Raw genomic sequence first — 144,179 nt, 5'->3', positions numbered from 1 at the left:
TTGTGATTATAAAATTAAAATTATATTTTGTTACTTAATTATTTCGTAATATTGTCTGATTAAGTTTGTTTTATGTTTACTGCAGAAACAATATGTTTACAACGTAATTTAATGTAGTATCTTTTATAAGTTTCCAATTTCAATTGTCGAATTACGGCTTGATTTACTGGAATTTCATTATTGTACACTTTGAATGCCCACGTATTACGCATTACTGTAATCGCTATTATGAAGGATCGTTCAATAACGCATCTAATGTAATCTCACGGCACCCCTTGTTATCGCCGGGCCTTCGATACATCCTCATCCTTTGACATCCTAGTCATGTATGCCTCTCTCGCTCCTGTCATTCACGTTGATTATCTCGGACACACGAGTGTCATCAAGTACGGTTCAACACCGATTCAGTTCTAATCGAAACTACACAATCTATTCCCTTTGATTGTTAGTTCTTTCTCAATGATTTCTACACACTTTAAATTACAAATGAAATGTTACAAATCGGTGGTATATAATCACACTGAATAAATATCCACTGTAGTGTAACAAAGCAGTAAACACACATGTACAAAATGATATAAGTTTAAACTACATTTCTTATTGCTTTAGCAGAAATGGATATTAAAGCAATTTATTTTTTAATAAAAGTATTTTTTGTGACTGTTTATTTTAATTTTAATCAACATTTTTATAAGTTTTTAAGTTTGCGTTTTTATTGTAACAAAATTTATTAGATATATACTTCAATTGTTATTTTAATAATTTCCACTAGCACTTGACGTTTATGGCATTTTTCGTGGAGATTTTTAGCAATATATTTATTTTATTAAGTAATTGCATGGGTGAAAATTCGAATATCAACATTTACCGAATTATACAATACTAAAACAGATAATTTTAATATGCTTTTATTTCGCGTTTCTTGTGCGTTCGTCATATACCTAATCGGCCTAATCGGCTTAGCATTATAATTACAGATCTAGCATTTGATAGTAGTCAGCGATACTGCAGAATATTTGACATGAATGACGAGAGCGATTGGAACGTCAAAGAGCGAGGAAATTGAAAGAGGGGATACGTGAAAAGAACTTGTCAGATTATGGACAGAGGTGAAGGCAGTTCCAAACTATAATAAAAACAAGCATCTAGAAATGTAGCGTAGAAAGTTTCAGTACTATCAAGTTTTATGTTATTATTAATAAATAGCTTTATGTAACGTACTATACTAAATATAAGTTATTAAAAATTATTCAAAGACTATTTTGTAAATTTTATAATTTTTAGACGCTCTTAAGGAATTAATAAACTTATAAGCAATTTATAAAGAAACATTTTTTAAATTTAAATACTAAAATATAAAAAATAGCACATAAAACTAATAAAGATTTATGAGTATACATATTTCTATTGCGAAAGTTATAGTTAGTTAGAAACAGCGTTTTTTTCCTTTTCTATAATATATATAAAGCATTATTTGTCTTAAATTATTATTATCTTATTAATAATAAAGTATAAGAAATAATACAGTACGTGAATCGAATTACGAATAAGTTCGAGATGTATCAGTCAATAGTTACAAAGTTAGGGATTTGATCATACTTATTTTTACAATAAAAAAAGTAGCAGAACCGATTCCTGTTTTCAATTTTTAATTCTTTCGTAATTGAATGACTGCGCTCACAGCACCGTCTTTTCATTAAAAAAGTTTTTTATCTACCATCTGTGCTGCTCTCTCTTTCTTTCTCTTTCTCTTTCTCTCTCTCTCTCTCTCTCTCTCACTCTATCTTCACATTTTATTCTTTGAAAGGTATATATAAGCACAACTTGGAAAAAAACTAATTTATATTCATCTACGTTGGTTGTTCGTCGTACTTTGTATTTATTTATTTTGTGTAACATCTTGTCATTAAATAAACGCCTGAACCTTATGTGACAATATAAATTTTCGATTGTGCGTATTTAAAGATTTTTATATTACGAGTATGTACTCAGAAATGAAATATTTTTGAGCGCGGTATCATTTCACACAGAGCGTTCTCGCAACTGCGTTATTAAAAGTTTTATTTTACGAAACGTTTTATTTTACGCGCAGTACCTAATTTAAAGTGCGCACAATACACGTATTTACAATATAATGCATTAAATTATAATAATGGACCATTTTACTAAAGGTGCACTAGACAAGACCGTATTTTCAATTTTAAATATTATTACTTTATGGATATTTACATAAATAATGGCATCGATATATGGAAATAATGTACGAAAAATAACGCGGCGAGTACAAAGCGAGATACAGTCTGATGAAAAATAGAATAAAAATGGAATAGCAAGATGGGGAAAGAAATTTCGATTGAATTTTACGAAGGGCATTACGTGATTAATCCCTCTCTCGTAACTAAGATTAGCGTTGCAGCGACGAAAGATCGAGCAGACGGCAACAGTCAGGTGTGCATGCTTGTGATCAAAACACGATTATGATCGTACCACCAATATCGGTATTTACGGCCGATGAGAGCAACCAAATATATGCATCGTCTTTTCGGTCAGAGATGTATAATAGCGCCGATCACCCGCTGGCTTTCTCCTCGATCCTGACCAGTCACCGCTCAACAATAAGCGCCTTCAAAGCAAGAACTTAACCACGACAGGCGGCCAAGTTAACTGACCAAAAAAGACTCTCATTAGCTCTCCTTTATTAACGCAACCTAGTTATTATCTCCGCGTTCGGACTTGCCATGTCAATAAAACTTCAAACAATTTGTTGTCATTCAAAAGCGAGCTAGAGACGTTGTCTGTTCGTGGATAAAAACGGACTTGATAGAATTTATTTAAAAAAAGAAGAATTATTTATTTAGGTAAGAAAAAAGATTTGAGACTTATTAATTATTACTTTTATGTCACTACTTAAAAAATACTTAGGAGCTTCTTTGAACCTTAAGAATCGTATTATGACACGAATGATTAAAGTTGATTTTCACGGTTATTTGCTCTTTTGTGCGATCAAGTGATTTTTGTGTAACAAAATAAAAGCAGAAAACAAGTAGTTGACAGGCGATATATAATATATCTGTACATCATGTTTGACAAAGCCTTTCCTATCACGTATCGCGCACTTTAGGTGCAATTTTCATCCAATAGGCAATATTCCGTGTTATATCTCGATCGCGAGTAAAACGCGCTAAAATCACACAGCGACCAAATGAAATAAAATCAACACGTCGGCCTGTAATTTGCGAAAATGTCCGACCGGGCGTCGCCGCCGCGTTACGGCCTGGTGTTTGTTTGAGCACTTTCAATATTTATGCCGCTTCTGAACGCGTAAAAGCTCCAATAAGCTGGGCTTAATCGTGCAACAGCATTCACGGTGAGCTGCTAATCCGTTGGTGAACGAATAATTGAACGAACATCGAGTTTCGCTACCTTTTGGCAGGTAAAAGAGAAGGGAAGGGGGAGGATGAACTGCAGCATTATCGAACTGTTCCTATATTATATTATGGTCCCTCGGTAGCTGCATCTGATGGCGATTAGGCCAGTATCAATTAACGCGCGCCCGCCTGCAATTGCTCGCATTAATCTCCCTCCCTTAACGGGTGTCCCTAACAAACGGCAGTAAATCCGCCAGCTCTATCTCGCGCTGTATACACGCGCACGATCAAATATTCTATTAATCGCGCACGCTCGTCAAATCGTTATCACCCCGTGTCACTCATACGCTGCGAGTTACTGCTAATGAGGAACGACGAGCGTAGAATATTAATCTGCCGCGAGCGCGGGCTAACCGCGTGAATTTTTAAACGCATCTGCTCTGCACTTAGGTCTCCCTTGTACAAAATATTTGAAATACGTAATACGCGGAAAATGCGCGGTTTTTTTATTATACGATAACTCTTAAAATATTACTCGACGATATATTGCTGTAATTTCCAAAATTTTCATTTAATAATCTTATTATATTTACTTGACTTTTTTTTCATAAAAATAAATTTTTATGAAAATATGACTATGTTAATTTTAATTCTAGAAAAAGAAGAAACGAGAATCTTTGCAGCGTAAGCGATAGAATATTACCGATAGAATAAAGCAAGTATACATTTATATATTGATATAAAATTTGGATTATTACAATATTCAATTTTTTATTTGAATTTTTCTGTACGATATTAATAAAAAAATTGATTTTTTTTTATAAAAATATTTTATTGTAAAGGAACACTTATTCTTTGATACACGTAAAAACAACAAGCTTATTGTTAAGAATTAATATTCTTTTACACATTTTTTTTACGCAATTTAATGTTAAACTCTGACTTTTGATTAAAAGTTCTTTCATCCTGTATATCACCCTCGTGACCATCACAAATTTTTACTGCAAAGTGAAAAGCCTTCGAGTAATCGCCACTCAGCTTTAAGTAGAATCGTTCGAGGTCAGTTGTTGCTTCGGTTAAACTAACTCTGATCAGCAATTCTCTCTTCCTTTCCGGATCGTAGTTCTCGTATAGACAGGCAAGGAAAATGGAATTAACTGTGGTCAGCATTAACCGAAATTGGCTCTGGCGAAAAGGTAATGTGAAAACATCCTTAGCCTTTCCTTAAAAGCATCACTCTTCCACAGCTATCGTTCCAAAAATATTTACGAGTACACTCGGCATATTCGATAATCTCGACAAGAGTGATGTAGTTGCGCTTCATAATCTCTTTGAGAGCACGATTGTTGTATTTTGTTGCAGCCCATTTAATCGTTTCATATTCTACAATAAACATGTGCTATTTTGTGCATCTTCGCTAAACGTAAAATCATGATCGATATTATTTGCTGATAATGAACCGCGAGCGGAAAATATATTAATAATTACAGAGGAGGGGGGAGAAAAGATATTTTAAAATTATTTGGATTTTCAGAAATACGCTGCAGTGTTATTATTACAAGCCACGCTACATCTAATTTTCATCATTTATATAAATCATATGATTGCACACCGTATTAAAATACATTTATTATTTAAAACTCGTTAACTGCCAGATTAATTGGAGACGATACGAGATATATAAAGGATTTAGATTACGGGGCCGTTAAAAATAAAATGTTGTGGAAGTGCTGTTGTGCACCCATTCAAATAATGGGGGTCATTAAAGTCGCGACTAATTCGCGGTATTTGTAGGAAGGACCATCCTTACTCCTGTATCTTATCACGGCATCTTTAACTCGCGTAACTGCTCCATCCGGCAATAAGTAACAATTAGTGCGGCTACTGTTTATTCTTCTCTACAGCGTATCGCGCGCTATCGTGTTACTCGTAAAGGCGTACTTCTGCAAGAAGCCAATAACCTTCAACTGTACGTTTCACTCACGCCCTTTATGTCGCGTCATATTGCATGGAGCAAATCGTTACGTAGGATTTACCGGAAAACGTATTTACAAAAAATTGATAAAAATATGTTTCTCTAACGAGTTTGCGATTGATCTTTTCTTAGCGGTAATCCGAGTGCAGACTACGCTAGCACTGTAATATATTATTTCTTTACCGATATCTCTATCTATTTGAAACAATGTAATATCTCTTATTGGAGATTAAGCTTTGAGCAAAAATTTTATTAAAATGAAATCTACGTCTCTAGATCTAGAAATGAGATTTAATCATCTATTTGGACCCTCGACCGTAAATTCAATAAATTTCTACTCTACACTGAAAAAGAAATCTGATTGCATAATCTAGTAGATTCAGCCATATCTGAAAAATAGATGGCTGAAAACTCTTCTAGAAATTACCACAGTATGATTAATACTTGTTTGTTGAATATTCCAGAATTCCGATACTGTATAAATGTATATTTAGGTCAAAATAACCTTTTAGTGAAAGAACCGTCTAATATAATAAAAAGTTTTATAAATCCAACCGCAAAATGCTAACCACATTCTTACAATTAAATCTGTTAACCGTTCTAGCTATAAAATATCAAGTCCACTTAATCCAATCATGACAATCAAAAATTTAGTCTCAAATTAAATTACATCATGTATATCTTATTGGTATAATCAAAATATTCTTTTTTTTAGCGTACGATTGTATAATTTCGGATCTTTTTTTTTTATTTTCTGTATTATTGATTTCAAACTTTCTTAGTCTTATTGGTATAATCAAAACATTTTTTTCGGCGTACTCTTCCCGCGTAGATAACGCAAGTTTAACGCGCGACTCATAGAGTGGAGAAGATTGATCGATTCTTTAATATCGCAGATTACCCGCGGAGGCGCAAAAACGAAGACACGTTGTAATAACTCCATTGATCTATTTTTTATACGGAGCCACGCAACCGTTAACATTAGTAGGAAACCGCGCAAGGTTACAGAGCGGGCGCCGCGACGCTGTTGCACGTCGAAATCGATAAGTGCATGTTTGCGCAAGAGATATAAAAACATTAACGGTTGGCTATACCTAGCTACCGATCATTATCGCGTTCGTACCGAGAGCAATAACCGTGGTGAATATGATCTCTCGATTTGCGGCACGCAACAGACGATAAAGTATTTTCTGGTAGTGTAGAATGACGTAAGTTTACAGAGCTACGTTTTTCCATGGATATTTTCCACACGCGACACAAAAATTCACTCGTTACAAGAGTGATTAATAATACGACGTTTGTTAAACGCGCGTTTCCAAAGAAGCAGTAATTCCCGTATAATTTACGTATTCCTGAATTTATGGCGAGAGTTGTCGGTTGATAAAAGCGCGGACGTACGTACGTACGTACGTCCATTTACCTCTCGATTTTTCTGCGGTGAAAAACACACCTGGCTACCTGCACATCGATATCAATGAAAATACACCTGCGACCGGGGACAGAATTATACTCCCTTATAGTTTTTAATGTCTCTCGAGACGCGTATCGGCGCCGAATCGTATTACGCGACTACGTTATCCGAGATATACACACATGTACAGCGCCCGCGAACTATAGATCCACCTACACTATCCGCCGCATTCGCACGTGTATCTGTATGTATCCCATAAAATTCCATCTCCGTTACGAGCGACGTGTGTACCACGAGAAGCCTCGAAAGCCATTGGAATAATTGAACGAAATGGGGGGGCACGGGTGTTCCGCAACATACACACGTATATATACACCTATGCGCGTGCACGTGCGACGATGTAACACACGTGCATTGGTCGAAAGCCCCGTCGATAGAAAAGCGGCGGAGCGTTTTAAGCTCGGGGTAATCGTTAATTTCGCCACAGCGCCCTGTATCGCCCCTTGCTTGAGTTCCGGGTGAATTCTTGCAATATGGCGCCGACATTTCAAGCGACTCTAAAGCCAGGAGTGTGTAACCGTAGTGCAACCGGATAAATTGGGAAGAGAGAGAGAAAGAGAGAGAGAGAACCCGACCAATCGCTGTAATTAATTAATCCTTCGACCTGCTGCGGTAATTTTACGCGACCACTTCATAGGACTTTGAAAATTGTTGAGCAATATATCGACATAGAATCTCGTAATTCCTTGGCCGCACATGCATACGTTCATTCTGTAAAACGATTGTTAATCATAAAGTTCCATAAGAGGATTCGGACCCCAGTCAAATTTAACCACTCGTATATATTTGCGTCGTTCGAACAAAGCAAATATTCTAAATATCGGCAAATGGAAGTTAAGCTAGCCCGAAATACGAGCCCGTTGATACAAATAGCAAGGGCAACTCTCTCTCGCTTTTTCGAAAGAAATAGGAACATTAAAGGTACAAACATACTAAACGGCTTGAATAAAAGTGCTAGTATTATAAGAAGAAAATCGACTAACGCTGGAGGAGTAACGTAAACTGACAGTATCTATTCATGCCGCACTCCATTCTCGGCTCGCTCCTTCTCGCTTCGTCTCACGGTGGTAATGGAAATCTCTCTTAGTACGCGAAGGAAGGAGCACAATTAGAAGCTTTTTGTAGGTCGCGATCTCTTAATTACGGGATCGATCGATCGGTCGAGTCGCCCTGGAGGCGGCGCGACCCTTCGACGGCCGGCCGAAGGACGAGCTGAGGAGCGAACCTTGATGAGGTCGGAGTACATATATATATATATGTATATATACGTACACACATATATATATTTCTATCCGCAACAAAGAAAGGAAGAGAGAGATAGAGATTGTGGGCTCCGGGCGGTCGAGATGCCTCCCGTCGAGCGGCGTTCTACCACCCGCGGCTCTTTGTCCTTGTTTAGATCCCGCGCATCTCGACGAACGGGCGGGCTTACCGAAAGAGACCATTATATCGGCCCGCAAAGGCCCGCTCATTAATTCCCGTAAAACGACCGTGGAGACCGCTCCGTTCCGTTCCGTTCCGCAGCCGGTCCGCGATCCGCCCGGAGGCGGACTCGCGTGTATACCCCGTGACGTAGACCGCGCTAAGGCGGCTTCAGATATAAAGTCAATCGTGGTAATCGCGATAATGACGTGAATGGGATACAACGATTCGTTCCTCCTGCGCTTATCTATCTAATCGAGATTGCGTCCTTCGGAATTCTAATGCGAATAAGGCCTTTATCCTGCGTGCATTGCTCTAGGACTCTAGGAGATAAGAACCACAATTACTAAGAAATTCAAAATTGTCGCTCTTTTCCAGTAAATTAAATTAATTAAATTAAAAGTTTTTCTTTGATACAGTAGAAAACATTATTTTATAATTCTTCTGGATTTTTTTTAATTATTAGAAATAAAAATTACTGTTATTTTTCTTCTCTTACTATAAAATATTACTAGCAAATAATATAACAAAGATATATATTCAAATTTATCGGACGTATTAGCACAATAAAATGCAAAACGCACATATACATTTTTTATTCCAAAAAAATTAATTGCTAATCAAATCCAGATACGCGCGATTAACTGAATCGGCATAATGCGCACAATTTCGCGATTTCAATCACAGTAGCCGTTAAAAAATTGACAGCTGCATCGATCGCCGTAGCCTATGTATCACGACGTAGAGCACGTACGTACGCATTTACTTCACAAATCTATATACGTACGCGTGTACGTGTGTCGATTCTCGGCATACCTAGGACGCATACATAGCTCAGACGTTGAAAGGGTGCAAGGGTGTAGATGAAGGCCCTCGTGGACGTTTGAATTACGTCTCTTGAATACAGGCGAATTCAAGTTTGACCTCTATCCGGAGCTCCAAATGGAGATATATCCCGAGCAGTTCCTGCGATTTGGCTTTTCACGTAATTCGCAAATGTTAGACCGAGATCGAATGAACACGATCTTCAGCACATTTCCACCATTTGCCCCGACATTTTATCGATTTTACCTTTTCACGAGCGTACACGCATACACAGACATAGACTTGATACTGAGATATTGTTACTCTTTACGTGAGTTCTCTTGAATTTAATAATCCTAAAGTAATACTTTTACTTTTTCTTATCAAATAAATGTCAGTTAGATTTTTTTGTAAAAAATTTGTTTCCTCTTTTCATAGGTACATGTAATCAACAAATTTACTTTCGTCTATCAAAGAATTAGATTTTAATCTGTGATCATAAATAGAAAGTCAAATTAATTTTCAATCGACAGTCTTTAAATACATATGTTCGAAAAACAGTAAAAAAAATTGCAAACACGTATGAATATGATTAAAATTAAATAAAGCCGTTTGTGACATTTTTAATTTGAAATTCTAGATCAATGCTTGTTTAATAAATCAGTTAAGTCTAAAATCAAAAATAATGTTCAGTTTAATTAGAAACTATAAAACAGAGCACAGTGTTTTAATAAATATAAATTTTAACAGTGAATTTAGTAAATATTTTTATACGTATTTTAAATATTGGAAAATTACCGGATTATTAATAAAAAAGTGCAAAGACAATTATCTTCTCGCAGAGATTGACCTTGCAATATCTAGTGAATAGAGCATATTTTGCCGCTAAAAATTTTTTGCGATTGAGCATATACAGTATAAGATAATAACGATTGGAGGCTTAAGAAGATAATTAAGGACGAGCCAGCGTGTAATTTTGCGCAATTAGAGAGAAACCACAGGTAAAGCCGCCGTAATATCTCAACCTTCAGCGGCTCAGCGAAACTCGCAAGATTTATGAGTCGAAAATAATCCACCAAAATTTATTTCGCTGAATTAGTAAATCTGAGAATTTAGGTTTATAGATGCGATATAAACACAAGCTGTTGAGAGAATATTCGATATATTAGATATTTTATTACAGTTCGTAATTCACGATATTACTTAAGATTATTTATTACAATGTCACATTTTTCTTTAATTTCTCGCAGTAAACTTATTTGTATTTGAGAAAACCTAAAAAACAGATAATTTTATATTTTGTAAAATATTGCTGAGTTTTATTTTTTAAATTATAAATACTATGAGAAACATAGCTTGTATTTACAGTAATGTCTATGTAATCTTTTTTTATTCTAAACAGACATTTGAGCTTTTAACCAATCGAGTATAATCAAAACGTTATTTTCATTTACTGCTTTATATATTTTAGAGTTTCTCTACAAGCACAAGACTAAGATATTCTTAACAAAGTCGTAACCCAACTGTGCTTAGAACTTCTTAATCCTTGGCATACTACTTGCCTGATACTTTGCGAAGTGCGGTTTACTTATTTACCCGCATTATCCAAATGCAAATCTATCCAGCTACATTAATCGTTACTGTATTTAGAAATTGGTACGAGGAAAGAAGAACATTATCATATATTAAGAACTATCGTATATTAAATCGGCTGAACCGTTATAACTTTGATTTCGATTTCGTCTCTATAAATATACAAAAGTGATAAAAGATGGATGAATAAAAAGATATCCCGTGTCATTATTCATTTTCTTCGTACATCTGGCAGCAAAGATCGAATTCAGTGAAGTTATATTGGTTTCATACCAGGATTAGAATCAAACGGGATAGCAGCTGCGAACCGATGGAATCTTCATCGATCAAAAATCCGGGACTCGCGAGTTAGGTTGAATCATGCGAGACAGCGGAAACGTCAACATCTTAAAGAAGCGGTGGATCGGGGCCAAAGTGGCGTGTAATTTTTAAGCAATTAGAGAAGAGGAACTTCTCGTCGATCGAGGGTGACGAGCCACGATCCGAGTTTGATCATCGGCTCTCTCTCTCTCTCTCCCTCTCCCTCCCTCTCTCGTTCTCGATCTCTCATCATCTTACTCTTCGATATCTCTGTTTCTCCTTCTCTTGAGTATAATGGCCCCAAGCTCGATAATACACGTCGTGCCTTTTGACAGATGGTGCGAGGACCGGCAAATTGCCGCTTTAAGCTCGTCCGCTGCGTTTATCCCTTCTCACGCTAATGCGAGAACGCGGGCCGAGACGTTGTTTTGATAATTTATTGAAATCGTCGAGGGTCTAAGTGCCGCACCGCGCTCCACGTAAGAGCGGACCCACCGTCCGTGAAATATATGGCCTTGCGAATTACACGAGACGTCGGACCCGCGTCAGTGGGCAACCCGACGATACGAAATTTCCCGACGGAGATACGAGAGCGCGTCGCCGCACTAATATTCTCAAGGTACTAAACACTGAACACGTATCTCGACATGGAGTATCTCGTCAGTGTATCCGATAGAGTTTTACCCTTTCACCACACGGCCTTTCTAATCACGGACATACTATTTCTTCATTTGCAACACTGCAACGTATAGTACCTTGGAATAGTAACAAATATTTAACGTCAATTCATATATAAGTTTACATACTTTAGAAGTAGTTTACATACCACTTAGTACTTCTGAACATAATAAATAAAATACAGCTTATTTTTTTTCTCAATCGACAATATACATTTTTCAATATTAATGCAATAACTTTACTATTTTATTAACGATTTTGTTACTTTATTTGTATCAAAAGATTGCCGGTTATGTAATCTTATGAGTAGATTTGATACAATGGTAAATTTCTGTTACATTATACGCTTTAAACTTTTCTATTTCGCGTTTGAAGCTTTGTGGAAATAGGTTGATGTATGCTTATTAAAGTAATTTAATTTTAAAGACCGCAGAATTATGTCAAGCAAGCATTTCACTTATATAAATGTAAGATGGTACAGCGTGGAATTTGTATTCAATCCGAGTTCCCAATTCGGGTATCCGGCGGGATTAAAAGGGCCTTGATTTAAGCGGGACCAAGGGGATTATCGGGTCTCCGCTATCTCGCACGTAAACTGCATAAAACACAATCGTATCTTTAGGCGTTCCCTGCCACTGTTCAAGTCTACCGCGCACACATTATGATTCCGTTAAAACGACAAAATTAATATCGCTCTTATCCATATTATCGGCGACGGGAACTAACGAAGCTTTTATCACTACCGAGTGTGTGAGACAATTCTACACACGTAATGAATAAGAAACGAAAGCGATTCGTATTGCGTTGATCCGACATTTTTTATAATACATTTGCACATGAAAATAAATATTAATCTGATTAGCCAGGTGTTTACGAGGCGCTATTATATCTTCTCGTTGCTCCCCCATCTCTCGAACGTCGAGCTTATTGAAAGTGACATACAATTATCGACGAGGTCTTTGCGTCAAAAGGTCTAACGTAAAAAGGTATATAAAAAGTTGAAGCATTTTCATTGAGGGCCAACGTTCGATCCGTTTTCTAGTAACTTCTCGCAGACGAACCGAATTTAATAGCTAATCTATTGCGTTGAGGGACGCGGAAATATGTCCGTCAATCATGCCGCGATTTCACGCGACATCACGATGACGGAATTACTCCGCAAATTAATTCACTACTCCGCGCGCGTCGCATTTTCCTACACGTCGATCAGCAGTGTTATATTCACGGATTTTTATAGCGACGATGAGAACGAGAGGTTCAAACATTATTGATCGTGAAGGGCCGATATAATAGCATAGATTTATTGCATCACGTATTCTAGAATGACAGGTCTTGTCAGAATACTACGCAAATTTAAGGAACGTACATTATAGAGTATAATAGTGATAACGGTAATAACAGTATTCGTAACAATAATAATAGTATAATCTTTTCATTCCAATCTTACTTGAAAACCTCATATCCGTCTCTAATATCGTACAGCAATAACCATCGCAAAGTAATTATCCGGAATTACGCTTTAATAATGATAAAAAATGTTGATAGTGATAAAAAAAAGCGTGTAAAAATAACATTTTATATCGCGGCAAAAATTTTTCCGATGATTACGTCGCTTTTATCAGCGCTGCAATTTAGTCTAATTTATGTTAAACGGCTCGAAATCGGGGGATCGTAAAAGATCGATCTTCCGCTTTATTCGTGCAACTCGCCCGTTTCTCTCTCCGGGAGGGAATCTCTATCAAAACGGAACGTGCATCGACCCCGGTACTATGGAAATGAATAAATAATGTCTAAACTGGTTAAACGATATTGCCGCTCCTGGAGGCCGCCGTGCGGCGCCAGATCTCGCATCTATTTGCTTTTGAGAGGCGATCTTTCCGTGCCTTCGTCTATTACTTGGCCCTGGAATGATTAAAAGCGCTGGATGAAAGATTAAAAAAATGCTGTACTGAGAACGCGCACTAAACGTAATCGCGCGGACGGCTAAGGAGCGACGGCTCGCTGGATCGGATTTAATGTGTCGTGTTAAAGAACATATTACTTGCCATTTGAATGAACCCTCATGCTAATAGTTATATTTCCAAAATAATGATATCTTTTATATCATCGTTATTATTTATATTTTATTACATATGTAATAAAATGTATAGTTGAATCGTTTATTTTATCTCTTCAAAATTTATAAAAGATTTATAAATGATAAAAAAGTTATAAAAGATTTTTATGAGAGAAACTCTCAATATAAAATTCCTTTTTATATAACATTTTTATTCCGAGACGATTTTTGAAATTGTGATATTTGAGGTAATCATAGCATCAGGTGGAAACATGGAGATTACTCTGACGTACAATCTCATTAAAACGTTAAATACATATATATATTTTTTAAGTAAGCTACAGTTCACGTAATGATATCGTTAAACAAAAAGCATATTCATTTGAATATTTTTCTTAACACAAATCTCATTAAAGGGGTCATGGTTCTCTCGTAAAGCGAACAATAATTTTTTGTATTTTTGTGCGCGCGCACAAAAGTGATTCGTTTCGCGGCTATTTTCTCGGTAACGGCAATTACCAAAACGGTAACGAACGCGAGGAGGCGGAGTGCCTCCTCTGTAATTGTGAATAATTGAATGAAAAGCGCCGACTTCGTGCAACAGGCGAAACGTCAGTGGCGGCCTTTGACGTACCGACACGCCGTTTCGTTAAATCCCTACACCAAACCATAGTGATGGCGTCGATATTCTCGCGCGCGGCACATACAATGATTTTTTAAAATATAAATAATAATAATAATACACAAAAAACACTGTTGATGAATTTCGTATCGAGCAGAGTCCAAACTATTGGAGTTTCGACTGTTTCAAAATTATCAATATTGAAGCCACGCTTTTGATTTTGTTCGAGAATAGCGACACGCAGTCGTCACTACGGACATATCTATACATCTTCTCGTCACGTTCGCGATGCGCACTGCTCGGCAGAAACAAAAACTCGCACGCGGTCGTGAAAAGCGTTGCATCCGCATCCCGACGTGCAGCGACGCGCGACGAGGCGAAAACGCACCGTGTACATCGGTGCGGTCCTTTATTTTGCGTAACTGGCTGCAAAACGACGAATAACACAAAGACACAAAAGAGAATAACAATTTCACAATAGTTTTAATTATCAAAATTTGCCTGTTTAAGTTGAATTAACCTTGCACCTTGGAACTCACAACTGCAAGAACAATTTAATCATCGTTACAGTGAATAGATTAATATGAGTTTAATAATTGTTATTTTTTTTATAATAATATATATAGTTGGTTTTCTGAACAATTATATAACTTTTCTCAAGAAATCTTTATCTGTAAATGCCATTACGACTGTCACGCTTCGCTTAGATTTGGCGCTGCGTGCCGGCAAACGAATCGCCACGTCGAATTTAATAGCGGAAGATGAAAGAGCGAGCACGACGCATGTCGAACGTCGTAAAGAGCATCGTATATATCGCGCGAATGCGCGAAACGTCGAAATTAATTGGCACGTAGACAGCTGCTAACGATAGGTAACAAAATTCCACAGCTCGCGCGACTAAGCGAACGAGTTTCCGGAAAAATGGCTCACCACTTAACCCAATTCGTTCAATGCATTTTAGCGATTATTGACATTTCGAGTGCAGGAAGACGTTCCTCGGATGCAACGATATTCTTTAAGTAACGTTCATTTCATCTTATCCTGATTTAACAGCGAACTGCATTACTCGTGTCTATATCATTAGGTCGAATGAACCGACGTTATCCGTTTTTCCAATATCGAAATTTCGTAATAAAGTGAATTTAAAAAAATCCATACACTACCTTTGGATCATATGACGCGTTCATTAAATTGCGAGCGGAAAATTTGTCACTGGCAGGGAAAGCGAGACGTTTTTATTTCTATTGGTTTTCGTTGGGAATGCGCGTTCGTCACACCGCTCATCATTCAGGTATCATCGGCGCTAAATAAACCTGACGTGAGCGAATAGATCTCGCGAATGTCGGTAACGGGTTAGCAATTTGTACGTCTCTCGTCGGTACTCTAATCGCCAGACTGACCGAACCATTGCTTCTCACCTTGCTCGGACCGGCGCGCAAAAAGAGAAACAGACATCGAACGGCGAGAGAAGAGCGGTTGTTTCTTTAAGTGTGGACGCCAGCAGGCAAGTGGAATCGCTTTAATTTCCGCAGCGGACGCTGTAATTAAGGACCCTAGAGCGAGACGCAACGCTCTCTCGCAACAATTAAAATAATGACTAGAGTGCCGGCGCGACTGCGAAACATTTAACCCGCGACGCACGAACCGCCGCGCCGGTGATCTAAATCGATAGTTTTTGGGGCGTAATCGACCCGCTTTCTCTCTCGTGGTCTTAATCGTTATTGATTGCCCCGTCGCAACGGGGCACGCGGAATAACGATAAATTAGAGCCGCGTGTGAGTCACTTTTCTGTAAGTCCGAGGTATTCGTAATAACACGCTAAATCGTGCTTCGTGGTGGCGGCGGCGGTGGGCTTGATTGCGGCCGCGGGCGCAACCTTCCGAGTAACAAACGTTAGCGTTGCACGACAGGGATATGCGCCCTCGGGACAGTGGCCTTGTAAAAATAGCACAGGAACGCGTTAAAGAACCAAGTGACGATGAAGGGAAGAGCGAGTCAATGTTAAGACGGCTCGACTCGGGAATAAGAGCAAAGATAATATTAGGAATGTTTTACTCAGCATATCATGAATTTAAATCGGTGTGTCTTGTTGAAAGTTGGAAATGAGCAAGATACATGAAAGATATATAAAAAAAGCGCAGGAATATCACGAGGAGGATAATGAAAGCAATATCTACGGTGATGCGCGCGACGTTCTATTATACAGCGACGATTACGGAATTTAAATTGTTAGACTTCTCTCACACCACGAGAATTATTTTCTCGGAGCGTTCGAAAAATATTCTCATATTAAAAAAAATGTATACGTCTATATTCGAAGGATAGTCGATCGGCCGGCTTCTCGTTCGCGATAATAATTATACTGGATGAGTGGAGAAAACGCGCGCGGAGTCGAACGACTGACAGGAAATTGCTAGGCTGAGAATTTCGGGAACGAGCCAAATTAGGTTTAGCCTCTTCTCTAAGGTTGCGAGGAGCAACAGTTGTCTTCCACCTATTTCAATTCCCCGATACTTCCGAACCGTGGAGAACGTGCTACTTCGCAGCGGCTGCGGCGGCGGCGGCGGCGGCGGCACAATTCTCCATTGTGCCGTCGACAGTGCAGCGTAATGTCAGCAAACGCCTTGAAAGGTCCTCGAGGGAAGTGTGTTCAAAAGGCCATTGTTCCACCCGTGAAACAAGTGTACGAGTCATTCTTTTAAATTTGATTTGGCCGCACAACGGCATCGCAATCACGCATCTCTCTTTTTCACTCTTTCTTTTTCTCTCTCTTTTTCCTCCTCTTTTTCTCTCTTCTTTTTAAATTGTCTCTTTTTCTCAACGATTTGCAAATCTCGGCAAGAGTTGCTTAACTAGATATTCACTTTCATATTAGCAATAGCGATTCATGATACAATATATAATATTTAGAATGAAAAAAGAAAAATTTGCAGAGAAAATTATGAATGGGAAGAGCAATGAATAAAAAAAAAGAATTTTATTATATTTTATTAGTTTTTCATTTTTTTTTTAATAATTGTTAAATCTCTAACTTTATCAATCTCTTATCTTTCTGATATTCTATGAATATCAGATTATATATATTTTAGAGATATTACACACACACACACACACACACACACACACACACACACACACACACACATACACACGACTTCAACAAATAATTAAATAAAACTAACGTATTTTCTATTTTCTTTTTTCAGAGGACCGTATAGAGATTCAAGATCGAACTTCCTCTTCGTCCTTCTAGGTAAGTTCACGGTCGTAACCCTGAGTTATCTGCTTGCAAATTAGCGTCGTCGATTCTTTGAGGGATGTAGATACGCCGCGGATACGGTGTAATAAAAATGGAAATCGGTAGAGGTATCCTGAGAGATTTCCAAGAGCTTCGGGATTTTCGCGCGTAGCTTTTGTCGATAAATCAGGGGTTTAACCTGGATGATCCTAACAAGGACTCCACGAGCTCTTATCTGGACCATATTGATTTGCTCCGTTGCGAAAAGTAGTTAAAAACTATTGCAGTTCTATGATGCAACCCACGAAGGCGATAAATTCTCCTTTAGAGATCCTTCGAGAAGCATCGTTCTGACCTCATTCCAACCTAAGACGATCAGCTTTATCTGACAAATTCGCGTTCAATATACCATGATATTTTTTAATGCGCGTATATATAGACCCACACGTAATTTGACACTGATCTAAAGTTTGTAAATTTTAGATTTTAAATCTTCTAAATTAAAAGAGATATTAAAAATGAGCAAAAATAACTTCAAGACTGAATAACATTCTATCAAAATGAAAGCTTAAATAAAATAATGAACGTGAAATAATAAAATAGTGAAATATGTGCTTTCATGATCGTAGAGTAATAATGAATAACTTTTTTTCCTAATAAATTAATTTCCTCTTTATTACATTTATTCTACAATGCACTCTTTTTTGGAAAGAAGAATTTCACATTTCTAGCGTACAATTTTTTAATGTCTCTTGAAATAAATAATGTGCCGTAAAAGACATCGGCAAAATAATGCGGAGTCACGCACGATTCGAAACAATCAAACTCTTTCTAGGCCAGAGCAAAGCGTATATAACTTGGCGGGTACAACTTTGCTTCGAATTAAAATGGTCCATATTCACGACCTATGACACGGAGCTCGTTGCGGCACAAAAGGGATGAACTACGTCGTATTTAACAGACACTTGGCAAAGATATACGATTCGGCGAAGTTCACCCGCGGGCAAATAAAAGTTTATTCACATCCAAAACTTTTCCCGCGGTATTCGCGATGACTGGAGCGGGATGGGGGTGGGATGATGGCGGTTGAGGAGAAATGGAGAGTGCACGCTTCGTTTCGCCACCGCTTCCATAAGTTCCGAGAGCAGAATTTCTGTTACAGGGCAGACGTACTTGTCATGTAGATACTTGGCCAAGTACTTCGTTTCGTTCTCAGTCAAAGTACCTACGACGACGACGAGATGATTCAAAGGCAGTAGCCAACCGCGGCTCTATTTCTCTCTTTTCTCTCTCTTTCTCTCTCTCTCTCTCCCTCTCTCTCTCTCTCTTTCTGCTTTCTCTCTTTTTCTCCAATGAGCATGTGCGCGTCGGAAAAATACCGGTACACTATGTACTTTATTTGGAATCTTGTAGACTTTTACAGTATCTTGAAGTATTCTAAAAATGTCGCTGCTGACCCTGTATACTGTGAGAAAAACATTACATCGCGAGACAGAAATCAACGTTCTCGTAAAGATTATAGTAATTATTATTATTTTATAATTTCTTTAATTATCACGGTTAATTATAATATATTTACGGTACACTGTTACCATTTTTTAAGTCCTGTTTGATAAGGAACTTTTATATAATTTCTTAAAGATGATTTATAAGTATTTAATTTTAATAGATTAATAATAAGAATTTCTCCATCATTTGAAAAACAAAATCGTATCGCTAAATCGTATCACGAAGTAATTAAATGCCTTTCGCTCGGAATTCGGTGAAATATTCCCTCGCTTTCGAAATTACGCTTCCGTGCGCACAGAATCCATCCGCTCGATCTCCTACATTTCCACACATCTCGACGACCAGATTTTCCACGTCGGGAAATTACCAATAAATACACCGTCGTGGTAACGAGCCACAGCGCGAGGCGGAGGGAGAGCGGAGGAAAAAAGGGGTCGCTGATCAAGCGGGGGTCAACTCGACGGTTATAGTGCGTGGCCGCGGACGTCTGTTCCCCATCGGCGTGACAGAAAGAGGACAGGAAATTGTATCAAATTGGAGAGCGGTTCGCGGATTAAAGATCCCTCGAAGCTCTCATGGTCTTTTTTCTTTCTCCCTCTCTCTTTCTTTCTCCTTCTTTCTCTAGTATCGGGCGGTAAGTTCTCGCACATGCTGCGCTGATCCGGGCATTGTTGTGCAAATCCAACAAAAACCGAAGCCCCCCTCCCCCTCCCCCCTCGCTTACTGCCTGTCCCTTCTGCCTAATCTCGCGAACCCACTTGAGATCGCAACATGCGGTCGCGAGGCCGCACAATTAATTTATGTAGCATGTGAAGTACTCACGAGAAAGAGAGAGCTCGCCGATCGCTCATCCCCCGTTGCATCTCCCGCTCTCCGAATTCGCGCGCGGGTTTGTCACTGCCATAATCTCGAGTAATCTCTCGTCGCCTCTTACCGAATGTTTTTTTTTTTTCTTTCTCGATCTCTCTCGTATTTGCATTCGAAATCACTGCGGATTTTTTCATGGCAGGGCATTGCAGTCTGAGATTAGTGAACCGTACATCTAATTCTATATATTGTTTGCTAAGGGATGAATGGAAAAGTATTTGATTTTTATTCGGCTTACATGAGACTGTAGCCATATAAAGATTAATATGCGATATTCGCACTCAACACTGAATAAATAAAACTTCGCATACTTGATGTTCACTTATTATCATAATAGTATTTAATGTACTTAACAGTAAAAAGATAGTAAAAGAGAACAATTAGATCGCGTTTTCCAATTTAATGGACAATTGACAGGATTTTTATATGTCATTTTAACATGACATGTTAAAATATTGTAAATATTATATCAATTATATTGTGAATGTAACAATATATTTGTCCAATTTTTTGAATACATTTGTATGATCTCAATTTATCTTAGATCTTATTACTACCAAAGTGTTTTTATATATTTTATTTTAATTTAGTTTATTTAACTTATATCTTATTTCGTGTCTTTTAATTGTAATATGATAAGTAACTGATAACAGAGCACATTAACACGGACATATTATTCTTGCCATATGCATTTTCTACGCGTTATTATTCAACGTAATTTTCCACGACGATGCCGATACATGAATGCATACGCCATTTAATTACAAATAGCATCGATTTAATTCGGTGACTCGTCTCATTATCGCATCTCATATATTTAATTATAAATGATTTAATTAAATCATCACATATTCGTTAACGTCGCGTTAATTTGATAACACGTTTAATTAATACGAAACGACTTGGTAACATGAATCGTTACTAACGAATATGCGTGAACTGGGCAAAAATAATGGTTAAAATCACGAAAACATTCAACGAAAATTAGAATCCCCCGTAATGAATTATATTATATTCATTATTAGTTAATTACGCAATTGCCGTAAGGTACAATCAATGTTTCCTACGCACATAGTACAACTTTAAATTATACTCTGCATAGTATTAATTACATTAATAAAAATTTTTTAATCCACATTTTTATATTGTATAAATTCTCTTTAATTATAAAAGAGAAGATATTCGTATGTTTTGAATTTGTGCGATTTAAAAGACTAAACGATAATTAATATCTTAATTAAATTATTAAATATTTATTTGCTGTCTGTTAAAACTAGTAATAGACATTACATAAAGAAACAACAGTTTCTTTATTTGCGGCAAAACCAGATGCTGTCTCGAAATTATTTAAATTACATTTGAAGTGCTAAACTGTAAACAATTTTCGGATGAGTTAAAATGTAAAGTTATCATATTACATCATTTAACTTTTCAAAATATATGCTACGCGAAATATAAAAACAATTCCAATAACAAGTCGATAAAAAGTATACAAAAGTTGAGCGCGCGTGAGAAAATTGTTTAACTTTTATTTTCTAAATTAAAACTCGATATATTTTTCAACGGTATAAACGTTTTCATCTTATTATACCTGCAAATTTATTCTCTATTGTAACAATCGCAATGTTGTAATCGTGACTAAGGTTAATATATATATATATTTTTTTTTTGTTATGCGTAACAATTACGTGACGCATTGACATTATTTTTACCTCGCGCTGTGTAATACTTTGCGACTTTCCATTTTCAGGGAATGCATTTCTGCTTGGTTGGACTGCATTCTCGCGCATTTGCATATTGAAAAATCCGCGAGCGCGCCGTTTTACCAGAAATTACGATAAAATGTGTATGTAACTCATTTGACGCGGGACAACGCCGAATTGGATTTCACGTGGCATTGCGTAACGTCATCCAATCACAATAGTGATGCTCGCTGATTACTATCTGAAATGTCACTTGACATTTATGAATCTACAAGCAGCGTACGTTATTGTATATACACTTTATACAAATATACTGCAAACGGTACGTTCACAAATTTATTACTCGTTTTATTTTAAAAATATCATTGGATTGGAAATTTAATGGCTACAGTTTTCATATATAATATTGCTCGAATAAAAATATTCCGGCTCTGGTGATATGATACTTGAAAATAAATGAAGAGAAACATTTCCAGGCTAAATTGATTTTCAGAAAATTATACTTGCAGAGAATTAACACGATTAATATCGTAACATGTGCGTGTGTATGTGTACTTCAGAATAATGATCGAAGCAAACGCATTAATATACTTTTTTCATATAGCGTGAACGATTCAAGAATATTTAGGGATATTTATTTCGAAGATGATTACATAATTCGAGAATCTATTTTTAATTTAAGGGCTGTTTATTTTATATAAAGAAAACAAATCGATCTATAATTAGAAGATTTAGATATACAAGCTTGTTGCAAATTTTATCTGGAAGAGAGAGGAAGAGATTTTAGCATGAATTGAGATTCACAGAATTACCTACCCTCGTAAAATCCTGAGTCTGAGCCGTCGACCCTCCGAAACCTGCTCGTTTTTGCCGGACACTCGCAAACGGCACGATCACACCCCTGTGCTCGTGGGCGCAGAAGTGCATTGTGCCATTGTAAATATAAACTGCGTCTATCGCGCGAGCCGTTTTCCCGACTATTCGTCGCGTTTCTCGGCATATTGCGCACCGTAACCATTTAACCGCGCCCGCGCGCGCTTATTGTACACGGACAGCATATGGCACGGAAGGTAACGTCTCTATTATGCATCTCTTCCCCCTTTTTGTTATTTGATAAATGGCCGCTCGTATTTAACGCGGTTAATCGAGCTGCATGCATCAATGAAAGAAAGTATCGCAAGCAAAAATAGACGATGGAACCTCAACGAAATGAAGCACATTTTTTTTTTCAAGCGCATCTATTAATCGTCCATTTTACCACTTTAGCCGGAATTACATTTTATGGGTTAGATTGAATGATCAGTGAGTAAGATCGAAATAATTTATACTTTTAAGCTATTAACAGCTAGTTGCATTGAGCTTCCTCTAATTCTGCTTAACGGATGTTAAATTAAAGATCAGATTGGCTGATCAGCGGATGGCTTAAAATGGATATGAGCTAATACCAATGGAACATCGTATAGGATGTTTGCTGTAATTCAATTATTTAGAGATCTCTGTTGTTTTTAATGATATGAAAAAAATATTAAAACAAAAAGTTATTAATATTTTTTAAAATAAAATGACATTTTTATTAACGTAGAAATATAGTTGATAAAAAGAATAAATTTAATCATATAGAATATGTTAACCTTGAAATAATCTTAAACGTAAAAAAAGTCACTTAAATGTAATTTTTTTTATTTTTATTTTATAGTCCGCAAATATCTGTGCTTATTTTATTAAATAGGGTCGTAGCTATAAATTTTTTTTAATATAATGTGTCATTATTTTTGCAAGATAATTTTTCGAGCCTTCGATAGTCACGCAGCGTGATTCGTGATCTTCCCTGTCTTTTATTTCCAATGATTATAAAAAATGGCCTTGTAGAAAATACCGGGCAATTTAGTCGTAAATCAACCTTGGCTATCGGTGACAACGATTATTTATAGAACGGCGGAAACAAACGCATGTTTGGAGAGTTATAGTATAGGAAGTACGCTATAAATACAGTGCACTCGATCATAAAATAACCAGACGACGATCGTTTTTTTTTTACGTATAAATATAGTCGTTATTTATAATGTTTTTGAAGTCAAAATTGATAGCTTGATTTATTTGATCAATAAACGGAATTATGATGCATTTTAACGTGATTTCTTGAGTATAATGCAAAATCTTGATCGAGATTTATTATAAAAATTTTCTTGGAGCCGAACCCAGAAGCGTATTCTTAAAACATGTCGACATATCTGATTATATCGTTTAGGAATTCTGCATATCAGAACAATCACAGCATCACGTTGACGGGCCTGCATTTCCAACTCGAGTAATCGATAAAACTCGCTTCGCCGAAGGCCGAGAGCAATTTCGTTTGAACGCGCGGATCGCTTCATTCGCCGATCGTTGCGGCTGTGCTGGAGCATTTCTTCAGCCGTGCTACGGAAAATCCACTAGGCGTGATGAGGCTGTTCGCTTTGCAAGTGACTGTGCCGGCTGTGTGGCACGCAATCACCAAGCAAGATTAACGCCGCGAGTACCTGGCGGCTAATTGAAAGAGAAACGCGGCGCAGGCGGGATATGCCACATGCGAGATACACTGTCAGCGGAATCTAATAAGCGCTGGGACCAGAGTATACACGAGGCGCGGGGATTCTTCTTTCGTTTCGAGCAAAATCGAATTGCCGTCATCCCCAGTGTATACAATCGCGATGCACACGGAATCGGCACGGTCGCACCATAACAGCCCCTTCACCTCTCCTTTTCTGATTCTCCCCTCCCCCCCCTCTCCCTCCCGTCTCTCTTTTGCTCTCTCTATCTCTCACCGTCTTGTATTCACTCCCTGCTTCTACCGTTCGCTCTCACTCCCCGCAACGAGATTATGGTAATTGACTATCCGACTTGGAAACCCCCATCAGGCATATCAATTACGTACGTATGCATCCCAACCGGGAATTTGCCTTTGATCCGCTCAAACTCCGCGGTAACACAATTCACGCCTGCATCTAATCTCAAATGGGATTGCCTGATGGCACAAGGGACCATCGAAATGGGCTTTTCCGACTTCGCGGGGCCGCGAAGTCCTTTCGGGACCATCGCGCGTCGCGAAGGACCGATACCCAACTCCCACTTGTAAACGTAATCCGGTCGTTCTCGTTCCTTTGCACGGGCCAAGAAGGCGAGTCTGGGAATCTGGATAGTTGCGGTATTGTACGATCAATGATGTTGATATGATTTTGATAGCTTGCTGCAATGAAATTTCACATTTAGAGATCCTTTTTTCATTTTTACTCTCGTATGCAACATCTGGCGATTAAACTATTTGCAAAAACCAATGAGTCAACTTTAGTATAGAAATGACATAAAATAATGTAAAGAAAGGTTTACGAAATGTTACGAAAGCAGAGAAGTGTTACAAAAAGGCTTGTTTATGCTGTGCTCGAGAAAAATAAAACAGACATTATTTTTCAAGTTTTATGCGATTGGACAAACATGTTCGAATCGGTTTTCCCCGTACAATGATTCACGCACGAAAACTTTTTATTGCATTTGATGTTTTCGCTATTAAATACAGCAATTTTATAAGATATTTATATTTTTTATACGTCAAGACATGATGCATCACATTGTGTATCATAAATACATATAGCTATATAGTTATCTGTTTCGCGAATGACTGTGACGTCATGTGTTTTTCCGATTTATACTCAATTTTTTATGTGATGTTATTTTAAGTAGCTGCATCGGATTTCTCGTCTCAAATGCTATTAAAAAACTGATATCTGTTTCACTTTTCTCGAATACTGCAAAACAAGTTTTTTTCGTTAATATCCTTTATATTTATTAAAAAGTTTTCACATAGACGGTACTTATTTGTACATGTTTGACGTAAAAATAAAAAATTGATTGACTTTATAGAGCAATATTAATTAGGAATTCATTTTTTATTGTGTGATTTTGGATGTGTGTATTCACGAATACTCAATCAACTTAAAAAATATATATAAAAATCAAACAATCACTTGTACTTATATTTGTTACCGTTCATTTAATTTAGGGATTCGCACAAGAATAGCGACTCTTCATCTCTTACCAAAATTTACTGGTACGCCTTTAGTTACGCCAAATCCAGCGGATGTCGCTATAAACTACTGTAATACCGTTGTAACCTAAGTGGATCATTTCTTTGATAAATCGTAGAGACGTTGAAATTTAAAGTGGCGTTTATGTGAACAGGCGTCCTCTTCTTAAATTACTTCTTACTCTACATTAAACTCCACGAAAGCATCCGATAATACGTAAAATAAAAAAAAGTACATGTTTTGAAACTTATCTAAAATTTATGACAACCAGTTATAACAGATTTTAGTTATCAAAATTAATTTATGTTCAAAGTGTATGTTCGTGCAAGAGACACGAGAATAACTTTGATATAATAATTTATTTATTTTTTAATTAATTATACAATTTTGTATGACAATTTTCGTAAAATTTCAAATTACAAATTAGTATTATCACTGTAAAGTTGTAAAGTGAACGACGTTAGCGCTATGGAAGAAAATGTTTAAACAATACTTTTCGTATGTAAAATCTTATATAAACTTATAAAATGGTTGCAAATATTAAACTGACAGTTTAATGTCATTGCAATGATAATTTGCATAATATGAAACCCGATTTCCACCTGTTAGCAAGCTGGTATAACGTACGCGATAAGAATATGAGACTCGAGAACCGTGACGATAAATCGATGTTCGTATCTTGTCGGACGTGACTTAGGGAATTCACAACGAAATATTTTTTCCGCAACTTTGAACATCAATACATCTCGAGATAACGTTTGGCACAAAAATTTATTAGCACGGAAGATGGCAGATAATTTAGTAACCAGCTCGCATCAAATGCTTGTCCCTTCGTTTCGCGATACGTGCAATAATAATCCATGTATCACGGAATTTCCGATTAAATGTCTCATTTTTATAACTTTTATTTGCTAAATGACGCCGCACATTTTTGTAATGGAGTATGAATACGCGCGATAAAAGCTATAGACTAAAATAGCTCTGACATTAATTCCTATTTTTTCTTTTGTACAGCAAAGTCTTATTGTTCCGAAAATTGATAAAAAAACCTTAGCTATGACTTAAACGGGATAAAATAAAGGAAAAACAACAGAAATAATATAATAAAAATGATAGAAAAGATAGAATAATTATAAAATAGTTTAATAAAGTTGAGATTACTTGCACTTGAAATCAAAGTTGTATTATACAATTATAAAATTGTCATTTTGTTATTATATGTATAAACCTGCGTTGTGAAATATAAATTAAATTCGTTTTCACTTCTAAAGAGCAATATTTTTCGCAATTTCAAAGCTAGTGCAAATTATATTATTTGTAAAGGCTGTATTTTCATTTTCAGCATCAAATAGGTCAATTAAACTTGAAATTAGATTTGAATCAGCATTAAAGTCCATTAATTCAAAATTAATGAAACTTTATTATCTATTTATTAATTATTTATCAATTTTACAATGATTAATCTCATAGTTCGGAAATTATTAATGCCTCATCAAAGCAGTAATTTAATATTTCAGCGATGCAATAATTACATTATAATTGTTTAGGGACATTTATTTTATTATTATACTATAAATGTTTAAGTAAACGAATGTAATCTCAAAACTCGAAGGTTTTATGCAAAGACGGGCATAAAAATTCTTGTCGACCGCACTTGATCGCCGGTAGATTATCGTTGTAAAAAGAAATCATTTTGTCGATCGACCACTCAAAGTTGTACTTATTCAAACAGCATGATACGCTTCATCGTTTTCGTGCTTCTTCTTCTGATCAGGCGCCACGTCCGCGGCGTAACGGGTAAATCGGTAGATTTATGGTTCTTCCGCGGTTCCACCCTTTCCCTGTAGGGCCGCGGCCATCCTCGGCAATCCCGTTTTCCCTTCTTGCTCTCTTCCCTTTCACCCCTCCTTTTCTCGCTCGTGCGATCCCCATCCCTATACGCGGCAGTCCTCCTCGTGCAAAAGCCTGCATCCCACCTTTCGTTTGTTTCGGAATTTATCGAGCGTCGCGTTTTTCCCCGACGAGCAAAAAACGAGATCGGATCCGTTTCCGCCGAAACCGTTCCCGGTTTTCAACCGCGGTGATCGACGAGAGGACTGCCCGAGTGAATCTCGTCGCGCATCACTACAGACGATGTGCTAATCGAAATACATCGATATGATATACTTGCATAGAATATAGTGGCCCTCCATGCCGGGCTCCGCGATAAAATTGAAGACGAAATTGATCGGGAACACATTAAGATGCACCCTCGATGCACTAATCGGGGCGAAGAGTTGGAATACGCGCCTAGATATCATCAAATTAGAGGGGGGACATTGAATTCATCGATAAAAAAAACATGCTTGTTTCGCATTGACAGAGCGATAGTCACGCGGATGTATGGAAAGTGACAAACGTATACTAAAGAACGTGAGATACTAAAGAAAATGAAAAGAACATTGATTTACTCAGCGATGATATCACGCTCCATAAGTATTCTCGCACAAGCTGTACATTTACCAGGTAAATCTTATACTCGTCATCCAATTCTGATTTTGTTTTCGCTTGAATGTGACAAATGCGAGAAAGTTTCGTGGAATTGATCGCCGCGAGCAACATCGTACACGATCGGTTTTATCGGCTCTCTGCGTCTGTAATCTATCTGTTATATCAAAAAAGAAGAAAATCGAGTGTAACGATTGCAAAAACCTATGTATCGCGAATGCATGATCTACGTGTACTTCAAGAGAAGTGTACTTCTAACACTTTCGCGATTGAAGTATATGATGGACACTACGTACATTTGAAATACAACAAGAATTATAAGAATCTTATAGCATGTAATCTAAGATATGTTAATAAAAGTGTAAGAGAAGAAGACGCGATAAATTGCTAGTTCGAGATAAACATCTGTAATTTCTGCTTAATATTCTCATATGTTATTAAAGCTCGAGAAAGAAATCTAAAGCTTTAAAGGTGTTACTGTAAAAATTACAAAGACGTCAAGACTGCAAAACGTCATTAAAAAAGGGCAACTAAAGTTTGCATAAGCCAGGTACTGACACTTCTTGTCATTGATGTTATTGTCGCGTTTATCATCGCGTTTTGACTTTTAACAAAGTTTGATCAATTAAATTTGTTTATCATTTTTTAATATTAATATCTGACTTTGGAGAGAAAAATAAATTTAATTACGATTAAATTAAATTATCTTTTTAATTATATCATCACGAAATATTTCAATTTTAACAATGTTTGAGTACTTTAATCATTTCAATGCTCACAAGTTCAGCGATATAAAACAATTTTACTAATTTTTTTTTATTTAGATTTTCAGATTTAAAGAATATTTTATATTTTATATTTTATTTTTGTGGCTGAATATTACATAAAATAATTTTTCAAATGCAATGAATACTGTACAACATATTTTATTACTCTCATTTTTAGTCTAAAACAATTTGTGTTTTATTATTTCTTGACGAATACATTTAATATATAGTAGAGTTTATTTTTACCGCGCATACATCGAATTTAGATGAAACCGATAAATTTGCTGATAGAGACGATTTTCAACTTCTCAATCACTGTGGTATCCGTGTGAAAGTGAATGCTACTTACGAGAGCTCTTAGAAACTTGATACAGTTGCCAATAATTACGTGTAAATATCGCATGTCATTTAATGTTCCTATACATCAAAGAAAGGATCCTAATGAGTTTCACATACGATGAGCTTCAAATTTTCATGCACGCTTTAATCACGTAATCCACACACAACTTTGATTCGCAATATAAATACTAAACGTATCTTTTAGCGGAAAAAAAATTCCATAAAATGTAGATGCAAAATATTTTCTAGAATCGAACTATCAAAAAGTACAAAAATACATTAGTGAAATAAATAATTTTATTTTACGGAATATTTTATGGAATTTATTAAACTATTATATAATTTATTATGCAAACATTTTTTAAATGTTCGTAATATTTACCACAGATTCATCATCATTCATCAATCACATGAATTAAAAAATATCTTTTAGAAAAACTAAGCTAAGCCTTTTAAAAGAATTTTTTATTTTGTACAAAGATTAGTAGGCGATTGGAATAATATGCGATATACTTACTTTCATATCGGCAATTGTTTAATTAATCAATATCTTTGTCAGTTACTTTGTCATAGTCATATTATATTAAATATCGACACAATATTTAAAAGCTGAATGAATCAGAATTAAACTGGAAAAAAATATCAAAAATAAAAGTGAGAACCGAAGCGAAATTAAAGTTTCTATTTTTCATTTAATTTATCTACTTAAATTAAGATTTAACCAACCAAGATAAATATAACTTTATGCTAATTAAAGGAACTTAAATTGATTAATAAATTAAATTAATTAAATAAAGCTAAAGTAACTAAATACTAGACGTGAAACATTATGCTTATTACATTCAACTTGAGATCGAAAGGAGAAATTTTATAATGCGCTTTATATTTCTAGTATCGACAATAAAATTGCTTTCTAGAAACGATTGTCTAACTATGCTGTTAGTTTGCGACTCAGGTAGCGAACGTTGTACATAAGTATATCGGCTTATGCCTTATCGTTCGCGCGTTAAGCTGCGTCCAGCTTGCGGTAAAAGGGCAAGATCGAAATCGGGAGCGTGCATTACGGTTAGCAGATTCGATCATCATCCGCGATTACGGCGAGACTCTCCCTGTATGTCGATTCGCTTTTATCGCGACGGTTTGATAAAATCGGCATGTTGTCCACATGTACCCACACGCACGCACACAAAGATATCCACACACATTCGGGAAACAAAGTAACGATCAAAATGCCATCGCTATGAGAGCGCTAATGGCAAACGTTTTCCGTCGAAATGAACGAGTTTCGAAATAGCACGTCGAAAATCGCTATCGAAGCTCGAACAATTGCCCCTCCGCGATGTGACGAGTAATGGTTTAAATCTACTAAAAGGATTGACGCGACGAGTTTAGCGGAGAAACTAAAATTGCATGTGCTGCAATAACAACTTATTTATATGTATATATATTATATATTGCGGATCAATGGTTTTAGGAAGTTATAAACAATGGAACGGAAAATAGCTGTAACGTGTAATAGAATAATAAATTTGAAAATTTAGTGCGACGAATATTATCAAATTATTTATTTATTGTATTTTGGATCAGCATTTATGCAATTTTTGATTATCTGTATACTATTCCAAGCAATTAATTCCTCGAAACAAAAAAATGGTTCTCTCTCTCTTTCTCTCTGATGTTTGATATAAACAAATATAGCCAATAATATATTGACTTATTTACAAGTTTTAATCGTTTTTGACTTTGTCCGTGTTCCGTTAAAAAAAGCGCACAAAAAAAACGATTGAAAACTGAGACGCGATTATTTTCACGATCGTCCATTTTTTCTTTAAATTTTCCCAAATTTGGTGCGCTGGCGATTGCGCGGACGGGCAAAGGTTCGTAGCAATAAACTGTCGCAAAATAGCAGCGTAAAAATAAAAGTAACGATCAGGCTCCGGGCTACATTGCAATCGGCGTTCAGACGTTTCCCACCGAAATGCCACTTGCTCTCAAAAAGAGCGCCAGGCTCTGGCTTTTAACTGGAAAGCCAGGTTTCGCGTGAAACGTGCGGAACCCGCTTGGCCCTGAATGCGTCGAATAATCTTCGATGTCGCTAACGAGAGTAGACCCCTCGTCGGGGGTTTACAAGAGGTTCCGGCCCGAAGTTGTACCAACTCACGCCAACTTGCTATAATAGACGCCTAACGAGATAGCCGAAGCTGAACGCGAGCTATCGCTGTTTCGAGAAACACGTAGCTATCGTTAAATACGATGTAACAAATGTTAGAAAAAAGAGAGGAAGGATACTTGTAACGTCAAGCCGCACGCTATTTCCTCATTAATTCAAGAAAAAAAAACTGCGCAAAAAAAGGGAATAAATCAGGAGAGGGGAAAAGAAGGAAAAGTTGATTATTCTATGATTTAAAAAAATTGACAGATGCTATGTAATTATAATACTGCTCGGCAGATGAGTGGAATTATCCAATTGTGATAAATCTTAAGAAGGATTACGTAAAAATTAATCTAAATCAAGAATTAATTTAATCTATGCTACATATAAAAGAAGACCTTTTCAAACTGCTCTTAGTCTCTTTCTTTCTTTCTCTTTCCTTTAAATAAATACTTTTAATATCGTTTTACGTGATTTCATTTGTGGCGAGCCGTGGAAACTCCAATAACGCACCTGATATGATTACGATCGTGATAACTGAATTCCCACAGTGTAGCTATAATTAACATGCATTAGGAACTTGACCATTGCTATCGCTAGGCAAAATCTGATCAAATTATTGGAATACACAATACAGTAGATACGATGTTGGCACTGTTTCTTATTCATGCACGATGTACGATCAATAATATATTCCTGTTGGATTATATATTTTAGTTAACAATTGCGACTACAAGATTGAATATTTTATTAAATATATATTTAAATACTAACTATAGTTCGATATCATTAATAATGTTATACTAATTAATTACTTGTAGTTACTTTGCGTCGAATTAGTCCTGTTATTTTTCCTCCGCTATACTTATATAAGATATAATTAAAAGTATACTTGATCAAGAAAAATTATATATAAATTAAATTGAACTGCACTAATAATAAGTTAAATTAAATATACTTGTAGCAGATCTCTAAACATAAATTAATACACAGTCAAATATTTAAAAATACGTGTTTTAATTAAGATTGAAAGACTGAATTAAAATTTTAGTATACATTTATGTTTAAATTTAAATTAAAAATTCGTACGATATTAAAATTATCTGGTGATCCATTGTGCAATTTTATACTGCGCTAAAGTATAATAAAATAATGAGTTTTAAATTATAATATTTTATTATATATTTAGGAATATAATCTGAAAGTTTAAAATCCAATATCTATCTACAACTATATATATATATATATATATATTTTTTTTTTTTTTTCCTGGCAATTATATATGTAGACATACATCTTAATAACATTTCTTTTATCTAATACACACTGCATTCATTAATGATGGAATCTGTATTATTTGTACTAAAATAATGAGACACTGTCTCGCTGAGAGAGAAACTCGCTCGTTAAACGCGAAACTATATATTAGATTGCAAAATCTAGTAACCACGTACTACGTGATACAATTAGTATCTCACACAAATGCATTAATTAATCTCAGTACAAATTATAGCGATACAAAATTATCGACAAATATGCCTTCAATAGTAATTAGCTTTCCGAAACTACCGCATCTATTTATTTCGATAAATGCAATGCAGTACATGTCAACACTCCGATGATAGAAATATTTAAAATTTATTTTACTAAAAGTGAATAATTTTTATAATATGAATATGAAGATTTATATGTATGACTATGTTGAATGGAAATTTAGAAAGTCATTGGTTTATTTAGATTTAGGAAATTGATTGTCGTGACTTAACATTTTATTTAATATGTTCTTACGTTGTATTTAATTTTTATATTAATGTTTTTTATTTAAAACTTAATTTAAAAAAAAATAAAGAACCGTCATAAAATTATACAAAGTTTTACACTAAATTTTTATAAAAGTAAGGATTAAATTTATTGAGGGAGCTATTTAATATCTAAAATAATAATATTAAATTGCGTTTTGTATAACATGAAAATTGTTTCTATTCTCCCAAATATATAATTTATTAATTTATTATTTTTAAAATGATTATATTTTATAAAATTTTATATTTTACAATAAATCGAAAATTTTAACAAGATAGATATTGATTATAGTAATATCACTGCTTTGTATAAATGTCTCCCGATGGTCTATATTAAATTCAAGAAAAACTTATAAAATTATAAAATTATTTATTATATTTTGTACTATGCTTTATTTAGTTTATTTCGTTGAAAAATGTAAATAAATCTAAATATAGACTCAGAAAAAGATTTAGTCTCATTATAATTGAAACTTTTTCTAATAATTAATTATATAATAAACTCGCATGAATCGCTGGACATAATTAAGTTAATAATCAAGTCTACTTTTGGGTAAGTTGGAAATTTTTGAAATAGTACACTCTAACTGTAATATAACCGTAGTAACGTCAATTGAGAAATACGAGAATAAAAAAGTTACCATTGTTTTGCACGCAGATATGACTTCGTTACAATTTGTCCGAGATGCTGGAACCCATCAAACAAAAATTTAGAATTGAAACTCGATAAAAGTTTGACGAGAGAATATTTTCGTATTTTATAAAAATTAATTTCAATGCAAAATACATCTCGAGATTTTATAAATCTTCAATATATCTTCTTAAATTTTAAATTGAATATTCTTGAGCGTGATTCATAACACCTTACAATCCTACAAAATTTACATTAGACTGTAAATGCAATTATTAATTATTTACAAAGGACAACGTTTCGTAACGCAATTTGAATTTGATTCGAACAAACGAGAAATGTAATCAAATAACGATGTTATATGCCATTAATTGAGATACAATTAATGGCATATGACATTGTGATCTGAATTATCTCTCTTGATTAAAGTAGCAACTTTATTAAATTGCTTTATCAAAGTTCTCAGTATAAATCGGAAGAGATAACGAAACAATTATAACAAAGTTATAGTTATACTAACGATTATAAATCTTTCTTAGTTTTTCAAATCAAATAATTTGTAATACTAGCATCTCTCGTTCCGAGAACAGTAGCGCCATGTTACTGTGTCGGCTAAGGATAAAAGATGCAAGGACTTCGAAATAGTATAACTTGTCAGATCTGACGGCATGATACTTTGTGTGAAACCTATAGAATACATACATAGATTGAAAATTTCTAATGTTATTATTAACAGCTGTTTTTTTTTGTAACATTAAAATTGCTTGTGCTTTGTATGTTTGTTTAAAAAGTAAAAGTGTTAACGAGTTATTCGATAGTTTAGCGTTTTTACTTTAAATACGAATAGTCACGAAACATTGTTACACTGCCAATGTAAGATGATACACAAAGTGGACATACTGACTATAAAATTTTGGAATGTGCAGTAACAATCTAAAGGCTTGAAAATGTCGATTACATGAAAACGGGATTGTACGATACCCTACAACGCCCGTTCGTACGGATACCTGCTTCACGTTGACTATCCTGATTCTTGCGAAAATGTCGGCGCTAAAGATGGGACGGTTAAAACCAGAGCGGATGTGTATGTAAAGCGCGGCGACCCGTTTACGGTAAATTCACCTAAATATGGACATAAAACATAAACCTCGTAATGCAAGCAGTACAGGAAATCCTTTTTACCTTACGTAATAATATACATGCATTAGAGATTAAAAAGAAGTTTTGCTTTATATAAGATTTATTTGCTAGCAGTTTTTTTTATTAGCAGTTATCTCAATTTTTATATTCTTGAATTTTTTAATTTGATAAATTGAGTTCTTTCGCTACATTAACAAAATTCGATCTTTGTAAATATGCGCTTGAAAAGCTTGATGTCTCGAACTTTGAGGACAATAAAATTACGGTATAAGAGTTTGTGAAAAATTAAGTAATAATGGTGTATACCATTTTTTTAATGATAAAGTAGATTTTTAAAGTATAAAAGTTTATTGTATAATCGATCATAAGCGTCCGTTATGGTGTTAGATATGGAACACTTGGATATAGAACACTTCGTAATCATTGATATTAAGATACAATATCACGAAGTATAGATATCTAATACCATTACGTACGTATACGATACGCGGACAGACGTTTTTTTAACCAACGTTTATAATTAGTTATACGGCTATACAATAAACCTTTATACTTAAAAAACTACTTTATAAATAAAAAATTAGTATCCTCTATTATTACTTAATTTTTTATTAACATTTATGTAATCTTATTATTTTCGAATTTTGTACTGAATATTGCTGCCGAAATCTGAAAACTTATTTCGTCACAAGATATGGAAGTCGTGTGCCCGTTTGTTCCACCAGGGGCAACGGACTCACACGGCGAGTGCGGAGGGGAGATTTCGGCGGCTGTGGATTCTGATAATGGACAGTGGGGCTGTTCAATGGGGGTAGCTGACGTTGGCGAGATAACCGCGGTGGCATTGGTCACAGTAACAGGTTGAAACGCTCGTTATTCAATGAAATCTTTCAGCGAATTCGACAGACACGTACTGATTCTATTCTTAATACTAAAAAATTCAATATGGAAATATCTAAATATAAAAGAGAATAATATCATCACTCTTTAGTTGATAAATATCCAATACACACTTCGTTAAAAATATGATAATATTTTTGAACAGTTTATTAGCCAAGATGTTTTTCTCGTATTTTTCTCAATTACAATATATTTATCTGGTTATAAATAATTTTATGCATAATAACTTCTATATATAATATGCAGCAAATGATCGAGTTTATTATTTATCGCTTCATTTATTCTTTTATCTTTGGATTACTTTTTTTTTAATTCAGGTTCATAATTTATCGCTTTATTTCTTTATCTTCCTGCTATCTAATTGTAAGAGATTCTCTAACTCAACTTTAAACCTTATATTTTCAATACTTTCTGATAACAAAGCTATACAAATATCTGTATTTTAAACATAATCGTAATATTTGTAATACAAAATTGTTTATACAACTAATGAATTCATTAATCTCTCGAGCTAGAAAAAAAATGGAATTCTAGAATATATCATCGACGTCATTACCAGCAATGAGCTTAATAGCGCTTCTTTCAGCCAACGTATAATCGCGAAACTAATTAACTAAGTAATCTCGAGATGAAGAGATAACTAAGTTATTTGCTGGGATAGCCTGCAAACGCGCAACGCTTGACAGGCTCTAATGCAACGGTTACTTAAAAAGTGTTAATGTTTGCTTTTACACACACACACACACACACACACACACACACACACACACACACACACACACACACACACACACACACACACACACATATATATATATATATATATATATATATATACACTATACAGTTGGGGCGCAGCGAGAACAATTAAGAAAGTTATGTTAATAATACATACATTTATGTCGTGTATTTTACGATCCGTGAACATCCTTTATGCATTATGAATCTCGCTGCAATGCATTTGGGCCTTTTATGCTTGTAAGCAAGAAAGATCGTACTACTTTACGCAACTGCATGATTTTATAACAAAATGAGATTAAAATTAATATAATTATTAAGTTAGAGATTTAATTTTTTTGTGACTTAGTACACGCCGTATACATTTTATTTATTGGACAAGTATTTTGTCGGCAAAAATATGGTCTCTTGGAAAAGAATAAATATTATTTTATGTTCCTTTTTTATTCTCATGTAAAAGAAAATTGAAACAAGATTTATTTTACAGAGATATAATAATATAATATATTTTTTATTTCTATTTGAAATGCCATAAAAGAAATGAATTATTTTTTAGATTTGTGTATTATATATCTATCTTCTAAACGACAAGGAAAAAAACAAGTAAATGAAGGAAATGCAGTACGTTTTACATACAGAATACATTTTTTTTTTTATATATTAGAAATGTAAAAAATTTGACTATTTATTCGGATGTCTATATAATAGCTTTTTTTAAATGAATAAATGATTTCCATACAAATATGATCGATAATAACTTACAATAAAAACTGATAAAATTGCAGCATTTCCTTTATCTGCTTTGCTTATCCACTGTGTACTTCCAATTTGCGAGGGAGAAGCGAAATTGCACGTCGACGACATGTTATTAGACATTTCCTTCCAATGAGACGCGTGGTATAAACGGCTTTTCAGAAAGCTACCTGTGGCCGAGCAGACGGAAATAGCCGTCAGCCCTCGAAACGATCTAGTTCTGTCTTGCCACATCCTTCCGCGCATGCTGGACAGAACAGTTCATTACTGCCGGTGGATCCGCCCCGACGGATATGGAATTTACAATGACATAGACTATCGATATACGACCAACAACAGCTACTCCGAGTGCAGATTAGTCATCCCGGGTAAGTACCACGAGCATAGAACTATGTTACGTGCGTAGTAATGTAACAAAGTCACCCTAATTGCAATGCCACGTATGTGTATGTTCGTCGCGTATGCTACCAAACGAACCTCGCGTAAATCACTATTACATTAATATTAATTAACGACGCATCGCGATTGCAGTTTCACGAGACGCGTGTCATTTTCAACTCCAATAGTATTAGTACTGTTTCGATATTTTGATTAAATAACTTTGGTGGTGTGGGATATAAATGAAATAAGATATAAGGCAAAATTTTTTTCTCTTTCCCTCCCTCTTTCTCTCTCTCTCTCTCTCTCTTTTCAGAAAAGTTTAAATAATTATTTAATATAAGATGAAATATAAAAAGTATAAGATAATATCGAAGATCATTTAAAGATATTATCTATATTAGGAATTGTTTTAATATCTAATATAAAAGAAAATAAATATTTTAACTACAAATCTATATTTAATTAACACATTTAATTTATTTTTACGAATTTTTATCATTTTATTTATTTTTATTAAAATTGCACTAAATTTTCTTAGAGAAGAAAATGACTTAAATATTGTATTACTTTATGAATAGAAAAATGACACATCTTAAAATTAGCAACTTCTCAGTAGCTCAGCACTTGGAAAGAACGGTTTTGCTCAAGTATCTAAAATTATAGTTGGATACAGATATGAAAATAATTTTGTCGAACCATCAAAATAATTATACAAAACGGTCAAATTAATTAGAGCTAGAATATAAAACTATTTTATCGTCTTGCTTATCATGCTTAAATACAATTATTTTGATGATCAACAAAATTATTTTCAGATCTGTACTGGCTTTTGTTGACATTTTAGCAAAATTTTATTCCAAATAAGCACGAACCGATGAGTTGTTTTATGTATTTGGCGTCGCAACTCTTGATATAAAAAATTTGACGAAAATTACTATATGTATTGTATATTTACACATTATGTATTAATTTTGTGACATTTTTAAGTATATACATAGTGTTGACAAAGTAAGTTAATTAATCTTACTTAGTAGTGGATAACATCTAAATATACTTATGTAAATAATAACTTATTTCAGTTGCACATAAATATCTGAAAATAAGCTTTGCAGAGACAGATTATTATTTCATCGGCATTAATTAACGTCACGTCACGATTGCAATTCACGCAATATACCTATCCCTCATTCAATTTCAATATTGTCGTGATTATTTCAATATTTCGACTGAATAACTCAGGACAAATCCGCTTACTATGAACCCGTTACATTAATAATGATTAACGACGCGCCACGATGCAGTCGATTATGCAATATATACGCGCAGTTTCCGTATTTCCATATCATTTTGTGATCATTCCGATATCCTAATCGGATAACCCAGTGTACATTCGCTACAAAATCCCGTTTCGAAACACCGCGCCTAACGTCATGCGAAAGTTAGGCCGGATGTGCCGATTTGGACGATTGAATCTCACAAAGCCGAATCGGCGAAGATTACTTCGACCAGTCGACACGCAGTTGAGAAATCACAATCTATCGGCAGAGATTTAGCGAGCTCTCCGTAAACACGACGAGCGAAACTTCGCGACGGAATAAAGAACTGCGAAATTCCGCACTCCGAAAAGTTACTCGTCTTTATGCCGGAATACCAACTCGATGTACTCGCGCACACTCGTCGAACGAGATCGATTCTCGGGACGAAACATCCATAAAATACGAGAGAACGCGAACTCTCTTCTTCTTCTTCTTCTTCTTCGTCGTCCTTCTTCGTTTTCTCTCTGTCGTACCTCCGTGGACTCGGAAACTCGGTGAATTCCCGCGACAACCGATTCCCGCTTGTCCGACTCGTCCCGTAGGTCTCGCAGGAGTTTCTCTCTTCTCGCAGACTACTGTCGCTTTATATTCATTCCCAGACTACTGTCCCGAAGAGGACGATGGTAACTGGATGTGTATAGTCGGGCTCATGGGCAAGAGCTCATGGGCAAGAACGGTCATCTGGGACTAGGTTGGGATACATCATGTATCCAACATGTACATTAGCCCTCTCATCGCGCTGATAATTTTTGTTTGCACTGTTTTCGGCCATATCTCGCTTCGTCAATCATTATCGAAGAACAAAGATCTGAATTTTTGAAATGTGGCTACCGTTCTTTGATGTATCCACTTTTAAACCAAGCATACTTAAAAAAACTATGAAATTGCGGAGAAGATAATTTGTAATTTGATGGTATTATTTCTGAAATGTAAATTAATATTCTAATTTAATAACATAACGCGATCACTAAAAGTTCTCACAAAGTTTTTTCATTTGTTAAATTCATAACCATCAAGAGGTCATTCACGTGTAGAAGAAACTTAATAGAGTTTTTACACTTTACATGTGTAAATCGATTTTTAGCTTTCTCTGCTATATCTCGAAAACTATTCAAAATATAAAAACATATTTTATACAAATGTTTTTATACAAAAATTTTATTCAATAATATTTTTTTAGAATAATGAAAAAAAATTTTTTTTTAAATTTTGAAAAATAAGTAATTTTAGAAGCAATTTGTCTGTGGAAAAAGATTATAAAATGGTGTGTTATTTTAATAAATTGTACATTTTTTATTGTACATTAATCGTTAATTATATATATCTGAGGATAAAATTTTTATTAAACTTTGGCTCTCGTTAAGAATTTTTTACATCTATATATACTACAATAATAAGTCGAATATCGTAATAATAATTGAACGATTTGATATTGAACATCTCTGTGGAAAATTACACAATTGTATACAAAATATTTTTTTCATTGGTTTTTTACATGTTAGAAATTAATTCTTGTTAGATTCAAATTAAATCTAAAAGTTCTAATTTAGTTTCTAATTCTCTCTCTCTCTCTCTCTCTCTCTCTCTCTCTCTCTCTCTCTATCGGAATCAGTCCGCGAAAACTTCGTGAAAGTTCACCGCTGCGCAGGTGTAACTGTAAACTTATTTCTGAACTTTATTTCTTGAGATCGGTTTCGATCTGGAATGGAGGGCCCGCTTCGGCAAAGGCACGCCTTTAGGCTGGGTTTCAGACGTCTGTCTCAGAGAACTGCTTGTACAGCACTCCTGGTTCGCAAGACAGGCTTTTGTGTCCATACATGCTGCTTCCCTGGAGTCATTAGTCGTGATCTCTCTTTGAGATATATCGAAATCGCGACCGGAAAATTTGCACTGTTTTATCGAAGTTTCTCTCATCCGTTTCTCGAAGTCCGGAGCGCAACTCAAAAGAATCTCAATATTGATCCCGATTCCCCGCTTATATCTGACAGCCTCAACGAATCAAAGTCCGTCCTGTAATTGGAAACGGCAGCGACTCGTTCGGCTGGAAGATTCACGACTGAATTGCCGTAGGAACACAATTTACGGTGGCGCGCCCGGATGGTGGAAAGAAAAGGGCGGCTATCTTGCCGCCGTGCCGCGCTGGTGTAACTTTGATATTCCGTCCTTGAGCGAGGGAAGATATGCTAACGATCTGTAAAGAGCACGGCGTGGAAACTGAACAGAGATTCAGACTTCGTCGGGATTCGCCGAATAAATTGTGAGCGAAATTAATCATTGTTGTGGTCGCACCGTCGATACATAATATCTGATGCACCGACTTTCAGTGAAAAGAACTTAAATTGTTAATAGTATCAGAAATAAATAAATATGCAATTCGAAAAATTATTTAATTTTTGAGATATGCATTTTTTTAATGTATCAACATGCAGCAAAAAAAATTTAAATTTTATTACTGAAAAAATAAACGAATATATTTAATTTGGAAGATTTTTTTAAACTTTAAAAGGTATGGTTTTTTTATGAACTAATGTGTTAGTAAAATTGGAAATTTAATACCAATTAATAATTTAATGAAATTAATATTAAATAAATATTATTGCAGGATAGTAATAAATATTAGCATAATATTAATTTTAATATAACAGTATAATATTAAGTTGATTATATATTCTCTCGCTAAAGAGATTTATAAAATAATTTTTTTATTGAACTTTTTGCGCAAGCAATTGTGTCGCATTTTTTTTTATTGATATTGTATAATATATCAAGTATATGCAGCTTAAATGAAATCAAAATCTGTGGCACGTAATACCAGATATTCTATTACGCATTATTAAAAGTATTGGCATTTGGTATCCGCTTGGCATTTAATCTCGATTCTTATAATACGATGTTAAAGAAAGTTAAAAGAATCATCGGATAAGAGAGGGGCGGAAACAACTGTCGGAAAATAAATATAACTGCGATAAATCCGAGCGTCGGAGTGAATTTGTCCATCGGCGAGCGAATCGCGGAGCCGAGGAAAAAATAATTTCAGCGCAGACTGCTGTTGACAGTTTTCGTTCGTTAAGGACTGAATTTGTAAGCACTCGATTTCGCGAAACTCGATTTTCTTGTCGAGGCCCGGGGGAAAAAAATAGGACGGAGCTCGCTCTCTTTTTCGCGCGCGACGATTTCGGAGTGACGGAATTATTTCCGCTCGCAGCTAGCCGATAACGAGTTATTGAACTCGAAGGATGGAAATTGTTGTTCGCCGTTCGTGAAGACTGACGTCGCGATACACAAACGAAATGCCGGTAAATGCGAAACATAGTCATCGAGTCTAAGGCGACCAGAAATTAATTAACTCCTTCGAAAACAGTGTCGGACGCTTTGTACGCCAAATACGATCGATTATCTTAGATATTTTTTAAACAAGATCACTTTCAAATTAATCAAACAGTCTGTCGTTAAAATTAAATGTTTCAAGTCTCATTACATATTCTCTGACGTCGTCGTTTCACATTTTGCAGCAACAAACGGAGAGATAAATACTGAAAACTGCGATTAATTGATACGATTACATCAAATATTCTTTATGTTAAAATAACGCTGTATTTTATATTCATTTTTCATACTGGATTATATAGGCGGATATAAAGAGCAAATGTGCAGGCTCGGACAATTTTACCTTCCGTCACTTTTTGCGTTGCTCATCAACGTTTTCATATCACGTATCGGTTTATGTACTCGAAAGTATCAAAGGTGTTCATTAACGTTCGCATTAATAACGCAATTTATATGTAAAATCTCGAAGGAACATATCAAAGGTAAACAAAATTCTTCAGCAAGTCAAACGCTTTTCACTGCTTTACGTTCATTAGTTACGTATTATCACAAGGATGAATCGATACGCTCATTTAGCCACGAAGTCGAAAATTTCTCGGTTTTCAAACATTACGTTTGGATTTAACCTCGGAGTCTGAAGAGCTTATTTTCGCAAAAAGCGTATTATCTTTCGAGCATTTGATTAGCAACATGAATTAATATGTGAGTTTAAAATTGCAAAAATTTGAAAAATATTGTCAAGGAGCTTTCACGACGCTTTACTGTTTCCAGAATTATAAGTACTTTGTTTATTTTCCTTAAAACATTTATTTGCAGCATCATTACAGAAGCAATTGAATATCTAAATAGCCAGCTGCACACCAGAATTACATATGTATATATGAAATGAATATATAAGCTTAATTATTTAACATTTTTATCGTTAAATACTTCTTTCTAGTGGAGAAATGACATTTTACTGTTTATACTCTACTGCTTAAAACTTCCGTAATGATGCTTAAAACTACTTAAAGCACTGGCTATAAAGTACCGGCGTCCGAGGGCAAAGTTCTTTTTCTACATGGTTGACCTAAGCAGATTTTTTCCACGCCGTAAAGAATAAATTATAGTGCACTATGTCAACCGTTCAGCGCGGAAGTACTTAATCAGACTTGTGTTTAGCCAGTTATAAATTATATCTCGAATTAATAAGCCAAATTCAAAGGTAGGAAATGATGAAAAGGATAGATTTGTGCATATACTGGTCTAATTTACGACAAATTCTTGTGACGATCGAATAATTACTATGATGGACAATTTCCATCAAATTATGAGTTTTTTAATTAAATTTTAAAGCTATCAGTTAAAATTTTATTAAATTTATTATAAAAATATATAATAATAACATATAGGTAATGATAAAAATTTTTCATTTTTATGTAATTATCCCTTATTAAAACGTTTTAATATTAATTATACAAGTAGTATTATTGTTGACTTAATACAACGGAAACGTGACTAATACAACCAAGGTACCTAAAAATAGATACCAAATAAGGTTCATTTAATTATTTTATTTTGTTTTTTTAATTCTATTTATGAGAATATTAAAATAAATGAAAATAGAATCTTTATTTCAATCACGCACAAAAATAAATTATATTTTGACATAGTTCCATATTTATAAATAAATAAAAAAATTTTTTAATTGACATATGTTCATGTAAGGCTTGAAGCAAAAATAAATTGAAAATAACGAAGAAACATTGTCTCAATTTTAAAAAGATTATTAATCGTAAAAGCAACACAAAACATTACAAAACGAAATAGAATTTACTTTTAAACATCACAATTATCTTTAATTTGGTCTTTAATTAATCTTTCAATCTTTGAAAAGTTCTAGCTATTGAGTGCAATTTTTATTTCTCAAAAGTTAGCAGCATTGAAAATTGTTATTTTCTGATAAATCTCGCACATAACAAATAAAACATAATAGCCATAATAATGACTGTATAAGTGAATTATTTGGTGACTTCATCATTCTAAAAAAATATAGTTATTCCAAAAAATCGATATATAAATCACATTATCTTTGAAACGTATAGCAAAAACAATACTTTATTTTTACTTGACAAAAAAATTCGATTATTCAGCCCTCGTACAGTTGACAAACTACAATCTCTCTTGCTAACTCGATTCTGTATTAATTCGAAATGGAGTTTCTGCGCCTCCGAATTTAACGCAGGCCGTTCAGTTCTAAGCCCGCGCACGCACGTATGTATATCCCTCCGTTGCCTCCCTCTCTTCCGTGTGCAATAATATTCCATTTGCGCGTACGACGATTATGCGAGCGCAGACAATCAACGTGCGCGCGCTTGCAGCTTCCTCCCGCGGGCGATTATCCCCCGTGCTTTGTGGATCATCTCTCTCTCTCTCTCTCTCTCTCTCTCTCTCTCTCTCTCTCTCTCTCTTCTCTCCTTCTCGCACTATCTTTCGAGATTCGCGTGCGTATCTCCTCGCACCGCAATAACAGCGATGCCGCGTGGCGCGGGATAATAATAAGGAAGGATAAAGCGCCGAGTGTGTGCGAAACTTCTACTGGCGAGAACCAATTAGAGACAGACTACTCAGGAATCTGACAGACTGAGTTACATGGCTTTGTTACATAAATCCTATCTCTGGTGACGAGCGGAGAGAGCGCCAGTGGTGAAGAAAGTTTCTTTCGCAAATAATCTGTGATTCTCCGCGAAACAAGAGCGTAAACCGCGTCGCTCAGATCGGACCAAACCGGACTGAAGAGAGAAAGATTATTATTCTCTCCGTAAAATTTTATTTCGTTATTTTAGCGTGTAAAGGCACTGACGCGAAGCGAGAACTGAAATTGACGAGAGCACTCGCAGTGAGAGACACGTGTGCGTATGGCGATGATGTAACGATATCGTTCGTTGACTTAAGGTAATAACCTTTGCGTATGTATTTGTCTATGTATGTATGTATGCGTGGATATGAAATGGTGGAACATGTTGCATATGCACTTGCATTGGCATGTGACGCGAGAAGAGAGGAATCCATCAAAATTGCATTATTAATTTAATTAAGAAATTATCTAGCTATACGTTTAGAAATAATTAATGATTTAATTTGCAATCATTTAAAAATTGATTTTTATAAAAATTACTTAAAAGATATCTTCTCTGATTTAAGCGCTGAAACTCGATCAAACATTCCGCGTTAAAAATCTCCATCAAAATAATTTGTGAAGAATCTAATGAAAGGTAATTCAATCAAAAAATAATGCAGATAGTAGAGAAAATAAAATAGAATTTATTACTTTAACTTACAAAGTTAAGAAGGGATATGGTTTATAAAATCATTTAATACACATCTATTCACATCTTAATTTAAGGATTAAATCCACCTTAACTCTCTTATCTCTTCAATCATTGATAGAGATGGTAAAATTTAAAATTTGTCACAGCGAAAACTCGGTACACACGATATTCGTGCAATCGATCAGACTCGAGTCGGAGATTATGAGCAAGGAAAAAGAAGCGACGCAATCACGAAAGATTGTCGGCGCTTTAGTAATTTCGCAAGATTAATATTTAATAACCGGAAGGGCCGCGAAGGGAGCTAAATGAGGGCGAGCACCTTTCCCCTTTCTTCTTTCCCCAGACAGATCAGGTTTCTGCGACTCTTTTCCTTCCAGTTGATCCCTCTCGTCGGAGACGTTATCTCCGACAAGGGCTGACATATGCACCCCTATTTCGCTACCACCCGGGGCTGCAACCCTTGACCCACTGTTTTAGACGTGGAAACAATGAAACAACCCGACGGCTTCTCATTTCATCACTAGCTTCTCCGATGAGAAAGCAAAGAGCTTTCCAAGCTCACAGATATACGCGATGCGTTGCTCGCCCTCCCGTTTCGTGCACTGCAATTTCGAGACTCATGACAAGTCTCCGTTCGACGAAAGACCGTCGCTGAGCATTATTGCGGAAACGTTGTAGCGGATATTGAAACACTACCCAGCGATACGCGCGACGTACGACTGTCATAGTTTAGCTTTGAAAAAAGTACACGTATTGACCGCGGTATTATTCCGCCACGAGTCATCATCCTCGAAAAGAGTACGGAGAATACAGCGAATAGAACGATAATTGTACTTTAGTGTGTTGTAAGGGCGATTATACATTTCTGAACAGATCTCGAGAGAAAAAAAGTGATGAGGTGACATCTCTGTACAGCTTCCGACCCTTTTATTGATTATGCATAAAAGAATGTCTCTAAAATATCCCGATCTTAAGTAACTACGAATTCTGACAGGAATTTTGAGATTATTAGAACGAGGATCTGAACTAAAGTATAAATTGTCTTATAAGACATGAAAATATTACGAAATATAATGTCTATAATTTTATATGAAAAATTTTTAAGTAATTAATGAAATTATTGTAACAATATTTATTTATTTAAATTCACATCTTTGTATTTATGCATTTTAAATATTCAAGCGTGTGAAATATTATCTTTTTATACAAGATACAAAATTATTTATCACACACATATGTACATGAAGTATCTTATTTAGAATAATAGGCTGTACAAAAGCTCTCTTAACGAATTAGACAATTAAAGGGAGCATTTAATTTTGAATGCATGAACATCGTTAGTGTAAGTGTTTTCTCATTCCAGTTCTTTCTCGCTCGTTTACAATTTTAGTCCAAATTCGACCTCGAAACAGAAGAGGAGAGAGTAGGGTGCGAATGTCAGTCTCACGTCGAAGCGCGCAAATGTCGAGGCCCATCCCGTTTTCCGTCCCTTCGTGCGGCTTTTGTAAAATGTTGGCAGACCGCACAGCACCGCGAGAACAAGCGTCGCTCGACTATCTCTCACCCCCGTTTCAATTATCTAATTGAAAGTGACGGCACGCCGGCCGTTCGCCCCCCGGTCGTTCTCCGCACGTTCTCCCTCGCGCGCTTTCCGCACAACGATTCTACACTCCAGATGCGCGTAACCTCCGATAAATCGTTCCGCACCTCTGGAGAGGCCTTTCTCTATCTCTCGCCCTTGCTCTTTCTCTCTCTTTCTCTCTTCATGTGCCGGCCAATAACTGTTAAAGATCCCCATCTGCTTTGTTCCCGGGCACGAGCAACCGGGCCGACCAACGAAGGCAATCAAGCCCTTCGGGCTTTGCTGACGCGGGTGTCCGCGGCTCCGCAATTACAACACGCGCCTCGTTACACGCGTGCGTCGCTACGGGGGCGATACGTCTCTCTGCTTGTCTCGGCGCTGGTTTCCCGACAATCGCGTGGGTGTAATCGCCAACGGATAATATCTAGTTCCGGCGTTTCAACGGAACTTAAAGTAGCTCGCAGTCGCAAACGGCTCATTTTCTTATTTGTCCCTCTCCCGTTTGTCGCAATAATGAATTTTGCATAAAAACTAGTTTGTAAGTAAAAGATTGCAGTATCAAGTTTCTTGTTTATTCTATTTTAATACAAAGTCTTTTATTTAATCTAAGATAAATATTAAATTATTGTATAATATTGTGTATGGTTGCAGTTTTTAATATAATTTATTCTAAATTAATATAAAATTGTACTTAATATTTTAGCTTTACTTTATTATAAATTGAACTTTTTTCAAAAGATAAAGAAAGAAGTGATTTCTCTTTATCAAACTAATAAATGAAAATTAAATATAAAGATAGAAGGAGAGAGAGAGAGAGAGAGAGAGAGAGAGAAGATTTATAAATAATGAAAGTAATACGAAGAAGACGTTAAGTAGTTGATAGTACATGATGTAAAATAATGTTTTGCAATAATAAGGGCAAGTGAAAAAGTCCATAATTTTAATTTCACTTTACATTAAAATATTATATATATATATATTTTTTTTTTTAATTTAAAGTAAAATTAAAATTATGGACTATATATATATCTTTAATACCATATTCTCGTCAGATTTATAGTATGAAGGAAAACTAATATAGTTAGAAGAACTTTTTTCAGAAGGGATTTAGAATTTTCAAACCCCTAGGAATCACGAAGCTCCACACACACTATCGATTACCATTATCGTATCGAGGTGCGGGTTGATTTCCGCTAGGCTATGCGAAAAACTTTCTTACCACCGACTTCTCAAGGAGCAAGTAGAAAAGGGTCGTTTTCGCTACGTGTTAACGACATACCGCGAGTTTGATTCTACAACGTGAATACATGCATGGACTATTTTTAAACGGGGTTCAGAAAATCTGACATTATTACATCGAAAAATTGGATGAGAGAGAGACAGAGAAATTTGTAGCTTAAAAAATTATTAAATATTTAATATCCAGACACTCAAATTTATATTTATATTTTTATTTAATTAAAGAAATTAAAGATATATTCATAACAAATTCAGAGACTAATATTATGTCGAGAAAATTATTTAAGAGAATATTTTAGTATTTTTTAATGGAAACGATATTAAAACAAATTTTTTTGCAAGAATATCCGTTTTCTCCATGACATATGTCATGCAGGATTGGCAGGATGAAAATTGAATCAATGACAAAATTAAAATGTATCATTTTTAATAATATTTTGGTTATGGAATAAATGTCATTTTTTAATAATTTTACAGTAACCATTATATTTCTGTCATTTTAGAAAATTATATCATACTTTGGACACGTTTTTATTAAATACACACGCCATTAAGTAGAATTATAGTATAATACTTTATCTTTGCAAAGAGAGATAAAGTAATATAAAAAATATAAAAAAAAATTGTTTTATAACGCCTAAACATAATTACGAGAAGCAACGAGTGGGCATTGAAATTAAACTTTATAAAGTGGTTGTTTAAACGCCGTAAACTAAGAAACTCTAAGAAACTTTTCTTTTACTGTAATGCGCCGTTACCCTTGTAAGGGCCAAAGTAACCCCATCCGACGTTACACATACGTGTCGTCGACGAAGAGGATAGTTTCGCCTGCCAGCCTAAGAGCCGGCATAAAAATTCGTGTCAGGCCACGCCGCGTCGGCCGTAACAAGAAGACAACCGTCGGCAAGAGAGACCGTGAGTAATCAAGGAACTCCGCGGAAAGATAAGATAAGAGAAGGAAAGAGGAAAGGAAAGAAGAAGCGCCGAGCACTTCGCGAGTCGGCTCGCATTAGATACTTTTCTCCTAAACTCGCTAAAAGCGAGCCGGCCACGAAACGACGAGACAGCTCTTTCTCTCCTCTGCTCGTCCGTCGTATATCCGTAAACGAAACGGCAAAGCGAACGGAGATGGAGGAGGCGAGCATTGCAGGCGCGCAAACCGACGGCCGTTATACGTATATATACATCCTCGAAGGAAGCATACGTGCTGTTCGCGTTTTAACAGACAGGACGAAGCCCCGACGTTTTCGTGACGTCGACTAAAATAATCTGCCCGCTCGATTCGCGAGGGAGTACCGCGGTGTTTCCGAGATTAGATTTGCTACTCGTATTCGAGAAAGAAAGAGCGAAAATGAGAATGAAAGAGAAAGAGAGAGAGAGAGAGAATTCGCTTTTCGCGGAGTTGGCGCGATAGAACTGATTTTTATTAAATTCGTCCGCGATACAATTCCGCTTCGACGGCAAGATTTATCTTCTTATAGGTAAAGAAGATATTTCCGTTCTGTTACTCTTTTCTGGCAAGGATAGAACGCGCCAGGAAGAGTAAAGTCTTGCTCTCGAATCTTGAGCTTGAGAAGACACTCTGATGAGAAATAAACTTGAAGTTATATTATAAAATGTAAAAGGAAGATAAATGGAATTAACGGAATTAGCAGTAAAATATATTACTATTTATTGCCAGGATAAACGTACTACAATATTTTATATTATCAAGATTAAGATTAATTGTTGACAATTTATTTTTATTAATGCTCCACATTAATTAACATGGCACTTTTGAACATTCAAAGATACAATTCTGCAAATGGACAGATACGAAGAATAAAATTAAATAAAGTTGCGATAAGTTATTTAATTGTTGTTGGATGAAATTAAGGTTTAAATTAATAGGTTGACAAGAATTTTCTGCAAATTGCGGAGTGAAAAATTTTTTAATTTAATTCCTAGTAAATTAAATGTATCTGCATGATATCCGTACGATGAAATAAACAAGGCTGAAAATTCGAACGTGCTTATATTTGATGCAACAAAAATTGCCATCGTTGATATAATATTTCTTATCTTTATACATCCGTATAAATTTAATCACATCGTCAATAACGGAATACGTTAAATAAGCGAATATTGATACGATTGAATATCGAGTCTGGCTGAAAGTTTAAACGAACGTACAATTTATCGCGATTATATTTATTTAATAAACGATACGTATATGTTATTTCCAACATTCTACAGCTTCCAGCATAAAATCAGAGATACGCGGGAAGTAGTTACAAAGAGAAAAATTGAAAAGGGAAGAAACGATTTAGTCGTTATGTATGATAGTAACCAGAGGTCGTGGAAAAATCGATGGTTTATATGCACTCAGGTCGCACGGATTGTAATCGTTAAATGTGAACAACGGCTCAACGTTCCTTCCTATAAATCCTGTGCGCCATTTGCAGTAAAGAATCACATGGCTGTTGGCGGACAAATGTTTACGGGTCTGTGTGTCTGTATCAGGTGCCAATTTCGAGGCGCATGGAACCGGTTTCACAACGGATTAACCCACTTTAATCTTTCCCGCCTTTATTATTCCTATTATAAATCTCTATTACAATCCCCGCGTACAAAAATGACCAGCGTTTATTACGTTACGGCCGTCACACGTCACACGTTTCACTTTTCGTCGCCTATACAAACGTTGTATTTTTCTATTAACGATATATTTTATTATATTTGCCCGCAGAAAGCTGCCGCCGTGAGTTATCATAAAATACACTGCGAATAAATAAATTTCACAGACGACACAGATAATAATTAATTTCTTCGTCATTTACCGAGTTTAAAAAATCGTATCAAAGGCAAATAGATATCCTTTTCTTTTAACTGAAAATAATTACATTGATTAACGAGAGCGAAGTATTTCTCAGTAATTTTTGTCAATGATACCAGTATATTACATTCTTATTTTAATTTAATTTTTTCTTATTAAATTGGTTTTTCTTATTTTAGTAATTTTGCAAATTATGTTAAAGTTTTTACTTATTAATAATTCTCTCTGAAAAAAATGTAGAGAAGGTAAAATATTTCTTCTTTTTTAATTTAGTATTTTACAAAATATACAATTGTGATGGCTAATCTAAAGCCAATATTTGTTGTATGCTATCTAATCGCATTAATTGCTTTATTAGTGCTTTGGTGATAGATAAACCCTTTTTTTCCTTCAATAAATCATTAGTTTAATTGGTTACAAACGTAGCAGCAACGTAATTATCTAACGTATTAAACTCACATAATGCGTAAATAACGCAAACTCATTTCGCACAAATTTTTTCTTAACATTCGCGAAGAATCGCAATAAAATTAGCAGAGTTTTTGCACGATGTTTCACTGTAACCACGATTTAGCACAAATAATTAATTTCTGTGCGCCATTTTCAGATACAATAACTACCTTTCAAAGACTGCTCATGCAATGAAACGGAAACTAATGCAATCAAATGTATCGTTTTGCCGGTGAAAAAAAAAGAGAAAAATATTTTACGAATTGTCAAATTTTTCATCGCATCATCGCATCATCGTTTTTTTTCCATTTTACCTCTGACGCCTCCGTCTCATGCATATTCTGGCAAAATCAGCCACGCAGAGCGAGAAATGTGAATTCGAGAGCGAGTTATTTTCAATGTGATATTTTAGCGAGGGTTCCACCGGGGGACAGACAAGCCGCGTAAAAAGTTAGTAAGGCATGAAACAAGAGATAAGAATAGAAAAAACGGCACGGCACGGTGCGAGAGCGAGGGCGACGCGAAAATACGTACTTCCTGAAGCGAAATATATCACGTTTAAAAATACGTAATCGCAGGAGTTCCGGGAAAGCACGTACTCGTTATGCAACTGCGTATCACCGCGAAATTTCCGCCAACGTACAACCCGACGACGGCGCAGCCGTGCGTCATGATCTGATTTGTCGAGAGAATCGACTCGATCGCTCTCAGAATAAACGACTCTAACGCTACCACGTCTACCCGTGATAATCTAAACCCGTCGAAATGCTCGACCTCGCTGTTATAACGACTTCAACATTCGGACGCTCAAATAAAATTACCGAAGTAAGCTCGAAACGAATTAATTCATTTTACAATTTCTCTTATTTTTATAACATTATTTTGCAATTTGGAATTTAATATATAGATAATACATGAAAATGTGTATAATAATCTGAAAGTTATAGAATGCATTCTAATTCTGATATTCATTTTTAAATTGTATAATGTACTTGATACAAATTATTAATAATTTATTAAACATTGATAATTATAAGTTGTTTATTTGAAAATGAAAATTTTCAATTTTACAAATTTTTCCAAATCCTTTATTGTTTACTTTACACTTGCACTTTATGAAAATTCCAATTTCGAAGCTGCTTACATTAATTGTAAGGTAAACATTCGTATAACATACAATTGTTAATAGGCATTGAACCAACATATTAAATAACAGATTAAATTATGAACTCTTCGCGTAAAAAAAAGGTGATGTTTAGAATATTAACTTGCATTCTAATTAATTGTGACAATTGATTTATTATTGATTGCAAAAAAACGAATGGAAGAGAAGTACAGTTGCATCCCTTCATACCACTAGTCATAAATGACTTAATAAATGTGTTAGATATTTTAATATGAATTTTATTATAAAATTCTAATATCGTGTAACGACAATAAGATATCACAAATGGTTGTTGTAATAATTCTGCAATGCTATCGAAAGATCAGAAAATGAAAAATAGTGCTTGGCGAGGAACTGATCTGAGCCAATGATGTGTTGATAAAGTGTTGTGTGTCGTCTCTCTCTCCCTCTCTCTCTTTCTCTCTGTGACACAAAATATTTGCTAAAACACCTAAATGTTGGGTGTTCATGGCGATACCTTCAATTTCTAGTGCGCTTGTTTCCGGTTCACCCGGTGTGTATTCAGCGGACAGCGCGCAGGAAATGTCGAGTGCAATTCGAGGATTGGGCCTGTGGAAAAAAGCTCGCCGACGAATATTTGCGAAGCGCGTTTCCGTGTGCTTTTACGGTGATCAGCCCCGGCTTTCGTCGTGCCATGCCGCATTGGGATGAAAGCCGCAACCCTTTGCGTACCAGCGGGACATTTCTGACCCAACTGTCAGAAAATACCGCGAGACATATGTGACTCGTAAAGTTTTCTTCGAAAAATTTTCATATATATTATTTTATCTTTATTCTTTTATTTATTATTCTCTTTTTATATGGAGAGAAAAATCGCTAATATCGACATATTATTTTTCTTTTTGAATTGTATTCTCAAACAAAAATTAAAAATAAAATTTTGAAAATACAAACTAGAACGTTTTCTATCGCATGATATGACAGATTTCATATAACATTTATTTCGAAATACACATTAATTATCGGTATATTATTTCAAAGTCTGATGGCGAATAAATTTTCTCGTCGTATATACATTTCTAAAGTAGCAAGCAAATCTAAAATGGATAAATCCTATGAAACGGATAAATCTTTACAAGCTTCATGGAGACACGAATAGACTGTTTCGTAAAGTGTTGAACACGAAACTCTCACGTGGGTGAGTTGCAAGTACAACTGAGGTGTGAGATCGACGAAAAGGCCCGGAGGATAGCTCGTAGCAAACTTTGTCTCGTCCCTGTCTAAACAATTCTCTTGATTTACCGCGACGCGTGACGCTTTCTATTTTCGCCGTCAACGTCGATTTAACATACAAAGTTTAATTGACGAAGAAGCATCAGACCTCTTGTCGCGAAACAAGTCCATTCACAGAAATAGTCTTTCGTCCTTTCGCAAATTTACTTTATCGTGCTTTCACGAATACATAATTCATCACAATTGCTTTCGTACGCATGAAACGTACACTGGCATTGCATTATAATTCGCCAATACAGCTGTACCAAACGAGTCTGCTCTGCTGTATGCATTTACTTGACTCGATACTCGTTCAATGCATCAGCAACTAAAGCAACGGCCGAACTAAAGCACGTTAAAATGCTATTTTTTCAATTCTGCTTTGCGAAATTTTCAGGCTTTTGATGTTTCGATCAGTTTGATGTTAACTGCATTTATAGTGATAATCTTTTAAAAATATTTAAAATGTTACAAATTTTATAATACTTTATTTAAGTTTTTATAATGAAAAATATTCTATCTATTTTTATCTTAATTAGGGTAAAAAATTTTAGAAGTAGAGTAATAACGATATATGTAAACGTGAACTCTTTGCCAACTAGAGCACTTTATACACACATACACACACACACACAACATACATCTTGGTATTGGTCGCGACTTGTATCCTATTCCTTTAATATCGCGATCCTCTTTTACAAACGTACTAGCATACGAGAGATACATACAGATTTTATATTATCGACTTCATATTCGCGACGAAATATTTGCCTTGTGGCTCTGTTCGATTTCCTCGATAAAAATAATACGTTCTTCAATATTTTTGCTACCGTATACAATCCGATGCATGTGCAATTTGCCATAGGTGTAATTTTATGCGTTACAAACGTCCTATCAAAGTATTAATAGATCGACGCCCGCGGATATACAACGAGATGAAAAGAGAACAATGCACGGACATAACATCGACAGTTCTTTCTACAACGTAGTCTAATCGGAAAGCAGTTAATTAATTAATTAATTTCGAAACCGATTCGCAATCACGCGATAATTAATATCGATTGTCATACGTACCCGCAATAGAGCTCTAATTTGCTGTTCTTGCCAAAATTCACTATGCGATAATCGAGCTCAAAGCTGTGCATTACTACACGTGGACGATTATTTTACGTAATATCCCGCTTCATAGAACGGTGAATACGTCCGGATCGCTATTTGATTTCAAGAATTTCTAGCCGCATGCATGTTATCTTTACGTTACAAACAAAATTGAATATTGTACAATCATGTACATCGTTGAATGCATTTATTACATTTGAAATGTAAAAGACGTAAATAATTGCATCTTTCTACTATTGAGATTAGTTTTTCAAAAATTTCGGTGATAAAAATTAAGACTGTAGATCAAGTAAATCTTTTTACTTGATCTGTAGGAAAAGATTGACGCGAAATGTCGCGATTCTTGGAACGTTGTGCACATACATACACATCAGGCATAAAATACTTAAACTTTACGAGCCATGGGAGGGTGCATATCTACTCCGGAGTAAGTCCCATTTTCCTACTCATTTCACGCAATTCCAAGTAATGAGATTAGCAAGTGCTTGCGCTCGAGTTTTGTTTCCGCGTTATCTCGTTTCGTGCGAGCGACTTGGGCTAATTACACCGCCGCTCCTTGAGTACGCTAATCACAAGAAAATTGGCACAAGTGCCCGTTGTCAACGTCGGCTTGGGACGCATCGAGTTGCTCGTGCAGCGCGAGAAGCACGACTCGTGTGGGAACTTTCAGCGCATCATTATCGCCGGCGTCATTATCGCGAAACGCAATTTGCCGTTATGCCTTTTAGCGTCTCGCGAACGCCAGAGAGAGGATACGATCGCGAAATTTTACAGCGTATATTAAAAGCGCGCCGATAATGCTCGCGAGTCCATAACTACGTGACGTGCGATATGCATAATGCCATCATTTTAATAGCCGCGCGCCGTCACCTTCATTTTGCTCATTGTAACGCGAGCTCATCATAACCCCCGATCTCCCCCCGCGTCCTCCCCCGATTGCCCGATAAATATATTAGAGCATACGCGCCTGAAATGAATATTTAGTGGCGGCAAAATGCGCTTAGCCGGAAATGTTATTTTGGATCCGTAAATCGATTAAGCTCTTCGACCTGTTAATTAACGCGCGAAGATTGATATTGGGATTGGTGAAGCGAGACTTATGCGTATCTATTGGTCAAATGAGATCAAATGATAATAGTCTTCTTCGCGAAGGAACAAAAGCCGCGACCTATACAATTCATTTGTGTATAATTTAAATGTAATTTTTATTTTAGACAATTTTAGAAAAATAACTATTTTTAATTAACGTATATTTTGCATTTTTTAATTGCAAAAGAATTGAAGAGTGTATTATAAATATGAACGATTATAATCAATTCTTTATTTTATCGAGAAGGTCTAGAAATACGAAGATAAAATTTTTTGTTTTCGATTAGATTCTTTATATCAATTTTCAAAACCATCAATCTTTAATAAGTAGTGTAGTGTAGAAAATTATTTTATTATTTTACAGTATTGGCTTGACTCTCCGTTTGTTTGACCGTCTGCAAAATTTTTCAGAAACGGTTGATCTTTTCAAATGTCTTTGTCTTTACCAATAAATATCCAAAGATCTTAAACATGAGTCAAATCAGTTAAGTATAAAGAGGTTGAAAGTCAACAGCAATAAATTTTCAACAACGTTTTTCACAGCGGTTTTACCAGCGGTTTTACGGTTGCAAATGATTTATTTCTTATATACAACGCAATCTACTATAACTTTTTTTCTTGATTAATGATACCGCATTTATTTGACATTTTCACACGTTGTAAAAAACACCATCTAATATTTTGACGGCGTAAAAGCGACATGAAAATGTGTAACTCAGACAGCAGGCATTCAAGCATACGCGGGATGCCGAACGTTCATCGCGATCTAAAAAAGCGCCGCCCTATCCGAAAGACACGTGTTTCTAATATCTCATACTCTTGAGCCATCTTCTTAAGCAGATATATTTATATACCTAGTATGTTTTATTGCATTGCCCTGAGTCGTTTCTGGCATTACATCCTTTGCCCTGGTGTAAGTTGACGCGCTTTCCTTTTACTTATCTCCCTCTCGATGTTTCTCGTAGGAACGGATCGATATAGAAACTAACAAGACTTTCAAATCCTCTTAATTGCCAACGGAAGTGGCAAAATGATTTTGTTCAAATATTGCATTACGTAGGATATTATAATTCTTATATTGGTCACGGTTAACATGGAATAAATAAATTAATTGCGTTTGTTTTCAAAGAAAATTTAATCCTAATAATAATAATCCAATTTAATAATAAATCTTTTGCAATTAGAAAAATTTTGTTGAAAAATTTTTGACCTTTTTTTTCAGTCAACTGCTTTGATTCATCACACTAAAAAATGAATTCTTAAAGAAATGCATAAATGCTTTAATCTAAGAATATTTTATGCTTAGAATAGCGCCAAGAATAAATAATCTTTGATTAAGAATAAATTATTCTTAAAACAAAGCGGAAAGATATTCTTAATTGAAAATGAATTTTATTTAAAAAATAGATATCCTGGGATAAGTCCTAGGATATCCATTAGCGAAAACAAAATTTGGAAAAGTCAAACCGTCTGAGAAAGCTTGCAGATAAACAGATAAACGGATGATCAGACCAACACTATAAAATTATAAACTAGTTTGCTACACTGTACTACTTAATAATTCATAATTACTGCTCTTACAGCAAAAATATATAAAATTTATGTTCATATACTATCTACATTTATACAAATGATAATATTTTTCATGTAAAATACGAGCGTGTAACACTGCATTTTGATTGCTCATTCTCATTAATAATTTTCATTTCTAAAAATTATTCTCTCGTTCTGATTATGCTCCTGCTGGGAATTTTCAGATATCGTACTACTTTCCATCTCAAAAAGTCTGGTCCGCTCCTGATACCCTTCCTCCCGGAGTTTTGCTCTCTACTTTACGAATTTCTTCGCTGCTTGTACATTTTTCAACACGCTTCTTCCTTCTTCCTAACACTTTCCCCGCTCTTCGTTTTGATTCAAGCTGCGTTACATGGGGCGGCTGGCTCTCCGGGGACGTCAAAGAAGAGCGGGTCGACAACGTCCTAATCATGACTCGATCTCTTGTGGAGGAAGTCGTAAAGACATTCCAGTCCCCGGTTCGCGATGGTGATATCCGATATGTCGCAGTTTCCTCTCTCCATTCGCCGCCCTTCCGAGCTCTTGCGTGATCTCGATTGTGTGATCGTCGCTAATGCGTTTACACCAACCGTCGCCAGGAGCTGTCCCCTCGCGAATTGACGGTATGTCGTTATCGCTATTGCTAGATTTCATCTTTGTGCGATGTATGGAGGAAGAAAAGAAATTTAAATCTTTTTTATCTATATATATTCGTAACTGGTTGGGACACGACAATGCGTCAACGATAATACATAATTAACAGTGCGAAACTGTTGCGGAATGTTACCAAAGATATCCCGTTATTTTTATTGAAGTAAATGCATATAGAATAAATTGAAAAACAAAGTTTTGTTATTTAGCTATATTACGTGAATATTTTCGCTGAATGTAATAAAAAAATCTATAGAAATAAAAAAAACAAAATAGTAATAGAATAACAGAACACTAGGCTGAGAAGAGTCGTTAATCAATATTCGTAAATATGTAAATACTTTTTAAACAGACGCGCGGTAGCGTTTCATTGTAATAAGGTTTTTTGTTACTATAAACAATGGAAGCAGAATTGAATGATTGACATCTAGAAATTTTGCAATTGAACCCAATGAAACATAAACGAAACATAGGGACAACTCCGCCCAACTGTTTCGCTTGTCAATGAGTTGTACCCTCTGTATTTCCCTAACCACTTGTAGTGGATCATAGATCGCGCGCGACCCTCTTCCAGGATATCGACGAGGGGAAGAGCATCCAAATCGCGTCTTAATCTACTCGAGGAAACGCCGAAGCTCTGTCGCTTCCCGTGATCCGAGTTCTTAGGGAGGAGAGAACGGTAGTCAGGAATCCGCCGTGAGAAAGAGAGACGGAGAAGAGGCGGGACCCTTCATCCGCGAGGACTAAGCCGGGGTTTGATCCCTCACACGTAAAACTAAGTCTCGAAATAATTCAATAACAGCATTAGCAGGCAACGCCCCCGTCCCTGGTAGGGACGGAACGTGCCGTGCTCGTGTATCCCTCAATATATAAGCCAGCCCAGGACTCGTGTCCTGTACGAGGAGGTGAATTAGTGCCAGCCGCTCCTCATCGGTCCGTCCTCTCTTCCACCGTTTGCAAGATAGATCTGATGCTAATACCAGCCGACTAATTGCATCCCCGTAAGAGCGCAGCCTTGACGAGCAACGCCACCCGTTCGCTCGTTCTTTGAGGGGAATTGGTTCCGGTTATCGAAGATCGTCGTCCTTTTTACAGACATCAAAAATACACGACCTTAATTTTAATGACAGATTCTTCGACCGATCGATTCCTTTCTCTTGACCGAAATAGCATAGTGTCCAATAGTTATTGAATTATTAGTAACAAAGGATTTCTCATAAGCTTCCAAGGTATAATTAGATAGCTAAATCTTTTAAAGCTCAAGCTTCAATCTGTTATTATTAATCTTAATGAAGACAGCTAATAATATTTAATATTCTTAGGAGTGTGTATTTATAATCAGGTTTCTGCTGAAGAGAAAATTCAACTAAAATCAGTCTTAAGATATGATACGATCTAACAAAAAGATCTTGAGAGTTAATTTTTTTGTTTTTTTGTGATTCAAGTAAAGAACTCAAAAAAAATTTATCCCTTCGAACACGACTTGAGTTTTATTTCTCGCAATTTAATTCGATTTTTGATAGAATATTATGTATGTTAATAGCTTTTAAATTTTATAACATTTTTTTGGACCTAGTTGGAAAAAAGAACGATTGCTTATGAACAATCTGACTCAAAACTTAAAAATAAAGTTAAGAATTATAAAATACTATCTTTTATTATATTTTTGTATTTTGAAAAGTACTGCTAATTTCCTTACATTTTATTGATTTAATAAGATAATAATAATTTGTTTGAGCGAGAAGAAAATATAAACGCGTGGTAGGGTATAGGTAAGGAGGGTGTAGAAGATTAGTATAGGGTGTGGATGAATGAGTGGTTAAGGAATTATTGTAAACCAAGTCCCTTTCTCGGCAATGTAAGCTTGAAGAGAAATAAACTATAAATTATATATAATAATTTGTTTGAGATTATTTTTGTTTTAATCCATTTTTCCAAACTTGACATGAATAAGTAAGATATTAGCGATAAATTTATTCATTTTGTTTCTAAACTTGTTCCAGTTTTTTTTGTTAACACGATATATTAATTAATTTAATTTGAAATTAGTTTAATTTTAAACGTATCTTGTATCGAACTTATGACAAATCTTTTGTTATTTAAATATAATGTATTCATCACTCTCGGATTAAAAGTATGAATCGCTAAATGCACATCCGATAAATTATAAAGCTTCGGATTTTTTTTGCATTATATTTGCAATCACTTCAATGAGATCTAACTATAATATAAAATAATATAATGCATGATATAGGCAATTAACAGAGGTACAATAAATTTAAAAGAAAATGAAGAAAGCCTAAGAGATTCAACACAATCACAACTTCATCATTACATGTTATATGTGAATGACATATCTTTTAACATATTGTTGAGAGATAGATCTTCGTGAAAATTGTTAAGTAACGAGGAGACATATATCGATCATGTATTAAAAATTAATTTAAAAATTCAAAGAAATACAATAGACATGTCATACATTTATTTTATAATTATTATACATTAAAAATTTCAGACCAAATTAGTTTGTTCCGTTATATATATATATATATATATATATATACATACATATATATATGTATATATATTTTATAAACATAATTAAAAGAATAATAGCAAATATTTAATTGTCAGACGTTTTAACTAATTTATTTTATTATTAAAATAAATAAATAAATTTGTTAATTAGTTTGTTTAATAGAAAGACACGCTGATAATTATTAATTATATTTGTTCTCATAGTAAGCTTTACTTTTTTATTTAATTTTTGTTTTTTAAATCTATTTATTTTTATTTAATAGTCACTTGATTTTATATTATTTGAAACAAAAGCATTTAATAAGAGAACTCATGTTTATATAATAATTGCATTCTACAATAATCATGCAATATTTTAATGGCTTTAGATAATTCAAGGGAGTAATTTGCAGTGCTTTTTACAATCAGCTGAGTACACTTCAATCTTTAATTAAAATGTGGCTATTGAATTATCTGTATCTCACGATAAAACTTCATTCTGTATATCCTGATGTGTTTTTTGATAGGAGATTCATATAATACAGTCTTCAATCAACGACTGCTATCTTGAATTATGCTAACTTATGCTCGAAGCGAATAAATTGCAAGGAATTTCAGGAAGTTAGAACACTTTGTATATATGTAACATGAAATTTTGGGACGCAACGTGGTTTACAATTTGTGTTGCAAAGGCTGCTTGGAACGGAAGACTACGCGGAAATATTTATCCAAGTACAGATTCTCTTAAATAAATTTAAGGTCGATTTTTGTAGAATGAATTTAACGAAAGTTCCCATTTTCTTTCTCAAATATTTCAAAATTAATTTAATAAATAATTTCTTTAGAAAATTCTTAAAAAAATTTTATTATAAATAAAAATAAACTAATTTGTAATAATATATGCTAAATATTTTTTTTAAATCACTCTAAGTACGCTTAACCAATAGTAACAATTTGTTTGAAATTTTTCATATTAATTAAAATATTTTTTTCAAAGGTAACTGTTTTAATTCTAAAAAAAATATAGCGAAAGAATATATTTCTATATTTAATATGCATTAATTGCATAATTATTACGACGTAAAGTCAGATCTTATTTAATCAATTAAAGTATATCAATTACGCGTCATGTTTATTTTTCTAAAAGCCACAAAAGTATGATACGCCCTTGTATCTCTTACACACTTTTAAAACGCGAGAATGAGCAATCATCTGTTGCATTAAAATTGACTGCGCATTAATATCATGTCCCCGTGCATTCTCCTCGATAATGCATTATCGCATTAATGAAGGAGCATCGTTTGCATCTTCTTTTCATAATATCCATTATCGATATATTCGGTGACAGCAGTCACACCGGCGGGTTATTAACGACCTGGGGCATTAATTTTCGCAACTCGAAAATCGCACGAAATTTTTCAGTACAGGCGCCGCCGTTTTGCCGCTTAGAGATAACTCGAAATATATTCGATGCTCCATAAAAATGCGTATCCACGTAGAAATATGAAGGCGCGCGCGCTCGCTTGCTCGTTCGATCGCGTAACGCCGCGTCGGAATTCACCGACAATATGTATTGTAAGTATACTGTCAGCCAGCCACCGCGAACCCGCAATAAATCCGGGAAATGCCTGTAGCCTAGAATTTCCACATAATACATCCCGAGCAACATCGCGGCGAGACGTATCGGAATTATAATACGTCTCTCTCGTTCGTTGCGGTGTAGGCGCGGCCGCGGTCTGCATGTGAGCCTCACGTTCAACATCCGCGGAATTATTTCTGTTAACGTTACGTGCATAAATTTGGGATTACATCTAGACGATCGGCTGTATGAAGGGATAATAAGATCCACATGAAATTACACGCTAAGCTAATAAGTTCTATTCAAACGTCACACGCGTTCTTCATCATGGCGAGGCAAATTGCACGGAAGGACGTTGCGCTCTAATTTATTTAGGATGCAAAAGAGAAATCAATATGTTATGTATGAATATAATACATATCCGAGCGCTTTAATTTACTTAGGATGTACAAGGAAAGTTAATATAATACGAATAAATGTAATACGTATGTGGGCACGCATAACGAAATAATGTTAAAAAAATATGTTCTGTTAAATTGTTATAAATACAATCTTGTAAATAATTATGTAGCAAGTGATTTTTAAGGACACTTAAAAATTGCTATACGTAATTTTTGAATCATTAGCAGGATTTTGCCTTAAAATTTCTGGTCTTACTACAAATTACAATCAAAGAAAAGTTATATTTATATTTATTACATTTATTATATTATTTTATCTTTTGTAATAAGTTAATGTCTAGGATTGTCGAAGAAAAAAATATACGGCAATCTTGCTCGTCGAATAATGCACGTTAAAGAAAACGGTAAAACATTTTAAGAATTAAATTTTAATTTTCTTTTTTTGTTGGATATTTATATTCTATCCAATGACGATTAAAACATTTTTGATCTCTGATAACTAGTACACGTAGATTTCCCGACTGAAACACTAAATCTGATAATTCGACAGTAACCGCATTACGACCCACGCGAGAATTCATTTCACTGCGTCACATTTGCGACGCGGATAACATCGGCACGTGCCGATTAATACGTTTAAAAACGACCGCAAAGTATTATTTGCGTACAGTGGAATCATTGCTCTTTCAACCGCCGTAAAATCATCAATACGTCGAATAGTTAAGCCGCCAAATTACGACGAATAAGAAACTAAGACCGCTCATTATATTTATCATTGACATTACGGCGCCTGCTATCGCACGAAGCGCACTCGTGATTTCACGTGTGCTAAACTACAAAAATTGCAAATGGAGCCATTTGCAATCTTTATAATCAACATTTTTCATCATTTATTTTCTACGTGTATCTCTGTGAACCACTTTTGAAACTTTAAATTTCCAAATCGTTCGAATGCTGACAAAATTCGTTAAATGGTGCACGACCATGTAATTTATTTAATTCCTGGAGGAGCCACGTCAGCGCATACATTTGCAAAATTTTAGTAATAATTAATAATGGGTTTATTGAAAACGTTTAAAAGTTTTTTTTTTATAGAGCGCTGCGATGCTCTCTCGTACTTATGCGTCGGAATGATTTTTCATTTCAACGTTCCCCTCCGCGCCGAGCGAAGTCCGACAGACGTCTCATTCGGTCCCGACAACTCTGAGGAACAAAAAAGGAGAGGCGGGAGCGCCGACTAACCGACTAATCGTGTCTTACGGCCGCAGACGCACTTTTGATCCGCGCCGAGTTCACTCCCATAAATACTGCAGACGGGGCAGACTACGCGAGCAGACGAGGAGCACATGGCCCGGGTCCGAGGGCCACCATCGAAAAGACACGTCCTGGGCGGCGGACATCGTCGCCGACATCTGGTTTCGCCAGTGTGACGATAGCCTCGTTAGTCCCACTCTCGTAATCTTATTATAGGCCGCGTGCTCTCTCTCTTTCTCGGATTTTATTCCGAGTCGCCGGTTAGCTTCTCGACGGCCGCCAACCGACGCCTGGTCCACTTGGAACGCGCGATTTACGATCGTTTCCGATGCGCTCATCCTGCTCCTTTTCCTCCTCCTTCTCCTCCTTTTCTTCCTGCTCTTCTTCCTTCTGCTTGAACGACGACGACGTAGTCGATATCGCGAGACGACCAGCTCGCATCGGCCACTCGCGATATTAAATTTTCAAGCGCTTAACGACGCTGCTACCAGCGCGCTACTGGTAGTATAAGTAGCACGCAGCTAGTAGCTGCGATATAATATTAAAAGAACTGGATTATAGAATGAGCGAGAGTTTAGATGCGCCGTTATACGTATTTGCAATTTTATTATCATTATTTTTGTATTATTATAAGTATTATTTTTTATTTTTTAATAGTTTTATACTCTTATTACATTTACTATCAATATTATTATAAATTGATTTTTTAATCTATTAATAGCACATTTTTAAGATTTAATAGTTGGCGTATGAAGATAAAGTCTTCTTGCTTATTACGTTGTACAATATTCTTGACAAAAGGTACTACCGCATCTTCTTCTCTAGTTTGTTCCTGCTTTGTTACAGAAAACTTTACAAGTGCTCCTTTCCAGTTTTGACGTGGATTTTCCTTCATATGCAGCGGGTAAGGAAAATTATTCTGACCTACATCTCTTTTTATATAAGCTTAGAAAATGTCAGTTTGACAAAGATAATTTATTTACAGAGAATAAGTGAAAATTACAAGGGATTATATAAGGGCGTGACAAAACTTTTCTCTATAATTTAATTTTTTTGCAGAGACCTGTCACGTTGATTTAATAATTATTAAATTATCACTTGATTCGTTATTCGGTAGCGGTGCTACGTGGTTTATATCATTTTGACGCTTCGTGCGACTATATTCGTTTCGCATTACGTAAAAAACAAAAAATCCTGTCTCTCTCAAAAAGTTTGTGATGAGCGATCGCAACAAGCAGGGCAATCTGTACCGGCGGGCAAATACAATCACGGTTTCGGCCAAATAAAAAAAAAAGTGGAGGGAGGATAAAAAAATACAAATCAACCGCGTCTACCTCGTTCGAGCGTCGAATGCGAAACAACGAACGAGTCGAAGCGCGGACGGTGGAGTAATTAGTCCGGGGCACTTACATAATTCAAAAAGCTCGAAAAAAAAGATCTCACCGCAATTTCCCCGTTTTTTTTCCTTTCCCCTTCTCCTAGCCCCTTTCTGGACCCCCTATCTACCCAGCGCCGTACGAGAACACTCAATCACTGTCCCGCAAATAAAGTATTTTAATGCGCGGTCGTTAGCATGCTAATAAACGGTCGGCTTGCATAATTCTCGGCGAGAATAAAGTGGAAGAGTGGAGCGGGAGGGGGATAGGGAGGAGGTGAAGGGACCGCGAGAGAGAGTCAATCCTCGGGCCCTCGGGCCCCCTCGCGATTAATTACCGCGCGGTCAGACCGTCACGGCCGATGAGAGTCATTAGTTTCTTCGGGAAATCTCGACGTCGAAGCAGAGCCGGCCTGGAAAATCATGGGGCCTGATGCAAAAGCTCGAAGACAGAATCCCTCGTCCCTTTGTTTTCCAATTAAACATACAATTACGCACATACGATACATTGACGAAACGATATATCTTTATCTATATTTTCGTCAATTAGTATTTTGCGGTTCATTTGTAGGAAGGCAAGCTTAAGAGGCAAGTGGTGTCCGGTTAATGTGAATCTGACATCGATCTGACGATTCGATGATAAAGAAACATAGACATCGAAAGATCTTTCATGCGAAATAGGCGTTCGTAACGGGAATCAGTCGTATGTTTCAAAAGCAGCCCGATTTCCGCGTTATTTCGACAATGTTAATCCTGCGATTCGCGTTTCGATGTGACCGATCCATTTTTAATGGACACAGATGGATGGATCTAGGTTATTTTTTTCTCTCTCCCCGGCTGATAAAACGACGAAAGCGCTTCGACGGGCGTTCGGGCTGAAACCGATGCGTAGTTTAGCGCACGCATCGCATGCGTCGCGCGTGCATCGTTCCGACAGCCGGCCCTGCCAGCCGAAGAGACGAAGCGCGAGATTCCGCGCGAGCGGCGGCCATCGCATGGTCGCGGCGAGGCGTCGTAATTACGGCCGTTAGTTCGCGCATACATCAATTATCGATGACACGACGACACAGGTCCGCCGCCCCGGGGCATAGCCCCGGCGATGGGAAATGCTGCCGCATCGCGTCGCGCACTATATCATCCGCAACGCTTTCCCGAATCCGCGATCGAATGCTCGATATTAGCATCCGACGTGATAATCTGCGCCAAGACTCTCTCGCCGAAGATACGTCGGAAATATTGCTTGGAGGATGCAGCAGTCGCGTCGATATTCAGTACTCGGATTAACGTTATTTCGATCGATCAAAAACACGTGAGAAATCTTTCACGACGGATCTGCTAAAAGTAGAACAAAAGTGTAAACTTTATTCTTCACTTTTCATATATTTCTGTATTAAAGTCGCAGATAAAATTTTATATTCTATATTTAAGCAAAGTTACAGAAAATTTGAAAAACACGGAGAAAATTTTTCGTAATATTTTACCATAAAATTTGCTACAAATTTTATTATGTGTAGTGATAAACTTGAGACAACTTGACAACATGAAATATTATGAATAACGATACAAATTTTTGAAATATACAAAAGATATTTTGTAAATTGCTTAATAAAAATTATTGTGCAGCATTGAAAAATATTTTAAATATTTCACATTTTTACAATTTGGAACAAAATTTTTGTCCCGAAACATAATGATATATACGAAATTTGTCTTTATTTGATTATGTATTAATGTTATATATGTCTTTTATGTTTACACTATATATATATATATATATATATAATACATATAACAATTTTATGATATAAACAGCATGTCAATCAATTTACGCTATGCATAAGCAACTGAAATTTCCATGAGCGATTAAATCGGATTAAAAATATACACTTTGTACTTATTCTTTTTAAAACGATATAATAAAGAATACTACACTATTGAACATATTTAAAAATTAATGAAATTAAACTACAATATATAGCTTAGTAAAAAAATAATTATACATATTTTATATTTTACTGTGTTGAAATATGAAAAATGTGTAGATATTAATAAATCAAAGAAAATCATAAAATTCTTCGAAATACGATATTGTTCTACGACTACTGATATTTTCAGGATAAATTTTATGAGAAAATTCTCTCTCCATGTAGAAAAGAGGTAGACAGAAAAAGAAGGAATTAAATGAATGAATTCGAACGTTAGCTTTTTCATAAAGCGTACAAATCGATGTCTGGGAAATCTGATTATAAGTGGTTTTTTTAAAGGCATTATTTAAACAGTTTTAGCTTATTCTTCTATATTCTTATATAAAGATGATAAAAAAAGAAATCTTATTTTAACATTTTCAGCTGAAAAATTACTTATCGTCGATGTAAGAGAATCATTTAATTACAGGTATTTAGTTTTCTTTAATAAATACTGCTTCTTTTTTATTATTTGTCATTTCGTTGATGCATGTGGGATGTTTGGAATCTAAATCAGATGATGTGTGATCATCATCTTCGGAATATACAATGACAGAGAAACGATCTTTTTCTCTCTCTCTCTTTTTCTCTACCTTGCTTTCCCTCCCTTCGAATTAGCCAAAACCGATGAAAAGCCCATTAGCTCAAGTAGAAATCAAGCCGACGTGACTAAAAACGCGTTTAATGGCCGTCGGCGCGCGGCACAGCACCGGCGGTCTTTTCGTTGTCGAGTCATTAAGAGCCAATCTCTCGCGGGGCTTCTATTAATCATGTGCCATCGGAACGCCAGCAGCTTCTACGATCGTTTCCGCGAGCGCACGCATACTTTGCCACGGATTAATGATCGGTTATGTCGGTACGTATTATTACGCTATACGAGCCGGGGCTCGAGTACAGATGCTTGATCGTCAACTGCACCGTGGTTAAATTTCGGTAACGTAACTACCATGAAGGCTCAGGATGATCCCGATAAACGAAGGATATAATAAGTCATCTTAACAGATCGTAAGATAATGTTCACTTTATTTTTTATTTATGGCAGACAGAAAAAAAAGAAGAAGCACAACCAGACTTAAAATTTAGCAAATTATTATTTTTTTTTTAGTTATTAGCTTATTGCTATGTTATATTATTATAAAAATATGGATAAACTGACTTAACGAATAAATTCAAAACACATTAATGCGGACAGAAAAAATATGCAGAAAAGCACAGCTGGACGTAAAATTTAATGAAACATTTTTTTAAATTATTAGCTTGATACTAATGTGTCATGTACATATTATTATAAAATATGCAAACTGTTTATAAACATTGTATAAAAATATGTACAAACTGTTTTCCGCGATTAACAAATAAATTCAAAACATAATGTAATAACTTTCTTTCACTATCGCGAAAAATATCAGACTGAAAAAATTCATTATTGCAAATCGAATAATCAATTTGCGTTATTTCATTCTATCGTAAGCGATATTTTACTTTATACGGATCTGGAACACGTATCATCTCTATAAATGGAATAGCAGCAACTTAACTTAATATTAAGTTAACCGGTTGGATATAATTCGGAAAGGAAATACAGCGGGAAATACAGTTAAGAGAGAAGCGATGTCATCGGAAGGAAATAGAGGACATTCAGTTGGATAAAAGTGGCATAAATCTCCTGAATCGAGATATCGAGACTGCCGGGTAGTAAAGTCGTTATACACTCTTTATTTCCCAATAGATCGTAGAAATCTTTAAAGGCTTAGAATACTCTTCTCAATTAATTCCTAAATTGCTGTCTTATTTCACGCATCTTATTTTATTTTAATTACCAATTTATTTTAATTAACACACTCTTGCACTTTGCTATCTAACATCAGCTTATACAGCTGTTCTTTTTGTTGTACATATATTTAATTAAAAAAAAAATGTTTATTTAATTTCTTTCCCTCTATTCTATTTCTTTTCCTCTTACTCTAGACATTTTAATCCTGCGCGATGTAATAAGAAAAACGATTACGATTTTAAGCTTTTAGATAACGTAGGGGATTAATAGAATATCGGAAGGTTTACGATGATAATTTTGAACCGCAACATCGTAATCAACGTTCTCGCATTTCGTGCTCGAACCGGATCTCGTCTGTATCTAACGCGCTCTTTTTGTTTTAAAAATAAAGCTTGTCAGTAACACACATACACATGCAAACATTCGCGTTCAGTATCGAGTAACGTGTCGTAGTCGCTTCGAAGTGCCTTGGAAGATCCGTTCGCGCATTTTCACACGTGCCGGGGCTCACAAAACGCGTTCGCTTCCTTCGCGTGGAGCAGATGATATCGCGAAGCCGTAAAAACAATTTCCAACGTTGGTCTCCTCGGATCGGGCTGATCGCAGCCAGCCGGCGGTTCTCTCTCGAAACCGAGAAATCCCTCGTTTCGGAGGAAACGAGGGCTTAAATAAAGTCGCGCGCGACCCTTTTTTACGACTGATATACGTTAGCCTGGTCGTTAGCAACAACGTGATCGTGCTCTCGACTTATTCTACGTTGAGTCGCTCGAAACGTTTCGAGGATATCCGACGCACCTGGCAAACCACTATGTGGGGTCGTTCTCTTCCTAAGGTGACGAAGATCTCGGAGATTTCGGTGAAATAGAATGAGTGTTATATTCGTGTGATTCTGAAACCGAAGTAAGTTATAGCAACGTTAAAACTTGTTTTTTTAGATAGAGACTGTGTGACGGTAAATGAAAGAAACTTTTCCTGGTATTATTATAACAAAAACTTTCTGTTTTATTGAAACATACAATAAAAAAATGTTAGTTCAAGTACATATATTTATTTTAACATCGTGTTTTCTTAATTTAGAAAAATATTTTTTACACTGAGAAAACAAGTCGTTAATTTGATTAAATTTTTCCAGTTTAAGTATTTATGTGTTTGACTTAAATACATACACTTTAGTTTAAGCAATGATATATTAACTTAATATATTTAATTTAAATACACCAATACTTAAATTAAAGAAATTTAGCCAAATTAAAAAATTTAGTTCAATTAACAACTTTTTTTCTCAATGTAACTAAATCATTATATTAGTTAATATTTATTTTAATCAAGAAAATGATTTAAACATGAGAAACTTTTTTTCAGTGTAAGCATTTGTATACTTTCTTGTGCAAAGTTAAACAAATTAGAAGCGCAAACTCATTATCTTTAAAGGAATTGTTTGCAAAAGATTACAATATTTTCTCTTTTAAGATAAAAGTTTTGTTTTATCTTTCTGTTCTAGATATTTTTCATCAACATCTCTTTATTTTGATACATAAAGTCTTAAATCTAATTCCAGATTTTCAACAGGCAACAGTACAACATGAATAAAGGGCAATTGCAGCGCAGAATAGGACAGTAAGGGTCGAAGAGTGATGCGCCTCTTGACCGTGGACCATACGTAAAGCGGACGAAATTAATCGCGCAATAAAAGCTGATGGTCGGACACTAACGTGCTAGCGCACTCCAAATTCTGGAAAATATATTGTTCACACCTGCGCGACAAGCAAGGTGAAGGCGTTAAGGTCAACTTTATTAACCCGAACTCAGCCTGCCGAGATAAAATTAACACACGCACATAATTTTAATTCAAATGATTATTAATAAGGGAAACCGTAAGTAGACTGATATATAAATAACACAAACAAGTAGAAAAGAGCCGTATTTGATTACAGCTGGATCTAATAGTTTCTGTGTGATTTTATATGTGTAAATATATATGTATATATATTTTTTTATATCAGTAATATTAAATTGATTATTTACATTAATTAGTGATATTGCTGCTTTTTAGTTGAAAACTGCGTTTCAAGACTAACAAGTAATCGGTGCACAGTTTGCAAAACTGGAAAAACTGGTAAAATATATATAGATTCTCGCAGAAATATTATTCAACATTAAAATTCAACTTTGATTGAATAAAATCCTTCTTTATTTAAAATAAATTAATTTTTATTAGATGTATTTTACATTTTTATTATCAAGTTAATATTATATTTATACTATTTATTACTTAATATTATGTATAATATTTCTGGAATATTATTTTGATGTGGAGAAAGATCAATATTGCGCGATGAACGCTACACTATTTTTATGAAAAAGAGAAGAAAAAAAATCTCGAAAAATAATACAATACCAATGACAACGATAACAATAATCAGAGCGTAAAGGATGTTCATAATTTTTAGTCAACGGCTCATCCGTTAGAAATTTAGCCGCGTTTCACAAACGAACGCGGTCAATCCACCCGCGCATCTCGCCATTATCGCGGGCGACAGCACGTCGCTCGTGGTCTCGAAACTCGGGAAGAAATGCGTCGCGTCGCGTCGCTCCGCGCCGTCCGAGAAAGGAGCAAAGTGTAATTCAATGCCCGACGTGTGCAAGCGGGCAGAAGTAACCGCGCGATAACACGGCATTCCGTCGTGAGAGAGGCCAGTAATTAAGACCTCAACTGGTCCCAAGAGGCCCCCGACGAGGCGCGTCGTCCCCTACTTCTGTCTTATCGCGTGGCGCGCTCGACTGCTCGATCCGCTTCATGGCTTATTTCTACGTGGCGCGTCTGTGAGGACGCGGGATGCAGCATCCTCACGGCGATAGTTCTTTCTCTTAAGTAGCTTGTCTCCCTGGATACGGATCGATCGAGCTCGAGGTGGATCTACCGGCGGCACAAAAAAATTCGAAGTCATGATTGAGATTTCGATACCGTAATTAATGCTTTCGAATCTTCATCCTCTCGAATCCTGACTGCTCCATACGATTTTTAGATCATTAATTACTATCAGAATCTATTAACGCTGTTTGAAACGTTCCAAAGGGAAAAGTTGTGGTATTCTTATTTTATTATTGATTTTGATGATTTTTTTATATATTTTTATTATTTATTTTCTCTGTGTTACGTTCAACGCGCATCGCGATATTTTTGATATCGTATGCTTCTGGCACGACGTGCTCAAAGTTTACTCCCCTACGGCGAGTATTCACTTTTACTCGCGTTATGAAAAGGGTCACGAAAATGTTACGAAAAACAAGAAACTTTTTAAAAATTTCAAAAAATTCTCTTCTCTTTTACGTGAACGCAGTGTCAACAATGTTATCAACAGTTGCCTCTGGCAGCGTTTAAATATAGTAGTTAACAGGTGTAAAAGAGGATTACGTGTATCTAACGATATTTGATATTGCAGCAAACGTATCGAGATCGATCGATATCGAAAAAGTTATCTTTGAGTCCGCGAAATGCTCTCTTGACGATTTGCGAGCGTCGGGTACCCGGTGCGTGTAACGATCGCCCGTTAATTATCAACGCCAATCATCTCGCTGCACCGAGCTTGCTCACATACGGTCGGAACACAGGAAACACTGTGCATTATCCTCGTCTCGATCGTACGTTGATAAACGCGCGCTCGGTGAAAACGATTTTGCGCGATCGCTGCCACGAAACGCGGTAATAGTTTACATTCGGCAATCCCGGCGAACAGCGAAACGTTTACCGTAGCGGTAACCGATTGTTACATCCGCCGTACGTTTCCCGATAGCCGATACACAGCAGCCCCCTCATGAGTTACTGAATCCATAATCAGCGAGAGAGCATCAGGCGGCAAAACCCCGAAAGATCGCGTGCAAACGGGGACAGCGGGATGCATTACAAATTTGTTGCCGAGATGGTAGCGATGATCGGAAGTATTATCTTTTTAGGGCACTAGAGAATTAGCGCATGCAAACGGATATGATGCAGCGCAAATTTATTGCTGTGATGACAGTGATGATCGGAAAGCTTTATTTTTTCGAGGCATTAGCATTAACGCGCAATCCTCAGAATAAATGATTCAATCCTCCTCTATCTGCTCTTCTATTTTATACTATTTTTTTATTGCGCTGCCGCGGTGCGGTAAAAGATTTATCCATCCATCGCAAATATCTTTCTGGAATGGTGGGGTAAATCAGAGGCACTGTGCGAGGCTGTCAAGATACTTTTAGGAAATGACATTTTGCGCATTTTTTTTATACATATAAAAAGGTCGTTTAGCAATGGTTTTATTTAAAACACTTGAATCGAAGAAAAAAGTTACTCGATTTTTAAAGGACCTGATTTTTAAAAAGTCAACGAGGTTCCAATAATACATCCGGAAATTTAGAAATTCAATGCTACATAATAAATGTTCATTAACCCAAATTAAATTTTAAATCTCATAAAAGACATAATTACAATCGCAATTCTGAAATTAAAAAAGATACTTGACGACCGTATTAATTACCCGTCTTTGTTTGTCACTGTTTGCCCTAGTTTCTCTTAAAAAATACGTCAGTTATCTCTTCTGCCAAATATCTACCTTTAAATCATAAAACGCTTTCTTCGCTCATTTTTATCTTTATGCTCCTCTTAAAATAAACTCGTCGATCACACAAAAGATCGTACGTACGTTCGATGCCACGCACTTAGAGGTTTGTCGAAGATCCCTTTGAGGCTCAGGTATCGATGTTTCAACCGCAATCGCGATAGCTTTACGTCTACGAGGCACGAGATCGACCGAATTAGATTTTTCGGCAGTCTACTCGCGACCGACGGAGCACGAATTCGAGAGAGGGGCCACCGTCAATGGGGGCAGGTGGGTCGGGCTGATGCTCACGCATGCATGAAGTGCGGTGGATCCCCGCTGCACTTCAGATGAATTCAGGCGCGATTGATGCACTCGAAGATGCAGGATAGGTTCGTTATTTTGATAGCACACTCGCGCGATCGCATTCACGGGCGCCGGCCGCGCGGAGTACCGCGTCAAATCAAGTTAAAGAAGCATCCGTGAGCCACGTAAATGCCGAAGTACCTCTACCAGCCGGATGGCCGGAATCGCAATAATAAATTGCAGTTAAACAGTTAAAGTGGAGACTGCAAATTGGACTGTGCAGAAGTTGAAATCAACTACGTTAAAAATTGCTTTGTCAGTCGGGCGCGCGTTGTAGAAAGTTACAACAGTAACTTTCGCACAAAATTTTCACGATCGTCATATTGCGTTACATCAAGAGCTCAGCTTAAGGAATCTTTAGTGAAATCTGATATACTTCCTTGCCTCTTATTTTGCATTTCATTCATTTGCATTAAGCGTCTTTCATTTATTTATACAGCTAAGAAAGATCGTTATCACTTTTTACGATTATTGCTTTATAACTTCATTCCTCGTCCACTATTTATCATTTTATTATGATTGTGTATATTATGTACAAAAATGCTCAACATTTTCATTTGACTAGAAATTGTATATTTTTAAAAATCTCGCTACATAAAAAAATACTTTTTTTTAGTGTAATATATTTTTAACTTTTCTGTAATATTATAGCGTGATATTGTATGAGAAAAGAAACTGATCCTGTTTTGAATATTTAGTCTTTTGCCTTTTAAATTTTTAGAGGAACTTAAATACATAAATTACTTGCGCGCTTTCGAGAACTCGTCCTTTCTCTTCAGTCCCCATCCATCATAAGAGAAATAAAAATAGTAAAGAATGTCGCTTTGCGAATAAAGACAAAATAAATTCTTGGCAGAAATAGAAGCATTTTTCAGCTCTTCACATTAATCCGCGCGCGTAATAATTGTAAAGGGAATTTATCGCACTTTTAAGCTGTTTATTAAAACATCCTCAGTTATGCGAGCTGCACTTGACATTTCATCGAGCGTTGATGATCGTGATCGAGAGGACGACCCATCTTTGTTGGCGACGCGAGTTTCTAAATTTAATTTTTCGCAGTTTGCGGTAAATGTCAGTCAGTTGCGTAACAGAAACCGTGCTGAATTATCACGCTTGTGCTCTCCACGAAGGTGCATTTCAACAGATAAGTCGAGACACCGCACCGTGTAAGCCGGTGGTTAACTAAAAAAGCGGAAACTTTCGGAGCGAGATACGTATAATGCGAAGGAGCAACGGCGGCGGTGGTGTTGCGTGCGCGAAGAAAACTAAAGAACCAAGTATCCCGCCGCCCTTAGCTATCACTTCGAGCATGTAATGCATCCGCGTGCACCAATATACGTGCGGTCTTACCCTCCCTTCTTTTCTCCTCCCGGCGGCTTTCACGGCCCCGTGAACCCTTTCGAACGTGTCCGCGATGCGATCGTAAACGATAGCGTGTCCCGAAATATTTTGACCGCACGATCCTCTTCATTCTTACAGCGAGCTATTTCAAGCGTGCTTATGATAGATGACTTGAGAAAAAATAATTTTCAAGATAAAAAAAATAATTTTAGAACATCCCCTAAATGCACATGTTATCGTACGAACATTGTGTACGATATTATATAAGTATTTGTACAATATTATAAATATTCTAAAATAGTCATAAAATATCTTGTACTGTTATGATATGAATAATTTGTGCATGTAACTCTCTTTAGAAATTGATTTAATTTTGAGGGGTGGTGCTGCGTCGCAGGAACAAGTATACAGAGCAAGATAAATTTTCTTTCTCACACAATGCGAACGTATCACGTTCGATAATAAAAAACTTCCGTCGGACTGTCGCAAAAAAAAGAGAAGAGTGTAATTTACCGTCACGGAGAACAATTCTTTTATACGTTACGAAGGTCGGCAGCTCGCGTCGCCGGCAATTTTTGCGCGGGAGTTTCGCGAAATTACGAGGAACTTAGGGCTAGCTGGCAGTTGCTCGCGAACAACACGCAAACTCCCCTAAACTGACTAACACACGCTGCACTTTCGTGCAGCCGCCAGCGGGTGCCGCTTCGCAAACGGCGAAACTAGACGCAACACACAACACCGGCCCTGGCCACCTCTCTTTGGTATTACTTCGGGCATGTAATGGAGCTCACCAGGTCGACGGGAACCAAAAGGTGCATCCTTTCCAGGCAAATACCACCGTGGTACCAGCAGCAACGCGAGAACAAATATTTGATAGAACAAGCGATGCATAAACCTGCACTGAGACCGGGGTTGAAAAGTAACACCAGCGAATACTCGAGATCGCGAAAGATTGATGTTTATAACATAATATAATATACTATGCATATCGTATTTATTTAGAAGCTAAATCAGAAGAATCCAAAGTAATTAATAGCGACAATTTCAGACACATCCATTTTAATAATAAAATAACTGCTGTATAACGTTTCAATATTAAACATTTAACATGTTCTCTTTTTCCAATGTAATTTGAACCTTTCATGTATTTATGAACATTTATTTTAAGTTTTAATTAAACTAATCGGTTAGTTAAACTAATCAAGAATATTATAATCGTATGATACGCCTGAAATATATTAGATATCAATATTTCAGATATTTTTATTAATAAAATAATCACTATCCCTCACATGTCAGTATTGAACGTTTAAAAACGTTTTTTCTCTAATATATTTATCTAATATTTTTATCTTCATTGAAAAGTAAAAATTAATTCAATTTTTAATTATATAAGTTTAATTATATATTTTTTAATTATATAAGTTGAGCTAACAAAGACTGTAAGTTTGAAATAGAGTGACATTTAACTAATTAATAATCCTTATAGTTTTAAATACTTTTAAACATTTTTATTCCATATCCATTTTATAATATATTCATATCTTCTTTTTTAATAATAAACATTGATTTTAATTCAATATTGTATTGATTAAGATTTCAAATTTTGATACGTGTAATTAATTTTATAAATGAAGACTGAAAAAGACACACTTACGATGTCAAGCAAAAAAACAAAGTACTGCTTTTTTATATAAATATTACTTATTTAAAGAAATATGAAAAGAATAATCTTAGTGTTAATTTTGCAATTCATTTCGTGTTCGTGAAGCTTTTTTAGCAATGTTATTTCTTCAATACGTAGGAACACGAATATTTGTCCAATAAGGAAAGAAAAGCAAAAATTCTGAGACTATAGCACTATACTACGAATTTCTCTTTCATTCTTATATTTATAATTTAATTATATTCCGTTTAATTGTATGCTATAATTTATCATGTATTAAAATAATTTACTTTGTTAACGCGTATTCAATTTTGTCGGGTATAGATGTACGTAGAAAAAAAATGGACAGAACAGGACGTGACATTTTGCAATAAATCTTGCGTAATGAAAAACCCGCAATACATTCCCACTTTCGGTAAATGCACGCTTCTGGCGGAAATGCAATACCTCACTCACGACTCATTAACGGATTGAAATCCGATGACTATAAAAGGTACACACATTTGCAATAATGCATAACCTTTTAACGCTTCAAATTCGAAACGCAAAATGTTTGCTTCCGTACAAAAGATCGATACCGCGAAAAATTACCAAACGATGTAAAAAAAAAAAAAAATGAAGAACGGCGGTCACCTTATTTTTCAAAGTTTTTTGCTTGCATCTTTTTACCGTCAGAAAGAAATCGCTCGTGTACACGATTTTTGACACTAATTAGTATGTATTCTTTGTGCATACTCGGTAATTACCGAGTTCCTGATATAAAACACTGCTCAATTTGCCGTCAAATTTATTATTGTCTAATATCATCGTAATTCAATGAGTATGATTTCATTGTACGACACCGGAGAAAATTGCTGCAAACACCGGATAGATACATTTTTTTTTCTATTCAAGATCACATCGTGCATTTTATATATTAAAATCTTTTAATGGTACCTGCCCATTATAGTTTATAATTTATACGGCTTGTATGTACAGCTAACAATGTTTAATTACGCCCCGCGTAAAAGAAGATATATGAAACAAAAATAACGTTGATAAAAAGTACATCATATTTTTATAATGGAAATCGAATAACATACCTATCTTATATTCTTTTGATAAAATGAAGGATTTTGATTGTATTATTTTAGAAATAAATTTGAAAAATGTGAAATTATTTGATCTTTTTCTTTAATTGCACATTTTTCGATTTTATTTTTAAAATGCTACAATCGAAATCCTTCATTTATCAGAAGAAAATAGAATAAAAGGTAACTTCTTGTCTTTCGATTTTTGCTTTCAACTGTTTACTTTCCAAGCGTCGTACTTCAATAAGGTCATTCTCGTCCAATTACGGCTGGACCGTTCATTCGCGAATACACAGAGTATAGGCGAAATTACACGAGGAAGATAGACGTTACGTTTAGCAAATTTGACAAATCCTTGCTTGCACACCGATCATTAAGCTGAGTTGACATAAAGCGCAGCCGCCGGGCTGCCGGTCGAACAACAGAATGTTTTCATTTCCGCCGCATCTACCATTTATTCATCCCGCGTGCAAGCTGTTCGAATGGAACTCCCACTTTATTAATATTCGGCGATTAAATATGCAATGGGTGATTGTAATAAAGCGTTATGTTAAGTATTAATGTATCGTTTAATAAGGTACTTAGAATAAGCTATACAAAATAAGCTGCATATATAAGCTAATTGGTAAATATTATCTTACAATCCAGTACAAGGCCTATCACAGCAAGTAGTAATAATTTATAAAAATACAAGGTGCCCCTGCACCAGTAATTCGCATCCGCGCTGATTAGATAGTACAATTCCTATAAACGATACTAAAATAGACCAGTAAAAAAACATGAAAAATTATATATCTTACAATACAATAATATAAATTTCTTTAATATTTGCAAAATATTAAAACGACACTATAGTTACCTTAAAATCGACTTATGGTCACCAATATTTTCGTACTATAAGATAAATAATGAGCTTATTTCAAACAACATCGATATGCTTATTATCAATAACATAGAAATTAATAATTACTAATTTAAAAAATTAATAATTATAAATTTAAAAAAATTAATGATTATTAGAAATGTGAAACAAAATTAAATAACAGCGTATTTTATTGGCCGAACTGATGCGCACTTAGTGTGTACTAAATGCAGAAATTCAACACGAGCTCCAATAGTGTTGGTTTTAGTGCAAAATGCATTGAATGTGCTTCAGTGCCGCCCAATGTAAAACACTATAAAAGCATTGTATATGCGACAATGTAAGAAAGATATTGTTAGCAGTCTTTTCTATCTTCCTCTTTTTCACATTCCACATCTCCATCTCCATTTTTGTATTTACACTTGCACTTTTTATACTTTACTATTAGATGCTTCGTCTCGGTAGCGTCGCCTCCAGCAAGATCTAATATGCAATAATAATTATATATAGGAATTGTGAAAATATCTTACTTCTCTTTTCTTTAGTATTACCATTATCTCGCCCTAATGTAATTTGCTTCGGTTTTTCTGAATCTTTCAATTTTTTCTTAGATGTAGTATCCTATAATAAAAAAATATGTGTACATTTAAATATATTTATAACATTATAGAAAAATTTTGTACTACTAATAATATATGAAATTTTTTTAGTATTACAACTAATAATCTTTTGATGAGAAAACAATAATTTTCATCGATAATTTAATTTATGAATATAGCAAAAAATAATTTTAAGACTAATAAAAATATAATTAATACCTCATGAACCCGTTCAATTCGCTCTTCTTTCTTGGAATTTTTTCTACCTTTTAATCCAAATCTGAAGAATGGTCCAATACCGAAATTAATAGATCCGCCAATCCAAGAAAATGGGATCAATATTATACATACGCAGATACTTAAGAAAAGGGCGGTTACGATAAAGGACCTATACCACCAGCTCAATTTACCTGTGAAACAATACATAATTAATAATTCAATAATATTCTGTTAATAATATTAAAATATTTTGTTCTTACCAGTAGCATTATCTACAAATTCAGATATAACGAGTCCAAAATATGAAAAAGGTTGAAAAATTGTTACACTGAGAAAATGAGTTAATGCATAGGCTGGTGTTACTTGCAATCTAGGATTTGTCATAATCGTTTCATAGTATTTTTCACAATCGTTTGTAGCTGTAAATAAATTTTCACCCTCAAATAACATACATTAAATATTTCAAATTTATCTCAAATTACAGAGTACAGTACTCACGAAAAATCGACGCAAGCCATTTATCCAAAAAACTCATTTTATGTGGTTGGCAGGCGATTGGCATTTCTGCAAATTGCGATTGTGCCGCCATTAATTTGATTTCTGTTTCCTACAAAATAGAGCAATTAAATAAAAAATAATTTGTAACCATTATCTTATTCAAAATGTAGTATCTGAATATTTAATATGTTTCATTACGCAACATAGATGTAATTACTATACAAATGTATATATATCTTAAAATATATCTTTTATAATAAAATAATATGTAAATTACCTTAATAAGTCGCCACCAAGTTAAGAAAAAACTGATTACAAATATAACATCGATCATGATAAAGATAAGTAATCTCCGAGACCATCTTTGCCTCCTTAAAATAATAAAACTAGAAATAACTGTGAAGAAGATTATAGTTATGTCCCACTGTAACAGTTTAGAAAATCAATTAGATCCATGTTATTAGATATATAAGCTGAAAATGTAAAAGTACATCTTAAATATTACACAAATTATACTATTATTCTTACGTGTTCTTTCATAAATGATAGATAATATATCAAATAATCTGATGCTTTGTCCATAAACAAATTGAAATAATGAGACACTTCTGCCATATAATGACATGCCGAGTATTCAGACTGCTTTATCGCATTATTGAGAATTCTGTCAGCTTCCCTTATAGAACCTTGGCCATTTACAAAGTTCTGAAGATACTCAAACTGGGAAGAAGATGCTTCTATATTGATCGTTCCAACTAATCTATCATCAATTCTCTGCAAGCAAAATTTATTCCATTATATAATTAAAAATTTTTTTATTGACTTTGAGTAAAAAGCTTATACACATAGTTTTAGACTTTACTCTTTTTAATTATACATAGCAACTTACCTGTACCGCAAGATTTGATAATAATATAGTAATTAAACGTTTATAGAAGATTGCTTCCTGAGTGTTCCGTTCATCTAGTTCTCTGCTCTTGCATGGCTGTGCTATGGTAAGCGACTGCTCATTCTTTTTTTCCTCTAAACTAAAATTTAAAGGAATTAAAATAATCTATCAATCTCAACATTTTGTACTTTATACAGAATTACTTATACCTAGGCAAGTCTTCGTCTGCTGACATATAGAAGAACGAGTGTATTTTTTGTAACTCAGGAGTGGGTCTAAAACAAAAAAGATATTTATATAGAAGATTTGAGATTAAAGATGCACTGTACGTTTATATTATCAATATATAAACATGCAATTAATAATATATTGATATGGATTATGAAACAGCTTTTGCATGCGATTAAATAAGTGTTTAAGGACAAGGAAGTAATATAGTTTAGAAATGGTGCTGCTTATATAATGCATTTATTTTTGGAGACAAAATGCGTATTAAGGTGTCAAAATACTTACAGTGTGACATCATCGAATGTATCAGCTTCCTCGCAATAGACGTTCAAGAAGGCACACACATAAAACACAATGTATATTGACATTCGCGAGACATGCATGTCGATGTGTCATACGCTTCTACAGTGTCCCGAAATATCAAATATCGTTCTATCGTGAGAGAAATCCGAGATGATCAAAATATTCTGAAGGACTATTGTTAAGAAAACATCGAAAACACATGCCGGCAGAGGAAACTGGAGGAAACAATAATTTTCCCCTCTGATTGACGCTGGTGTCGCTGATGTTTACCAATGGCAGACCAGTGGTATGACCAAATCATTAAAAGAAAATACCCTACTATTATCTAGTTCTCTCAAGGTGCGCTCACATGGAATGCGGAATGGTGGAACTGCGGAACGTTTTTGTGATTGGTAGCGGCTTCATTCCGCCGATTCTGCCGTTTTCTTTTTCTTTTTTCAGCGGAATAACTTTTGCACATGTTTCGTGTTGTCACGAAGACAAACAAAAGACTTAATTAATTAATAATTAATTTATTAATTTTAATAATTCATTAAATAATTGTCATTATGATATTGATTTCATGCTTCCTCATGCTATTGTCATTACAATATCGATTTCATGCTATTTCATGCTTCTTTCTCAGTCGGAAACTCGGGATATGAGGCAGCGGAGAAGATGCAAAACACGATTAAACGCGACACAATTTTGCATAATACATCGCATCCGACTGACGACGAATGTTGGCACGAACGCCCGACAATTTACTTCACTTCCGACACTCCACGAAACTTTCGAAACGCTCGCTCGCGTCAAAAACTCGTACGGGATGACGAGGATGCGAGTTAAAATGCGCCGCGACTCGCCACGATCTCCCCCCGCCCGCCTACCCGACGTACCGACCGACTACCTAGCACTGCGTAGGGGAAAGTAGGTAAATTGCACGCACCTAAGGGAAATTTATCGCAGTGAAGTGATTTTTAAAGTTGAAATCGATACGAGTACAGAAATAGAAACTTTAAACATTTTTTTATCATTATGTATTGTCATATTGAACAATTTTTTATTTGATAATGCTATATTCAGCAAAAAGAAGCAAGTGGTTAAACGAAAAAATTTCTCGGGCCTTGGGTAATTGTACATGCGGTTGGATAAATGGACGCGGAGGAAAAATGAGGTTATAGCCCATTCTTTTAACTACACTACACTGCACTACACTGTACTAGTGGCACTATAGTTGATCTCACGTGGTCTCACGCCTTTCAAGATGGATGCGTAAAATTGTCGACGGCGGACTTGATTTGATAAATAAACAATTACTGGATGACTATTTAATTAAATTTAATAAACAATAGCTCAAAGAACGCAGGAAAAAACGTACTTTTGTTAGGTATAACAAAATTAAACGAATAAAGTAAAAATACAGACTTATTGCCTTATTTTCTGAACGCCAAAATCGCAAGAAAAATCATGATTTTACTTTTTCTTATTTTTTAAATTAACTACGTTTTTAAATGATATAACGTATGGTTATATATTTAAAAAATGCCTTCAGCCTACAAATATCGTCGTGATATAAGTTTTATTCATTGGGAAGGTGCCAAACCACGAAGCGTACAATTACCCAGTGCGTACAATAACCCTACTTTCCCCTAGTAGCGGCGCGCAAGCGCGTGCGCGTGGCCACGCATCACTACGCAGTACGCAGTGCCAGCAGTCGGTCGGTTAGGGAGCTCGGCGGAAGGTCGCGGTGCGTTGCAGCGCATTTCAACTCGTATCCTCGTCATCCCGTACGAGTGTTTGATGCGAGCGAGTGTTTCGAGAGTGTCGTGAACTGCCGAAAGTGAAGTGTCGGCCTTCGTACCGACATCCGTCGTGTCGAATGCATGGTGCGAAGTCGTGTCGCGTTCAATTGTGTTTCGCAGCTTCTCCGTTGCCTCTTATTCCGAGTTTCTGACACTCGTAAGCACCAGGAGGGTTTCGAGAGTTCCGAAAACGAAGGCTCGCGCGTGCCAAGTATGAATTCAAGACGAATCGTCGTGAGAAAAATCTTGGATTCTTCGTGTCGCTCAGACGACAATAATCGGTCGGGATGGCACGAAGTCGCGTCGCGCGTTTAATCGCGTCTTCTCCGTTGCCCCGTATCCCGTATCTCGAGTTTTCGACAGGCGTGAGTACCGGAGGTGCCGAAAACGAACTGAGTGTCGCGCGTTTGTGCCAAGTATGAATCGAGAGGAGGATCTTGAATCTTCGCAAGCGGCGGCTGAGACTACGAGACGGAGCGATCAGCGAACGGTGAGTCAATTTATTTGTACGAATATCTACTGTTTATTTGCTCCCACATTTCAGTATTTGTGTCTTGCCCTGATTGCGCTTGCATAAATTGCGACTCAATAAATCGCGCATAAGCCGTTAGGATAGAAAAAATTTAAAGTTCGTGTACGCGCGCTCGGCACTCATTCCTTCGCCAGGTGTGCCAACAGACGCAATTGATATGCTTTCCGAGGAATTGACCGACTGTACTATATACATTGGCGTCGTAGTGTATGTTCACGTTATAGAGATGGCGTATGGCGTCTCGAAAAATCGTATCAGAAGTATCAGCTAAATCGTGGACGTGGCCATTCTCAGGTTTTTTTTCTCTTCTTTCGATTTTCTCGTAAAATCTATCTTATCCAATTTTTTATGCGTACTTTTATTCTACAAAAGAATTGCGATTTTCTCTTTTTTTGCAACTGTATACAGAATATACAATAAGTTTGTTCGAGTTGCTTGAAATCCCCAAAAATTTGTGCACTCGAGGTGAGATAAATATATATTCGATCGTAAGAAAGAGAGAGACGACAAAGAAATTAATTCAAAAAGGGTAGCAACACGAACAGGCCTAATTTTGCAATTTTCTAACGCAGTTTTCATTGATCCAATGCACTATGATTTTGTTTTAATTTTTTTTTTAAGCCACAAACAACAATAAATAATTTATCATATTTCATTACTGTAATGGCAGATAAATAACCGTGTTGTTATGTTATATCTGTCTTTTTGAAGCAAGAGCGAAAACGTAAATCAAAATCGGTACACAGTCGGTATGCAGGCGTTTCTGTACCCTATAAGAGCTACAATATTTTTAGAATATTATACGAATATTATTAAAAAATAAAATAATATTAAAATAATATTCCGAGAATATATTTTTTAATATATATTAAATCTAATATTTCGGGAATATTATTTAATATTAAATAATATTGTGTTATAGGGTATGTGTGTTTGTGATTTCTGATTATCAGTTTGTTTCCTATTTCATATAAGTATGGGAAGGCTCTTGCGATTGATCAGCGCTAATTGCGCATCCGCAATTTCCGCTCAATGGGACATAGGAAAATACACCTTAGCGGAGCGGAATCGGCGGAATGAAGCTGCTACCAATCACGAACGTTCCGCCATTCCGCATCCCATGTGAGCGCACCCTTATTTATTATCAACAATGATATATTTATCAGATGACTACCAGTTGATGTGTTAAAATAGATTTTATTCATTGCAATTGAAAGAATAATACTGTTCTATCTTGTTATAATTTATCAGTTTTATTGCGTACATATAGTATTACATTGTTTTTTATTACTGTAGATAATTGGGTTTTTGTACCATAAATTATGACTAAAATATTGTTGCACATGCGAGTTTATTTCTATAATATTCATATACACTTTTGAGATTTTTTCTTTTACTTACTTTTTTACAAGAAATTCACACATGACAAGGTAATATAAAAAGAAAACTAGAAGTATGGATGCTTTAATACTGAAGTGATAATGGTATTAAGAAGTACATTGAAGTGCATTCAAGTACCTCAATAAGTCATTCTTCTTATGTATTACATATGTATATAATAGCTTTATTGAAAATAAGAAAACTTAAACTAAGGTTTGTAATCTAGATCGTCACTTTAGTATATAACACCGAGTATCATTTAACAATCTTAATTTTATTCTTAAATACTTTATTCTCAGTGGGCTTTACTTCACCGAATCTAGCTTTTCTTTTTTCCAAACGTTCAGCCAATTCAGCCTAAAAAAAAAACAGAAGATTTGCACTAAAATTAATAACAAAAAAATATAAAAAATCTCCATGTATGCACATATTTACAAAGATATTTTTGCTTACTTTCTCCATCAAAGTGGACACCGAGCTTCCAAATCTTTCTGCACGTTTCTTCAGTACTTCATATGTAGTAGGCTGTGAAAAATTTATCGACAGTTATAAAATGATTCTATGAATTATTTTGTTTCTATAATGTAAACTTGTAATATAATCTTTATAATAAATTTCTTACCACGGGTGTCTTTATGGATGCAGCCGATTTGTTATTTTGGTTATTAACGTTAAAACGAGCTAATCTAGCCTCCTTCTTTGCTGACTCTGATAATGGTACTCCAAATTTCTTAGCCCTCATCTCTAATCTCTGTCAAAAAATTAACACTATTATGTATAAATAATACAATGCAATGAGCGTTGCATTGTTTAGAGCAAGTAAATTTTATCACTCGATGTTATAGTGGATAAAAATAATATAAATCTTTAGCTATCTACCTCTTTCGTGCTGAGCTCCGATAGTTTGATAATCTTTTTCTCTGGCGGCATGTCTTCAGATGATTGGGCTCCTTTGTTTTCTTTCTTCTCCACTTGATCATTCTTTATTTCCTCCAATACAGGTTTGCGGTTCAGCACTATCTTTTTTGCATTGGTATTTAGGTTATTGCTTTCTATAGACAATTTTCGCTTTTCAGGGATCTCCTGTGAATCTGGCTTACTGGATAACTCTTCAATTTCTTCATCCTGTAATTAATTCAAAATTCTTATATATTTCTAACAGAAATATACAATCACAAAACTAATTGTCCGGACATACAAGATATTGGGAGTTTATGCTGCAAATCAAAAGCATACTTTTGATTGAAATGCATCATTGACAAGAGCTTCCATTTAAACTTACTTCCAATTAAATTTTCCCTTAAAAAAATTACAATATTAAATAAATTTGTAGCATAAATAAATTTTCATATCCTGTATGTGGACAATTAATTTCGTGGCTGTATATAATATTTGGGTATATCACACATCTATTGTTTAATATATTAATATATTACACTAACGCCAAGAACTTCATCTTCATCTAAAATCTCTTCCGCAGTTTCATCCAAGGACAATGCAGCATCTGTAAGATATAAATAATTTTAGAAACATGTTCAAGAGATTTAGATTGAAGAAAAGAGCTAAAATAGAGTAAGAACCTCCATGAATTGCTAGCTGAAGTCTTTCTACTAATTCGTTTTTATTTCCTGTAGCAGGTAGTCCTCGTTGTTTCAATTCAGCTCTTAAGTCAGCCACCTGGTAAAAAATATGGCAGTGTTTAATGAAATTTATAGGAAAGAAGTCTCAGTTGCAAGAAAACTTGAAAAAATTTTTAACAATTTCTATGTTTTACTGCTTTGTTTGTAAAAGTTATGATTAGATAAGATTTTAGAAATTATGAAAAAAAGATAGAATCTGTAAAGAAAATTGTACATGTTATAATTGAAACAGAAGCTTAACACAGTTCCGTTTGCGTCAAGTGCATTTTGCCTGACTTTCCATTCCAAGTACATTATTTTCTTGTAAGAATAATGCTATCTAAAATTGGGTTTGTTCGCATTGCTTGAAAAGCAATTTGTACTTGAAACGAGCTAAATACATATTCGAGTGTAGCAGAGAAAGAGACAATAAAAAAAGTGCAAGCAACATAATAGACCTATTAAATTACATTATGATAAATAAAAACATTTATTTGCTAGAGCACTTACGCTTTTCTACTATCACCTAACATAGTTGTATATGTAGTCTTACAAATATAATTGCATATCATAAGAGTATATTATATACTGTAATCGACCACTGTCGTGTTAATGACGCTTTAAAATCAACAACGGAAATGAATGAGACGAGGCAGCTTCGGGAACAGCAAGCCGCACGGCTTTTTAGGCCTCCAAGGAAAATTAATGGTTAGGGTATCGCCGGAAAAACGGCGATCGCCCAGCTGCACGTAATACGAGTTGATTGGTGATGCTCACCTTCATCTTCGACAGCTCGGTCAAACCTTTCTCGTAGGACGAGTCGGCCATGGTGCGTTTACCCTAAGTAACAAGTAAGTTACTGACGATCTAGCATCTCATCACCATTTACGAGTGCTCGTTTCCAACACCGCGTCTCGCACGCTGCCGTACCTGCCGTAACCCTCACGTAAACGGAACGGTACGACGTATGTATATACGCCTCAACAGCTACGATGCACAGGAATGCAATCGTTCGCAAATGCAGTCGTGATCGATCGAAGAACACGCGCCGTGAAAAACAACTTTGAGAATGAATGCCGTGAAAGCGAGAAAACGAATTGTATGATATCTTGTAATTATTTGAAGAGATTATTCTATTTTTTTCCCCTTAATCGCGTCGTGCGATTGCTCGAAGAAGCTCGGCGTTAGGTTGGTGACACTGTATCTGCTCTTTTCAACTGAACTTCTCGCACGGTTTATCTTTTTTCTCTTTTTCTCTAACGTGAAAGGAAAAAGAGGAAAGGCCAATCGTGTAGAAAGCTCGGCGAAAAAGGGCAGGCCTACTGATCGTGCAGGTGGCACTCTAACTTCTAAAGTAAATCGCAAATTGTAGCTCCGTCGAGATGGTTGACGAGTCGACGAAGAAAACTTTGAGTAACATTCCGTTGTTGCAAACAAAAGCTGGACCAAGAGACAAAGATTTATGGGTGCAAAGATTGAAGGAAGAATATCAGGCTCTCATCAAGGTGAGGGAATTGACGCGATTCTTCTTCTCTTGCAAATTTATAGAAGTCACTTCCATATGGACAGTTTTTGTGTTACTCAATTTTATAAAAATATTAAAAATTAATTTATAAAATGTTGATTAGCGTAACATTAATCATAGAGATATTCTGTAGATAGATTTAAAATACATAATGATTAATATACAAATTTAATTACATTATATAATTTTATTGTTGTAGTATGTTAAAAATAATAAGGAAGCGGACAATGACTGGTTTCGACTGGAATCAAACAAGGAAGGCACTAAGTGGTTTGGCAAGTGCTGGTACATTCAGAATTTCCTGAAATACGAATTCGAAATAGAATTTGATGTGAGTGGACATCTTTGATTTTTTTATTTTTTATTTAAACAAAGAAAAAGATAAGGAAAATGTTTTATTATATCCAATATAGAATTCTATTTGAGTGACATTTTATTTATATTTATCAATTATGCTAAAATTATTAAAAACAGAATGAATCAAGATTTAATAAAAAAACTAATAATTTTTTTCTTGGACATTAGATTCCCATTACATATCCCACAACAGCACCTGAAATTGCTTTACCAGAATTAGATGGTAAAACAGCAAAAATGTACAGAGGTGGCAAGATCTGCCTAACTGATCATTTCAAGCCACTGTGGGCTCGCAATGTTCCCAAATTTGGCATTGCTCATGCAATGGCTCTTGGTGTAAGCTAAATATTTTATTGTATACTTAATAATTTAATGTATAATTAAAAACATAAAAAAATATCTTTTTAGGCTTTCATAAATAATTTCTAAAAAAAAAATTTTTTTTTAGTTGGGACCATGGCTGGCAGTAGAGATTCCAGAGCTTATAGAAAAAGGAATTGTAGTTCATAAAGACGATAAAGAATCGTGAATTGACAACGACATGCAAGGACAGAAATAACAAAAACTGTAACTGTTGAATAAGTTATTTTTTATGCCTACCATTTAAAAAAAAAGAATTTATACAATTTATATAGATTTTGTTAAGTTTGTATAAAAGTAAACGTAAGACAGTTTAAAATATTTACAGACGTTGTAGAGTACATGATTACGATCAATCACGAAAATTGGTATCTGCTGATACAAGAGATCACGTAAATGAATTCCAGTAATTGTAATTAAATTTTACATTGTAAATAAGTTTTAAGACGCTACACGTCTAAAATCACTTTTATTTTTAAATCATAAATGTTTAAAAATTTATTAATATTCATTAAATAATTCTACAATGCGAAACTAAATATATTTCTCTTTTGGTTCATGGGTTTTAAATTTCTTTTTAATTCTACAATGTCTTATATTTACTACTAATATACATTGAATATTTACATTCAACGCGCGATCAAATAAAAGTTATTTAATACAGGCTATTTATCATCGTCATCCAATTTTATCTTCTTGCTATCTTTGATTATTTTATTGAGTCTGTACAAGTCCTTAAGCGACACTTCTCCCGTTCCCCTCTTAAGAGGTTTTGGTTGAGACGCATCCGGTTTCCATCCTAACATGTATATTATCTGAAACGTGGCAGGAACAAACGCGGTATTGTCTTCTTTCGTCTTTCCGTAGAGCTCTTTGTATATAGATGCGGCCGCGATAAGCGTGTCTCTCGGTAAATGTAAATTACGATTCCTAGCTGCATTACTTTCAGCCATTCCTAAACAAATATAAATTGCGTAATATATCTGCCTGTTATATAATTTTTATACAAACAAAAGTTTTATAACATTTACCTTTCAGGTCCCACATAAGCTCGAACATGCTTGGGTAACCAATGACTATCTCGTCCGTATCGATAGTCAACATAGTAAAATTCGCTCTTGTTAACAGCGATCCAATGTCCCTGATTTCCACGAATGGTGAAATATGTGGCGAGATCCCACCGTGCCTCTCGAATTCAGCTAATTGCAAGGAACTTCTGTATTATCAGAGAATGAATACTAGAAATAATAAACGCAAGCAAAGACATGACACTCGATGGAAGATCCTCGATCGCAATGTCGCCTTTACCTTAACTCGTAAAGCGTTTCGCCGCCAAATACAGCTGCCAAGAAGACTCCGTCGTTCTTCAGACTACTGTTGATACGTCTAAAGCATCCGGGAAGATCATTGACCCAATGAAGACTTAGACAACTGATCACCATATCAAAGCTGTTGGGCTCAAAGGATGGATTCTCCTCATCAATGGTCTCTTTCTTAACCCTTACACCCTCCATGGTCTCAGCTTGCTGCAGGAAACTTGGACTCATGTCGGCCAACACCAGTTCCTCCACGGACTCGCTGAAGATCCGCTTGGACACGTGACCGCGTCCGCATCCCAGGTCGAGAGCCCTGCCAAACTTTCGTTTGATATCAAATATTCGATCGGCTAGTCTGTCGCCCACTTCATCCTTGATGTAATCATAAAGCTGGACATTAGCGTCCTTGGCGGCGCGTTCGCGCTGTAACAACTTCGTGTTCCTGTCAAACACGTTCATCGGACTGTCGGGCGGCAATGTGGACATGGATGCAGCATTGCATGTACTATTAGGATTATACTTGGAACTCAGCAAATTTAATTTGCCGCGCAATATTTGGCTTGTCCCACGAAATAAAATCTTTGGCGTCATTTCTTGATCACAATAATCTCAATTGATTCTTTTTTTCTGCTTAAATTAACTTATAAATTTTTCTCCTTCTGTAATGTATTTCTATTCTGTAGAATTTTATTTTTTCCTCTTATAATATTTATTTCTAATTTTCTATAAAATAAATTATTTCACCATCATGATTAAAAAATGTTGGTACTTTTGCAGATATTATCAACGATAGACGACAGGTTTACGATTGAATCGACATCAGTTGCTCCGGTTTAGTCTCCACACAGATCGAGGTTAGGATTAACCTTAACCTATAAGAAAGATTATAAAACGTTAAAAAAAAAAAAAAACGTTATCAATGAAATATAAACAAAATAAATATATAACATTTATAGATATAAATTTTATTTATAAATAAGTTTTTTAAAAAAGTATAAATTTTGACCGTTAACAAGTGTAATAATATGAAATAATTGTTACAGTTGTAAAGCGCTGGCACAACACCTACATGAACATGACATGAATACTCGTTTTCATTATTCTTCATTTTAGCGTAGTCGCACATATTTCTTTCATTTCCAATATTAATTAAAATATCCATTAATTTCTATTATTAATACTTATTCAGTTAATATTATTATTAAAATTAATATTACTGAAAATATTGACAAATTTTTTATATATTTTATTAAAATAAATACTTATAATTGCAAAAGTTTGAAAACCATATTTCGAAGCCATATTTTAAAATTGTACGCGTGTCAACCGTGTCTGTTCGTTTTAGCTAACTTCTTGCACCATTTATCTTTTCTCTTGTTTTCTTTACATTGAAAAGAAAAAGAGAGAAGATAATGGTGTAAGAAGTTCAGCCGGAAAGAACAGATGTGACATGGCGTCTCTTTCACTTTGGTGTCGCTGCGGTGTGAAACCTTCTTTACGGAGACGACTATACTTCGCGTCGCGCTCGGCGAGGTACCGCGTTTTATATCCGACAAAATTTACAGAAATCCGGAGGATTTCTAGCTAGAAAGATGGTTCAGAAGAAGGTAAGATCGTCGAACTGTTATGTACAAATAATATTTCCGTCGAGCGACATAATCAACGACGAGTATCCGTATTCGAATCTGAAGCATGTTCTCTCGGCGTGTAGCCCGAAAATATGCTTTCGTTCCATTGATTGATTCAATAACTATGCAACATAATACTTGTGGTTTTCCGAAATTTTAATTCTGCAGAAAGATGCTATTTCTGTTTATAGTAACGCTCAAACGGACTGATTCGTTAATGTGATATCAATTTAATATTTCATAACCTAATTTTATAATGCAAAGTAATTTCATAGATCCTGATGTTACGACGAAAATTTAAACGACTAATATTTAGCAATAAACGCATAATTTTTATGGAATAAAAGAAATAGATCGTTGGATTCTTAAAAAATATTTTTGCATAAAAATGGCAATAACAATGAAATTCTAATTTTATTTGGTTAAAAGTTGAATTTATTGTGGAAAATTGACTATCAACTTGAATGTATTATGAAAACGTTAATTTCTAATAATTTTTTATTTTCTATTTTAGCCTAAGAAGAAGGTTGGGAAAAAGGTAGCTGCCGCACCATTGGCAGTTAAGAAGGTTGAACCAAAAAAAGTGACCAACCCACTCTTTGAGAAACGGACACGCAACTTTGGCATTGGTAATTCAAAATAATTTTACTAATTTCTAATTAATAGTTCATCTGTATCAAAGCCACATGTTATGTGAAATTTTTCTTTAAAATTTAGGCCAAGACATTCAACCAGCACGTGATCTTAGCCGCTTTGTAAGATGGCCAAAATACATCCGTATTCAGCGCCAAAGGTCTGTGTTGCAGAAGAGATTGAAAGTACCACCAACAATAAACCAGTTCACTCAAACATTGGATAAGCAAACTGGTATGATTGTTATTCTACACATTATTAAATAATTTAAAGAATTATTAAATTCTCTGCATACATTTATACAAGAAAATATAACAATATTTTAATGTTATTGTAGCTACACAGTTATTCAAAGTGTTGGAGAAGTATCGTCCCGAATCAGCAGCCATGAAGAAGGCGAGGTTGAAGGCGAGAGCCGAGCAAAAAATCGCGAAAAAGGAAGATACACCGACGAAAAGACCAAATGTCATTCGCAGTGGAACCAACACTGTGACCACACTGGTGGAGCAAAAGAAAGCTCAGCTTGTTGTTATAGCTCATGACGTTGATCCTATTGAGGTTAGTTATATGAATAAATTTATAATAGATTTATATTGTACAAGATCTCTATTTAACAATGATGCTTGAATTTCTTCACCTGAAGATGCAAATATTAGTAAAATTTTATTTGTACTCGCGGGATGACCCATGACAACTGAGTGACGTTTTATATTGTTATATATTTGTGAGAAATTGTATATGCTAGCCCAATTAGTTCATTTTTTGTTGTTACAGATCGTATTATTCCTTCCTGCTTTGTGCCGCAAGATGGGCGTACCATACTGTATTGTTAAAGGCAAGGCACGTTTGGGACGTCTGGTTAGGCGCAAAACCTGCTCAGCAGTTGCTCTTACTCAAGTACGTAATTATATCACCAAATTTTATATTTTTATAATTTGTATTTAAGGCTCCTGACTCCTCAGGCGAGAACTCCGCGTTGACGGTAGCGACATTTCGTCGCGGACAAAATTAGAACTAATACACGTGAAACGTGACAGATTGACGATGAAATGTTATCGTGCATGTCATTTTGTTATTATGTGTTTCATTGTGAAAACATGACTTGTCTCGTATTTACCAAATTCGTAAAAATGGACCGCGAGTAAAGTTTCTTTGAATTTTATACATAAAAGTACATTTTTCACTCCTTTTAATAGCTATCCGTGTGTTTTCCTGTCTAAGTAGACGTCACTTTACGTGCTTTTTACAACTATTTACTGATTGTTAGGCGGAAAAAGGATAGTCGTGACCGATATTTAAAAGTGTTTTAAAGTCATCTGCTTAGTTTGTTTTATCCAAATTGGCTTTATTTACAAATGGCATGTCGGACAAAATTACGTGTCATTTCACGCAATTTCTCGCTTCTGACGTCACGACTTCAATATGGCCGCGGCGAGTACTCAGGAGCCTTAATTCAACTGCATTATTCTATGATGAGTACTCTTAAAGAGCCAATCCAATGATGCAATGTGATATCAAAAGATTTCTGATACACATTTAAAAAAATTAATTTTTTCACCTTTATTTCTTAATTTTATTAAAATGTATCATTTAATTTCAGGTGGATTCTGGCGATAGAGCAAACTTCGCAAAGATTGTTGAAGCCATTAAAACGAACTTCAATGATCGATATGACGAAATCAGGCGTCACTGGGGCGGTGGTTTATTGGGCAGCAAATCTGCGGCCAGGATAGCGAAATTAGAAAAAGCTAAGGCCAAGGAACTTGCGCAAAAACAAGGTTAACATCATTGCCCGTATTACTTACGGATTACATAAAAAAATAAAGGATAAACTACATCTGGTACCTGGTATTTATTTGCTAGAATATTCCCACGTTTATATTTCTGCTTTTCCATTTTGTATAAAGGATTTTTATTATCTTAAAATAAGAGAGAATTCCTATAAATTAAGTATATACAATGAATATTATATCTAATATTTTAAATTCGTTTCTTAATGAGTTTCTCTAGCCGCTTAATTCTTCCAGCTTCATGTTCTGGGCTGTTAGGTACTACGTGACTTTTTGTAGCGCTTGCAACATTCGTGTTTTCAGATTGTTTAAATTGCTCGATCAATACAGTTTGGTCCGTCTTTTTCAATCCCTAAAATATGCATCGATTATATTAGATTCTCGATTAAAAATATAATAGATTTATAATTTTAACTTTTGCAAAAATTACCTTCATATCTAAAATCTTTTGAAATTCCGAAGACTGCAAATCGGGTAAGCGTATATTGCACTGTTTTACAAAGTCGCTGGGAGATTCAATTGGAGACATTACAATCTTTAATATCATTTCAGCATTTGCCATACCTTTGACCACAACCTGTAAAATAAGTAACATACATCAAGTATATATTTAATATATTTATCTACTCTTTGTAAAATATTTAATCACTTTGGTATATGTGACTGGAGCTTTTCTTTGTATTTGATAACCCGTCGACGGAAGATCTAGCAAAGCTGTTTTCAACATGTGGACATCTAATAATAGCTGTTCCGCACCGACCGCGTTTAATGGCTTACATTTAAATAATTGTTGTACTAATTTTGGTATAAAAGAGCTGAAACAAAATATCCAAATATTTTAGAGAACCTTGAAAAGGAACATCTAAATTTATAAGTATATGACAAATGTTTTACCTGGCAAATTTGACACAAAATTGTGTGAAGTATTTTCTACAAGAGGATAGTCTATCTCGTATGGTGGGTATTGTTTGTCGAAGATGCGCTATTATTGTATTAACATAATTACTCTGATCGCCCACAACTTCTACAGAACTCCATTGTACCTAAGGAAAACAGAGTTACTATATTTTTGTCATACGATACACACACACACACACATACACGTACATATATTATATTGTAGGACAATAGTATATTTGAATTATGTGTAATTAATGTACTATTGATAATTGTAACTTTTTTAATAATTTACCTTAGTCATTGCAGTCAATGCGGATTCACATGCTGTTTCCAGATCTTGAACTAGCAACTGAATGCAATTAGAAATCACGCTAAAACAAACAATGAAAGGAGGATTAAGTTAAGGGTTTTCAGCCAAAATAAAAAAGTTCCCTATACCTACATCTAATGAGCTACTTTATGACTTCCGCTAAAAATAATGAATTCAATGACATCAAATTTCTAAGAATATATACATTAAGGGAACAAAAAGAAAACTTACTTGTGAAAGATATCCTGTTCTTGAGACAAGTTTATTTTATCCGAACAGCATTTATCTGTCTTTTCACGAAGTTTCTCCCCTAATTGCTGTGTCGTTTCTAAACAATATTCTGCGGTTGTTAAGATACTGAAAAAGATATATTATTTTAATAATTAAATGGAAATGAAGAATTAATAACAAATGTATTTACCAGCATATACGAGATTGTTCCTCTTTATTAAATCTGGTAGTTTCTCCCTCCTTTAATAAACTTTGGAAATTTTGTATGAAACCTGAAGTTGATAGCTCCCTGAGATCACGTGTGATATTGCCCATGCTGGTACCAATTCCTGCACTGCCTCTATAACGGTTACATTAAAATATGTATAAATTAAGTTGCATCAAGACACACATAAATTCTGAAATTAATTTGCATTATTTTTAAACTTACTTGGGTAAATTATTCTGTAAGATTTTAACTGCATATTCTCGTAGATACTTTTGAAAAGTCTCGGCGAGGCTCAGCATAATTAAACCGGTGCTGAGTTGCGTACATTGCAACATGCACTTTTTATAAAATACAAACAGATCGGCGCATGAACTCAAGACACTGCTCGGGCCTTCAATGCCGTCGAATTCTTTAGCACCTGGCGGCTGCGTTTTAGAATCGGACACAAACTTGTCCATCAGATCTGCCAAATTGCGATCCAAACTTTCTATGTAAATGCTCAAATACGGCTCGAAACATCGTCCTATTAGTTTTTCGAATGGAGATGGCCTCGGTTTTTCGTTTTCAACCTGTAGTTATAAAAGAATGAAATACTTTTTCAATAATACAATGAATATGAAACTCGTTAGATGTAGGTAGGGAAGATGAAAGTCCCAGCTATTCCCATTACTACTACTACATAAAGTTACTACTGATTACTATTATTACATAAATATAGATACATATATATATAAACGGTTTTGTTATACCTTTTCATCTTCTTCAAAAGGATTTCCCGGAACTTTCTCCGCAACTTCATTACTGACTGACGTGTTCTTAGTATCAGTAGTCTCCAAAGTGCTGCCGATAAAACGCTTCGCTAGCAGCGCTTCGAAATTACTGGTTCTTTGAATCGCATAAAGCAACAATTTAACGTCTATCTCATTACGTCTCTTGTTCATCAACTTAGTAAGATCTTCACGCGTGACATGGCAGAATTGTACGGCTATTCGCTCGGAAATCTCCCAATCTTGAGGAAAGATTATACCGAACTTAGATTCAAAGTCGATTAGATGTTTTTTGATCCATGCATATCTTCGATCTATCTTATCCAACCAGGCAAAATCCTGATTCTCATCGAATAAATGTGCATATTCTTGCAATTGAATATTTACAAACCAAACGAGCAGATCTTTCCTTTGAAAAAGAAAAGTATTTCAATCATTATCAAATTCTTATTGTTACTTATAAGAAAAGATCTCCAACTCGAAAATTTAAAAACTTTAGCAATACATGGAGGATGTTTTAACATGTAATAAATGATTTTTTTTGCTGCACAAATTCATCCTGAAGGAATGAAATCTCTCAACTTCTAAAATCTCTCTAAAATTTTGTTTTATCTCTTTTTGTTGGTGAATAGTAAAAGTAAAAAATTTTTAAAGATTGATTTTACTGAATTCGAGCAGTAAATCAAATTTACTACATGTCAAGGTATAATCTATGTACTGCCAAAGTTACATAATTTTTCAAATTTTTGAATTGGAGGCCTTTCCTTACTATAATACATCTACAAATATCTATACATACTTCACTTTAGGATGTAATTCTGATAATACTAAACATCCTTCCGTCAACTGATTGAAATGCTTTGGATTCTGGCCTGAAAAGGCCTGTTTGAAATCCGCTGTAATTTGCTGGGCCAACTCATCCTGAATTTGCTGAACCTATTGTTCAGATAAAGATAAAACATTTAATCAAAAGTATTCTATTATTAGTATTTACAATACTGTGTGAAAAACAACTTCTTCCTTATTCCTATATGTTCTATATGTCCTCTTGAAGAAAAAGATAAGAAGGCATTGGGTAAGAATTAAAGATACAATTTGCACCCTTACTTGATCGGATAATTGCTTCACTTGTGGTATGTCCATGTAGCTATTAAAATGTTGCATCACCTGCATCACTCCTTGCAACGGTAAAATAATTTCTCCATATTGCTTCTTTTGTGTTAATACTCTAAAGCCAAAGAAAATAGATACATAGTAGATTTTACAATTTTGCATAATGTTGAAATATATAATATTGTTAGTATATGTACTTCAAGTTATCCACTCCTTCCACAAGCATGTGCAAGTGGTTCAATGTTGTTATTGAGGCAGTAAGATTCTTCTTAGCAAAATCCAACTGTTTGATATCCCTTGTAATTTCCTTGACCACCTCCTCGGATTGTTCCGCCTTGTCTTTTATGTCTTTTATATGGACAAATAATTGCCTTATCACCTTTTGTGCATCCTCCAATGCTGCTCTGCCATCCTGACCCACATTTGTCTGACCACGTACGACTGACCGTATCTCTTTATCAATAGTGTGTATCTTATTTTCTATTTTATTCACCACTTCGTCGATGTTTGACAATGACTGTTCAGTGGGAAATAAATTGTTTATGTAGTCCACCACATTGAAATTGGGTTGGTCCAATGGATCAGTGATGGTCAAGATCTGACAGTGAGAAAGACAGCGTTAGGTTTGTTTTACAAAACAATACAGAAAACCTTTTATATATGTATATATATGATGCAAAACATCAACAATGACAGATCACACGATGTTGAAAAAATCAGTTCAAACAGTCAACGAGAAGCTTTTTTAAGTAGAACGTATCAAGAACATATCAAAGGTGAAAATGTCAAAATAAATTTAGCTAGGAATTCAAGAAAAGCTCTGCTGCTTCGGGCGGGAAGTCTAACCTGTTCGATCACATTCTGCACATTCGGTGGGAAAGTATAGATTGTGGAGCGAAGCTCCTCCAACTCGTCTTCCTCGTGATTTTCCATCGCGTTGCGCGAGTAAGCACGGGCATACTCATTCACGCGAGCATCGCGTTACACCCGTGCAGCACGAGGTGGATGTTGGTGGATGTGGCAGATGACACGTCGATGACGCTCGTAGACGCTCGCGCGTGTGCGACGCGGTGTCGCGGAGCGAACAGCGCGGTCGTAGCGACTCGACGACCATTGGAGTTTTATCGAGCCACGATAAACTCGCTGTCATTATTTAATTGCTTAGAATTAAAAAAAATCCTAATTAACTTAATTAATGATTTACTTAACAAGCGATTATACTATTGTCTCTTATATAGTTTTAAAGGGGAAAAAACCCGTTTTTTTCAATTTTTCCGTGGATTTTTTCGGTTTTTTTCCCAAGAGTAGAAAAATTCATCGGAAAAATTTAAAAAGTATCAAAGTTTTACGACATGATTTCTTAACTTTAGTTCGCTATACTTATTTTCGAATCCGTTTGCCATACTTCGTAAGATAGCTCAATTTTCCGTCTTATTACTTTCATACTAATTAAAGTTTTTAAGCTTGTATTATAAAAATTAAAAGTATGTAGTCTAAATTCAATGTTCATAAGATAATAGCAGGTTGAGAAAATAATTTGAATTTAAAGTAATTATATTTATAATAAAATATGTAGGAAAAAATAAACTATAAAACGAGACTAATATTAATGTGATGAAAGACATTAAAAATTAAATAACATGTCATTTATATAGTAAAAGCAGCAATTTTTTGCAAAAAAGCAATTTTTCCGAGAAAAATGGGAATTTTTCCGGTTTTTTTCCAGCGATTTGAAAAAAGCGGTTTTTTTTAAAACTATAGATAAAATAATGTTTTTTATTGCTTAATATAATACATAGAAAAAAATTAAATTAAGGATAAGTTAGTTAGAAATTTTGCAGCAAGTAATTTCTCTCTATTAAATTATAATTCCCAATTATATAACTTGAAAAATATTTACATATCTAAGATTATAATATTAATCTTGATGAATTATATAAAATTGAAAAATTTTAATTTTATAAGTATCATGTTCCGTGATTGAATTAATCATCAGTGAATTAAGATTAATTGCAAGTTTATAATAAATAAATAAAATTAATTATATAAATAATAATGATTTTATTGTTTAAATGATTTCAGAAATTTCCAAATTCGCCTTTGTTATATTTTTGTTCCCTTTTTTAATAGTCTGCCAAAGCGTTCAAGTTTTATTCATTGTTTTTATCTGTTATTGAACACGTTTCCGACGTGCTGGATACTCTGCATACGTTTGATTTATTTTCGATCAAATTTTTTACTACATCTCTAAATTCTATCATAAACCACTTTTTTAAATTTTATTAGAAAACATGTGTAAAATTTTTGATTCGCTGATACCATTATTTAATTATAATTTATGTTTTCAATCACGGAGAATCAATAGAGATTAAAATTTTTATTAATCCTATTTTATTATTTTTATTAATTTTGTTACTTTATATATATATTTTTTATTTTATTAAAAGAGAATTGATATTTTAATTGCTATGTGTGTGTGTTACGCAATACACACCTTATACAAAATAATAAATACAATACATTATAGATCTTTGTTTGATTCACAAAAGTGTGAAATCAGAGCATATTAAAATGTGGTCCATCTTGTTACTTTTCTCGAGATGAAATAATGAAAAATGTATAAATGAAAATAAAATAACATTAATAGCAAAAGTTATATAATAATTTTAGTAACTCGGAACTTGTCGATTTTCTCTATTCTTGCGAAATGATATGATTCACAAAGCAAACTTTACTAAATTTGGTATTCCACTTCCAGCTTGCGCGAAATATATGTTAATTAAAAAGAATTTGTACGTTATTTGAAGCCAGGGATTTCTTTTACGGTATATTAAATTATATCTTCTATATCACCTTTTCTCGTTTCCGTAACATAAAAGAATAACAGATAATTAAATAATTCTTTTTGATACAATTAGAAGAACCGCGAAAATCTCTCTGCTGCTTCGTAATAAGAAGTAAAATATAAAGATTTAAGGGATACAATTTCGTTTAATTTGATTTAGTTGTACGAATTTATTTTATGAATTGCGTGGAATAAATTGGTAGCGCGTAGCGCACACATACACGCGCGAAATTTAATTCGTTATCTTTTTCCGGAATAAGTAGCTCCTATTACAATTTATTTGAGTGATGAAACTAATTATACACCGTACTTCATTAAAATTACCATTTTTTTTCCAAGTATTTTAATCTTTCGGAGTGAAAACCTGCGTGATTACCGGAATTTCATATGAGGGACGAACTTCCCTTAATCTCCGATTACGTCATTACGTCATAAATGAAGAGAATGAAAAAAGAACGAAGAGAAATGAAGAGAAATCGAGATACTCGGCGAGTCTGTAGCTTCAATCATTAAATTTTGGTGATGGAAAATCACAAGTTGACGGATCTCTTCCATCGATAACTCTCTCTTCTCGTTCTCGTTTCGCGCGAGACATCGAGGAGGAGTCAACGACCCCCCGCTGTCAAGGAGAGCCGACGTATCCTCGTTAGATTTTCTCGTCCGGAGTGCACGCGGCTGCATCCCCTTAATAAACCGGAAGGCGGCCACCAGTCCCGCCTCACGCGGGCGTCGCGGCGCCGCGCCGAGCCGAAGCACGGCGCGTCGCCGTCGCGCGTCGTCGCGACGCTCCCCGCGCTCGCTCTCGCGTACGACGACGGTGGGGGTCAGGTGGTCGAACGGGAACGGGTCGGTCGAACGATCGAAAAGCCCTGCTCCTCGGCTCAGTTGTAGCGCCGACTCCCCGGCATACACGAGGTCGCGTCGTAGTTTAAAAAGGCACACTCTGTACAAACGTAGACACGCACGCTCTTATCTTCCGTACCTCCGCCTCGCCTGCCGCCTTCGCCTCGTCTCGCCTTCGCCTACTACTACTACGCCTTCGCCTCCGCCTTCGCCTCCGCCTCGCTACGTAGTGAGCAACAGATATTTAACCGTGCACGTTGCCAAGTTAGAAGCGAAGCCCTCCGACCTCGTAGAAAGCGAAAATGCAGCGTCCGATCATCGGTCACTGGAGAAAAATCCTACTGCTCGTGTATAGTTTGCCATTATTTTCATGTAAGTGAACGCGGGCGCGCGCGCGTGCTCGTATCTGCGCGCTCGCGCTCGCGCCCGTTTAGCCCTCTCGATAACAAACATCGACACCTTCCCGCCGCACGCGCGTGTACATCCCTCTTTTCTCTCTCTCTCTCTCTCTCTCTCTCTCTCTCTGTGTACCGTTTTTCCCTATTCGTCCGTCCCTTTCACTCACTCGTCGTCGTTGTTGTGTTGCGAGGGGTGGTCGCGCGCCGGCGGCCGAGCGGACCTGACGGATTTCGTCGGCTCGCCTCGTCGGGCGTCAACTCGGATCACGTTTGGGAGCATCCCTCCGCTTCCGAGAGATCCCTGAAACGCGCCGACCAAGTCCGTCCGATTTGCTCTGACTGATTTTATCTTTTTTTTTTTGTTTTTCTCTCTGGGGGACAATAATATTTTGATTTTTTTCTGACGCCATCTTCTGCCGTATCCTCTTTCTTTATATTTTCAGCATCGAATTGTCTTGGCGGCTCGAGCGTTCTCTCTATTTTCTCTGTGGGTGACGTCTGTTCGACTGTTAAATGAAGAATAAGGTTTTTCATTAGAACGATCGACTCGCGGGAGAAAAATATCGTATTTTCATTTGTCCGCCAATTATTGACATTCGGACGCGCCTGTTGATAAAGAATCGACTCCAGATTGATCAACACGTCCGTAAATAAGAGCCTGGGAAGGGGAAAGGTTGCTGGGGAGTGGGAGGCTTAGAAACATCTCTTGCAGGGGTTGGTCTTGCCCCTCGGCTGGCCGTAAAAGATAATCGTATCTCTTCACGCCGAAGGGGAGGCTACGCCGAGTTTGCGAAATTTCCCACAACGATATCGCGGTAGAAATATTTAACATATGTAATTTTTTTTTTCTTTCGAACAATTAACATCGTTCTATAGAAGATAGGCCACGATGCTTTCTGTTTTCTCTCGTAGAAATTGTTGTATTGTTTCAGTTGACGACACCACAGCGGAGGCTGCAGATTATTCCCCATACAATTCAGTACTCTGACAATATTACACATTTTGCACTTCATGACGTGTGACACATGTCTCGGGTTAATTGTTCAGTGCACCCTAACGTGTTACCGCGAGACGGAGAATAATTCTACGCCACATTCCATGGGACCGTTTTCCGGAGCACACATGAAGCGACCACCGTTAGCCAGTCTCTCACCGTTTGTTCGATACTACAATACTATACTCAAGTTACTTAATTAATTAATCATTTATGATTGAATTTTAATTAATTATTCATTGCGAAAATAACATAAGTCTGGAAGTTCGCGGAGCGAATCGCACGCAGGTATCGCTCGTTCGGAGTAAAATTTTTTCTCTTGGACACGGCGCAATGGCGCCGTACGGACTTGTGTTACTTTCAAAATGACCGATATCTTATATCTTCAATTAATAGCGTCACGTTGCAGAAATGCAGAATACTCTTTCACTGATTGTTCTGAAAAAAACTTGTTAGTGTATGCGTGTTGATCTTAGAGTGCCACTTCTGTGTCGCAGAAGGAAGTCCAACGTCGGAATAACGATTCACACGCTCTACCTCAATGTGGAATTGAATAAAAATAGAACACTTTATTTCGTGTACATGAGCTCCTATCATTCATACCACCCACGTAGAATTACTACAATGTACATTCACTATGAATCCTCAATGGCCTCCATTTGTTTGGACACGTACAAGCGCGCACACGTATGCACACTGTTAATACATGTCAATACGAATGAAACCTCGAACAATCCAGCCGCCGCCGCCGCCGCCGCCGCAACTTTTTCGCCAAACTATTTCCGAACGTTATTCGCCTTGTCGCGTATTTCAGGTCATTTCAGTGGCAATTTCTTCGATCGTAGGTCACTTTTGTCACGAAACAAAATTGTGCCGTAAAATCAAATTGAGCTGCCGTAATAAATAGCAATAATAACTCAATTCGACCTAGTTCACTCATTCACTTTGTCACGACGTTTAAATCAAATAAGCTGCCGCAACATTATGGACTATTAATACGCGAATTATTTAGATTTAAGAGCATTATGAACGTAAACATGACCGATAACGACCAACGACGCAACAATTCGTAGTTTTGTCACGCGCACCGTGAAAACAAAACAAAGTGGCGCGTTCATATCAGCCGAATGAACGATTCCATTCTAATGCCAGATCGATAATGCGTTACGACACAATATTCCACACTGTACATCTATAAGAACACTTTGTCAAACGTTTTGCTCGCGGTAGTGCTCAACTTCGTCCGAGTCAGTTAAACGCGAAACTAGAATTACGCCCGACGTGGAAGGTAATGTCAAAGGAAATGCTCGACATTGCTGCTTCCCGAAATTTCAGCAGACAAAAGCATGTGACAATGGTCCGCCGTTATCTTAATCGTTAATCGCGGAATTCCGGCTCTCGAAATTCACCGTTTGTTAGTCCTCAACAAATGGCTTCCTCGCAATTTGATTATTATACGAATTTCACAATAAATCGGGAATAATTGCGCGATTTTGCGGGTTCCATTCAAACTGCTAGAGTTTGACAAATGCAATTAAGAGAAGTTCGGAGAGAGAGAAAATGTATGTGTAGCGATATGATATCGTCAAATCAAAGGTAAATTAAAGTTGCCAAAATTTCCTTTGAAAATGTTGCCATTGTTATATATAAATATATATAACAGATAAATGTGTCAATTCAAAAAAGAGAGATTTGTGTGTACGTGATATTTAAATGTCATTTTATTCGCTTTGTTTGAACACGTATAACAAGAAACTATAAATATGCAAAATAAATTTATCAAAGCTGTAAAGATTATAAAATAATGTACGGTATGAATTACGGACAAATCCGATGTTAAATTCAAGATTTTCTTAAGATATCCTTAAGATTTCATTCAAGATTGATAAAATAACCATGCAATATCTTGAGATTGCATTTAACTCGATTTTAACAGCAGAGCTATCAAAGCAGATATATTTAAATAAAATAGCATAAATATTAATCGTCGATAGTTAAAAATTGGATTATAAATTTTTATGCATGCAAAAACGAAGGAACTATATTTAAGGTAGACGGCCACAGTCGCCATTGCATTTTAATTAAATACAAAAAGTTTGGAAATCAATTCTGACAGATCTAATATAATATAGAGAAAGAAATGTATATATGAAAACTAATATATTTTTAATTGATTAGCCTAAGTAGGCGTGAAAAATGTAGAGCGTTAAATAGAGAATCAAACTAAATCAAAAACTAATAAATCAATTTAATTGGATTAAGATACGGTTAAAAATACGACCACTTTTTTGGCCATTCGCACACAACCCCAGTTTAAAAGCCATTGTAGCAGAAACCAATTATTCGACTATTTATCGATCCAATTATATTCACCCTAATTGCACGTTATTTACATAAGAGAAACCAAGTGCCGATTTTAAATATTATGAGACGAACATTTTCTCGCAGCATTTATTAAAATATTTATACAAAGAGGAAAACTGAAATATATTACTGCGTTTAATTTCTTACAGATCAAAGTGTTATATTCTTTTTTCAGCAGAAAGCTTCATTAAGATTTTTTTTATTTTTTTTCAGCTTTGATATAAAACACGTTCAATCTCTTCTGAACGAATCGAGCGGCGATACAAGCTTTCCATATTTTTCTCATTTTATGAAAATACGAAGGCAAAAATTCTGATAATTTGTAATGCGAAAATCGGTTATTTCAATGAAAAAAAAAAGTATTGCAAGGAAATTACGTCGAAGTAAAAGTACATATTTGCAGAGGCGTATGTCCCCTGAAATCAATCGTCTGTCCCCCATCTATTTATATTGTACCACTTTCAATCAACGCAACATCGTGTACAAAAAAAATCGGTCGATTCTAATTGCGAGAAACTCGTGTAACGACGTAACGCAATCGATCGTTCAGCTTTAAGCGGCCAGTGAAATATTACAGGACAGGCGCGTAGAAAATCGTGTGGCATTAGCATTATCCGACGGCACGATCGACCTCGAAAATAGGCCTCTTGTCTGGAAACGTCTCGAAATAATATACCATGCGTGCGGCGGTAACGCGCGCTTTCAGTCTGATCGATACAGTAACACCTCCCAGCAACAGGGCGGACTGCCACAAGTAGTTACAGTCGGCCGAGGGCCCGTCGTTCTTCCCGGCAATAGCTAGATTAATCTGTACGCCGTCGTCTCCTTGTCACGCCGGTGCCAGTTTAACGAAAATTGAATGCAACACGATCGCTACACAGTCTTGACGGCATTTAATCGAAATATCAAATATCGTTCTAACCATTTCACCGTATCTCACGATCCGTATAAAGTAGCGTCGAGTGTATAGCAAAGTGGACAAGAGACGCATATTTCTTCTTCCGCGGAAAAGAGAATACGTCGCGATATATTTCGTTCTACTTAGGAAATCCCATGAGCAATTTGGAGTTGATATTTGTCGCTATAAGGAATGTTAAAGTAGAGAGCTGACAGTTTTATAGTCACGAAGACTTAAAATGTATAAGGGAGTTATTTTTTATGCACAAGTTTCGCGAACAGCCGAAAGTAACAGGAACCTTATTCTTCACTGAATTTCAGATGAACTTTACTTTAACAGAATTTGGTACCAAGATTTCGAATTACGTGCACGAAAGACACCCTATACGTGACCTTATCTAGGTTTGTGGGTTACGACGCCCCTCGAAGTTAAGCCCCGACGAATTCAATTCTAAATGAATATCACATAAACCATGGGATATATGGGACACGTCAAGCGGCAGTTTTACGGCTTTAAAAGTCTCGCCTCATTCTTTATTCAATAATAATCTTTCAACGTATCTGAATATTTGTAAAATGTCGCAGGTCGTTAGTCAAAATAACAAGTATGATAAATGACACACCGAGGAAAAAAAAACTCAATGATATTTGTCAAATTTTTTGATCTATGTACGATGATAAGTAACGACGATAAGAGATAAAAATATCTAGATGACTAAATTGATCCTAAAAATTCAGTTTTAAACACATACAGTTTTAAAGTATAAGAATATATTTGGAAGTATATTTTTCTCACAATCTCCGACTAAATATAACTTTTTAACTTTCAGCTCTTTTTCGAGACTCGCGATCGAGACTCGCGTCATAAAGTTATCCCTTAATCGCTCCCCGTGAGTTACGCGAGTGCCATCTTGAATTAATACGTTAACGTTGGGCGTTGTAGATAACGTTCACGGATGTTTCAGTCGCCAGTATACGCACACGGTAGTATATACGAACAGTGATTTCACGATTTACAGACGTGACACTGGCGGATCACATGAACGTGCAATTGATAGCGCCGCAATACGTAGAGCTTGGCACCACGGCCACCTTGCTCTGCAACCACACTGTCGCGGATGACTTGCTGCACAAAATAGAATTTACGAAGGACGAGAAGAGGATATTTCAGTACATTAAGGAGAGAAATCCGCCGTATATTTTACAGCACCATATCGACGGCGCCAGACTGGAGGTGAGCGAAATAGAATGACCGCGCGCACAAAAAGATGGCCCTTTGAAGTGCGTCCCTCTTGTATCCTTCTTCTACTTTATTCTCTTTCGCTGCTACTTGTCATTATTCCGAAAAGCGTATCAAGAGAAATTGATAAGAGAAAGAGATAACGATGGACTTAATCAATTAACTCTAAACTTTGATAGACTTGATCCTTGACAGCTCATAAATATTTTGGATATCGCTTTCCACCGTGATGTACATACACGTGACTTTCGCTTTACGGCGTACATAATTATCTCAAAGGCATCTCGTAGTCGCGCTGCAACATGGCATGCCGGTTCGATAACACGTCTACATAAATTTGTGTCAAATTTACACGGGACAAGACTGATGGCATCGACCTTTGCATCTCAATCTATATCCACAGTTATATATACATATACCCTCTCTATCTATCTCTATATCATCGCTTTAAACCTCAATATTAAACGAATTTCTATCTTAATAACGGAAGTCAAAGATGCGTCTAGACAGTGTTAGAGAAAAATTCATCGATCGCCTGTATAAAAATTTCCATTATTTTACATTTCGCACAGTAGTAATTTTAATTTGACACGTGCCTGATTTATTTTTTAGAAGCAGAGAAATCAATTCGTTCTTTCAAATATCTCTTAAATCTTTTTCTAAGTACGTATAGCATTGTGCAATTTTAGAATTTATTCTAATTTATACTAAATTTATACTAAGATTTAAATACATATACGTACATTTTGTCTCATTTAATGCCATTCAATTCTTTATTAAGATTTTATTTATGAAGAGAGAGTCAAGATTTTTCGAAAACACATTTTCTTTTTTACGAACAAAGTTTATGCATCAAACTAATATTCGTTTTTTTGTAAGTTTTTCAAGCATTACTTTGTGTACGCATGCATTTTTTCGGTAAACATTCTTTTTATTCTAAACTATTCACTTCATCTTCCGTTACATCACGCACCAGTTTATGTAACAAAAGAACACCTTCTTTTTTTTTTAACCTGCCGTCTGACATTATTACATGACCAGGTAAAAATACATCTTAGTCTGCATACCTGTCGCGCATCTCGGTACGGTATGTAAGAAAAAAAAACCGTTGTAAACAAAAATCCAAAAATAACGAGAACGCCCTCGATGTAAGCTGAATATCCGGAGTCCGCGCCTGGCCTTTTGCCAATGATTAAACGAGCAAAGCTAACGCATTTACCTAAGGCGCAGTCTTTTATGTATCGACACAAAGCAAAGTTATTTATGTACACATACGCACACTCCGCGCCACGTGAAATACCCTCCGTATTTCCCGGCAGCATCGGGTAGTAACGCGTGGCAGCGCAATTTCCCTCACGAATGTTTTCGATGGGAGCGCGCGGCAGATAGGGGATCTATTAAAAAAAAAAAAAAAGAGATAAGGTAGAAAACCAATACTTGTGCTAATCCATATGTGATACCTAATAACGCCACGAGGATATGAGCGCTTGTGCTGGCGTGTGTGTAGAGAGTCAACACATTAATAATGAGGTTACACATGACAGAAATAGAACGTCCATTTGGTCATACTTTCAGGCCGCTGGTAATGGGCGATTATAAGTGCCAAAAACACTTTTTCCCTTTTCTTTGCGAGTACGCGGAAAAACTCTTCTGTACTTGGCACTTTCATCTATTTCATCTTCACGGAAAAAATCGACCGAGTTGCACGACAATTTTTCTTCATTTTTTATGAGCAATCGTCTTTTTACTCCTTTATCTCTTCTCAATTTTCTCTTTCAGTCGCTCCGTAAAAAATTTCAAACTCTCTTGATCGATATTCTAGATATTCTTATGATATTATGTTAGGCTAACTATTGTGCGTTATTATTGGAGTTCTTTGTTGTTAACAACAGAGAATATGCGACTGTTCCAATGTTAATTCTGAGTTATCTTAAAGTTATTACAGTACGTCATGAAAGATGTAGGTAAAGATATGTATAACAAATGGGGCGCTAAAAATGATTAGATCTAAGCTACTTAATAACGAAATTGAGTTAATGTAATAAGAACTTTTCAGTCACATCATCTTGATAATTCTATGATTTTTGAACAAACGATAATAATGGAAAAAAAATAATGGTGATGATAAATTGTTTGAATTCTATCATTTCTACATTGCTGATCTTGAAAAGAGATTTCTTCCATAATTTAAATTTTTATTATTCGAATATTTTGAAGTAGCGATTAATTATATACTTTAAAGATAAGTATATACATATATAGATAGATGGATAGATAAATAGACAGACAGATAGATAGATAGATAGATAAACATTTAGGATAGACATCATGTAAATATACAAGTCTAAATATGGCAAAGCTAAGCGACTGGGTTAGAAACTTGGATTACATTATCTAAAGTGTTCTGTTTTCCAAAGCGTTTCTCCTTGTTCATGCATCCACTCGATATAATTGAAATGGCTAGATGAAAAGAATACAAGCGACAAATCCTCGTAAAGCAAGTTGGTAAAAGAACATTCTTGAACTTTCATTTAAAGATAACGCTCTGACGTACTTCGTACATTGTCACATCCAATGTATTTGAAAGCGTAAGAATGGCACGTTTAGAAGAAAAAAAAATACCTCGATATAAAGGTATTTTCATTTTCTCTCGTGCTACTCTTCCTTGTTTAATCATTAAGGTAAAGAGTCCGGAAGCAAGCGACAGTGAAATGTAAAAAGCTGCACTTTGAGAGAAATTAATTTTCACGCAATTTTTTTGCACCCTTGAATTGTCTATACAGTATTTGTCACTTGTGTATGTGTCTTTTTACATATGGGAAGTACCTCGATTAAAACACGTCGTTTTAATTGATCGATGCATCGTTTCAATTGACAATATATTATTTTAATTGATCGTGCTATGTGTCATAATCGACATTAATATGTCGCTGTTCTTTTCCAGTATTCGAAGAACGGTACGACAATCAAATTGCACAATGTGCGTTTTGAAGCTTCCGGTTTTTATACTTGTGAAGTCACTATGACAACCCCCATTTACACTGCAGGCGCTGATCCCGTACAGATGAGAGTGATACGTGAGTGCCCAGTGTCGATTTTACAAGAATAGAAATATTTCTCTGCAAATGATACTAGTTATTAATATTGGATTGCATTAATTTTAACGAGTAGCTATTCAGGTAGCTAAACACGATATTGGCATCGACCTAACTGAAATAATCATAATTAAGTTGATATGATCATTGTTATTAGACATTGACATTTCTCAAATTGAATAAGTGAAATGTTAATACTGACTAATGTGTCGACTAATACGAACTAGATTTTAAAATGTCAACGCTCATCTTCAAATTTACTTTATAATTCCTTTTAGATCCGCAATCTGAAATACCTAGGATTACGTTCAAAAAGAGCGTATACGTGGTAGGCGAGAGCTTGGAGGCGAATTGTTCATCCTCGCCCGCACTTCCAGTTCCTTATATAACGTGGTTCATAAACGGCGAAGAGGTAATATGGACAATAGAGATTGAAATATAGGGTAACTCCAGTATTTACGCTGCGCGAGAATTTATGCCGCGGAAGTCAGAAAAAATAAAAGAAGTGAGGATTTACGCGTAACTTATATGTGCATTTATGTCATACTACGCTGTATTTTAGTTTATAATATTAACGAGTGTTATATGTCATATTAATGAGACGTTAATATTATCATAGTGAATTGAATCGATTTATCGACGTAGTAAGTGGCGTAATCATATATTGTAACCTATGTATTATAAAACGATTACTGTGATGACAAAGGCTTACCGATTATTTCACAGTACATAAATGTAAAAGGATGGAATACAGACGTGCTCAGTTCTTGTATTTCTTGTTCAGTTTAATGTCTTGTACATCTCGTCTGTTTGAGATACTCGCACTTTTAGCCTTAAATTGGTAATTAAAAAATTACTTAATTATTAATTAGAATACATCCCTAATGGGTTATATGGCAAAAATGCAAGGGTTTAAAAAATTCTTTTTTAAATATAGGAAAATAAATATTTCATATATTTAATTTTTTATATAGTAGTAGATAGTATAAAGTTTCTCTTGATATATGTTTATTTTTTTAAACATAGAAAACAATATTTGATAAATTAGATTTTAGATTGATATGGGGTGTATATACTGGAGTTATCATATTTACAATTTTAATGAGTCCAATAAAAAAAGTACACACTCACGATTTGACGATTTTAATAATTACGAATTAAACACGTTATTATTCAAAAGAGATATTTTTTATCATTTTTTTCTCTCACTATATTTAAATATTTTGACGCAATGTTTATTATTATATTAATAGATTTTTAATTTTTACATGTACTGCGTATGTTTTACGCATACATATCTAAAAACTTTTGAAACCTGATTTCTTATAAGTTACTTGAAACTTTAATATAATTATGCGCTATCAAACTCTTAAACATCTTCTTAGAAATATTTCTTCGCTCGATTGCAATTTTCCTGATTTCGCCTAGGTGGATGTTGCCCTAGTGACTCATTTTCCGCATAAATACCATACAAATCATCTGATGTCCGCCACCGCCGGGCTGAAAGTGGAGGTTTCCGCATTGCACGCTGGCGAGAACGGACATCTAGAAATCAGCTGTCGCGCAACGATACCCGATTTTCCCATGCAGTACGAACAATTTGCTGATATTAAGACAAAGACGGTGTCGGGTAAGTTTTTTTTTATAATAAAAGCATATTAAACTCTTTTGTTTGCGTATACAACGTTATAGTAATAATTTTGATCGCCGAATACGCGATGCCGAATTGTCGAGAATGAAAAAAAAAATAGTGACCTATAAAAAGATACATTCAGAATTATTTTATTTAAAAATCGACATTGTCGGAAATAAAAAAACAGCTTCGTTGCGAAGCTGACTTTGAGACTTTGCACTGTGTGAGACTTTTCTATGTGCGTGTTCATCTTTCGTAAGTCGTAGGGCTTCTATATATCTTTACAATTTATCAATTACAAAAAAGGAAAAGTCCCGATTTTTGTATTTCCGTGCGACTTGTTTCAGTGGAAATCATACCAGCGCCGGATGTGATGTCTTCCGCGGCGATTCTCATACGAGAACTAACGCTGCTTACGATATTGTGCATACTGAGCGCGATGCACGAGTTTATTCCTTAATAAAAGTCAATTGCTTTAGGATAATTCGGCTGTAACATATCTAATCGTAAGGATATTAAGGCGATGAACATAAGATCGAACAATCACAATGTCTTCCTTCGATATATCGAAATACACGGGGGCAGCAGTTTTATTGTCTTTGCAGAAGTTTTGTAAACTCATAGACGCGGCTTCTTCGTGCGCAAACTATTTTCGATTATTGCTTATAACGAGCGTCGTCTGTCTCGCGAAAACATATCAATCCCATTGTCATGTGAGAAACAAATGTCCGAATATTCGGCAAGGTGTGTCGGAAAGCTATGTCTCTTCCTTCGATACTGTATTCTAATCCATTTACATATCACGTAAAATTATTCAAATTCTAATATTGAATTTTGAAAATTATTGTCTGGAAATATTAAAGCAGAGGAAATAGGAAAAATACGCGAAGATATTTATTTTTGTTGTATCGCAGAACATCTTCGATATGTAATACATAATGTACATATTGTTGCATTAGTTAACGTGTCTTTGAAACAAAACAGAGTTTATTGCAGTTTAAGGTAAAACGTGGTTTTATTGTTGAATATATGAGAATTTAATCTATATTAATGTTATCGAGATATTATATGACCTATATGTTACAAATTGTAATTGATATTTTACTTTAAAAAACGATATGGTTTTCCGATACGCATTAATATAACATTTCATCTAGTCTCGCCTCGCCGCTGGAGAAATACAATGTTTTTTAAGCTGGCAAATACGTTCTTGTTATTGCGCGCACATTTTTATAAAAACTGTACAAAAAAATTCGCGACCGTAAAAAAACACTTTAATGTCAGTCGAATCGGGTTAATAGATTTTTCCCTTTTGGGATGATATCCGATTCTTCAATAGCAATGTTCCATTTCTCAGATTTCTGATTGATTTGTCTCTTTCTACAATATTTTTCACGTCACTCAACCCATTAGGATCGCGGTAAAAAAAAAAAAGTAATTTTAATTTAATTTGCAATAGATGCAAAATGGTCCTTTGTTAATATTTTACGCCCCGTTTCATGATAACATTTCGTGATAACGTACACAGTGATGAGATCAATTTTCTCGACAATAATCTAGAGAAGCGACAACTTTTTCCGCGTATAATAGGACATAGACTAGAGGAAATGTTCAGCGTCATTTCCCGTAATTCGGAGCTTAGCGCTCCGTAGGAAACATTATATACACAGGAAATTCAAAACAAGAGTGGCGTAAGTTAAATTATTACGTGTAAAGTGCTCGGATTTTGGCACGTATCAGAATATCTCTCTGAATTGTCTTTTATTTCAAATTATCGTTTTAATAAATGACGTAACAATATAACGAGTTGCAAATAGAGGAAGATACTATTACCAGTACTGATTGACCAGTACTACTTTGTTTTTGAATTGACCTAGTAATGTAGGAAACAATTATAAAATAAAAGAAGCAAATTTACCAGTTTTATTAATATTATTAATAATTTACAATTGTTTAAATTATTACAATTTCCACAAAAAATCGTGCTAATTTTATTCTCGCTTTCCAAGAATTCGTTTTTAGCAGATTTTATATAGAAAAAAGCCATGGATGTATGAACCAAGAGATTGTGTCGTTTACATTTCAAAATTATGTTTACACGGATTATTTACATATTGTTTGCGTTATGTTTACACAAATCTTTTTCATGTAGACAATACAGGCAACGTAAATTATTATAAATTGGATAATATATTTTATGTGTAAACGCTGGTATGAACTATGGGTTTTTATCTCTTTAATTATTTAAACAGATCGTATTTTTATCAGTGCAAGGATCAGTGCAATATTTAATTTAGGGAAATAAAGAGATGCCGTTTTAGGAAATTTATGTCAGTATTAGCGATCTTCCTCTTTCAATAAATTACGTAACGCTCTAATGAGCTGCAAATACCACAAAAACGTTCACTTAAGCCATTAATGTTTTCGATTCTTGGTTTTCACGTGCTATAACGGGTTGAGGGATATCGATGAAACGGGATGTACGATGTACAATCAGTATTATATTACGACTTCCTTCAGTGTGGTTTAAAGAGGCAAGCTTAAAAAACACCGCGACAGCGGCTAGGCATTTTAGAGAACTGCGAGAAACTAGAGATAACTAGAGACACTCGAGTCAGAGTCTGATCAATATCTGATCGATCACTATTAAATGTAACGACTAAGCACGATTTCTTTGCTCTGACTTTACCAATGTACAATCTGACCTTATTACTTATCTACTCGTAATTTGAGAGATAGTGCACTCTATTGATCTTATTGAGGTCGATCGAGAGACTCGGCGAACTGATTCGATCAAACTCTGACTCAACCATCTGTAGAAGTAGCGATTACGGCCGTCGTGCTTGCGGCCAAACTTTTTGGAACACTGTTGGGCGCGTTGATCCGTCGACACGACAACGTGACTTTGACGGGATTTAAAAGACTTGATGCGATACCATTGCCGAGCGGTTCCGTTGACGACCACAATGCGTGGGATTATCTCTTGTCTGTGTACAGACACATCTCTCTCCGCTAAAAAGAAATCATAATCCTCCGCTGTCGGTACTCGTACTAAATACCAGCAACCTTTAAACAGCCATATTGGCTATAGCGTAAGTGTGTTAGTATGACTACCTAAGCTGGTGGTGCACTTTGGAACACTAAAAGGATTATGCCGGTGAACGTTTATGCTAGAGTGAACGCGAACGATGCTTTCCGAGGCTTTAGAGTACTAATCTAATCTTGATTATTAGGATAATCAAAGAGAAACGTTATCATCGTCTCCAGTTAGACGACTAATCTAAAAAGTTTTGATAGCTTCACAGATCCAATTTTACGAACGTAAGTCTGTAGCTAACGTTACGACTAGAGGTACTCGCGCGCGATCGAATTCGGTTACAATTAATGTAAAGATTAATAAAAAAAAAAAAATGGCAGATTACTAAACGGTAAATTAATTGTCATAGCTAGAGGAAAGTGGAAACGTAGGGAACAAACATTGACTACGTAGTGCTTTATAGAGGTAAAAAGTATATTTATGATTAATGAATTTTTATGCGTATTTCAGATTGTGCAACGATTTGCTAAAATCAAGATAACACATCGTAATCGCGTGCAAATTCTTACATGCTTTCAAACTTGCAACAAATATACTACTTTTTTAATTTTTATTGTATTTATATATGAGACGTAAGAACCAAATATTGGTCGTCTATAAGCGAAGTTTGAAAGCTTAGTAATGATATTTTAATTGAGAAGTGCCTTTTTCATATTATCCGCAGATTAGAAAATATCTTGGGCAGATTTTTATAGTCTGCTGGCGACGCGCTTCGCCTGGAAAGCAAAATCGCAAACAACTGAGAATTTAATATAGAAAAGAAGTCGCCTTTTTTAACGATCTCTCTCTCTTTCTCTCTCTCTCTTATTCTAATAAAGCTATTCTTAGTCGTTTCAGCGTTCATTCTAGCCTGTTAAAACTCGAGATTTAATATATTGCAAAATTTATAGCAGTTTGCTGTTTCTAGCTGAACCTTTCACATGGTACGATTTCACGAGCCACTCGTAACAGAGCCGTTTGAACGACAAAAAGGATTACGCGATGACTTTTGTCGTAGAATTATTCCAGCGACAAATGCTGTACGTGAAGTAAAAAAATAGTAGTGGAAATTGTTCAAACTAGAAAATTTCACAGCCGCTGGAATAAGAATGACAAAGCTGTCGCTTCAATTGCTTGTTTTAACAGCGCGTGAAATTGTATCTTATAGAATTGATTTTGAAGTTTGCCGGAAAAGGGTAAAGATTATATATGGAGTACTTCACGCCAATCAATACATTCACACAGTACTACGCACGTAAAAGTCTACTTTTATCTTTCGTGGAAATATATTACGTTACACTGCTATGTGCGCTCTCCATGCAGAGCGGTAGCACTGATTGTGAGAAAAAAATATTTAAAAAATATTTGTGATTATAGTTGAATGTTATAGATAATTATGGTTACGAGTTTCATTTTTATATTGTAGTTATTGCTATAATGTTAATAGTAATGTGTTACACTAAAAATGTAAAAAGAAACGTGAAAAAAATGGTTGCAATTTAATTTAAATACAATTGGAACAAAAAATGATTGCAATCGTTTTTGGTGCCGACTGTATTTCAATTATGATAATTGCAATATCTTTTTTGTCAGTGTAACACATTATATGTTATTATTATTACCCAGTACGCAAGAGACATTAAAATAACATTTAGAAATGTTGATTTTACTTTTAAACATTTGAAAATAATATTGTACGAACGTTTGAAAAAGATTATTTGATATACGATTTTTTCCGAAACTTTGTTGAATGTTTTAAAAACATTACTTCCGAGTCATGGTCAAAGTTTTCGTTTATACTGATGCTGTATACAATATTAAATAGGATTATACCTGGAAACATTTCATGGAATATTGTTGTAATAACATGGTAGTAATGATTTTATGCTTACTACGACTAACTAACCACCAGCTAACATTATAACAATAATAACTGCAAACACGAAGAACGTAATTCTAAATAAAATTATTTTACATTTAATTGTAGTCACACATATATAAAATATTTTTCTCTCAATAAACGTTTCTTTGAAACGTCACGATAATTTATTTATCTCTATCTCGAGCGTTACGGGATAGGTAAAGAAAGGTGCAGAAGGCTAGAGAGAGCAGGCCTGGTATAAATTAGCGGAAAAACAAAAGTCAACAGAGCGTGGGGCACAGAAAATGGAGGATCCCGCTAAACCTTTACGATGGCTCGCACGCGAGCCATGATGCTCATCGCGGTTGTGGTCGTCCTAATACCGTGTATCTGTCCGATTTCCCTGGTGACCCTGGTCAAAACGACCACGACGTCGTGGAAGTCCGCGACCGACGAGGCGGCGGTGCGCATCGTCGGCGGGGAGATCACCAGCATCAAGAATTACCCGTTCATCGTAATACGTGCAACGCGCCCATTTCTTTCACGCACACAGGCCCCTTAACCCTTCGCCTTTGCAAAGGACATCGGTACCATCTCTCACATTTCGCGGATGTGCGTATTGTGTCGCGACGACTCTAACGTCAAAGACGTGGAAGTAACGCGAAGTGTAATGTGCAAGGTTGTGGATGGTTTTATCAACAATCTCTCTGTCTCCGGGAGTTGACGTAGCGAGTTGTTTAACGATTCAACGCAAAGAAAGAGAACAACTCATAAATTATTTTTTGACGGGCACTCCTTCATAGAATCAGATTGTTTCAAGAGTAGCTCAAAATAAAATTGTTATGACGATGACGTGCGAAATGAAGTTTTGACTGACGTATCTTGCAATTTACGCTCACCCCGAATAAATTCGCGTGTAGGACCAACTCGGATTAGAGATATCGGTTTTATTAAAATAGACCGTGTTGTGCAACTTGCAAATCTTCGTATGTGCGATGGATACTGAGGGTATACCGATGTACTTTAAATGCTCGTGCCAATCTAATTTTTGAATGCTCTCGAGACAGCCGGAAATCTCAATTTCCATATAATCGAGCGTCATTTAGAGAAATATGATTCTAGGCCGAATAAAATGGAACAAAGTATATTGCTTTGTTCAAATTTTTACAGGAATGGAAACGATAAAATCAAACGTGTTTGCTAAATTTGAATCGATGGATAATTTTGATCATCAGTTCCAAGTATGGATATCTACACTGGTAATCAGTGATTATTTAAAAATCAATGAATTTGTTGTATATTTATCAGTATTGGAGTGTATTAATACACTGATCAATAAGACCTTTTCAATAATTACCAGTAACTTTTTATTGATCTTTAGATTAACATAATACTGATTAATCAGCCTCAAGTATACCACTGGTTAATCAGTCATCATTACTTATTGATTCAGATTTAGAGAGTGTACACGAGATTTTACGAAAGATTCTTTTTCAAAGACTTAGCGTGATTTAGCAAGTGGGAGATAAATGTAACAAAAGATGTTAAAGTAGGAAAAAATTACTGGTGAAATTGAGCTTCAACTGATCTCGAATGTGCTGGCATTCGTCCGAGCTAGGGGCGCAAGGGTTAAGGTGGCAACCGACTCGACTCGGACTCGGCGAATCCGAATTTTTCAAAGTCAATTCCTCTTAGGTCTCGGTGCAGCGCCGACCCTATAGCCACTCGTGCGGAGGCACTTATGTCGCCTGTAGGTTCGTCCTGTCGGCCGCCCATTGTATGGTCAGGTGCGTGTCACAAGACTGCGTTTCGCATTTTGCGCTATGTCTGTCGCGGAGGGTGGTGTAGTCTCTTTCTCTCTAGCCGGGGCTTTAGCACTTTGTTCGCCCTACTATATGTGTATACCCCTCGTCTCTTTCAACACGCAATCTTCATTCTTTGGACGTATGAAATGTTTGAGCAAAGGGGGAGAATTTGAAATTCGGGAGAGAGAGCCAGGGATTTGGGAAGATTGCGTTCCAAGATTAAGATACCAGCTCTCTCGATTCACGGGGTGAAAAATGAGCGAAGATATTTTTGCGTGAGATTTTCGTGGTATAAGAACACGTGGACTCTCTAAAGGTCTCAGTAATACGCGACACTCCTCGAGCTTGATTGTTCTTTAAATGTTAACTGTGATCTTTTTAATTTAGTGTCATTAAGGTGTCGATCACACTCTTGCTTATTTGCTTATAAATTATATGTATAAAAGTGTATATATAAAAGTTATTCGTTCTACAGGCTTCCGTGGCCAATTATGATTAGGAAACACTGCCATATCGTACAGCGAATTTATCTTTTCACATGTTTTTCTGTGATATATTTAGCACGTGAATTCGAACAAATTGATATATAATACATTTGCGTTGTTGTAACAATATTGATTTTTGATAACGTCATTTTTTTTTTTTTTTTTAATGCCTTACATTAGAATCTTTAAACTTATTGTTAGATGAAACTACATATATACGCTGTATATACGTACTGGAATTTTCAAGTTTAAATTTCCCTTTTTTCTTCAATTCTAATTTACTTTATAATTAGAATGTGGAAAGAACTTCGAAAGAAGTACAAGGCATCTATCTCTTTTGAGCTGTACAAAATTACGTAAGTTCTAGATATACATTTTAAGCTCTCTGAAAATAAAAAATTTAAATTACTTTTCTTAGATACTCTTCTTAAATTACTTTTTCTTAGAGATTTAAATTAAATCTCTCTATTTAAATTTTATAAATGAAGAATATCAAACAAAATCCATTACATCCAATAACAAGAACGTTTCACATAACATGTATTTTTGTCGCTTGCTTTTAATATTTAGAGCATGTTCTCATACGTTCTCAAATTTTCGTAGACAAGTTTTATTTTATATCTTTCGCTTTCACTTGCAACTTTTCGAGAAATTGAAAAGCTCTCAGCTTTCGGTACGATTAATCTTTAAATACGAAACTATGTGATCTAAATCTTTTTATAGATTTAAAGTAAATTTTGCGAGATAAAAAGATCACGGAGAAAAATTGCTGGCTAAAATATAAATTAGACATCGCGATATATTCTTGGGAATATAATTATCTATTTGTAAAGCGAATTGAATGCCCTGGTAAGACATTTTAGGATTACACCACATTACATGAGATATTAGTGGCCGTGTTTAACCTCCTTGCTACTGCAGAGATGTATGTAACGTGTTCGTTCACGAGAAAAGCAAGGCTTGTGTTTGATGTAATGACGTGTCTTGTAAGATGTAAATCGCTTCCATTTGTGAGAAACCGAACAGGTCGGCAGATTAAAATTTACAGTAATCTAGTTTGGAAACGTGTTGTATTATATATATTTCGAGAGTGAGTATATCTCTCAGTGTAAAAGAGATATTTACATCTACACAATTCTATATAAAATATTTATTAAATATCGCAGAGTGATGTATCTGAACAGCAGTTCTGTAATGTTTAAGTCCCGAATACATATTCGGTAGGCAATTTATATCGCGTATACGAAATATACGTGGGACATTCGGACTTATATTTTCGCTACTGAAGGCAATCCTCCTTTGGACTATACAGCAACAGGGTGAACAGGATTAGAAGACGACGGAATTGGGGGCGATGACAACGATCGGGTATAAGAATAACTGCCTGTTGACAGCTGGCGTATTCAATTATAGAGTGAATCTTGTCTCGCCTCTTTCGTCTCGTTCACCCCTCCATAATTGTACCTTATTTGTTTCTGACTGTGAGTAGTGATGTGCTGTCTAGCGTATATATTTCACGAGTAAGGAGAAGGTTAGCGATGCTAGATCCTAAGGCAATGATATCTGTCGCGGTATCTATCTGTGTATCGATTAGCTGTGTACTAGCGATGAGATATACTACTACTCGCGTGAACGTAGTTTCTGTTTTACGTGTCAAGCTCGGCCGCTCGTGATTGTAGGGGAAATTGGGACGCAATTAGATGGACGTACGCTCGTTTACACGACAAGCTACGTAAAATATTAAAGGACGAGTGATTTAAAGGGAACGACACAAATTCAAGGAGAGTATAGCAATCAAGCTGAAACGACAGTAATGAACATACTTTCCCTGAATACTGCTTCCCTCTTTCGTACACATACATACATCAATTTGATACGATAAAGGTATTGATTACCAAACAGAATATTTTGTTTCCATGTTTATATTAAACATATTTTAATTTGATTTGAATATTTGCGCTCGTTTCTTGACCCATAAATCTCGCATAACAATTTTTGTTTTACGATCAATTTTGCTATCTTTAGTTCTTTCTTCAGTTATTAGTTTTAGGAATAGATAAAAGATATCAATTTATTTCATTTTTCACTTGTCTAACTTGATCAAAAATTTAATCTTGTTATTTGTTTATTATTTACGATTAATATAGATCAAGTTTTTCCACAATATTTTGCTTATAAAAAAAAAGAAATCGCTTATATTGTTTAAGATTTCTTCTTTAAGAAAAAAATCTTGTTTTTTTTTAATTTCATGAATATTAAATTCTTTTTCTTCTCTAAATTCTTTTTTAAATTGTGTATTCAACAACGTGCAGAAAAAAGGTATCGTGAATTCCACGATATCATTCCAGAAGAAAAGAGTTCCGTCATTACACGTCCGATTGCGTCCCACTTTTCTCCACCGCTCCGATGTTTAGGCGAAAAATAAAACCAAGGTGTATAATTAACTCGTTGTTTAAAGACGGTTGTTCCACGACACGTGGGAAGCGGAGAATCCACGCCTCTTTTACGTGATCGCTGGCGCGACCTACGTGTATTTACCAAGCTGGAGTTCCATGCAAGTGGAATTGGTAGACAAGACATTGCCGCACGCAGAATTTCGATTCTCGGACATGCGAAACGATATTGGATTGTTCAGGGTGACTGTTTATGCCGTGTATATATTTCTGTGTCGATAATAAAAAAAACAAACCTTGTAAATCATCATGATTTTACACTTGTCATCCGTGCCCGCGTTTACAGCTGAAGAGACCGCTTTACAGAAACGCCTTCGTCCAATATGTTAGAATTCCGCCAGCATACATCGCAGATATGTTCCAGATATATACGGAGGATTGCGTCGCTGCTGGATGGGGTCGACACATACCTGATTCAGCTGTAAGCAAATTATTACAAAGTGTTTTATTTAATACGGCACGCAAATGAAGATAATATATATTTTGATAGATGAATCATCTTGTCTCATTTTTGCTGCTTTGTATAAAATTGTGCAAAAAGAGATAGAATACGCAATATATTTTTTTTTCCTACAACATCATAGAGAGTTTGAACTATTATAAAATAATAGAATTATTTTAGATTCCATTTAAAGCGGATTTTTCTCAATATCCATTTTTTTTATCAGTTATTTAGATCGAATCTTTTTAGAAAAGAAATCTACTCTTTTTATTAACTCTTCCAATTCCGAATTAATTCTATTTGTAAAAAAATTTTTTTTTTATTTATTATTATTCCTAATAGTGTATAGATGGTACTTGATTTTTTTTATAATTTTCCTGTTGGAAAAATCAAAATGTTGTGTTGTTGTCCAACTATCGATTAATTTAACGTCTGGATGGATTTGCAGATTATTGCCTTATGATAGGAAAGGGTTAAGTGATTCTGAAATCATCGTACAATTTAATAGAAAATAGAAAAAGTTAACCAACAAATAATTTATTTCTTTAATCTTTTTACGTGTCTCATTATTAGCAAGGAAGCGGTACGTATTTGCGACACGTTCAAATTCCATTAATCTCCCCTGACAAATGCCCTATGCCGAAAGTGCACAAAGAAAAGCAATTATGTGCGGGTCTGCTGGAAGGTGGACGCGACGCTTGCCAGGTTTGCATTGAATTCTGCACATTTCGTGTATATGTACACACACACACACACACACACACACACACACACACACACACACACACACACACACACACACACACACACACACACACACACACACACACACACACACACACACACACAAATATATAGTTTTTACGTACAAATGATAAACAATAATATATTTAAAATAGATAATAAATCACATTGTGCTAAACAGAAATTTTAGGGAAACGGGATTAATATTTTGATTTTTAATTCTACTTTTGCTTTTACTTTTTTGGATTCTATAATACCTTTATTAAAATTCCAGGGTGACAGCGGTGGGCCATTGCTGTGTAACGGAATGCAAGTCGGTATTGTCTCTTGGGGCGAGGGATGCGCTCGTCCGAATAGAACGGGTGTCTATTCTCGCGTAGATTTTTATCTAGAATGGTTAAACGAGACTATTGTTCAAAATGGAGCTGCAAAATATTCCTTTCAAAACGTGATAACGATTATTTTTGCATTTCATTTTTTGTATGCTTTATGAGAGTACAATGTACTCATCACGTATATGTATAAGACAAACGAGTAAAAGTTATAATTTTGTGTTTAGTTACAACATCGTTATTATATTTATTGAATAAGATTTTGAATAAACAGAGTTACTCATTTATTGTATATAAATTAAAAATTAATTTGTATATAAAAATGGATTTAACTATACTATCATCTTTACACACAGAGCAACATTGGAAAATAATTTCTTGCTAATTATTTTTACAAAAGATAATTAAAAAAAATGTATTATTTAATCAAAGATAGATTTTATTAGATCAATTAAATATTCCTACTATCAATAATTAACAGCACCCATTTTAAAAAATTATTTCTTGCCATTTTAAAAGTCTTTTTAGAATCTACTATTTAGTGGAAGAAAGAGAAAATTCATGTAATTTTAGAAAATAATTTTTTTGCTTCTTTAGAAAAGTATCTTTTTAGAATTGATTGTATTATTTAATGAAGAAATAGAGCTTTTGTTCGAACCATTAAAATCGTATAAGATTTCTGCTATTAATAAGAAAAAAACGTTTTACTGCCATTTCCACTATTATTTCTCACTGCACGAGATATCTCGACGCAGTGGGAGGATATGTCTCAGCACTGTCATGAACGCTATTGCGCTGTGACATTTTCAGATTTATTGTCTCTTCCTCTCTCTTTCTTTGTCTATATATATATTTCTGATCTTTTAATTTTTCCTCTCCTTTCCCTATATTTTCTCCTCAGCGTTTGCTTGCTTTCTTTTATTCCCCCGTTTGCTCTTTATCTTAATCTACTTCTTTCTTCTATTTCTTCTTCACCTCGTCTTTCTCTCCTTCTTCCTCTGTCTCCTCCTTCACCTTTTTCTCCGCCTTCTTCTTCTACTTCCTTTTTTAGGTAATGTTGTTCTATTTATAAAGCGTGTACGTAGAGCAGCTCGCATAGAATATAACGCGCAAATAATGTTATATTATTTATGTCAAAAAGTCAAAAGAGAATCTGTACAAAGAACAAAGCAAATTTCCGGCAATAATGTACAACAGGTTCTAAATGCATCTCCTTCTCGCGATCGTTCTCCTCGTCTCTCACTCGAGAATGAACAGTTACGAGTGAAAGTGATTTGGGCCTGGCTGACGCGCGCGTATCTGAGTCCCAACAGTCTACAGCCTACAGCCAAACGAATCGGTACTATACTAGTGTAATTGGTGATATTGGGATGATTAAGAAATGCCATTTATAACGCCGGTGATAACGATTAATGGATAAAATTTGGTGCTTTATTATCTAAAATAAATAACAAAAAGGACACGCACGCGGTGTGAAACATTCGCTATCTACTGTTATCTCAAGTGATATAAAAAACAGAATGATCGTATAGCTGATGTTATTCTTTACAGTGTAGTTTTCTGTAGATTATTGCGGACCGTCAAGTAACGTGTCAAATAACACGGTGAATTATAAAACATATTCGAAGGAAATACTAAATCTGAAATAAAAATCAATACGTATAGTTTTTGTATTAAATTGCATTTATCGATATTACACGATATTGTATATATATTTTTTAATTAGAAATACCATTGTGCAGCTTGTTCGATACATTACATATAACGCATCGTAAAAATTTACTGCGCTACGATGTCCTTTAGCTACGTGGCATTTCTACTTACTATTTTACTTCTTGGGACTTACGATGCTCATGGTAAGTTTGCATAATTTGACGCGACATTTTCATAAGGCTCGCGAATATATATACAGAGTGTCTCAAAAATAGCAAACAGCATTGTTTTATTTGCAAATTCTTTGATCAATTTGATATCGCATTTTTTTATTGAGAATTTCTTTAATTGCTTGAATGTGCGCTTGGATATGCCACGCTTTCCCAGATTTGTAAATAGATTTTTAATAATAAATAAAAAAAACTCTCAATAATAAAGTAGTGATTTAATTTCATAAATCTTTTCTACAAAAATGTTTTAATATAATATATAAATTAACATTTATATTAAATTGACATCTACAACGGTTAAGTAAGATATTTTTCAAAATAGATCTTTGAAATACTTGCTTTAATACATTATAACGCGTTGATTGCCGTATTTGTATAATACATACATACATATATATATATATATATATATATATATATATATATATATAAATTTATTTAAATTGCAATTTTGTACTTAGCTATATAATTAGATCTTTGAAATACTTGCTTTAATACTTGCTTTATAACGCGTTGATTGCCGTATTTGTATAATACATACATACATATATATATATATATATATATAAATTTATTTAAATTGCAATTTTGTACTTAGCTATATAATTATTACGTACATTAGTACGTCCCATACAGCACAGAGAGATTGCAGGAACATTGTAGAATGATTTCATTGAAACATTATAATATTGCATATTAATTGCAAAACATTGCTGCAACATTGCTGAAAGATTGCAGCAACATTAAGATGTCCGCTTTTTGAAATATTGCATTGAAACATTCCAGCAACATTGCAATGTTATAAATTTTTCCAAAATATTCATATAAATATTATTACACCACATAATTTTAATGAATAAAGCAATATTTTTGTAACATTTTAAAAAACATTTTTCGCAAAAAAATCTTGGGAATTTTTTTTCGGAAATTTTCAAGCGATCGCCCATCCAAGTTGCGGTGAACGTTGCTTGACCTCTGTAATCGCTGCGAACTGATTTCTCATGATGACTTGTGAACACTTTATGCTGATATGTGTATATAACTGGTAGATCAGATTAATTTATCGAAGAAATGAAATATGTATAATTAAACCACAGTATTTATATATATAAAAAAAAAAATAAAATTATAGTTTTTTTTATTAATTTCGCAAATGCAGAATAGCATCTGGAATAATTTTTCTGTTATTTGTTTAAATAAGAATGCAATTAGAAAATATATATCAATATAATACAATAATTAAGTTAAATATAAAGAAATTTTTATTAAAAAAACAATTAAAAAATATTGTTTGTTCATTAGAATGTAGATCGAGGTTTCTTCATATATGGACTTATTTCGTCTATGAATATTTATGTTTCTTAACAATACTATGATGCACACAGCATCACGGGACCGCATGCCTTTTTCTAGAGTCAACACTTGAAAGATGTCTGTAGACGTCTATGCACAATCGATTTGCAGTCAACTCTAAAAGCCTGACTTGGATGAGTCAACTTACAATTGATATATGGTTGTACTGTTAGGGAATGTAGAGATTCAGCGGAAAATTTAGTAATGCCCGATCTTAGTTTGCTAAATGCGGATGAATAATTATGGATGAGTTAAACTAATATATTATTATACGCGAATATTCTACTCTCTTTATTTTCATTACTTTATTAAAAAATTATGATATTGCAATGTTTCTGGAATATTACTGGCATATAATGAGATATTGCAAACATATTGTTAATTTAGGTTTCTGCAATGTTTTTATAATATTGTATTGCAATCTGCAACATTGCAACATTGCTGCAATGGTGCTGCAATTTTCTGTGCTGTATGGATTCTATCTTAAATGAATACATCTATCTTGCAAAATAATTAACATTTTTTAATTTCTTAAAAAAATTTTAAAGCAATATTATTTTTAATACTGTTCTGTTTAATTTAATTATTTAATGTAAATAAAGTGTGGTATAAAACATGAACGGTTATACCTGTTTTATACCATATTTACGTTTAATAAATGTATACATATAAAATATACCTGCTCTTATTACGGATTCAATGTATGCTATTACAGGATTCATAAGACCAAAACATGACAAAGTTGTCGTTTGCTACGTTGCATCCTGGGCAACTTACAGACAAGGAAATGGGGCATTCTCCTTAGAAAATCTTCGTCCGGAACTCTGCACTCATTTAATTTACGCATTTGCTGGTTTAAATGCTTCAAGCTGGACGATCAGAAGTCTCGATCCTTGGCCAGATATGGAAAAAGATGGTAAATTGCAAACTTACTGTAAAATCCAATTTTTACATCAAATTTTACAATAATTATAAATTATTGAAAAAATTAATTAATTAAGGAATGTTATTAAAAATTATTAATACAAAAGAAACAAAATAAGTTATAACATATAATGTGTTACTAATATAAAGAAATAAAAAACAAATAAAAAAAAATAAATAACAAATTAAATTGTCTAAAAAAGTCAATTAATTATTAATATTGATCTTATTAACATTATTTTAATAATTTGAGTCATATTAAACTTACATTGAAGTTTCATAAATATTATTTGGAAATACTTGGATGAATACAGGAATAGGCAACTACAGAAAGATGACAATGCTCCGCAAACAAGGCTTGAAAGTATCACTTGGTATTGGCGGATGGAATGAAGGCAGCGCAAATTATTCGATGATGGCTTCGTCACCGGATCGTAGAAAGATTTTCATCGCCAGCGCTGTCGAGTTCCTCAAGTACGTTTATTCTGATATATTTATCTTAATCATTCTTCTCTATACGTTATTTTTCCATTATAGAAAATCAATTCTGGAAATAGAATCTTGTTTACTCAGAAAATTTGTTATATGCGCGATGGCGACGATCCATTATATCACTAATATGATTTAACTCGACAATGTCTACTGATAATTGAAACTTTATTTTAATCAATTTTGTTCTAATTTTACATTCTTAGCTGTATTGTGCTGTTGAATTTATGATATTTTTGATTTTTTTTTAAATTAAATTTTGTCTCAATAGAACTTACGGATTCGATGGGCTGGACCTTGATTGGGAATTTCCTGGAAGTCGTGGTGGTGCTTCATACGATAAACAGAATTTTGTTAGCCTCGTGAAGGTAGAAATATTATATTTTATTATAGGGTCATTACACCAGTCAATGAACAAATAAGAAATTTACCGTACATTTTGTAAATTATAGTACGCACATAAAAGAGAAAAAGATATCCAACCATTGAATACTAAAAGCTGCTTATTTGTTCTTTAAAAATATCATATATTATCTTTAAAAAATAAGAAGGGAATAATAGTTTTGATTTAAAAAATGAAAAAACGTAAAAAACACCAGTAAACGACCAATAAGCATCAATTAATGACCGATGCGTACTAGTGAATGACCAATGTACAAATTTTCTTTTCAAAATAAAAGGAATATTTCTTTTTAATGAAATGAAAGTACATATGTAGTTAATTAAAACTTTTTTTATTTAATATTGCATGTAAAAAATTGCACATAACAGATTGCACAAAAAATATTACAGGAACAATATTCTTTGATATTAAACTAAGTTATGTCATTTAACCTTTCTAATAAATCAATTAATTATTTTTAGAAATTGATTTTCAGCACAAAAAAATTTTTAAATTTTCAAAAATTAATTGATAAATGGATTTTCTCGTTTACTTTTTTCTAAAACGCATTGAACTGCATCCTGTACATCACTTGTATGTATTGGGAATCCTAACTTTGTTTTGTGAATAATCCACATTTTAATTCGTTCTTCTTCTTTTGGGTAAAGAATAGGCGAAGGCCCCATTTTTCTTTCAATAGATACTTTATCGTGTAACTTGTTAAAAAAGGTATTTTTTGGTATCTTATATAGCTGCGATGTTTATTTATGCTTATTCCATCAATACGTACACTGTTAATAGCATCTTGCAATGCTTCTTGTGAATAAGTAAATTTCAATTTTTTTTTTATTTTTTGCCTGATTATATGACATCGTATTCAAGAATCTAAAAAGAAAAATAATGACAAAAGGAAGTTAACCTCACTATCACTTTGTTTATATTTATAATAAATCTTTTGTTTTAACTATGTACTTAATAGCTTTATAATCATAATAATTAAATTTTTAAAGTATACTAATATATAATAACAATTAAAAAAGCTAATATTTACTTCTATGTACATAAATATACAAAATAATCTTTAATTTGATGATATCAAATTAATTTGATGATATCATTTGATAATCTGTTTGGCAGATATCACTTGAACATAACTGATCGTTTACTGGTACAACCGTTTCGCGTTCGATTTGCTAGTTAATGATTGATATAGCGTTTATTGGTACAAACAAGAAAGGAATGCACCAATATTTGATCTACAGAAAATATAAATAAAAACAAATAAAATACAATAGTACATAGACAATAAATAAAATTTTAGTATTACGCGATCCTAAAACAATCGATTTTAAGTTCTTTGATATTGATTTAATAAATATTAAATATAAAAATGTTTTCTTGTAGTACGTACATTCGACTTTGCTTATAGTAAATTTGCTTATACTAAATTATAAATACATTTTTGAAGTAAGGTACATATTTTATAGTTTTACTTAATATTATTACATATTTAAATAAAAAATGATGTTTTAATCAAATCTGAATAAAAATTAGATTTAAAAAATATCAATTAATTTACAATTTATTATTCTAAAGTTTTATTATTTTAATATATTTCTGAAATAGTCATTTATTGGTGATTGTTCAGCGACTGGTGCAGTGATCCTATTTCTTTCATTAAGAAATATTTTATTGTTTTTTCTATATAGAGAAATAAATTTTTTATTTATACCTTACAATAGGAGCTAAAGGATGCCTTTAGAAATTATCACTTTTCGCTAACCGCAGCTATAAGTGCCGTCAGTTCCACTATCAATATAGCGTACGATATTCCTGAAATTTCCAAATATCTCGATTATATTCATATAATGGCGTATGATTATCATGGAGCATGGAACAAACAAGTTCTTCCAAATTCACCATTGCGAAGCAAGGATCAATTAGATGTGGTAAGAAATATATTTGCCTAGAAACATTTATATATATACGTACATATATAAATTAAGACATCACCACTCAAATGAATAAAACGGACTAAATGTCCATTACAACGTAATCAATTTTTTTAAAAAAGTATTCAAGAAACAAAAATTTTAAGAGACATAAAAAAATTTGAGAAAATGATGATATTACGGCTCATTTACACTTTAAATTGTAACTTTGTTAATAATTTATTATTAATAAAGTTAATAATAAATAAACTTAATAATTTATTAATTTTTATATTACAACTTTAAATAATGATTACATTCATTAAAATATTCTTCAACAGATTCTAGAGTAACTCGCCCATTTTTTTCTTTTGACAAAAATTTTCTGTTTATTACATTATTATTTCATATCTGTGCAAATATTAGATGATCTAAAGTCTAAAGCATTTAGTGGCATAACTGACGGTATGGTAATAATGTATTTTCAATATTTAGGAACACACCATAAAGTATTTGTTGCAACAAGGAGCTCCAGCCGAGAAACTAGTCTTAGGACTGGCGATGTACGGAAGAACTTTCGTTCTTACAACTGAACCAAAAATAAATAAAATAAACCCAATTGGTCTAACCAGTTTGGATATTGGATTTAAAGGTCCTTACACATCCCAAGAAGGCTTTATGGGATTCAATGAGGTAGCTGTTTGCTCACATATTTATATTATATCTATACAGTTTATATCTTTCCACAAATTCTGTAATTTCATTAATAACTGTTTTGTTATTCTTTTATGCTAATAATCATATTTAAAATAGGTATTAATACTTTATTGACGCGTAAAATATATGATATAAAGTATACAAATAAATTATTTATGAGTGAACTGTACATTTTTATACAGATTTGTGAGGCTTTGGTGTTATATCCGCAAGATTGGACAACTGGATGGGATAATGAGAGCAGCACAGCTTATGCGATTAAAAGGGACCATGTTGTAGTTTACGATGATATCAAAGCCATGATTGCTAAGGTATTTCTTCTGTATTTTCCGTAAAAAATAATATTTTATCGATATCTAATTTTCTTCCCGACATGTTCCCAGAATTTAATATAAGAATCTCATATACAATTTATAATTAATTATAATTATTATTTATATATTTAGATACACGTGTAATTATACTAATTAATAATTATGATAATTAATGTTAATTAATAAGTTACGTCTATATAGAACCAGCGTTATAAGTTTCAAATGTTAAAAAAATTCAGACAGACAAACAGAATAGTTTTTCTGCAGTAATCGGCTATCTGTAAAAAATACATAAAAAATAGACATTAATTATTTTTTAATGTTATCTCGCTTTATTATGAAAGAGAAATTAAATCAAAGTAACATATATTAACTTAATTAAACTTTATGCTTTTCGTTTTTTTTTTATATGCAAACTTGGGAATCTGAAAACACTATCAATAATGTTAACCAATTCTGATGCTAATGAATTTTTTTAGGTGGAATATGCAAAGAGACAGAAATTGGCGGGTGTTATGGTATGGAGCATTGACACGGACGATTTTCGAGGCAAATGCACATCACTGCACAGTGACATGACTTTATTCGATGGAGGTCATTATCCCTTAATGAAATCCATTAATGCAGCTTTGGCAAATAACACGATACCACCCGAGGAAAACCAACTGCCAGACTCGTCATCCATACAATTGCTCTCGAATATTGTGTTTGCGCTATCAATTGCGACGATTTACCTTTCTCTATTTTTCTCTCTATAACTAATCTCTATAATTAATTCTACAGATCATTGGTGTAATGATAAATATATATATATACACATATATAATACTAGTAATAATATATTGACAATTAATAATTAACAAAAAGCGTTAAAATGTGCTTAACGCTCGCTCGTTCGCAGATGGTTCCTTCCTTCAACATTTAAATTAAAAATGTAATATTAATTTACGATATACAATAAAATTTATATATTACGTGCAAATAAAAAAAATGTTTGTGTAGTTGGTAAAATATTGTCTTGTTACTAAACAGAAAAAATTGATAAATGCAAGATCTAAAACTAACGGTACATGAATGCTTTTGTGAAAATATTTTTGTAGCACATAATATATAAAAATATATACATATACATAAATGATTAAAATAAATAGAAAAGAATAAGAATACATGCATAAAAAAATTTAATTTTTAAGTTACATTTATTAATATGTATATTTTAATTATGAAATAAAATTTCTCAAATCTGTAAATGTTATACATACGAAAACATTACAAAACTATTATGTTTAACCCGTTGTGATTACACTGGGTCTAGATGACCCAAGGCCATATATAATTTTATATATATATATATATATATATATATATATATATATATATATTTTATTATATAGTTTTTGACACAAAAAAAAATTTCTTCACATTATTTTACTCCTTCAACATTGATTTATGTCATTTCGTGATTTTCATTACAATTACCAACTTCAATCTTCAAAATAAATATACTTTTTGAAAAGCTCGATATAATACTATTTTTTCCTTAAAAGTATACTACTTCTGGAGTAGAACCCCGGTAATAACTTTGATTTTACTCAAAAATTAGAATTTTCAGGAATTTTTTAGTACAAAATGGCATTTTTCCAAATTTTTTTTTCTCGTGTCGTTTCAATAATAAAAAAATTTAATAAAGGATACATAAACGATTTGCTTACGAAGAAGAAGTCTTAAACTTCATTTTCGTGAAGGATTTGAGTCGATTCATCAAAAGGAACGCAAATGGCAACTGTTTTTTTGCGTCGGGTCAACTGGACCCAGTGTAACCATTACGTTATTTTTTGGAGGTGTAACCACAACGGGTTAATCAATAACAAGATGACTATAATTCCCATAATCTAATTCCCATAATAGATTTTTTTTTATTTTTTATATATGTGGATTATATGTGAATTATATGTATTGTGTATTATATGCGGATTAAAAGAAAATTTAATAAATATGTTTGTGTAACTAAAAAATTGTCACGTTAACAAAAAAAAAAAAAAAATTAGATTAGTGTGAATACAACATATAATTATCAAAAAGATAATAGAGATACTATATTAAGATTAATATTAATTTCTATCAATATAGATTAATAATTTTTATCTCAGTTTAACTTGTTCTTTATCTTTTTTTACTTCTATAAATTAAAAGAGTTAAAAGCATTATAAGTTACACTTGTTTCTCTTAAAATTAAAAGATCAAAATTATTCTATGTTAGTGGAAATAAATATAAGAAGTCAATTATTCCCTATTAACATCTATTTACACTAATTTAGATTAATTTTGATTTTGGGATTTAACATTCTTTTTATTTTCTTTCTAATTCTAAGAATTAGAAGAAAATAAGTTAAACCCAGACTAATCTACGTTAGTAAATGGACATAAGTACAATACTTTATGATTATTTTATACATTTCCAGTCGGCACAGAGAATTCAAAAAGAATTCAGACTTATGTCATCATTCAAAATTCATTTTCAAATGCAAAAAGAACTCTTTTCAAAAAAAGAATTCTGCATTTTAAAATGAACACTAAATTGATGATATAAATCTGAATTCTTTTTTAATTCTTTTTGAATTTGTGTGCCGACTGGGTTCTTTATATATACGGATTCGCGTTAATAAAAAAAAAAATCGATGAATAAAAGTTTTAGAACTACATTACGAGTAAAAAATATATTTGTAAGCACTCACGCGTCTTTTTTTAAAATGTCAACCATACATAATTATCAAAAAAAAAACAGTAGCGGATTCATGACACCAAGTTTCAGATCTACTTTTACGTTTCTCTTTCTCTGAAACAAAAAAAAACTATATAGGGGAGACCGGGGCAAATTGTTAGACGGGGTAATTTGATACTTGGAAATATCTTTTTATGGGTACATATTAAAAATTTATTTTAAATACTGTAAACACGTCCTAATGTAACGATGTTGCAAAGTTTTGTTAGCAACGGCGCTATATTGAAATCATAGTAGTGAAAAATGTGTTTTGCGACAGTCGAAATAATTTCTGATAGTCAGCATTTCTTCAAAATTTAAATAAGATAATAAGGTTTTTTTTGAAAACTTTGAATGTATCGTGTCCAGTTGAATGTATTTGAAACATTTCGTGTTTATTTTTCGCTGTGTGATGTCTATTTTTGTCGATCATTCATAAGAATGCGCACAGTTGATGTTGGAGCTATTTGTAATATCAAGCACCGGGGCGATTCGTTAATACTAGAGAACCTCTAGAAGAGAAAATTGCCAAAGGGGGTTACGTGACCGACTCTGTGATTGGCGGAAATGTGCAGATTTTGCATTGCGACGTCAATGCACTCGCCGGCACGCATCTCGCGGAATCATCGATGGTTTCTCGCGACGAAGCTTGTCAACGCATTGACGTCGCAATGCAAAATTTATACATTTCCGCCAGCCAATCACAGAATCGGCCAGTGACCTCAGTTGGCAATTCTCTCTTCGAGGTTCTTTAATAATAACCGTTACCATTGGTCAGTTAGTCAATATATATATATAAAGGTTGGTTTCTAATAGCCGATACTGTGTGGCGTACGCCTATTGGACAAGCCGGATTGAATGCTTTTATGAACACCTGAGAGAGAGAAGAAGACTGTTACGAGTTACGAGTTACGAGTTGAACCGTTCACTTACCACGTGCTATATTGTACTGAGTATTAAGATTATTAAAAGAGTTCCTATTCTTGTTAAACGTTCATATATTGTGTCGTTTCTTCCTCAAACATCCTCCAGACGTAGTAATAAGCTCGAACTACTTTTATAGATACGTAGAACATCTATATTGGTGACCCCGTTACAACACGAGCACGTGTCGCCCGTATAAAGATACACGGTGCGAGTCAGGAGGCCGAAGTAATGCCGATAGAGCACTCGCCGACCAGGCAGAAAGAAGAAGACACGAAAACCTCAAACTTATCTCCCATCGGTGAGCCGGCTAACCTCAATCTAGGAACAATGAACACCGGCGGCGGCGGACCACCAGACGGAAACATCAGCGCTGCACAGACGTTTATCCCCGTTTTGGAAAGATAATCCAGCCTTGTGGTTTGCGCAGGTGGAAGCTGCTTTCGCGATACATCGTATAACCGGCGATGATTAAAGTTTCGCTATGTGGTGCTGCACGTAGACCAGTCCGTCCTTCCGTTAGTGGCCGACCTAATAGCTAACCCGCCAGCTCAAGACAAATATTCGACGCTGAAGGAACGCATCTGCACGGTCTTAGGCGAGACTAGTGCAACAAAAATCAGAAAACTCTTAGGTTCACATGAGATAGGAGACGAGAAACCCTCGATCTTTCTCCAGCGAGTACGTAATCTGGCAGCAGGTCAAGTGACAGACGATATTTTGAAATCCATATTCATGGAACAACTCCCAGAAAATGTGCGTACGATACTGGCGATCAGCGAAGTTCAAGATTTAGCAAAATTAGCGGCACAAGCGGACAAGATAATAGAAATGGCTAGACCATCTTCATCAACAATTCAAGCAGTCAGCGGAGGACAAAATAATTCCGACAAGCTACTAAAAGAAATAGTAGAATTGAAACAACAAGTTAAGAAGCTTGCACTAAGGGACAGGCAACGTAGCGGATCCCGTGGACGAACACCAAGCCGAGGCCGCGCAAAACAACGAGGTAACAATGACAGCAATAAGTCATCGGAATATTGTTACTACCATAACAAGTTCGGAGATAAAGCATTTAAGTGCACCCCCCCCCCATGTTCGTACGACAAAACAAAATCGTTGGAAAACTAAAATCGCCGCCACGAATCCAGACGGCCGTCGGCGGATCAACAAAAAGCAAACGTCTGGCTATAACAGATAAGAAAGATGGCATTACATATTTAATAGATACTGGAGCGGATATGTCAGTCATCCCAAAAAGACTAGTGAGAGGAGCACTCCAACCCACAGATTTTCAGTTATTCGCAGCAAATAACACTATTATAAAAATCTATGGTAACCGGACACGCGTCTTAGATTTAGGCTTGCGACGCCCGTTCAGATGGCAATTTATTGTAGCCGACGTTGTTCAACCAATTGTAGGCGCAGATTTTTTAGCGCACCATGGAATTCTGCCAGATCTCAAAAATAGAAGACTGATTGACGAACTAACCTCGCTAAAGGTGACAGCTCGTTTAGCAGTGGGGAAGCATACAAAAATTGCAACAATTAATGAAGACTGCAGAATTAAAGAACTTCTAAGCAAATACATCGAAATCACTCGACCTACTGCACTTAAGAAGACCACACACAACGTGAAACATTATATTGGCACTAAAGGACAACCAACTGCAGAGAGGCCACGTAGATTAACCCCGGCGAAGTACGCGGCTGCAAAACGAGAATTCGAAACTATGTTGGCGCAAGGGATATGCCAACCCTCTTCATCGCAATGGGCAAGTCCATTAAAGTCCTCGTCCAGAAAAATAGCGGAGAATGGAGGCCATGCGGAGATTTCCGAAGATTAAACAGCACGACAGTTGCAGATAAGTACCCGCTTCCGCATATACAGGATATCACGCATCAATTGCACGGGTGCACAATTTTCAGCAAAATAGATTTAATAAAAGCATATTATCAAATTCCAGTGGCCGAGGAAGACCGCCATAAAACTGCAGTAACCACGCCATTTGGTTTATATGAATTCAACAGAATGCCATTTGGATTGCGCAACGCGGCGCAAACCTTTCAAAGATTTCTGGACACAGTACTTAGGGGGCTTGACTTTTGCCGCAGCTAAATCGACGATCTGCTAGTGGCATCTAAAGACGAAGAGGAACATCGAAAACATCTCGAGCTGGTATTTCAACGTTTAAAGGATTACGGCCTATCAATCAACGTAGCCAAAAGCAAGTTTGCGGAACGAGAGGTAGAATACCTCGGATATACAATAAATAAAGATGGTATACACCCAACTGCCGACAGAGTCAAAGCAATAATAGAGTTCGAAAAACCGAAAAACATCAGTGAACTCAGAAGATACCTCGGAATGATTAATTTTTACCACAGATTCATCAAAGATGCGGCAGCTATATTAGCACCCTTAAATAAATACCTCATAGGAGCTAAGAAACACGACAAACGCCCGGTGGAATGGACTCAAGAAGCGGAAGAAGCTTTTCAAGAGAGCAAAAATCGCCTAAGCGAAAATACGCTGTTAGTTCATCCAAAGGAAAACGCTAAACTTTTTCTCAAAACTGATGCATCGAACGTAGCCGTAGGTGCAGTGTTAGAACAAGAGCAAAACGGAGAACACAAGCCATTAGGTTTCTTTTCCAAGAAAATGTCAGAGACACAGCAACGCTACAGTACGTATGACAGAGAGCTCTTAGCAATATATTTAACACTAAAATTCTTTCGACATTTCGCAGAAGGACAAGATGTGACCGTTCTAACGGACCACAGACCGTTACAATATGCATTCTCACAAGCTTTAGACAAAGCTTCAGAAAGACAAAGAAGGCAACTGGATTTTATAAATCAGATAACCACTAACATAGTCTACATTGCAGGAGACAAGAACCAAGTCGCTGATGCTCTGTCAAGAATAAATGAAATTAACATGCCAGTGATCGTCTCGACAGAAGAACTTTACGAAGAACAACAAAAGGACGAGGAACTGAAGACATTATTACGGACGGAGACATCCCTTTCATTAAAACAATTTCGTTTGGACGGAGGAGAGAAAACCATCTACTGTGACGTCAACAAAGAAATACGGATCTACGTACCTAAAACATTACGGAAGCGAATATTCGACAACACACATAATTTGGCACACCCAAGTGGAAGAACAACAAAGAAGATGATCGCACAAAGATTCGTCTGGTCAAGGATGCAAAAAGATATTGCTTACTGGGCTAAGACTTGTTTACCGTGTCAAAAATAAAAAATACACAGACATAATCACAGGAGGCCGGAACAGATACCGATCCCAGAAGACCGATTTCAACACGTGCATATGGATATAGTGGGACCGTTGCCGAACTCAAAAGGATATAAATATTGTCTGACCATAATCGACAGAACGACAAGATGGCCAGAAGCCACACCAATAGCTAACACTACCGCGGATACAATCACAGACGCATTCTTCAGGACTTGGGTCGCGAGATTTGGAGCACCCAGTGTGATCACAACGGACAGAGGATCACAGTTCGAATCACTGATATTTGAATCAATGACTAAGCTCATAGGGAGTCGAAGAATTCGGACGACAGCATACCACCCCCAGGCCAACGGTATGATAGAACGATGGCATCGTTCACTTAAAGCGGCAATCAAGTGCCAAGGCACGAAAGAGTGGGTGGACGCACTTCCTATGGTGTTGCTAGGACTTCGAAACAGCTGGAAGGAGGATATTAAAACATCGGCAGCAGAAATGGTCTTTGGAACAACGTTACGACTACCAGGAGAATACTTCATAGATGACGAACCAAGAGGACATCCGGAGATGTTTACACAAAAGTTGCGAGAGAGGATAAGGCAGATAAGACCGATGCCGGCAGCGCATCATATCAAGCAGAGGACCTTCACTCATAGAGAACTGGAAGACTGCTCCCACGTCTTCGTCAGGATCGATCGTCCAAAAGGACCCTTAGAACAGCCATACGAAGGACCTTTTGAGGTAATCGAAAGACTGTCTGATTTTTTGTACAGAGTCAACTACAAAGGCCAGCCGGCGGTGATCAACACAGACAGGCTCAAACCGGCATTCATAGAGAGAGCGGACGTAACTCAGACGCCCATACGCGACGCCCCTATCCAAGGACCTTCAAGAATACCAAAAGTAAATCAAAAGCAGCCAGGACACAGAGTTAGTTTCGTGACTCCAGATATGGAGCTACTGAGGGGGGATTAGCTGTGGCGTACGCCTATTGGACAAGCCGGATTGAATGCTTTTATGAACACCTGAGAGAGAGAAGAAGACTGTTACGAGTTACGAGTTACGAGTCGAACCGTTCACTTACCACGTGCTATATTGTACTGAGTATTAAGATTATTAAAAGAGTTCCTATTCTTGTTAAACGTTCATATATTGTGTCGTTTCTTCCTCAAACATCCTCCAGACGTAGTAATAAACTCGAGCTACTTTTATAGATACGCAGAACATCTATCTAGAGGCGCGGTCGCGACTCGCGCTTATGTAGGAGAAGCGAGTCGCAGACCGACCCTCTTTTACGCGAGTCAGCGAGTTCCAAGCATGCGAGATTATCAGATCTCAGTAACGGCTGAACCGATCAAGTTCTGAGTAGTCTCAAACGATAGCTTGGCCTCGACTTGTATAATAAAAGTGTTTTTATTTTTTCTCTCCGTGCCCTACGAACGGAGATATCGCGACGCAAAGTCCAAATCTCAATTTTTACATTTAAGAAACGTCATCGTCGCTAAGATTTTCTTGTCCAGTACATATTTTCGACACAGAGAGGCGTTTGCTATTATATTATATTAGCTATATTCAATCAATCATGTCATGCACCTTCATCTAACCTGAATAGTAGTTGTCACTTAACGCAACTGACCATTCCGTCACGGCGATTTCGGTGGAGCGAACAATCTTTTAATCCGTTTTCCGCCCGGTTAAGAATAATCAGTACAAAATTACCGTTTCAAAAAAAAGGTAAGAAAAGGCACCAAGTGTATGTGCGCGCACCTAAAAACTTTTATTTTTTTCTGCAAAACTCAAGTGGTACTATTTCTGTGTTAATTGAAAAACTTACTATGCCAGCCCATGTCGTAATATCTTGAACTTTAATATATCTTTGTGAATTACAATATTACATTTTATTCTATTTTTTTTTCTTACAATTTGAAATTGCCAAGTTGAAATCATGTCTTTTATTACAAAAAAATACAAATTGCTTGACACTGCAAAACGCATGATATCAGTATAAAATTACCTTTTCAAAAAAAGGTAAAGAAAGGCACCAAATATGCGTGTGCGTGCACTTTATCTTTATTTTTCTTCTAAACCCAAGTGATATTATTTTTGTATTTTAACAGAAAAAATTTTTTATGCTAATTTAATTCTACAAAATCCAAGTAGTACTACTTTATATTTTCATTGAAAAATTTTCCTATTTTAACCCAATTGGTATGTATTTGATTCCATAAAAGTAATAATGTAAATCATGTCTTATTACAGAAAAAAAAAAAAAATACATATTGCTTAACACTACAAAACGCGTGATATCAGTACAAAATTACCTTTTCGAAAAAAGGTAAAAAAAAGCGCCTATGTGTGTTGCACGCAACTTATTTTGAAATTGTGTAATCTAATAAAAATGATATACGTTTATTAAAAAAAAAAAAATGTGTGAAATCTTTTAAAGTGCGCCTATTATAAAAAGAATATACTTTTTTTTATGAGAAAATTTTATTAAAATAAAAATTTTTTTATGTACAAAAACATGGCGCTGCTAGATAGGAAAAGCAATGAGAAGAATTGAATAATCTCTGTACAAAACCTAATTGCTACTATCTCTGTATTGTCATTGAAAATCTTCCAAACCAAGTGGTATTTAATTGAAAATAAATAATATATTAAAATTTTGTAATCTAATTTAACCTAAATAATTTATATTTTAACAGAATCTTTATTTTTTTTAATAAAATTCAAGTTGTATCTTAAGTTTAACTTACGATAAGAATTACTTAAATGTTAAAGAAACTAAAACTTATTTCGCAAATTTCTTTTATAACGCATATCTTACAAGTGTTACATTTATTGCATTCTTTCCTATGTCTTTTCTGCTTTTTCTATCTAGCAGCGCCATGTTTTTGTACATAAAAAAATTTTTATTTTAATAAAATTTTCTCATAAAAAAAAGTATATTCTTTTTATAATAGGCGCACTTTAAAAGATTTCACACATTCTTTTTTTTAATAAACGTATATCATTTTTATTAGATTACACAATTTCAATAACTGTAACCAGAGAGGAACCTGAGAGAGGCCACAGCGGCCTTTTTCCTATAACGCTTCGAAACTCCCGTACACTAGTGACGCACAACCATTCTGGCCAGAATGGGAACTACGTGTCACATCCATTTTGCAACACGCCGTTAAACACAGTGTGGATGTTAGCACGGACAACAACTCACATCCATCTCTCGACAAATGGATGTAGGTTGTTGTCCGTGCTAACATCCATTATTTTTTAAGTACTGCGTAAAATGAATGTTACTTTATTAAAGAACCAAATTCTCTCTGTTACTATTAAACATTCTTTTTAAGTAAAAATATGGGCATAAACGTATTGATATTTATTAATATCAATGTTAATGTAAATAATTTAGATTATAATAAATAAAAAATTACGCGAAAGTAGACGTAATTAATCATTTGTGCACATTCTCGACCCCTGTTCTGCATGCAACACACGCGATACGCGTCAGATTTTATTTACAGCAAAATGGATGTTAGCACGGACAACAACCTACATCCATTTGTCGAGAGATCATCCACACTGTTTTTAACGGCGGGTTGCAAAATGGATGTGACACGTAGTTCCCATTCTGGCCAGAATGGATGTGCGTCACTAGTGTACGGGAGTTTCTAAGCGTTATAGGAAACAGGCCGCTGTGGCCTCTCTCAGGTTCCTCTCTGTCGCTGTTGACACGGCAAATTGGCGTTTGGCATGCACTTTGCGACAAACTTTACTCAAAAATTTCGAACTTTGACTGATATAAGTCTTACGTTTTTCACTTTAGCGATTCGATCCATCATGATAAAAGTTATAAATCTTCTGGGGGCTATCAGAACACAGAAATATAGGAGAAATTGGCAAAAAAAATATTACTCAAAAATTTCGAACTTTGACTGATATAAGTCTTTCGTTTTTCACTTTAGCGATTCGATTCATTATGATAAAAGTTAGAACTCTTCTGGGGGCTATCAGAACACAGAAGTATTGGAGAAATTCGCAAAAAAAATTTTACTCAAAATTTCGAACTTTGACTGATATAAGTCTTTCGTTTTTCACTTTAGCGATTCGATCAATCGTGATAAAAGTTAAAACTCTTCCGGGGGCTATCAGAACACAGAAATATTGGAGAAAATCGCAAAAAAAATTTTACTTAAAAATTTCGAACTTTGGCTGATATAAGTCTTACGTTTTTCACTTTAGTGATTCGATCCATCATGATAAAAGATTTAAATCTTCTGGGGGCTATCCGAACCCAGAGATTTTGGAGAAATTCGCAAAGAAAGTTTTACTCAAAAATTTCGAACTTTGACTGATATAAGTCTTACGCTTTTCACTTTAGCGATTCGAGCAATCGTGATAAAAGGTAGAACTCTTCCGGGGGCTATCAGAACACAGAAATATTGCAGAAAATCTCAAAAAAAATTTTACTTAAAAATTTCGAACTTTGACTGATATAAGTCTTACGTTTTTCACTTTAGCGATTCGTTCCATTATGATAAAAGTTAAAACTATTTTGGGGGCTATCCGAACACAGAGATTTTGGAGAAAATCGCAAAGCAAGTTTTACTCAAAAATTTCGAAATTTGACTGATATAAGTCTTTCGTTTTTCACTTTACCGATTCGATCCGTCATGATAAAAGTTAGAACTCTTCTGGGGGCTATCAGAACACAAAAATAATGGAAAAATTCGCAAAAAAAATTTTACTAAAAAATTTCGAACTTTGAAAGATATAACTCTTTCGTTTTTCACTTTAGCGATTCGATTCATTATAATAAAAGTTAGAACTCTTCTGGGGGCTATCAGAACACAGAAGTATTGGAGAAATTCGCAAAAAAAATTTTACTCAAAATTTCGAACTTTGACTGATATAAGTCTTTCGTTTTCCACTTTAGCGATTCGATCAATCGTGATAAAAGTTAGAACTCTTCTGGGGGCTATCAGAACACAGAAATATTGGAGAAATTCGCGAAAAAAATTTTACTCACAAATTTCGAACTTTGATATAAGTCTTTCGTTTTTCACTTTAGCGATTCGATCCATTATCATAAAATCAGAACTCTTCGGGTGGCTATCAGAACACAGAAATATTGGAAAAATTCGAAAAAAAAATTTTACTCAAAATTTCGAACTTTGACTGATGTAAGT

General features: G+C 34.9%; 9 protein-coding genes and 1 long non-coding RNA gene across 19 annotated transcripts; 6 read left to right on the top strand and 4 right to left on the bottom strand.

The window, feature by feature from the left end:
* The first annotated feature begins 37,239 nt into the window (after nt 1-37,239).
* Nucleotides 37,240-41,287, top strand: LOC113003918. Its single transcript, XM_039445827.1, has 3 exons — nt 37,240-37,244; nt 37,539-37,744; nt 40,761-41,287. The coding sequence occupies exons 1-3, from the start codon at nt 37,240-37,242 to the stop codon at nt 41,087-41,089; spliced, it is 540 nt and encodes a 179-aa protein (XP_039301761.1). The 3' UTR covers nt 41,090-41,287.
* A 37,752-nt stretch (nt 41,288-79,039) lies between these two features.
* Nucleotides 79,040-82,943, bottom strand: LOC105193675. Its single transcript, XM_011158223.3, has 10 exons — nt 82,070-82,943; nt 81,766-81,831; nt 81,557-81,695; nt 81,196-81,441; nt 80,945-81,091; nt 80,668-80,776; nt 80,430-80,588; nt 80,170-80,360; nt 79,903-79,972; nt 79,040-79,834 (listed from the first exon to the last, which is right to left on the bottom strand). The coding sequence occupies exons 1-10, from the start codon at nt 82,165-82,167 to the stop codon at nt 79,707-79,709; spliced, it is 1,353 nt and encodes a 450-aa protein (XP_011156525.1). The 5' UTR covers nt 82,168-82,943; the 3' UTR covers nt 79,040-79,706.
* A 735-nt stretch (nt 82,944-83,678) lies between these two features.
* On the top strand, nt 83,679-85,745 carry LOC120359779. Its single transcript, XR_005576556.1, has 2 exons — nt 83,679-84,361; nt 85,379-85,745. It is a non-coding gene; the product is annotated as an uncharacterized LOC120359779 (long non-coding RNA).
* Nucleotides 85,746-85,853: 108 nt separating this feature from the next.
* LOC105193658 (SAP domain-containing ribonucleoprotein) lies at nt 85,854-88,579 on the bottom strand. 2 transcript variants are annotated; one of them, XM_011158203.3, is made up of 7 exons: nt 88,180-88,579; nt 87,364-87,460; nt 87,220-87,287; nt 86,663-86,908; nt 86,406-86,534; nt 86,237-86,308; nt 85,854-86,140 (listed from the first exon to the last, which is right to left on the bottom strand). In XM_011158203.3, exons 1-7 carry the CDS (start codon nt 88,228-88,230, stop codon nt 86,039-86,041), a joined length of 765 nt encoding a protein of 254 aa, XP_011156505.1. In that variant the 5' UTR covers nt 88,231-88,579; the 3' UTR covers nt 85,854-86,038. The 2 variants fall into 2 exon arrangements, with proteins under 2 accessions (XP_011156505.1, XP_011156513.1); XM_011158211.3 differs by having other exon boundaries at nt 87,226-87,287.
* On the top strand, nt 88,400-90,915 carry LOC105193634 (ubiquitin-fold modifier-conjugating enzyme 1). Of its 2 annotated transcripts, none has more exons than XM_039458815.1 (5): nt 88,400-88,590; nt 88,775-88,907; nt 89,127-89,258; nt 89,453-89,620; nt 89,733-90,309. In XM_039458815.1, exons 2-5 carry the CDS (start codon nt 88,785-88,787, stop codon nt 89,811-89,813), a joined length of 504 nt encoding a protein of 167 aa, XP_039314749.1. In that variant the 5' UTR covers nt 88,400-88,590; nt 88,775-88,784; the 3' UTR covers nt 89,814-90,309. The 2 variants fall into 2 exon arrangements, with proteins under 2 accessions (XP_039314749.1, XP_011156472.1); XM_011158170.3 differs by lacking the exon at nt 88,400-88,590 and adding an exon at nt 90,683-90,915 and having other exon boundaries at nt 88,664-88,907; nt 89,733-89,851.
* Nucleotides 89,855-92,157, bottom strand: LOC105193647 (arginine-hydroxylase NDUFAF5, mitochondrial). 6 transcript variants are annotated; one of them, XM_039458792.1, is made up of 5 exons: nt 92,002-92,129; nt 91,705-91,832; nt 90,953-91,632; nt 90,676-90,860; nt 89,855-90,599 (listed from the first exon to the last, which is right to left on the bottom strand). In XM_039458792.1, exons 3-5 carry the CDS (start codon nt 91,549-91,551, stop codon nt 90,310-90,312), a joined length of 1,074 nt encoding a protein of 357 aa, XP_039314726.1. In that variant the 5' UTR covers nt 91,552-91,632; nt 91,705-91,832; nt 92,002-92,129; the 3' UTR covers nt 89,855-90,309. The 6 variants fall into 6 exon arrangements, with proteins under 6 accessions (XP_039314726.1, XP_039314735.1, XP_025991196.1 ...); XM_039458801.1 differs by having other exon boundaries at nt 90,953-91,619; nt 91,730-91,832; XM_026135411.2 differs by having other exon boundaries at nt 90,953-91,619; nt 92,002-92,128.
* Nucleotides 92,158-92,415: 258 nt separating this feature from the next.
* Nucleotides 92,416-95,065, top strand: LOC105193625 (60S ribosomal protein L7a). The gene is made up of 6 exons (XM_011158154.3): nt 92,416-92,567; nt 93,103-93,217; nt 93,306-93,455; nt 93,559-93,779; nt 93,996-94,118; nt 94,822-95,065. The coding sequence occupies exons 1-6, from the start codon at nt 92,553-92,555 to the stop codon at nt 95,002-95,004; spliced, it is 807 nt and encodes a 268-aa protein (XP_011156456.1). The 5' UTR covers nt 92,416-92,552; the 3' UTR covers nt 95,005-95,065.
* Nucleotides 95,066-95,072: 7 nt separating this feature from the next.
* LOC105193618 (vacuolar protein sorting-associated protein 53 homolog) lies at nt 95,073-99,621 on the bottom strand. Its single transcript, XM_026135410.2, has 13 exons — nt 99,387-99,621; nt 98,738-99,138; nt 98,535-98,655; nt 98,227-98,363; nt 97,410-97,836; nt 96,883-97,229; nt 96,643-96,792; nt 96,453-96,578; nt 96,204-96,282; nt 95,906-96,054; nt 95,661-95,826; nt 95,442-95,588; nt 95,073-95,363 (listed from the first exon to the last, which is right to left on the bottom strand). Exons 1-13 carry the CDS (start codon nt 99,471-99,473, stop codon nt 95,202-95,204), a joined length of 2,499 nt encoding a protein of 832 aa, XP_025991195.2. The 5' UTR covers nt 99,474-99,621; the 3' UTR covers nt 95,073-95,201.
* A 2,569-nt stretch (nt 99,622-102,190) lies between these two features.
* Nucleotides 102,191-124,118, top strand: LOC105193607. Of its 2 annotated transcripts, none has more exons than XM_011158137.3 (6): nt 102,191-102,600; nt 107,901-108,115; nt 111,066-111,198; nt 111,495-111,628; nt 112,645-112,846; nt 113,197-122,774. In XM_011158137.3, exons 1-6 carry the CDS (start codon nt 102,531-102,533, stop codon nt 113,307-113,309), a joined length of 867 nt encoding a protein of 288 aa, XP_011156439.1. In that variant the 5' UTR covers nt 102,191-102,530; the 3' UTR covers nt 113,310-122,774. The 2 variants fall into 2 exon arrangements, with proteins under 2 accessions (XP_011156439.1, XP_039313955.1); XM_039458021.1 differs by lacking the exon at nt 113,197-122,774 and adding an exon at nt 123,990-124,118 and having other exon boundaries at nt 102,192-102,600.
* Nucleotides 124,119-124,306: 188 nt separating this feature from the next.
* LOC105193584 (probable chitinase 2) lies at nt 124,307-133,208 on the top strand. 2 transcript variants are annotated; one of them, XM_039457998.1, is made up of 9 exons: nt 124,307-125,651; nt 125,790-125,903; nt 127,999-128,199; nt 128,522-128,681; nt 128,968-129,064; nt 130,821-131,027; nt 131,505-131,702; nt 131,909-132,037; nt 132,520-133,208. In XM_039457998.1, the coding sequence occupies exons 2-9, from the start codon at nt 125,840-125,842 to the stop codon at nt 132,796-132,798; spliced, it is 1,335 nt and encodes a 444-aa protein (XP_039313932.1). In that variant the 5' UTR covers nt 124,307-125,651; nt 125,790-125,839; the 3' UTR covers nt 132,799-133,208. The 2 variants fall into 2 exon arrangements, with proteins under 2 accessions (XP_039313932.1, XP_011156409.1); XM_011158107.3 differs by having other exon boundaries at nt 124,307-125,706.
* Nucleotides 133,209-144,179: the final 10,971 nt, after the last annotated feature.

This window comes from Solenopsis invicta, chromosome 2, assembly GCF_016802725.1.
Source record: "Solenopsis invicta isolate M01_SB chromosome 2, UNIL_Sinv_3.0, whole genome shotgun sequence".
Taxonomy (NCBI): Eukaryota; Metazoa; Arthropoda; class Insecta; order Hymenoptera; family Formicidae; genus Solenopsis; species Solenopsis invicta.
The sequence above is the reverse complement of the archived record's forward strand: the minus strand, read 5'-3'. Positions and strand labels throughout refer to the sequence as shown.

Excerpts from the sequence above, each read along its gene's own strand:
- LOC113003918 (XM_039445827.1), top strand. Across the intron at positions 37,745-40,760 it reads GTGCAGATTAGTCATCCCGG|ATCGGTTTCGATCTGGAATG; the intron begins GTAAGTACCACG and ends TTATTTCTTGAG.
- LOC105193675 (XM_011158223.3), bottom strand. The coding sequence starts at position 82,167 with ATGCATGTCTCGCGAATGTCAATATACATTGTGTTTTATGTGTGTGCC. Across the intron at positions 81,696-81,765 it reads GCAGACGAAGACTTGCCTAG|TTTAGAGGAAAAAAAGAATG; the intron begins GTATAAGTAATT and ends TTTAAATTTTAG. Across the intron at positions 81,092-81,195 it reads TATCATTTATGAAAGAACAC|TGGGACATAACTATAATCTT; the intron begins GTAAGAATAATA and ends AAACTGTTACAG.
- LOC105193658 (XM_011158203.3), bottom strand. The coding sequence starts at position 88,230 with ATGGCCGACTCGTCCTACGAGAAAGGTTTGACCGAGCTGTCGAAGATG. Across the intron at positions 87,461-88,179 it reads CCGAGCTGTCGAAGATGAAG|GTGGCTGACTTAAGAGCTGA; the intron begins GTGAGCATCACC and ends ATTTTTTACCAG. Across the intron at positions 87,288-87,363 it reads TCAGCTAGCAATTCATGGAG|ATGCTGCATTGTCCTTGGAT; the intron begins GTTCTTACTCTA and ends TATATCTTACAG.
- LOC105193634 (XM_011158170.3), top strand. The coding sequence starts at position 88,785 with ATGGTTGACGAGTCGACGAAGAAAACTTTGAGTAACATTCCGTTGTTG. Across the intron at positions 89,259-89,452 it reads AATTCGAAATAGAATTTGAT|ATTCCCATTACATATCCCAC; the intron begins GTGAGTGGACAT and ends CTTGGACATTAG. Across the intron at positions 89,621-89,732 it reads CTCATGCAATGGCTCTTGGT|TTGGGACCATGGCTGGCAGT; the intron begins GTAAGCTAAATA and ends ATTTTTTTTTAG.
- LOC105193647 (XM_039458785.1), bottom strand. The coding sequence starts at position 91,551 with ATGACGCCAAAGATTTTATTTCGTGGGACAAGCCAAATATTGCGCGGC. Across the intron at positions 90,861-90,952 it reads GAAACGCTTTACGAGTTAAG|AAGTTCCTTGCAATTAGCTG; the intron begins GTAAAGGCGACA and ends CTGATAATACAG. Across the intron at positions 90,600-90,675 it reads GCTTATGTGGGACCTGAAAG|GAATGGCTGAAAGTAATGCA; the intron begins GTAAATGTTATA and ends ATATTTGTTTAG.
- LOC105193625 (XM_011158154.3), top strand. Across the intron at positions 93,456-93,558 it reads AACATTGGATAAGCAAACTG|CTACACAGTTATTCAAAGTG; the intron begins GTATGATTGTTA and ends ATGTTATTGTAG. Across the intron at positions 93,780-93,995 it reads ATGACGTTGATCCTATTGAG|ATCGTATTATTCCTTCCTGC; the intron begins GTTAGTTATATG and ends TTGTTGTTACAG.
- LOC105193618 (XM_026135410.2), bottom strand. The coding sequence starts at position 99,473 with ATGGAAAATCACGAGGAAGACGAGTTGGAGGAGCTTCGCTCCACAATC. Across the intron at positions 98,656-98,737 it reads GAAGGAGTGGATAACTTGAA|AGTATTAACACAAAAGAAGC; the intron begins GTACATATACTA and ends CTTTGGCTTTAG. Across the intron at positions 95,827-95,905 it reads TTTTGTGTCAAATTTGCCAG|CTCTTTTATACCAAAATTAG; the intron begins GTAAAACATTTG and ends ATTTTGTTTCAG.
- LOC105193607 (XM_011158137.3), top strand. The coding sequence starts at position 102,531 with ATGCAGCGTCCGATCATCGGTCACTGGAGAAAAATCCTACTGCTCGTG. Across the intron at positions 108,116-111,065 it reads TCGACGGCGCCAGACTGGAG|TATTCGAAGAACGGTACGAC; the intron begins GTGAGCGAAATA and ends GTTCTTTTCCAG. Across the intron at positions 112,847-113,196 it reads TAAGACAAAGACGGTGTCGG|TGGAAATCATACCAGCGCCG; the intron begins GTAAGTTTTTTT and ends GACTTGTTTCAG.
- LOC105193584 (XM_039457998.1), top strand. The coding sequence starts at position 125,840 with ATGTCCTTTAGCTACGTGGCATTTCTACTTACTATTTTACTTCTTGGG. Across the intron at positions 125,904-127,998 it reads TGGGACTTACGATGCTCATG|GATTCATAAGACCAAAACAT; the intron begins GTAAGTTTGCAT and ends ATGCTATTACAG. Across the intron at positions 132,038-132,519 it reads TCAAAGCCATGATTGCTAAG|GTGGAATATGCAAAGAGACA; the intron begins GTATTTCTTCTG and ends GAATTTTTTTAG.